Below are 127,451 nucleotides of genomic sequence, written 5' to 3' on the forward strand. Positions count from 1 at the left end.
CTGTCTCAAGGGTTCTTAATGCTTTACCTTCAAAGTGATTAAGTTCTCTGAGGCTGTTGATATGAGAGATTAGGAGGTAGACAGACCTCCCTGGTAGTGGTCATGTATCGAATTTCCAAGATGGCCGTCTTCCTCATTCTCCTGACTTGAGACAGAAGCCTGATAGCTTAAAACGAAGGTCTTGCAGACTCCGAGTTCCACTGGCAGCCGCTCTGCTGATGGTCTGGTTCGACAAGTCCAAGGCTGGACCAACATGACACATAACAGTTCTGGGCCAACCAACCATCCTAGCTTTCTTCAAACTGACCAACCCTGAATTGGGGTGGGGGTGACTCTACAGAGGCTTCAAACCCCCGGCCCTCGGGAAGAAGTTGGGTTTTATGGCTTTCTGAGCTCCCCCTCTACTTTGCACAGTGGGGATGTGGCAGGCAGCCCTAACCTGATGGCACCGTGTTTCTGCCTGCCCAGGAATGAACTGCTCTATCCCAGTCATTAGAGTGCTCATAGCAGAGCTAGGATTTACACAGGTCCCCTGTGATGACTAACGAGACTTTATAGGGAGCCAGGCATCCCTTACGGGCCATTGACCTTTTCCCTGGAGTGCCTGGGAGATCCTCCTGGCCTGCAAGCGAGATAAGAACAGGATAATGTGCTATGAAGCTTTGGCCACTGTCTTTGCTTCTGTAAGACCTGCTTATCGCTATGGGAAAGTGATGGAATGGCCTTTTTATTACTATATAGCGGGAAAGTGAGGAACAGCCGAGGAAGTAGACCAGTTTCCTGCCCAGCTGTGGGTTCCATGGATAGTAGTAACACACACCTTTCTGATGTCCCCTTTAGAACCCCATCTTACTCCCCACTTCCTCGAGGTCTGCAGCTTGGCTCTAAGGCTAGGGTCCTTCTGCAAGCAGTAAGAATAAATTCATGTAATCTGAATCTGAACTGAGGCGAAGTCTCGGATTCCTCCCAGTGGATTCGAACGCCACAACACAGAGGGTCTTTTTCTCTGTGCTCTGTATATTTGTGTGCGCATGTGCATGAGCTTGTTTCCTCGTGCTCAAGAAATGTCTTTCTCCAACTGCTGATTGAGTCTTTGGTGCTTGCGGTCTCTCTGCTGCCATTTGCTGCCCTCCAGATTTCCCCTGCTGTTTAATTATTTAACTGGCAGAGAAAACGAACCCAACCAGCATCCCCAGACTGTATTAGATATGCTTTCACTACAATAGGAAAGGGTCAACTTTAAAATACATAGCAGCACACGCCTTTAATCCCAGCACTCGGGAGGCAGAGGCAGGTGGATCTCTGTGAGTTCAAGAACAGGCTCCAAAGCAATACATAAAAATCCCATGTCGGAAAACCAACCAACTAACCAAACAAAACCACTAGAATGTAACACTGGGTTTCTTGTTACTTTTGTTTTAACAGAATCCATGTCATTTGAATGTCTGTGAAGACTACAATCTGTTAATAGTCGAACAGTACTGTTTACGGGGGACTGTCACACATATGGGATGTACTTACACATCAGGTGCACTATGAGAGCATGTGTTATGTAACAGGAAGATAAACAACTCAAGTAGTTTCAGGAAGTCCCTGAAACTGACCAGACACACTAGGCTCCTCCCTGCCAGAGTAAGCAACAAAAGCAATTATCATCCCCCCCCCCCCGCTCCTTCAGACAGAAGGAAGCTGAGCTGCGAAGACTCTCAGACAAGCAATGCTGTAAGACAACTCATTCAGCTGCCTGGAAGAGGCAGAAACCATCCTAGTTGCCTGCAAGAGGCTTAGACCAGAATCGCCTGGAAAGGACCATCTCCAACTGGTTGAGCTGCCTGCAGGCTACAGTGTGCTCCAGGTCCCCCAGCCTTGTGAGCTGTCATCCGCGCTGGAGTGGACTTTGGTGATGCAACTGTCTTTGAGCCATTTCTGCTCCTGTAAGGACCCCTCACTCACCCTACTGTAAGCAGCCCAAATAAAACCCATTGGTTCACCAAGTTGGACTTTGGTGGTACCTGTACTTTGGCCTGTTCCTATCCACCCTATCTGGGGTGAATAGATGTGAGCATTGCCTTTCCCCTGGAAAAGTCTTGTCACTCAACAGCATAGATCTTCTACTTTAAGAGCTGGTACTCAGATCATGTGCACCACATATTTCTGCACTTAGACCCCTGAGACAAAGGGACAGTCCCTGCTGAGAGCACACATCTCTACTGACTGAGGGGTGTCGGGGAAACAGGGTCAGTCCCCCAAAGATATAAAAATCAGAGTATGCCTTCGATGGGTATCTCTGAAAGCTCCACCCCTACCCCAAGCATCTTGCTTTCATGGAATTCTGCCATACTCTTACTTCAGGCTGCTTCTCATAATGGTCTCACAATGCCTATGTATACACACACACACACACACACACACACACACACAGAGAGAGAGAGAGAGAGAGAGAGAGAGAGAGAGAGAGAGAGAGAGAGAGAGAGAGAGAGAGAGAGAGTTTATTAGGCTGGCTTACAGGCCGTGGTCCAGTTAATCCAACAATGGTTGTCTACAAACTGAAGTCCTTAAGAATCTATTTCAGTCCACAAGGCTGGATGGATGTCTCAGTTGGTCTTTAGTATACACCAGAATCCGGAAGAAGTCGGCTCTAATGCCAGTGAAGGGAGACACTTGCCAGCAAGAGCAAGCAGGCAAAGAAAGCAAGCTTTCTTCTCCCATGTCCTTAGCAAAGAAAGCAAGCTTTCTTCTCCCATGTCCTTAACGTAGGCTGCCAGCAGAAGGTGTGGCCCAGACTAAAGGTGTGTCTTCCCACTTCAAGAGATTTGGATTAAACGTGGGTCTCCCCACTTCAAATGATTTAACAACAACAAAACAAAAATCCCTCACAGGTGTCCCCAGCTGTTGGGTTTAGTTCAAGTTGACAACCAAGAACATCACAGCCATCATAGCCAGGAAGCACTCTCTTCATAAAGCCCATTTCTGAAGGGTAATTGGTGTCACTTCCTACATCACCACACGGTGATAGGTCTGGTGTGGTCACTGGGGCTGTTTTCAAAACTCATTAGAATGTGAGTGGCCAAAATCAGTTTGAAATTTTGCTTTTTCTTTCCCAGCTTTTTGTTTGGTTTTGGTTTTTGTTGTTGTTGTTTGGTTGGTTGGTTGGTTGGTTGGTTGGTTGGTTGGTTTTGGTTTCTTGAGACAGGGTTTCTCTGTGGCTTTGGAGACTGTCCTGGAACTCACTCTGTAGACCAGGCTGGCCTCGAACTCACAGAGATCCTCCTGCCTCTGCCTCCCAAGTGCTGGGATGTGCCACCACCGCCCTTTTGGTTTTTCAAGACAGGGTTTCCTCTGTGTAACTGCCCTAACTATCCTGAAACTAGCTCTTGTAGACCAGGCTGGCCTCGAACTCACAGAGATCCACCTGCCTCTGCCTCCCAAGTGCTGGGATTAAAGGCGTGCGCCACCAGTGCCTGACTCCAGTTTTTCATTAGCTATTTCATTGGTGTGGAGTAGTCAGATACCAACAGGAGTGGCTCCTTGGGTGTCTGACTCTGGAAGCCTGCAGTGGGTCGGTATGGGTGGCTGTGTGAAGAGTGTTTTCTGTTCTTGGTACAGTATCTGCCCACCGGAGAGTTGGGACAGCTGCAGGCTGGACTTACTCCTTGTTGCTTCAGAACTCACTTCAGTGGCCAGTCCTTTTCTGGGTCTCAGCAGAGCCAAGCCTTGGTATTGTCCTCTCTTGGTGTGCCCAGGCCGGTGCCCCCAGCACGGAGGACACTACCACCTCCCCATCTGCCCCTTGCTCCATGGTGCTGTCTTAGTGTTTTACTGCTGTGAAGAGACACATGCCATGGCAACTCTTATACAAGAAAGCATTTAATTGAGCTTTGCTTACATTTTCAGGGGGTTAGCCCCTTATCATCATGGTGGGATGATGATGGCAGGAAGACAGACTTGTTGCTGGAGAAGTGGTTGAGAGTTTTACATATGAATCCACAGGCAGCAGGAAGAGTCTCTACGCTTGGCTTGGGCTTTTGGAAACCTCAAAAGCCCACCCTAATGATACACTTCCTTTAACAGTCTTTAATCCTTTCAAATAGTGCTACTCCCTGGTGACTATTCAAATATACGAGCCTATGGGGGCCATGCTTATTCAGGACCCCAGCTGTCTGCAGATGGCAATGGCCGGTTTGGTTTTGTGGCTGCCTGGAGGAAATGGGGGAGAAGACCAGGAGATTCCACCAGGAACTGGTGCCTTCTCGACTTCTCTGTGGAGTGAGGTCTTGGTCTGGCCGGGTCCTGCTGCTCCCGCCAAGGAGACAGGCCTTTCTTGACCCCAATCATGCTTCTTCGGGCAACTTCTGCATCCACAGATTCATCCTTGTGCCTTCCAAAGGGGGTCACTAACCAGCAGAGGAAGTGCCCACTGATTGCACAGCCAGCTGGCCATGCGCTGCCCTGGGTCCCATAGTCCTCACCATGTATGCCGCTGAGACTGCTGAGGCTTCATCCCAGCCTGGGTGCTCCTCTTGGGTCACTCCCCATTCTCCTGAGGACATCCATGGCACTGGTGGCCAAGCAGCATCAGCTTGTGTTGGAGGGGGCGGGGCGGGACTTTGAAAAGAGACAGGCTCGGGAGATGTCCAATATGGCTCCCAGGGGACCAGCATGCCCCAAGTGTCCCCATGCTAGTACTAGTCTGCCACAGTCCTTGCCCTGGGGCCTAGGTCAGGGAAGATAAGCAGAGGGGAGTCTGGCCCCGGAGAAGAGCAGAGAGGTCAGCAGACACCAGGTGAGGACCTGCCTACTGCCTGGTGGTCTTTATCCAAGTTGGTGACATAGACCGCCCTGCTGACGTGATTGTGCCTGCATCTCATGCTTGAGGGGTGGCTGTCACCTGTAGTCCACCTGGTCAAGAGCATGCCTTCTGCCACCGCTCTATGCTTCCAGCTTGATGGCCCAAACGTTCTGCCAGCCAGGACTTTGACCCCGCCACAGAACCCTTGTGGCATGCCATGCAGTCAGAAGCATTGAGACAGCTGAGAAACTCTACTCTGAGGCCCGCTAGGCTCTGTGCTCTTGGTCACTCTCGTCCCCCAGGCAGGACCCCTCTGGGGACAGACCATATGTATAAGGGTTCTGTTTCCTGAATAGCATGCCCTGCCCTCTCTGTCTCATACCCTGAGTCCCCTTTGTGTTGATCTTGCTCCTGAACCACTCCTCAGGAGACCCCGCCTGAGGGTGGCCTGAGTGGCAGTTTTGACACTGGGATTTTATTTAGAATGTTTACAGCTAGAGAGTGCACTGAAGTGTACCTCAGAGACCCCAGCTGGACATCAGTGGGAGCTGATAGGAGGTGTGGCTAGAGGCTGGAGTGCTGAGACCAAGAAGCCCAAGTTCAGTAGGCACTCAGCAGGCTAAGGCAGGAGGATCACAAGTTTGAGGCCAGCTGAGACCACACAGTGAGGCCCTGTCTCAAGGCAAATTTAATAAAAAATGTTTTTAAAGCCAAGCTAAGTTGCCTTGGGGCCATCTCCAGCCCTTACAATAATTTAACCCCCACCCTGTCTCTCACCTGCCATCCTTGTAGCTGCCAGATACAACAGCCAGGACTCCTGGAATGTATGCTGAGCCCAACAGGCTCTGGCCTATGCCAACCCTCCGGCTAAGAATGCGGTAACATTCGAATCCTGTAGAGGACTTCTGCCCTGTGAAAGAAGATACCCTGTCTTCGGGAGAGATGTCTGTCTCTTGGCAGAACATTCTACCTACCTGAGAATCCTCCTTGGTGCCCAGAGAACTTTGGCTTCTTTTCAAATCATAAAGGCAGTGGATTTATTATTTTTCTTTATTTTATTAGTAATTTATTGTCAAGATGGTGGATTTATAAAGAGGAAAGTTGTAACGTGTGTTCTTTCCCTCCAGCTGCCTGGGTTCCTCCACTGTCTCTGCCCCCAAATAGCACACGAGACACTATATTAATTATGAAACTGTTGGCCATTTGCTATGGTTTCTTAATGGCTAGCTCTGACTTAATTATTAACCCATAATTACTAATATATATATTTTTAAAAAAAAATAAGGTCTTATTTTACCAAGGACGTAGCCTCATGCGTCCTCTCTTCCCAGGATCACATGGCAGCTCTCTACTCTTGACTTCATTTCCCAGAATCCTTCTCGATTCCTAGTCCCACCTATCTTGCTTCCCTATTGGTCAACAGTGCTTTATTCATCAACCAATAGGACAGCACATACACAGAAGGACTCCCCCATCAGAAAGTTTCTTCTGGCTCATGGTTTTGGAGGGCTCAGCCCATGAGCAGTTGACCTGTGTCAAGGCAGCTCATCAGGGTGGGGTGGAGTGGTAGAGTAGAATGGCCCACCCCATAACCAGGGAAGCAAAGAAAAGAAAGAGGCCAGGACCCCTCAGTGACCTCTGACCTCCCTCCAGGTTCTGCCAAGCCTTCAATACTGCAGCATAGGGTGTGACCCTTACAGAGTCTGTACTATCATAAGTCAATAGGAAGCTTCCTGTCTTCTTAATGCTTAGAAGGCTTCAAACAAGATTAAAATATCGATTTAAAAGGCAAAGGTCAAGCCAGGCAGTGGTGGCACACGCCTTTAGTCCCAGAACTTGGGAGGCAGAAGCAGGTGGATCTCTGAGTTTGATGCCAGCCTGGTCTACAGGCTGGTTCCAGGACAGGTTCCAAAACTACACAGAGAAACCCTGTCTTGAAGAAAAAAGAAAGAAACAAAGATTAGGCTGGGAATATAGCCTAGTTGGTAGTGTTTTCTGAGTATGCACCAGATCCTGGAGTTAGTCCCCAGCGTCATGTGAAACTGGAGATGGTGACTCACACCCATGATCCCAGCACTTGGGAAGCAGGGTCTGAGGATCAAAGACTCTCTTGGCTATACAGCTTAGCAGGAAGCTAACCTGGTCTACGTGAGACCCTGTATCTAAATGCACACATACTTGTGTAAAGGTTAAAAGGCCAGGTGTACTGTCTTTGACGGCCTCTGTGGATGCTAGACTGTTCTCATGCTCCTGTCCTCATGAGGGCTGGCCCATCACTTCTGTCTCCTTCATGTTTCTTTGGGGTAGTGGCAGCTATCATTGCCAAGGTCCCAAGAGTCTGATGCTGCTATCCTAGTTAGACTGGGGGCCTGGGCTCCCCAGCCTCCTGTTAGGCCAGGTGAGTCATTAGTAGCTGTCCTTCTGGGAAGGGTGGCCTCACAGAGGGTTCAGTGGCCAAGCAGGGTGGTGTCTTATCATTGCTCAGCTTTTACTCCCTGTGTCCGTATTGTCAGGCGTGAAGTTCAGTCAGAAAGGCCGTAACTCACATGACTCACATAAAAGCTTGCTTCATTGACAGCTCTCCATCATAATGGTGAAGTCAAGGCGGTGAGAGCTTGAGGCAGCTGGTCACATGGTATCCGCAGTCAGGAAACGGAGCACAATGAATGAAAGCCTTAGTAGCCTCTGGGGAACTGGCAGGAGTCTCAGGAGGCAGGGCCTGGCAGTAGGTCACTGAGATGTACTCCTATTTTGTCCTGGGCCCTCTCTCTCTTCCTCCCTCCCTCCCTCCTTCCCTTACCTGAGTTCATTCCCCAGAACCCATATGTAAAGCTGGGTACAGCAGCAAGCACTTGTAATCCTAGCAAAGGGGAGACTGAGACAGGAAGGCTTGCTGGCCAAACTGATGTTCAATGAGATATCAGAAAACAAGGCAGAGACCAATCCAGGAAGTCACTGGGCATCAACCTCAATATGCATGGCTTATTTATATGCACACACACACATAAATATGCACACACACACACCCAACATACACACACACACACAGAAGGAAGTTGAAAGGAAATAACCCCACATTGTCAGAAGCCCTGGGGACAGCCTTTGAAGACATAAATGCCTATGAGCCTAAGCATTTGGAAGGCTGAGGCAGGAAGATTGCTGTGAGTTCCCGGCCAGTCTGAGATATGGAGTGAGGCCCTGTCTCCCATGTGGAATTCATCTGCAGCAATAGCTCCGGTTTCCCAGTCAGGAACAAAGCTTCAGGACCCTGGTGACTTAGGAAGCAGAAGCCAAATGCCTGACTCCAGTTAGGGAAAAATGCAGTTTGGAGACATAACTGGTTACAATTAACAATAGAAGAGCAGCACTGAGAAAAGTCAACTATCACATTGGGAACATGAGAAATGAGGTCCTTAAAGTGACAAAGGGAGAGATCAGGCCTTAACATTGGAAACTTGCAAGTGTGTTTGCAAGGAATGACAAGTGGGCTCTGTAGGGCAGGTTCAGCATGAGCCCTGACCCTCCACACCCCTAAAGCCAGGATTTCTCGCGGAAGGATTCTCCGCTTTGGACTTGAACTAGTGTCTTCTCCACCGTGTCCTACACTAGCAACTTCCCCCTTGTGGCAGGTTGAATAGCTCTGAGACACACCCTGGCTCCGCAGTGTCTTCGGCTATCACTGTCCCAGATGCCATCTGCCGAGAACTTGCGCAGGTCTGATGCTATGGCCTCGGTGCTGAAGTTGCAGGATGCTCCTCACATCTGTTCTGCGGAAGACTCCTCTGTGAAACTTCTGTCCTGTAGCTTCCTTAACACCCTCAGTCACAATAATATTTTCTTTCTTTCTTCTTTTTTATTTTGACAAGGTGTATGTAGCCCAGGCTGGCCTGGAACTTGCTATGTAGGTCAAGAATGACCCTGAGAGTTTGATTCTCTTGCCTCCTCAGTGCTGGGATTACAAGCATGTACTAGCTGCTACATCTGGTTTATGTGGAACCCAAGGCCTGTGTGCTAGGCCAACACTCTACCAAGAGAGTCACGCCCCCAGCCCTCACTACCAATGGTTCTGTCATACACGTTTTTATGACCTGTATGGTAGTCAGGGAAGCTATGCATCTTTACTGTTAGCACCACACACACATTCTGGAATGTTCTCCAACTTGTGGTTTGAGCCAAGCTCAGCTGGTTAGTCAAGGTCAGGGCTCTGGTTCTTTGCCTACTTCTTGTAGTAGGCTTTTAATGGAAAGTAACTTTCCCATAGCGTTTTTAAATTCTCTTATATATTAACTCCTCAAGAATTCCAAATAGCTAACAGGAAACATTGGTCAAACAAACCAGCCTCTTCGAACCCTAACTGATCCTATAAACTTCTTCAAGTTCATGTTGATAGCCTAATGTGGCCTTCCAAACGTGAAATATTTAGCCTCCTTCAGCTCAAAGCCACAACAGTAATAGCAATGATAGACCAATTCCTCAATTTTGATTTAAGATGACGCAGAAGGATTGGCGTGTGTGTGGTCACAGTTGCCTGCTTGTTTTAGTGTGGTCTAGCTTACGTCAACTTCGTATGCCTGTGAGATTTTTTTGTTAAGATTTCATTTTATTTTTTACTTCTGTGCACATGTATCTGTGTGTGTTTGTGTACCACTGTGTGCCTAGTGTCTGCAGGGGCCAGAAGAGGATACCAGGTCCCCTGGAACTGGAGTTAGAATTGTGAGCTGCCAAGTGGGTGTTAGGAATAGACCTTGGATCCTCTGGAAGAACAGCCAATGCTCTTAACTGCTGAGCCATTTCTCCAGCCCTGTGAGAATTTTATATTTTATAATGAAAATATTACAAAATTATGCTTAGGCTATTTTTGTTGTTTGTTTTTGTTTTTTGAGACAGGGTTTCTCTGTGTAGCCTTGGCTATCCTGAAACTTGTTCTGTAGACCAGGCTGGCCTTGAACTCACAGAGATCTGCCTGCCTTTGCCTCCCGAGTGCTGGGACTAAAGGTGTGTATATGTATATATGACATTTACCATCTAAAGTGCACACAGTTCAGGAGCATCAAATTCACGACCTGCACCATACCATATACTTCCAAAACTCCTCCCATTTCCTCCCCTGAGGCCCCACCCCCTCAAGCCCTGGAAGCTGTCCCTTTCCCCAACTCTAGGGGATCCATATAAGTGGAGTCATTGAACATTTATCCTCTCATGCCTGGCTTAAATTTGGTTCATCTACACCAGTCAGTGGTTCTCAGCCTGTGAGTCGTGACCCCCCCCCCAAAGATCATCAGAAAACAAAGATATTTACTTTATGATTCATAACAGTGGCAAAGTTACAGTTCTGATGTAGCAGCAAAAGTAATTTTATGGTTGGGGTCACCACGACATGAGGAACTGCGTTAGAGGGCGGCAGCATGAGGAAGGCTGAGAACCGCTGGTCTGTGCCGAGGCGTGCCAGGATTCCCTTCCATTACTGACTGGGACAGTGTTCAGCCCGTGTCTGTTCCACATGGGGTCTGTTCATCCACCCATCGGCAGCACCGGGGCTGCTGGCCAGCTTCAGTTCTGGTGAGCCGCGTGGCTGACATCCATTTGCACATCCATTTGAAGCCCTGCTTTCAATCTTTCTGGGTTTGTGCGTAGAAGTGGAAGTGCTGGGTCACATGGGGCTATTTTTAAGCTTTGAGGAACTCTCTGCTTCTCACAATGGCTGTGCTGCTCATACTTCCACAGGGAACGGAGCTTCCCCGCGCCCCCGGCAGTGCTGGCTCTTGTTTTCAGTTTACTAGCTTCCCCGTGTCTCTGCCAAAGCTGCGCTTGTTTTTGGTTTACTAATTACCACCCTGACCACACTTACTGCGGCTTTGATTTGCAGATTTTCATCCTGTTGTCGCCCATGTGTCTGTCACCTCTGGAGCCATTTTCACCCAATTCCTCCACCATTTGTTTGTTTGTTTGTTTGGTTTTCGAGACAGGGTTTCTCTCTATTGTTTTGGAGGCTGTCCTGGAACTCGCTCTGTAGACCAGGCTGGCTTCGAACTCACAGAGATCCCCCTGCCTCTGCCTCCCGAGTGCTGGGATAAAAGGTGTGCACCACCAACACCCGCTGTACTGATTTTTAAAATAACACTCTACATGTTAAGTCTTTATCACACGTGTGTTTGCAAACATTTCCTCCACTCTGTGAGGTGCTGTTCCCCTCTGCCAGTGCGTTCTCTGGTGAGCAGGAGTCCAGCTCATTTCCGGGACAGTTTGTGCCTCTCTGCATCTTTTCCAGGAATCACTGCCAAGTCCGACTGCACCAAGGTTTTCCCAGCTTCCCTTTTCCTCCATCTAAAAGGTTTTTGTTGTTCTAGTTTGTATAGGGGTTGGGGATGTTTTGGCTTAGTTTTTCCACCCATGCTCACATGTATCCCAGGCTGGCCCCAATTCCCCGTGTAGCCGAGGATAGCCATAAACTGATTCTCCTGCTTTTACCTCCTGAGTGTTGGCGTTCTTGTTACGTGTCACCATGCTCAACTTATGTGCTGCTGTGGTTTGAACTCAGAGCCTGTGCTTGCTAGGAAAACACCGGAGCTGTGTTCCCAGCCCTCTAAGAAGTTATACAGCTTTGGCACACAGAGGAGTTAGTGAAAGGTTCAGGCATTACGCTGGCCTGCCCTGTTACCTGGCAGGATGCACTCAGGCAGCACTCTGGCCAGCCCAGAGTTCTGCGAGAACCACGCAGGTGCAAAGACCCCTTTAAAGGACTGACCCCTGCCTGCTTACGCTCTCTTACTCGCACCATCTCATCCTCTTTCTCTCTCTCTCTCTCTCTCTCTCTCTCTCTCTCTCTCTCTCTCTCTCTCTCTCTCTCTCTCTCTCTCTCTCTCTCTTACTTTTCTCTTTCTCTCGTATCTTATCTCTCTCAGCTCTGCATGGGTTGGTTATTCCTTACCCCCCCCCGTCCTTCCCTGTCCACCAATAAAACTCCACGTGGGACCGTTAACTCACGGTTTGTCTCATTACTCGGCAAACCTAGACATTTTAACAACAGTTAGGTCCATTTGTCTTCACTTCTGTGTGTGTTGTGATGCTGGTTTTATCCCTTGTCTCTGGATACATGGTAGGACTTATCAAGCTGCAGAGTTAGCCACAGCTCCTCCCCAGCCTTCCCCAGAGACCTTGCTGTGTTTTTGTTTTGTTCTGTCCCTGTTGTATGTTTCTGGAAACTCTGGAGACAGGATCCGACGAATGTTTTGAGTCCATCTGTCTGAGCATGGCTTGGATCTGCAAGTCAACTCACTTGGAAACAGTCAGAGCACTTGATGGGTGCATGCCAGAAGCAATAAGGATCCCAGCCAGATGGTCATTATCCGGCCTACTGCTGTCTCTCCAGCTCCCATCACTCTCAATAAAGACTAGAAAAATGAGGAGACTTCAACAGTTCGGGCCTTGTGGGTTTTGTAGATTCCATCCATTCTTAGAGGTCTCCAGCCAGCTGGCTTCTTCCACATGGCCTCCAGCCTTTCGTTTCTATCCGGGCGGCCAGCAGCACTGTCTCTGTGTCCTGGTCTGTCACCATGGGGTCTCATCATGTCTATACGTGTGTCTGCATGGTTCCTGTCCAGGAGAGGAGCCAGGCATTCATGACCTCCAGACTCCCTCACATCCTTTACTATGAGTACAGACCTCGGGCACAGGGAGGGGACAGAGGTGAAAGGTGGGACCCCAGGCCTGGAAACCCACACACATGCACTGTAGGGGTAGAAAACTATGAGGATCTACAGGGTGGAGTCCAGAGTCCCAAAGACTTCCTGGAACTGACAAGGAGGGCTAGATTGGGTAGCTGAGAGACAAGCCTGTATTAGACCAAACCATTGATGGTTTCCCTGAGATGTCCTGGGCAGGTCACTGTAATGGTGGCTTGTGTCCTATGATGGTCACTGTGATGTTGGCTTGTGTCTGTGTTGGTCACTGTGATGATGGCTTGTCCTGTGTTGGTCACTGTGATGTTGGCTTGTGTCCTATGATGGTCACTGTGATGGTGGCTGTGTCCTATGATGGTCACTGTGATGGTGGCTTGTGTCCTATGTTGGTCACTGTGATGGTGGCTTGTGTCCTGTGCTGGTCACTGTGATGGTGGCTTGTGTCCTATGATGGTCACTGTGATGGTGGCTTGTGTCCTATGTTGGTCACTGTAATGGTGGCTTGTGTCCTATGTTGGTCACTGTAATGGTGGCTTGTGTCCTATGTTGGTCACTGTGATGGTGGCTTGTGTCCTGTGCTGGTCACTGTGATGGTGGCTTGTGTCCTATGATGGTCACTGTGATGGTGGCTTGTGTCCTATGTATGGTCACTGTGATGGTGGCTGTTGGTCTTGGAGGCGGGAAGAGGATGTCAGATCCCCTAGAGCCATAGTTACAGATGGTTTTGAGCCAATATGATTATAGGACCCAAGCTCCAGTCTTCTAGAAGAGCAGCAAGCTCTCGGCACGGGACTCCAGCCTCTTGCCTTGGTATTATAAATGGAAATGAGTAGAGTTTTGTAGAAGTAAAAGAACCTAACAACAGGAAATATGAAGGCCCTGAGGTCTTGGCTAGCTACAGAAGTCCTGTGAAGCTGTGCCAGGTCTTGCCCTCACAGCATCCCTGAAGCTCCTGGCTTGCGGAGGATGCTCTCCATAAATGCATACAATGGTGATGACTGGCTTTGCATCTGGGATGCCAACTGGAAGGCTCTGTTGGGCTGTCTGTCAGGAGTTCCCTGTGCAGACAGGAGGCCAGACACACCTGCTCCCAATGGAATTCCAACCTGTGATATCTGCTCAATGTTTTGTACAAGGCCATCATTTCTCTATGCACCTCAAGAATTTTATATATATTATAGACTACAGGGAGCTGCAGGGATTTTTCGTGCTAGATAAAGAGAGCTTCACTACACACACACACACACAAACACACACACAAACACACACACACACATTCAAAATAATCTTTTTTAAGTGTGTATGCACACACACACGAGTTGGAGTTCCTACAGAGTCCAGAAGAGAGATATTCCCCTGGAGCTGGAGTTACAGGCAGTTGTGAGCTGCCAGGCATGGGTTCTAGGAACCAAACTTGAGTCCTCTGCAAGAACAACTATCATTCTTAATCCCTAATCCATTCCTAGCTCCTACCTTTGTCCTGAACCAACCCTAAGTGTTTATACCTGTCGCCTTACTTCTCTCTCATACTCACTTTCAGATGTCACTAGGAAACATGGCTTCAAGTAGAGGTGGGATTTATTTGTAGCAGGTGAATCCACAGTCCATACCTTCGCCCCAGAATCTGGGATCCTGCAGAAGAAAAGGGTGCTGTAGACAGGATCCCCTGGAGATTTGGGGATGGATGCTAGCTGGGTGATCCAGGTGGGCAATGTCCTCACAGGAGGATGACAGGGAGGCTCAGTGCCAGGAAGAATATCGAAGGGGAAAAGAGCAGAGGATGCTGGGATGCTGTCCTTGGAGGAAGAGGAGGAGGAAAGGCCAGAGCCATGGGACACCAGGGATCCCCACATGCTGAGGAAGGCAGGGCAGTGACTGCCTTAAACCTCTGTAAGTGCCCTGGCGTGCCCAGAGAGTGGCTCCCTGCAAAGGTTGACTTTGGGCACCTGCCCTGGGAGCTGTTGAATGGTGACCATTCACTACAGTTGGATCTTGTTGGGGGAAGTCCTGTGCATTTGTCAATAAAGTACTGTTGAGCCTATAGGAAACCTAGATAGGAGGGACTAGGAGTCCAGGAGAACTCTGGGAAGGAGAAAGACAAGAGAGTCGACATGTGACGCCATAGGGGTAGGAAGCCGGGAACTATTCTCCGGTAAGAAACATACTTAGATTAACAATTATGGGGTAATTACTTAAGGCAGAGCTAGCCAGTAAGGGACAAGCAAGGCCAACAGCTTCATAATTAATATAGCCTCCTGTGTGTTTATTTGGGACTCAAGCGGATCTAGAACCAGGCTGGTGCGGCAGAGCCCAGGTGACTGGCGGGGGATAAACCAAAGCGGCTAGCAAAGGAAAAAGCTTCTCTTAACAGATCTAAGAAGCTGAACTGTTATCAAAATTTCCACTAAATGCTTTTGGGCAGTGTGAGGATGTTGGCTGTGGTGTAGTTAGAAACCATACATCAGGCTCTCAGCTGACAGCATTTGCTTATGAATCCTCAGCAGAGCGGTGGCCTCCAGCCCAGGCTTGCAGTCGTGTTTATCTGGCCTCTTGAAAGGCTACGAGGTTATCGCTGTTGGCTGGCTGTAGATGACCTTTGTGCATTGTGTTCCTGATGGCTACTATTGAAATGTCTCTGGGAGGGCAGGCGCTCCTTCCTTGTAGTATGTCCCCTTGGCTTGGTCACTGCTAAAGGCCCTGGGAACAGGGTCCCCACAGAGGTCCAGGCACATGTCATTCCAGGGAATTCCCCAGAGGACAGGGGAAGCACACAAGGTACCTCTGGGCCCAGCTGAGTGGGTGGGGGCTGGGTCACATCCCAGAATCCCTCTGAGATCCTGAGGGAAGAGCAAGTCTCCAGCTCACACCAGATGTGCTGGACCCACCTAGCAAACCGAAGTCCCACATTCCCCTTTTCATGCACCAGTTTCCTTGGAATGATAGCGCGGTGGATGAGATCTGGTTCATTTGTTACCATTCCTGAGGCTTTTTACCAGAAAACAAAAGCGATGCATGGTAGCTTCTAAGTCAGAGATAAAGAGTTCCCACATGCCCTTAATAAACGACTTTCCAGCCTGGACCGGGACAGTCACTACCCGTGACACCCTGCAGCGCCGATGGGTTCAGCATGTTTGTTTCCCAGGCAACACTGAGGATCAGAGGCACATACCCCCCCAAACACATTTTTCCGTATCATCCAGAGTGCTTCCAGTTTGCTGTGGTTACAGGACAAGGTCCCTGTATGTGTCCCTTCCTCTCTGAATAGGACACAGGGCCACCTCACCTCAGCCTGTACTGTCCCTACTATAGTGGACTAAGTTCACCCTCAGCACCCGCTTAGGTCCTACCCTTCAGAGCCCTCCCAGAGCCCTCGCACCCCTCTTTAGAGAAGGTGCCATCTGCTTCACCTGTCCTGCCTCCTGTAGACTTCGGGGCTCATGGCAGCTGTGGTCCCCCTCTCTGTGCTGAGGCGTGTCCTCAAGGGTCGTTCAGAAGCATGTGGGAGGAACATTTTTTTCCAGTTTTCTATTGGCTGTTATGGTCCTAAATGCGCTCACACACTGGGCAGTTGGTTTGGCTGAAAATAAACCTTTCTTGGGGAGCCCGAACTGCACCAGCAGCCCCAGTCCCGGGGAAGTCTCTCCTCTCTGCCCAACCCAAGCCTATGAGTTCTTTCTCCGAATCTTTCGGCAGCCCCTGGCTCTCCCTTGCTGCTCTGAAATGCACAGATGTGTCTGGTGACTGCCATGAGTGTTCCTCATCTTGGACGGTCTACCTGCCCCTCACCTAGAAGCCAGAGGCTCTCTGTGCTTCTAAAACCCCCCTGTACAGCTTTGCAGAGCCCCCCATGCATATACTAGGCAGGCTTCACTCTAATGAAACACTGGGTGCCTGCGGCAGGGTGGCTCGTGCAGAAGGACTTCTTGTGGCTCGTTTATCTGGTGGCTGCTTTCTTGCTGACAGAGACCCAAGGTGATGCAGAGCATTGTGTGGTGAGAGACTGTGTGTGTGTGTGTGTGTGTGTGTGTGTGTGTGTGTGTGTGTGTGTGTACAGTCATGTGTGAGTGAGACAGAGATATCTCTCCTCTGTCTATCTCTCTCTGAGTCTCTGTCTCTGTCTGTCTACCTACCTACCTACCTACCTACCTACCTACCTATCTACCCACCCACCCACCCACCCACTCCATCCATCCATCCATCCATCCATCCATCCATCCATCCATCCATCCATCTACCTATCTATCTCGTGCCCCAGTCTGACCTCCAGCTTGCTGTGTGACTGAGGAGGACCTGGGCCCTTGATCCTCTTGAGTGCTGGAATTGCAGGCATATGCCACTGCACCCAGATCATGCAGGGATGAGGATCCAATCAGGGGCTTCGTGCCAGCTGAGCAAACACCAGGCCAACAGAGCTACACCCCAGTCCTCTCCCTCCTCTTACGAAACCACTGGGATCTGATCCTGATGGTGCCTCCCCAGGCCCTGCCTTCCAATTAAGATAAAATTTCAACACACAAAGCTTTGGGAACACTCGCACCATGTCACACAGCTCCGCGCCAGATCCCCTGCTTCTCTGGCTGGGATGTTTGCGTGGGAAACATCAGCCTCCCAGATGTGTCTTCTGTCTTCCTTCTCCACGGCCAGAGGGGCTTGCTTGCTTTCATTGTCTGTCCAATGGGCTTGCATGACAATTGTCTTCTAATCTCCTGAGGTTCTCACCCAGGCTTCTTCTTGCCTGTCCAGTGGCAGCCTTCCCTCTTTACCCTGGCCCCTGACCCTTGATGATCCTGTGGTAAGAAGTATTGGGCCGGGCGGTGGTGGCGCACGCCTTTAATCCCAGCATTCGGGAGGCAGAGGCAGGCAGATCTCTGTGAGTTCGAGGCCAGGCTGGACCGTCAGCCTCCAAAACAATACAGAGAAACCCTGTCTCATAAAACCAAAAAAAAAAAAAAAAAAAGAAGAAGTATTGGGTTCTGGAACTTTCTGATGGGGCTGGAAGGAGGGGCTGTCTATGTCCCTGAACAATGAGCTATACTCATCCTGCTGTTACAGCCCAAATGTCTGTGTCTCCAAAATTCATATGTTGAAATTCTTACCCCTAATGGGGTAGTATTAGGAGGTAGGGACCTCATGAGTGATGAGGTCAGAAGGGAGAAGCCCGCTGGATGGAGAGTTAGTGACCTGATCCAAGACCTAGGACACTCGTCTCTCCCTCATCTTTGCCATGAAAGGACACAATGACAAAATGGGCAACCCTTGGCAGACACTTGATCTTGGCCTTCCAGTTTCCAGAGGTGCAAGATGTTTGCATTCCAGATGTTTGCACCCCAGTCTGTGTGGGCTGAGACCCCTGTCCCTAGGCTAGGACTGTCACCCCTTCAGCAGCCTTTGGAGAATAGCAGAGCAAGGATCTAGGAATGGAGACCCTGATGAACATGGAGGGAACCAGTCTTGGTCCAGTGCCGGATGCTGGGGCTTCAAACACATCAGGTCCAACTACCTCCCCCAAAGGAAGCAAAGGCAGGAAAGGATTCTAACCATTATGACGGTGTCAGAAGTGGAGACCCCACTCAGCGTGAGTTTTTTTTTTTTTTTTTTTTTTTTTTGGTTTTTACGAGACAGGGTTTCTCTGTATTGTTTTGGAGGCTGTCGGTCCAGCCTGGCCTCGAACTCACAGAGATCTGCCTGCCTCTGCCTCCCAAGTGCTGGGATTAAAGGCGTGTGCCACCACCACCCGGCTTTTGTTTTATTTTTTACCTTCAGGCACCACATAGGCTGCATGTTAACAGAGGAACGGTTGGGGGAGGAGCCAGAGGTGCCTTGGTCCTGTGTGGTTGGCTTGATGACCATCTCAGCCCTGTCTCTACAGGGAGATTCTGAGAGTCCCTGGGAGGTATCTACTTAGCTAGAGACAATGCCTGGAGACTCTCAGGTGCCTTTGGGGGATCTGGAAAGGGACACTGACCATGACTGTCAGGGGCTCAGACCCTTGAGTGGGATGACACGGTGTCAGGGGTGTTCAGGCAGCCCCTCCCTGTGCAGTGAGCAGGCCTGCCATTGCTTCACAGCTCCTGTCACAGAGGCTGTCTCAAGATCCACCCAGAGTTCTGGTCCCCTTGGCCCCTGGTCATCACTAAAGGCCAGAACACAGCTGGAGCCTTTGGACCTCTAGGACGCTCAGGGAGAGGAAGCAGACGCATGAAGGCTGCGCACACAGGTGCTTCCCCTGCACAAGGACAACTGCACAGGGACACTGTTGTTATTAGGAGGGCAGAGAAGCCCCCTCTCCTCTCCTGGAGCTGGCTTCTTACCTCCGTCCCAGAAATGCTCCCGCCTCACCCACCTCCCACTGTCCTCACTGTGCCCTAGCCTGATCGCTCCTGCTCCAGTCTGGGCCACCGCCTCCTACCGTTTTCCACTAGCAGGCTTGTTAGTCTCCTCCAGGGCGTAGAGACAGGGAGCCCTGTTCCCAGGCCCTCTGGCCATTGCATAACAGCACATGCAAATGAGTCCTCGATGATGCAAGCTGTCCCTCCGGGTAGCTGGACTGCTGTGGTGCAGTGTGAGGCTGGGGCTCTTCCTGCGTCTGCTGGCACTGGACTTCCTTTCAGGACTTTGGGCTCTTCATGACCTCCCTGAGCCAGAGATTAGAAATACCTGCCTCTTGGTCTTCCTGCCTAGCATGCGGTAGATGCTCAACAGACGCTTGCCGATGGACGGCCAAAACAGTTAGATCTTTGCCAGGAGAGTTTTGGTCTTGGTGGAGGCCAAGCTGGGTGGGGTGGGGGGAAGGGTTTTCTGTTTTCTTTATTGGGAGCCATGGTCACAAGGCTTTAATGGGCAGAAAACTCAAGAGTGTAAACTTGGAATGTCTTTCTCTGGGGAACAAATCCTTGGCCCCAGGACAAGGGCATCTGGGTTTAGGGAAGGTCAGTTCGTTGCTTTCACAACCCTTACAGTCTTAGGATGTCCTCTGAGCTAGGGGCCCACTTCAGCCTGCAGTCCCTAATGACTGAGCAAAGCCACGAAGTTCCTTGAGTCACAGCCATGCTGAGCCCTTGACTGAGACAAAGGAGTGGGGACTTAAGGTCGGAGCCTTAGAAAAGGGCACCAGACACTATCCCTGTCCACTGAGCCCAGGAGAGGTTGATTGAAGGTGACACTTGCTTCCTGACATAGGCCAGCTACAGTCAGGAGTCCCAGCCCCCAGGGACTGTCACCTGCATTGCCTGCAAGTGGCCATGGAGAGTAGGCTCTGGTTTCCCACCCTACAGGACAGAGGGTGCATATATTAGTTGCTTTGCTCATTGCTATGGCAACGTACCTGCCAAGATGGGGATTTAAAACAGCGAGAGTTAGCTCTGGCTCACGGTTTGAGGGGATACAGTCCATCGAGGAAGGAAGGGCACAGTGGCAGGGGCTAAACGCCACTGGTCACATTGCAGCTGCAGTCAGGAAGCAGAAGGAGGTGAATGCTGGCTCTTGGCTTGCTTTCTCCTTCTTGTGCATTTCAGGACTCCCAACACACACACACACAGATACACACACACACACACACAGATACACACACACACCTATAGAATGGCGCTGCGGGTCTTCCTACCTCTGTTAACCTAATCCAGAAAACCCCTCCCAGAGACTCTCCTCATCTGTCAAGTGACAATCAGCATGATTGTCACACAGTCCCAGGGCCAATGGACCAGCCCAGCCCCGCTGCCCACATCTGCCGGTAGCTGCTGCAGCACCGCCCACCCTACCGCATCCACGCATACACATGCTGCCTCTTCTTCCAGTCCTCCCTCTCAACCACGCAGTGCTTCCTGTCCCGCCTCTTCCACTTTGAGCCATTCAAGTTTGGGGCTACCCCATTCCCTCCTCTTCATTCGTAGCCTTCCGTCAGATCAGCCGTGGGAAGGAGGCTGGCTCAGGCTCTGGACACCTTCACTGAGAGGTCCATAAAATTGGGTTAGCCTAGCAGGGGTGAGATTAGTAGGTCTGCCTTCAGGGACACAGTGGCCTTGGGGGAGAGTGGCCCATCCACCAAAGCACTGTGGACGGCAGTGGCTTGCAGGAGGGTACAGAGTGAATGGGATACAGTCCCAGCAAGCACAGGACATGGTGGTTGGGAATGTCCTCAGAGAATTGGAAGCCTTCCCAGCGGAGGCAGATGTCCAGCAATGGAAGAGCACCTCTACCTCGCTCTAAGCCAGTGGCTCTCCTGACGCTGTGACCCTTTAATCCAGTTCCTCATGCTGTGGTGACCCACAACCATAAAATTATTTCATTGCTACTTCATAACTGTAATTTGGATACTGTTAGGAATCTTAGTGTAACTATCTGATTTGCGGGATATAGGAATCTTAATGTAAATATCTGATACGTGACCCTGTGGGGTTCTAACTCATGGGTGAGAACCATTGTTCTAAACAATGCCAAATACTCTAAGCAATTCCTCTATTTCCTTGTGAACTGTTTTTTCCACATCTCTGACCAGCTTCCTCCCTAAAAATGAGCTGAGTGAAGTCTTTACCACAGAAGCAACCCTTGTCTGTCTATGTGACAGTCATGATCCACTCTCTTTAAAGGTAACCGTTTCGTGTGAATAACTCAGGGGTGGTTAAGCGGGAACTCCTGGGTTCCCATGTCATGGTGACTATTGATTATCGTCTTGGCAGGACCTAGATGCGCCTGGGCTTGTCTGTTGGGAACTTTCTAGGCTGGGTTACTTGAGATGGGAAGATAGACTCTAAATGTTGGGGGACACCGTTCCAAGGGCTGGGGTCCTGGACTTCACAAAAAGGAGAAAGAGAGCCGAGCACCAGCACCCATCTCTCTCTGCTTCCAACTGTGCATGGAACTGACCAGTTGGCTCACCTTCCCGCTGCCATCCCTTCCCTGCCGTGAGCTTGAGCTATAAACCAAAAAAAGTCCCTTTCTAAAAAAGAAACAAGACAAGATGACAAAACAAAAACAAAAAAAACACCTTCTGTTCTTAAGTTGCTTTTGTCAGTTATTTTTTCACATCCATCAAAAAGTAACTAACCATCACCCTGACCTACCCACCGGTGATGTAAGAGGGTGAAACCGGGGAGCACACGGGCGGTGTGGCTCCTCGAGGGAGGTGTGGCTCCTGTGAGACACATCAGTATTCAAACCGAAAGGGACACGGTCCTGTGAGCAAGTTGGTTCAGGTCTGGGGAAGCCCCCGGATGTGCGGCCTCTGAGGAGACATGCACGAGTAACCCAGGAAACAGCGGTGACAGGCATGACCGGGTGTCAGCTTGGACAGACAGGGTCACTCTTAATGTGGGTGGGTCTGTGTCCCTACAGGTAACCCGTCAGGTTTACCACACCCTGCCAGGACCACCCAGTTGACTATTGACCCTGCTCAGTGACCAGCAGAGGCTCTGACCGTTGTGGCCCTCACAATAGACCTGTGCCAACAGGCAGTGGTGGCACATGCCTTTTATCCCAGGACGCAGAGGCAGAGGCAGGTAGATCTCTGTGAGTTTGAGGTCAGCTTGGTCTACAGAGTGAGTTCCAGGACAGCCTCCAAAGCCACAGAGAAACCATGTTTAGAAAAAACAAAGGCAAAACAATAGGCCTTTGCCATATTATGTTCATAGCTGACTGCCAGCCCTGTCCTTAGATGCTCAGAACCTGGCCCTGTCTCTTGGGAGGCTCACTTTGTTCCAGGTCTTTCGACTTGCTGTACCGTCTCACCTTCACAGATGTTCTCTGGGCAGGTCATCCCCTTTCACCACGTCTCCTAGTGCCACAGTCAGAAATGGACTGACCACCCAGCTACGCTGCTGTTTGAGCTATGAGCCAGCATCCCTTGGGAGGCTACCCCCATGTCTTCCTGGCCACCCACGCACAGATACGCCACAGCTGTTTTCTCTTTTCCTCTTGAGTGCTTGGTGGCATCTGGGCCATATGGACTCCTTTGCCTGTGGGGTGAAGTGTCCAAGGCAGATTGAGCCCTTGTCCTTAAGGAACCTGCCATCTGGGGACACCTGTCACTCATGTGCTTTTTCATTCAGGTGCTCATCCCAACACCATCCGGACTTCAGGACAGACAGAGCAGCTGGCCCACACACGGAAGAGCCGCCACCCGTGAGACTGGGTGACTGAGACGGTGGTGAAGGCTCTCCCTGCCCCCTGGGGCAGCGTTTCTTGTCGCCTGCTCCACCCCCATCTTCCTGCCCTTCTCCTGAAACTCAGGTCTGCTCCAGGAGCAGAAGGCCAAACTTTAAATCACAAAATACCATGTCCACAGGGCCAATGGCCCAGCTCCACGTTGACTAGGGTCTTGTCCCTAAAGCTGGGCCTGAGCCTCCAGCAAGTGGGATTTGTCACCTCCCTCTCTGTGTAGTAAAGCTGGAGCCACAGCCAAGGTGTCCCAGGAGCTGATCACCTGTACTGCCCTGACAGGCTGCCCTTGCCCCGCGGGGGACTGGCTGCTGTGACTGTCGGATGGAAGCTTGAGGAAGGCAGGGTGTGAGAGCGTGAGGTGGTGGTGGCCGAGGGAAAAGCAGATGTGTAGTACAAGGGTGGTCCTCTGAGGAACGCCCACTTGTAGCCATGTCCTCCTGCACAACACCGACTTCCTTTCCTTGACAGATGCCCACCTGCATGGATGCTGGCCTCACAGGTGCCCACCTGAAAGGTGACCACTTATATAGTGGCCCACCTGCATGGTGCCCATTTACACAGTTGCTCCTCTACAGGATGCCCACTTATGCAGACACCCACCTGCACAGATGCCCACCTACAGGATGCCCACCTGCCCAGACACATAGTCTCATACCTGAGGCACTAGCAGGTAGTTTCCCAAGCCTTGTCACATCATCAAAAGCCAGCAGGTTTGGGGAAATTCCTGGGCCCCTGCTGAGCTGGAAGCTCTGGCTGCCCCCTGTTCTCCAGAGGAAACCTGGTTGGTTTTACCACCACCCACCACGGTGTGGTTCAGTCCAGCCCTCGGGTGGGTAGACCTTAGGCTACCAGTAATCTGAGACTTTGTAATCTGACCCTTTCCATTAGCTGGGTGTGGTGATTTAAGAAAGGAACCCAGGTCCTACCATCCCCAACACTTCCAGTACCTGGCCGGTGCCCTTCCAGAACACAGAATGCTTAGGAAGCTGGAGCCTGGGTTGGTGGCAAAGCCACAGAGAACCACCAGACCATAAAGGAACGAGGTGGGTTCAGCATAAGCACAGTCAAGAAGCTCACACCACTGTGGCTAAGGACCCTCATCCGGGGACATGGAGAGGAAAAGATTGAGGGGTCCTTGGTGAGCGGACATCCTCATCAAGTTAGGGGTGGTAGACATTCTTACAGTACCCCCTCAGAGGGAGAGCCCCATGCCAAGCCTGGGGTGTGGTTGATGGAGCAGATCCATCTGCATGGCTGAGACTTCAGCACAGGTAGTCCTGCCCTAACTCAGCACGTCTCCACAACTCTCTGCATAAACCCTTGTTGCAGCCTCTCCTGGTCAGCCCTCTGGGAGTCTGTTTGTGAATCTCTGGCCAGATCTCTAGCCAAGCATCGCTCCAAAGCAGAGGGTATGAGTTTCAGACTCCTGGCAGTTCTCATCCCCAGGAGCTGATGAGTGAAGCTTTGACCAACATCAGGAACCCCTGCAGAAACAGTGATGCCCCAGCTCGGCCTGTCACCTTTTCTGTTCTCCAGAGCTGGTGTTGCCCTGATGTCCCCCGGTCACCTGATAGTTTCTGACTGGTCTGACATTTGCATTTTTCCTACATCTCCAATATCTAGAACTACACTGAGTGAATGAATGAATGGTTCAACATGGAAAAATGCTGAATGAAGCCAGGCTGGGGTGGTGCATGCCTTTAATCCCAGCACTGGAGAGGCAGAGGCAGGTGAATCTCTGTGAGTTCGAGGCCAGTCTGGTCTACAAAGCTACACAGAGAAACCCTGTCTCAAAAAAAAAAAAAAAAAAGAATGCTGAATGAATGATGTACATGGAAGAGTGCTGAACGAGCTAATGAATTGGCGTGATGAGTGATGAATGAATAGGATGTGACTGAATATTACATGAATGAATGGCTGCTGGATGAACTAACAGCTCATTAATTAATGAGTGTGGTATGAATGCGTGCTGGAGGGATGAGTGAATGGATGGAAGAGAATATCCTGGATCTTGGGCTCACGAGAGCAAACTTGGGGCCCTCTGTAGAACGGCAATAGTAGAAACTGTCAAAACCAAAAAGATCTGGGCTTTTTTGTTTGGTGGGTTTTCTTTAAATTAGTTTTTGTGCATGGGTACATTTCTGCATGTACGTGTGTCTGTGCAGAAACTGGAGTTCCAGACAGCTGTGAGCTGCTAGGAGGCTGCTGGGAATCAAACCCAGATCCCCTGGAAGAGCAGCCAGTGCTCTTAACTGCCGAACCATCTCCAACCCTATAGAAAATGTGTTTGAGTTTTTGTTTTTTTAACCAAACTGATGACAATTCTCTTTATCAAGTGAGGTGCTGTCATCCAAGCCGCAGAGTTTACATTTCCAGAGCCTAAGGCTGTTTCCTGAGAAAACAATAGGGTTTGGAGCTTCCTTCAAGCAAGTGGCCACTTGGAAAAGAATGAAGGCATGATGTTCTGGGTGGCTGGGACTTTTGGACGAAACCAGTTTTAAAAATTCACTCGTGAGGGGCGGGGCCAGAGGGGAGGGAGAGGGAGCTGGGATTGACATGTGAAGCAAGCTTGTTTCTAATTTAAATTTTAAAAAAGATAAAAAATTATTCATGAATGTAGCCTACAGTCCTAAGTAGAGGGTTGTGGCTTAGGAAGACGCCTGGCCAACTATATCGGGGACCTGGCGGATGAATCGTCACAGATAAGTGAACGCCAAGACCTAGATGGGAGGGTCCTGGGCCCTGATGGACCTCAGAGACCAGGGAGCGGGGTGAGCTGGGAAATCTGCTCTCCAAAGAGGACACAGCCTGCTTTGTTGTGTCTGCCAACCATTGCGGTAGAACTTGCACACTCTTGGAGGGCACCTGAGGTCTGCCAGCCAGGCCCTAAGTCCTGTAATCACTGTTGCCGTGAGGTGCTGGGCAGGGGCAGGCTGATGTAGGCAGATGCTGGGCCATCCTGAGCATCCCTGCGCTGTGCCCTGGATGACTCCAGCCTCGCCTCTCCTCAGCCCTACTTAATAAGGACTACTGTGCCGGGGAGCAATCCACTGTGACTAGGTTCTGGGCAGTGGCTGTCATTGCACCCCAGGTTAGAACAGGTGCGTCTGCACTGGGGTCAAGCGCTAAGGTCAAGGTTCCCCCAAATCCAGTTCTGCAGACTTCTGCCTGGGCAGTCGTTTGTCATTATAAATTTGGTCAGAACCACCCACTCCCTTCTCTGTATCATCAAGGTGGGACCACTCATGAAAAGCCAGTCTGTGCTGTCACTGTCCTTGGGATCCTGCAGGGTCCAGCATGGTGTGGGAGCCTAGGATTTAGGTTTCTGGGAGGGTACCTGGCCCGTACTCAAGAGGAGCTTCATTCTAATGCCTCGACCCTCCCAAGACCTCCTATAGCTGCCAGGGAGTGGAGTGACTGTAGCTCTTCCAATGCTATGCCACTGGAGAAACCCATTCATGCCGGCACACCTAAGGCGTGGCATGTTACCCTATTCCAGAGCACCACTGGATGCGCTGGATGGTGGCTTTTGGCTCTGTGCTCTGCAGGGCTCTTCAGGGCCTGGAAGAGCCTGGGTACTTTCCTGATTTATGCCTCTCGCTTTCAAGTTGGACCTTTTGTCACTTTTTTTTTTGTCACTTGAGGGGCTCAGTTCAGTGGCTGCAGAAATGGCTTGTGACAAGAACCAATGTTCACCCATCTCCACATGCCAAATACTTTCAGAACCTCTCCAAGACTCAGCTTGAGCCCTGTGGAATGGGGTTGGTCCCAGCAGACAACAGGTGCCATTGTTCCCAGGACCCTGAAGGGATTTCTGTTCTGTAGGCCTTCCTCAGGGTCCTAGGACCCAAGGTGGGGGCTGTCCTGTCTCAGGCCAGGTCACAGAGGAAGATCACTTGCAGCTCTCATCCTAGAGTGGTCCTATGTCTGTAGGCTTTTCCTCATGGCTTCCCACAGAGAACGAACTTTCTGGCCCAGCCTGGTCCAGTGTTCTGACAAAAACTGGGAGCATTTGATCACTTCCCAAACACCCCCTTGCAGGGATCCCACAGATAAGCACACCGTGCCTGCTTGCCGAGGGCCTGTCTTCTGGGATACCTAGCCCCTCGCTGTGTTCAGAGCCTCCAGACTTTTGCAGGAAATGGAACTCGGGAAATTGCCCCTGCTCCGGCAACACAAGCGGGCTTAGAGACCTCAGTAGAAAGATCCTGCCCTGCTTGAATCCTGGGCTGGTGAAAGTGCCACTTCCTCTTTCAGACCTCAGATGCAGACAGGAACTCAACATCTCCCCAGCTCACTTCTGAGACAGGCCTAGCTCTCCCCTCCCAGTCAAGTCCCTTGTGAGGTTCCTTGTAAATCCCAAGCTTGCTGGTTCTGATCTCTTGTCCTGACTTTTCAAAGAACAAGACAATTCCAGCCATCTCTGACCTGTAGCTGGAGGCTGCCCGACAGTGTTCTGTACACAACAGTTCCTCAGTGTGCCCTTACTGCCTCACACACCCCCTGTCTTTACTGAAGACCTCAATGTGTACCAGGTGCTTGGAGACATCTGGCTTGTCCTGTCCCAAGAGGACCATCCCAGCCTGCGGGAGCTGAGACTGTTTTCTCCTGGTCTCTGCAGAGCAGACTGAATGCTCTAAAACTGAAGATGGTGACACAAACCCTTCCTGAGCAGGCCACACTGACTCATAGGTAGCTCCCCCCGCCTTTCAAATCAGTCTATGAATGGAGAAGCCAGTCAGTCATTGAAACAGAGCAGAGCATCCTGGTCAGGAGGGGCACCCAGGCTGAAAGTGAACCCTCTCAGAAAGAGTGAGATGCACAGTTCCTCCGGCCACACAGTGCCTCTGCCATTCGACGGCTTGGAAGGTCCCTCCCTCCAGTGCTGGTTTTCAGGCAGCTAGGCTGTGACAAGAGAGCAGCAGTAGTCAGCCAAGCCCAGAGTCCTCTGGGGTCCAGCCTCGTGGTGGTGGACTGGGGAGGTGGATCACAGTTACCCGGTGCCAGTTTGGCCCTGGAAGTTCATGTCAGGGGTGCTATCAGATCTGGGGTCCTGTGAGACTGTCACAGAAGCCTCCCTCAACCCAGTTCCTCATAACATGACAAATGTCTCAAAACCCTGGGGTGGGGGCTACTCTCATCTCTGGCTGCACTGCCTTAAACCTCAGTAGTGGTACACACTTTTAATCCCAACACTTGGAAGGCAGAGGCAAGCAGATCTCTGTGAGTTCAAAGCCAGCCTGGTCTACAGAGCAAGTTTCAGAACAGCTAAGGCTATGCAAAGAAACCCTGTCTAGAAAACAAACAAGCAAGCTAAAAGCCCAAATACAACTGTCCACAATCCTCAGAGCCTTGACTCAATGGCTATACTTTCATAGCTTGGCTCCAGTTCACTTCCAAGACACAGAAGGAACTGGTTAAACTCAAGGCCTCGAGAATCAACAAAATGCACATTGCCATTTGGAAGTTGAAGGAGAGTTAGAGACATAGGCAGACAAAGAAAGCTTTAGCAGGCTTCCCAAGATGGCAGATTCTTCTTCCTGGAAGACACAGTGAAGAAAAACAGGAGGAAGGCAAAGTCAGTGTCCATTTAGTGATTCCTGAGCCTCTTCCACTCCAGAGGGTAAAGCAGTTCATTTCTCAAGGTCCAGGTTAGGTTTTTGTCTTTTCCAGAGGTTGACTTCTTTTCCATCCAGAGGACAAGCTTAGATCCCCTAGATGACCACCAGCACTCCTGCTGCATTGATTGGGGACTGTCATCGGGGAATTGAGAAGACTTCTACTCAAGTTTGAATACCAGACTGAAAATTGTAGAGAAAGACTTGGAAGTGTCTGTGGCCTTCTGGCCCCCCAAGGGCCTCTTTTCAGGGAGCCCCCCACAACTCCTACCATGAACCCCCAGCTAGGGAATATGGAGAGTAGGGCTCAGTGGCGGAGTGAGCTGCTTTGATCTCTTCTGGCTAGATGGAGATTTCTATCATAAAAACCAGAGCAGACACTTGGGCGGCCACTGCTGAGCCAAGAGACAGGGCAAATGCACCTCGGAGACACTGGGAAGGGGGCAGGTTTCCGACACAGGGAGTCAGTCCCTCTGCTCTGCCTCCTCTTCACCCCTACCCCACTCTTGAACCCTTAAGCTCTGATTAGCTAAATGTGGGCATCTGGGGTGGGGGACCTAGTCAGCTGTAACTAATTTCTTGAGCCATTCCATTTTAGTAGATGGGCAAAACCTGCAGTGGTCATGGGCGTTCACAACATCCCAAGCCCAGGAGTCACGCTGAGGACGCTAGGAGGGAAATGTCCGTCTCCACAGAGGAGAGCTTCCTTGGATGCTGTCCCCCCCCAAACACCCCAACCAAGGGGCTTTGGCTGTTTTTCTGGAACCCACGTGACTGCTGGAGGCTGTTGCTCTGCCTTCGAGTGCTCCAGAGGAGAGGTAGAAATGTGGTATCTCAAAGTGCTCTCACCTTGTGAGAACTCTGAGGGAGGGGCTGAGGTGGCAGGACTGGGTCTGGCCTGTAGGGCAAATGACAGCTCTGACCTTACAAATGCTCCCTACACACAGACATACACAGACACACACCTTCCTTCTACAGCTCGGGTTCCCCCGTGTCCCTGCAAAGCTTTCTGCTGACCTTGGAAAAGACACTGGGCTCTGGAGGTTCCCAAGCTGATTGGGGGTTCAGGAGGAAAATGGGGAGGGGGCTGGGGGCCTTGTGGGTGGAGCTGCCATGGGTTCAGTTGTGGACAGTTTGCATAAGCTCTAGGTCCTGGGTCCACTACTAGTGTGGCAACTTAGTGACTGTCAGTCAGTCCATAGAGAAGAGAGAGGGGACTCAGTCTCAGCCTCACACATTTGCATGTTTACTGGTTTCCAAAGAGGACTTGAGAATTTTCCACCCAGATGCCTCTAGCACTGGGATAGCAAAGGCCTGGACAGCTCGTGCTGGGGTGGGGGCAGGCCAGCTGCTGCCAGTGACAGCTGGAATGGAAAGGAGCAGCACGTGGGGGCTGGAGATGGCTCTGCGGGTCTTCATGTCTGCCCTCTGTCCAGCAGCCTCCTCCATGCCTGCTCTTGTTTCTGCTCCATCGTGCTCTGAGCACCCAGGGTCTTTGATTTTACTTTTCATACAGGACTTCAAGCACCGGGTGGTGGTGGTGCACACCTTCGATCCCAGCACCTGGGAGGCAGAGGCAGACAGATCTGAGTTCGAGGCCAGACTGGTCTACAGAGGAGAGTTTCAGGACAGCCAGGGCTACACAGAGAAACCCTGTCTCAAGGAAAACAAAACCAACAAACAAAAAACAACTCAAGCAATCCAAACAGGCTTCCCGCCTTTCATGGCTGCTAATGGGAAGGGAAAGGCAGCAGACATTCACACCAAGTCAGTAAAGAAGTTACTGAGTCAGCCGGGCGTTGGTGGCGCACGCCTTTAATCCCAGCACTCGAGAGGCAGAGGCAGGTGGATCCTGTGAGTTCAAGGCCAGCCTGGTCTACAAAGTGAGTTCCAGGACAGCCTCCAAAGCCACAGAGAAACCCTGTCTCGAAAAACCAAAAAAAAAAAAAAAAAAAAAAGAAGTTACTGTGGGTGCTCTGCCGGGGAGACATCCCCATCTCTCTTCTGTCTTACGGAAGGGCAGTCATCCACAGAGATTCCCAAGAAGACTCTGTCCTTACTCACTGGGATCTCTTAACCCTGAGACCTTCAGAAAGGAATGCTTGTTATCTTTCTGTGCACAGGCCTGGCCTAAATCCAAACTGGAGGATTTAAAAGGTGGCCTCAGTGGGAAATGTCAGTGTGTATAAAAACAAACAACAGGATAGAATGTCACTGTAGCGGGGTATGGGTTGACAGCTGGATGGACTGGTTTCTTGCTGAGTGAAGCTTAAGAGGAAGTAGCATGCTCCCTGTGTTTCCTATGTGCCTCACAATGTCTGCAAAGTGTGGGCAATGAAGGAAGCGCAGCGCCTTCAGGGAAGCCTCTGGAAACAGCAGGGGCCTGTTAGATGTGGCAGAAACCACTCGCTTCTGCAGGGTCAGGAGAACAGAAGACATTACATACTGGGGCTCTGACGTCACACTGCTGTGTTCGGAGCACCTGGGGGTGAGTGACTTCACTACAGAGTGAGTTCCAGGACAGCCTCCAAAGCCACAGAGAAACCCTGTCTCAAAAAAAAAAATTTCTCGTGACCTGAAGCTCTTACCCAACATTCCTCCTCTGAGATACCCTTCCCCGTTAGGGATGGCTGCAGACCACTTTGCTGAGGATCAGCCTTCTCTGTGGCTGCTTTCTACCTTAAACTTTGGCCTCGTGGAATTTGGAAGAGTGGCAATGCATTGATAAAAATACGGCTTATATTCTTTATGTTTGCTTGGTTTTTGGAGGGAGGGTTTCACCACTGCTGTGAGGACCAGCCTTCCGCAGCTCAGGGATTGAGGGGGATCCACAGAGTTGGCTAACTAATCACTTGACTTTTCTGTCTGAGGGACTAAAACTTAGCTCTCTGGCGCCAATGAGGGGGCAAAGCTTAACTTTCTGGGGCCTGCAAAAAAGAGAAAAAAAAACACTTTAGGGTTGCTCCATTTTCTTTCCCTGCTCTTTATCTCTTTTCTTAGCTCTACCCAGGTGTAGCTCCTCTGTCTCTCCTGATGTCTTCTTTCTAACTTTGTTTCATCCCTTATAGCTTATCCCAGCAAAATCTTTCGAACAGTATAAAAATTACAATGTGGTTAGAGTCTATTTTTTAAGTGAATGATTACCATGAATACAAGTTTTAAAAAAACATGTTTTCCATATCATTTACATAAACATTTTACATATAATAGATGAAGAACAGATTATCCCAAGAACCCACATATATTGATATCCAAGCAACTTGTTATAGATTATTAGAGCATAAGTAAGCAAGGCATTTTTCTCAGCCAGTTCTTTTACTGGCAGACTGCAGTTACAAAGGATTGATCACTTTAATACTTACCTCAAATGATAATCTTATAAGAAATCTTAGAAGAATCACAAATCTAAACTTGTATGTATGGAAAAACAGTTACCTCTGTTTTAAATGGGCTCACACCCACTCATCAACAGTTTTTTTTAATATCAGGCAGAAATGGGTAAAAGGAATTAATCTTTGTTTTTGGTCACCAACTCATCCTATTAAGAGAGGCACATCAGCCAGCAATAGCCAGGCTGCCATTGTCCCTGCTCCCTGACCTCAACTAGTCCCTCACTCAACTATTAAAAGTGGCCTTTAAATTGTTTCCCAAGATTTTCTACATCAAAGCCATTAACAAAAACACCTTAACCTAACCTCAAGTCAATTCAAAGCTTAGTTTTCTGCTGTGATGCACACCGAAACCTGTGAACACATCTCTCAACATTAAGATTATAAGAACTTGAGCTAATTTAGCTTCTGGGACACGAAAATGTTTCTTAATCATTAACCTAAGCCACAGCCTCAAGAGAAACTAGCTGTGTGACGTTTCTTCTTATTTTCTATCCTCTGTGGCCCCTGCTTTATCAGAGGTGGAGGCAACACCATGGCTTGCTTTTCCCTATATTAACTTTTCCACTAAGCTAACCTCTATCATAATCCCTTACTATCTATATTCGCTAGAGACCCACAATCATCAAAACCCTATTTAAACTAATATTGTATAAACTATTTAAACTATTTTTGTATAAAATCATTGCTTCAGTTAAACAGTAACATCGTGGGAGGAAGTCATCTTCATAATAATCTACAGGTAAAAATGCCCAGCAGAAGGGGATATTTCCATGAGATAATCATATTACATTAAAGGCCATGGGGATCTCCCTGTGCCCATTTACAGCGCCAGACAGATACCAGAGAAAAATGGCAGTGGCAAACGTGTGAGGGCACAGCGGTAGCAAGAGACAAGGCTCTCGGGGACTCGCCTATCTGAGATTCATCCATTGGGGCTTCACTTCCTGGGCAGACTTCCGGAACTTCAGTTGCCACCTATTGCTGCTCTGACATGGTCACAGACAGGGTTTCTTTGTGTAGGCAAGCTGTCCTCATCTAGCCTGTAGACCAGGCTGGCCCTGAACTCAGAGACTCACCTGACTCTGCCTCCTGGGTGCTGGCATTGAAGGTGTGCCCCACCACTGCTTAGCTGAAGTCTCTTACATTCTAAGAGACTACAATTTTTGCCGGACTTTACAGCTAGAGTTAATAATGTACCTTGAGGACACTTAAGATGGCTCTCCTACTGTGTAGTCAGCCTGAGATTTAACCTTTAAGAGAACAGTGTAACTAACAACCAGCCTTCCTTGCCTAAGATTTCCCAAGTAATCAACCTTTACAACATATGCTAATGCATACCCGTAACCTTATGTTCCCCCTCAATGGCCCAGACTCAGAGAGCAGTGTGTGTGTGTGTGTGTGTGGGTGTGTGTGTATCATTTGCTGATGGTGGTAAAAATAGAGGTTGAAAACAAGTAGAAAATGAACATCCACCATAAATGTTGCATACAACAGTCTGTAGTACTATTGTTGTCTGGGTCAGTTGGAGCCAGTGATTTAATCCCTTGTAAAATTCTGTTAAAGATTTCTGTAAAGTGTCCCTCATTCCTTCCCTGTGTGGTACTTTCTGTGCTGTTTAATAATACAGAACAAGGGGCTGGAGAGATGGCTCAGTAGTTAAGAGCACCGTTCCAGAGGACCTGAGTTCAATTCCCAGCACCCACATGGCAGCTCACAACCTTCTGTAACTCCAGGCTGACACCCTCACACAGACATACATGCGGCCAAAACATCAATACACATAAAATAAATCTTCAAAAAATAAACAAAATACAGAACAAATAAATAATAAAGCCCTTTGTGAGAGAACCATAGCCACAGATTCGGAGTCATACAACAGACAGGCTGTAAGACACCGGAAGAGTGAAGGAGAGAGTTCAAACCTGGACCTACTCTTGGTTAAATGACACCAGGAAGCTCTGTGATGCAACACTGACACATTACTGGTGACTCAGAATTTAGCATTAGTGTTGTAAAACTGACCACAGGGTAGGTGGATATGAATAGCCAGTTCCTATTGAAAAAAGAAGCCAGTGGTGGTGGTGCATGCCTTTAGTCCCAGCATTCGGGAAGCAGAGGCAGGTGGATCCTTGTGAGTTCAAGGCCAGCCTGGTCTACTTGGCTGTTTCCAGGACATCCAGTGATACACAGAGAAACCCTGTCTCAAACAAACAAACAAAAGATAAGGAAAAAGAAAGAAAGAAAAGAAAAGAAAATAGGCAGAGTGGTGATCACATAGCAGTGGCCTGAATGTTAGTCCAGCAAGGAAGGCTCTGGAACCTGGCTGACCAGTGTGAAAGGCAGCTGGGTCTCAGCAGGCCCAAAGCCAGGTCACAGGTGTGACACTTGTATAACCATGAGTTGTCTCCCCCAAAAGACCCCCAGCCTGCTCATCTGAGGACCAGATAGGGTGCTGCAGAGAAACACCTGTGAGGGAGGGCAACCCCCCCTTAGCTGTGCATGCTAACGGGCTGATAACTAAATTCTAATTGTTTCTCTGGGATTTCTGCAAACGAGTAACACTAGGAGAATTTCTAAATCGGTAAGTAGATGGGGTCCCAGGATGAGGCAGAACCCAAATCCTAGAATTCCTAGACTCTATCTGCGGTGAATTTGGCTTCCAGGATCCCCCAGTAGAGCCTGGAATGTACAATGAGCTAATATGCTGGAGCCTGCATGGGTCCTCCTGCATCTGGCCTGGTCTCTAACTCCGTGAACATGGATGGGTTGGTGATCACTGGGAAATGTGGGATGGGGATCCTGTGGGACTGGAGCAGAGCAGACCCACCACATAGCTTGTGTCAGTGAACACAGTAAATGGGATTTCTGGCATCTCTCTGAGCTCCTGTGATCTAAACAGATATAGACAGCAGCTTTTATGGAAAATCAAGTGTTTTGAGGAATGGTAACATCAAATATCTTGGATATAGATGGCCCCTATAGAGGACCTGGGCCCAAGTGTCTGCTGCAGGATATTTGATCACACTGTGAAACTCTGAGACTATTAATAAAATTAATCTTGGGTCATGGGGTGGAGCCAGTGACTCACTGACAGGAATTAGCCATAGAGAATACAGAGGAGCCAGGGACAGGCATAGAAAGACACATGGGAAGGAACTGGGAGGGACTTAGACATTTGCTGTCATTTTTTGTTGGGCCCCAGCCCCCATGGATTTCTGTGCATTGCTTGTCAGCTGATAGTCACAGGTGCATCCTGTTCTCTAGATCTGGCTTACAGCCCTGGCCTTGCCCATCTGTCATTAATATCTAGCACAAGGAAAACACGAGCTCTTACACCTGGGGTTTCTCCACTGTGCTGTAAGTCTGTATATAAGGCTGCTCACTCCTTAAGGCAGACATACAGGCGTGGCACGTACACACTCGTATTCTCTCAGCACAAACAGCTGGACGTCGTGTCTTTCATTTTCCGATACCTCAGACTTGTTCGTGGTGTGGACCCCACAATTTTTGGTTTGGGGCAGAGGGAGAGGTGCTCTCTTGATTGGTCTCTGGCCAAAAAGGAAAGTCAGCTGGTTGCTTCTCAGCTTCTCTGATTAGCAGGTTTTCACCCCAATATCTGACTCCCGAGTCTTTTTGGTAAATATAACAGCTTCTATAAAAACAAGTGTCTGCAGGAAAGGATAAAAAAGCAACATTGCCCAAAGAAACAGGGAGATGGCAGGGCACCCACTGCAGACTTCACTAGGTGACCCCAGATGGACTAGTGACTGTTTCTTTCCTCTTTCATTTCATTGTAGATGGGACAAACTGGTCCAGGATTCCTCCGAAGTGACCAGTCAGCTGCTTTCTCAAACACTGGGCAGAATTAGACTTTTAGACATTTAAATTTAAAAAACCCTGATTTTCTTTTGTCAGGAAGCATGGTTCCAGTATCCTCTGGGATGCTTTTCTTGGCGGGGATGGTGGGAGAATTCTGATCCTCCTGCATTCACAGAGCCTTCTTGTTGAGAAATCTAAGAAACATAGATGGTGTTAGGTGTTTCAGGCTATCTGCCTCCATTTACAGGCTACACTAACTTAATTGTGGTCACAGGCTACCAAGCAGTTCGTCACCCCAAGTCTAGCTAGGGAGGGTCAGCTGGACCCTCCTCCATCATGGGCTATGATCGCTGCTACTCACCCATGAACTTCTAAAGGAAGACTTGTTGCTGGGCATGGTGGTGCACACCTTTAATCCCAGCGTTCAGGAGGCAGAAGCATGTGGATCTCTGAGTTTGAGGCTAGCCTGGTCTAAAAAGAGAGTTTCAGGATAGCTAGTACTGTTACAGAGACAAAACCCTGTCTTGAATACCCACCCCATGGGCAAGAAAGCCCAAACAAATAAGAACTTGTCAATCCCTGTTCCCAATGCTTGGTCCAGCAAATGATAAGGCTCATCTGGACAAATCTGTACTGTTTAACAAGGTGGCCTGCCTGATGCCGTGAGTCCAGTCAGCAGTCATTGGACTCAATGGCAAAGTTCTTGTCCAGTGGGTTCAGGTTTACAGATGGACAAACACCCTCTGTGAAAACTGCCATGTGTTTAAACTTGCCAACTAGCTATTTCTGGAGATGGGATTTGGCCATCCCACTTCAAACCCAAGCATGTTTGTCTCCAAATGGCCTCCAAAGCCTCCTTTCTGAGTCAGGCTAACCCCTGATTCTGCAACAGGGAGAAGAATGAGGAAATATCCAAAGAGTAAGGGCTCTGTGGCTGTTACTTATCTCATGATATAAAGAAAAGCAGGTAGTTGGGGGAGGGGAGGATCCTAGCACCAGAGTTTTTAACATCCATTTATAACCAAAAGCATGGTTATTCTATTTTACTCTATGTTCTGTGTTTTCTATAAGGTTTATCTGGGAACTTACTGAGTCCCATCATTGAATAGTATTACACAGTAGTATTAATTTATTATGTATGTAGTTTGGATTCAACATTCTTTTATTGAGGTGGCATTACACAGACAAATGCTATGACATCAGCTCTGCCCACGTGCAAAAGATCATCACAGCAAGGCTTGTTGATCATTGATGTCTCCCACAGTGTTTGGATATTTTTCAGGAGTGAAAAAGCCAGAAGAGGTCAGCAAGTTACAAATATCTGAGCTAGTTCTTTAAGAAGCCATCTGGGAGGGACCTCACAGTGTGATTCTAGGCACTCCCTGCCAATCTTGAGTTGCTCACTTAGGGATGAAGCTAAAGGGAGAAGGCGCAGCCTAAACTCTGAACGGACCCCATGGAGAACCTTCAAGATCTGGGACTGCAGTTCCCTGGGCTAGTCCCAGGAGCCTGCCTCTCTCTTGGACAGACATGCCCTAGTCCTGGCCCCCCCTCAGCATTATACAGCTACAGCTGTCATTCCCCATTCCCCCACAGTCATTATACAGCTAGAGCTGTCATCCCCCATTCCCCCACAGTCATTGGTGTCTATCTCTAGGGAGGCTCTGGGGACTGAAGGCAGGTTAGAGGGACATAGACAGGGAAAGCAAAAGCCAGCTCCCTGAGGTAGTGCTTAGTGGCTTCTTTTTCCCAGAAGACACTAGGAGGACAAACAGCAGGAAGGCACTGGGTAGGTATCCAAACAGAACCAACAGGGGAAAGGGAAGGACCTGGAGGTCAGATAAAATACCCAAACACCAGAAAGACTCCATTTCCACAGTCCCAGACTTAGGGCTCCTCCCATCCCTAAGGGATAAAACTGTTACTTTGTTACTTGCTGTTTCTCGGCTATCTTTCCCAGACATTTAGTTCACTCCTTTGTTGGTCTCCCTAACCCCCAGGATCAGCAACAAGGTTACCAAGTGATTTTTTAAAAGTAACACTTCCCCTTCTGAATTATAATTTGGCGGGGTGGATTGTCTTGGTGACTGTGTCTAAAGTCTTAGTTGACAAATTCTCCCTCTGGCCCTGAGAGATCATGATAAGGTGTCTCTACCCCCATCACAAACATCTTCTGTGTCATACCTTGGTGTCCCAAACAGCTCTCACAGTCTGCATTTTCTACCAAAGAGTTGTCTTTTTCCCTATGGCTTCCCTCAGAACCTTGGTGGCCATGTCCATCCTCCCTGAGGACAAATGTCACACTTTTATTGGAGCTGTGGGGACCTGACCATGTCTGCAGTGTCTGCATGAGGCTGCTGAATACACCCTGAAAGAGTCTGAGTCAGTGTGAGTTCTTCAAGACCACAGTCCTAGTGCTAGGGACTGGCTAAGGGGGCAGCACAGGGCAGATGAAGCACAGGGAGTTAGGACAGAGCAGCCGGGCTGGGCAGTGGTGGCACACGCCTTTAATCCCAGCTCTCGGGAGGCAGAGGCAGGCGGATCTCTGTGAGTTCAAGACTAGCCTGGTCTACCAGAGCTAGTTCTGGGACAGGCTCCAAAGTGACACAGAGAAACCCTGTCTTGAAAAACAAAAACAAACAAACAAACAAACAAACAAAAAGCACAGGGAATCTGGCACCAGTGAGACCTCTAGCGATCCACAAGGATGACACCAACTGGCAAGCTAAGCAATAGTGGAGAGACCACCCTAAATGCCCATTCCTGATAATGAACTTGACGATTACCTTATATGTCATCCTAGAACCTCCGTCCAGTGATTGATGGAAGTAGAGGCAAACACCCACAGCTAAACACTGAACTGAACCCCTGGAACCCAATGACAGAGAGAGTGGAGTGATGAGCAAATGGGCAAAGAATGGGCTGGCAAAGCCAGAAGGGACAGCTGACCTGAACAAGGGGGAGCTCTTGGACCCCAGACCGACAGCTGAGAGGTCAGTATGGGACCAATCTGGACCCCCTGAGTGTGAGAGTCCGTGGGGAGGCCTGGGCAACCTGTGGGGCCCTGGGCAGTGGATCAGTGTTTGTCCCTGGCATACAAATGGACTTTGTGTGTCCATAACACAAAGAGGGATGCTCTCTCAGTCTGGACTCTTGGGGGAGTGCCTGGACCCTGCCCTGAGAGAGGTGACAGACTCTGGATATCCCCTGTGTGGAGAGAGGTGGGAATGGGGTGGGAGGCTGGAGGGGGATGGTGGAGGGGAGGGAGAGGGAGCTGGGATTGACATGTGAAGCAAGCTCTTTTCTAAAAAAATGTAATGAAAATTTTTTTCTTGAAAAAAAATTAAACATGAAAAAAAAGCACAGGGCAGCCGGATAACGAAGCTCATGGGCTTTTGCCGTGTGCAGCACTGAGGCTAGAAATGATGCTTAGTCTAGAGCACTGGGGTCTGTATGCATAAGTGACTACCAGATCTGTATACATAAGGTCTGTATGCATAAGTGACTACCAGATCTGTATACATAAGGTCTGTTTGCATAAGTGACTACCAGATCTGTATACATAAGGTCTGTTTGCATAAGTGACTATCAGATCTGTATACATAAGGTCTGTATGCATAAGTGACTACCAGATCCCATTGCTAAAAGTGAAGTGTTAGTCCTTATCCTAGCCTGCAGCTTTCCAACTCAAAGGCCACCTCAGAGCATTTGGGGGTGGGGGCAGGGGTCCTGTTCTTTAAGAAACCAATTTCCACAGCCTGTTTCCTACCAACAGCAGCTCACTTAGAAGGAACAGGCCCTCCAACAACAGAGACCGCTGGAATCACACCCTCAGAGGATGGGTGGAGCCCCTGGAAAGAGCTCCAAGGTCAGGGGCCTGGAAAGGGGAGATGGTGGAGGGACTGTTTAGCTCCTGTTTGTCAAGGGGAGGTGGAGACAAGCAGTGAGTGGTGACCACATGTGACAAAAGGCTTATTGGAAAGGGGCAGGGGCCAAGTCAGGAGCCTGCTCTGTTCAGGGCTTGGACTGTACTGATTAAGCCAGAATCCACCAGTCCCCAGGAAGACTTGCAAATGTCTGGAGGGAATGGCAGGGGTCTTGGAGGAGGGGACTGTCTAGAAAGAAGTCCACATGAAGGCCTCTCTCTACTTTTTGGAATAGGAGGGACTCCCTACCAGTGATCAGCCATGGACATGGTGGGAGCCTCAGGGTGGGCAAGGAGGCTTTAGCTAGAGCCTCCACAAGTCTATACCTCCTTGGGCTCCCGGCATCCTCTGAGCTATGGGTAAGGCAAAGGATTGCAATAGATGAAGTCATTCCCAGATTGCCACAGCAGCTGCCTCATTAGTGGTATGGGTTTGTCCTCCCTTTAAAAGATTGGGCTGGGCGAGAGATACAGCAATCAAGCTGGTGCTGGACATGGGGTGGGTATTCTGTAATAGTGCAAGCACAAGCATCCTCAGACTCAGGTCAGAGACGACCAGGCAGCAGCAGAGAGGAGTCACATTCTCTTGAGGCTAGGGGCCACCTGCCCTGTCCACCTATCAGAAGGAGACCACTGCAGTCAGGCCTTTCCCCCTTGGGACCCTTCTGGGCTCTATGGGATGCTGAGAGCTACCTCTGGCTTCTGCATCAGGACTGTAACAAGCCCCAAGGGTGATTGCCCATGTCCCCTGAGGAACAGAGCCACCTGCGGTGATAGCATTGAAAGAGTGACAGCTGGACTGACGGAGCCAGACTCACCACATGACACAAGCCACCAGACACAAGGCAGAAAGCACATCTTATATTTATTTCCCCGTCAGAGTTCTGGAAATCACTATAACAACATTGAAAGCCAGCCCCATCTACAACCCAGATAAAGAACGCCGGCAAGGTTCTGGGCTGAAGGAGGCAGAAGGTCTCATGAATGCTGATGTGCTGGGGGGGGGTACACCCAGGGGTCCATGGGAAGGTGGGAGCCTGTTGGGATCAGCAGGCGAAGAGACTGTAGAAGCCGCCGCCCAAGGTCTAGGCAGAGCCCATAGAGGCCTAGTTGGCGAGGGTTCCCACTGCCTGCATAAGCGATGAGAACACTGTTTGTGGTGCCCTGAGGCAACTGAGCTGCAGGGTTGACCACTTTCTGAGGGAAACTACCTTCTGACAGGAGAGTGGAAATAGACTGGTCTCCCTGCTGGGTTGCCACAGACACTGACACTCCCACTCCCACCCCCTGCCCCCGCCCCCAGGGCAGGGCTGTGTCCTTGGACTTGGATAGGCACTAAATCCCAAACAACTCTTCTGGAAGCACTGTACCCCAGCTTCTTGCACCCCAGTGGCTCCTTGTGCTTCCTTTACCATAGCTGCCAACTCTAGGCCCACAATGACAATTGCTATTTTACAGACACGTAATGCTCTGCAGGAAGAAGTGGGTCTCTACACTCATTTAATAAATAAGTCCATGTGAGGAGTCTGCACAGAGACGTAGCCAGGCCCTCAGAATACTCATCCCCTTGAGCCTGACCCCAGGGATATCCCTCCTCACTCCTGCTCCATCCGGGCCGTGGATCTCACATCCGTCAATACTGTGCAGTGGCCATACAGCTAGCAAGCCCTTACCGCCCAGGACTGTCAGGCCTCTGGGTAGGAAGGAGGGAGGGTGTTTGCCCACAAGTAGGGTCAGATGCTGTGTCCCACTGGGGGGGTTCCACGCCCCTACTGCATCTCCCTGGAGCTTGTGCACACCTAGGTTACCCAGTAGCCAACTCTGCGGAACCATCTAGGACCAAAATGGCTAGCTCTGTTCTGGCCAATGGCATAGAGACCCCGGTGGCTGTGGCCACCTGGTGGGTCTGGTGGTTCCAGGAGTGGCAGGAGTCTTCATAGGTCTTCATGGGCTGCTGAGGTCAGGTGAATGGAGCTGGTCTCCTCCAGCTTTGTGTTCAGTCTGGAAGAGCCAGAGGTTTTCAGGAAGCTTCTGTATCCACAGGCTAGTCAGGCTCGAGGGCCTTCGGTGATGAATGAGCAGCACCCATGGGCGGCACATGTTTTGCTTTGAGTCATGTCCCTTTGATGCTGCAGAGCCAAAGACCCCAAACCTCTGGGCCCAGCCGTTATCACCAACAGCAGGTTCTTTGTAGACAACAACCCCCACACATCCTCTAGGAGGCCCAAGTAGATTGAGACCAAAATAAATAAGGCCTTCTCCCCTCCTGAAAGTGCTGTAGGAAAACGGTCTCCAGTGGATTTTGTAGGTGCTTTCAGAATGGCTCAACTGCCCTTTCTGTAAGAACCAGGGGCTGAGTCACGTGCTCTGGGGCTCGGGCTGGGGAAGGACCTCCCCACAAGCGCCTCCTCTCTGTGCTGATGGCTGGGTGGGAGCCACGTACTGGCGGCTCAGGCAGCTCTGTATTCTGAGGCTCCGTATTCTGATGTCGCTGCTGCCCACTGGAAAGGTCTCCCACGAGGCTTCTGGGACCAATCCTCTGTGCCTCTCAAGGCCAGGGGTTCCTGTCCTCCATCATAGCACAGAAGTAGACGGCTCATTGTCCCCTTTCTGCCACCAGGCCTGTGGGAGTCGGTTCTGAGCTGTGTCCAACATCCACCGGGTGGCATCTCACAGAAGCCCAGTCTACATCCTGGGCGGAGTCCTGTCAGGCATGGTCTTGGAAGGAAGAAGAGAGAGGAAGGTGAAGGCAGGCCCCGCCTCCTCATGCCTGCCTGGCAAGCACTTACTCCTGAGCCATCCTCAGTGTCTTAATTTTGGAGACAATGAAATGATTCTTCCCAGGACTCAGACTGGTGAAGGGAAAGGGGCTAAAATCTAGAAGAGCCACATGACTGGGGTAGGACCAAGTGGCCCGGAGCTCTTCAAGTTTGTTCCAAAGTGGCCTGGCACTGGCTTGTCCAGCCTGGAGTGGCAGGCGTCAGACATCTAAGCCTGCTCACCTAGATAAGGAAACAGGTCTCACTCCTGCACTGAGGGGACCACATACCCCGCCACCTCTGAGAGGGAAAAGCCAAGTTCGGGGAGGTACAGTCACTGAGTTGGCAAAGGCCCCCAAAGTCAGGGATATCTTCTGGTGGTCAACACCATGTGGCTGTCTTTCCAATACTGGGATATGAATCCACACCTCTGGAGACATAAAAGGTCCACCTGCCAGTGTTCTGGCGGTTATAGGAGGCATACCTCCACCAAGAGAGACTGAGCTGCCAGTCACAGAGTCAATGGGTCTCACAGAGCAGAGGCAGAAGGGCCCAGGGACCTTTGCCAGGGCTCTGTGCTATGCAGGGTCCAGAAGTTTCCACCACAGGGCAGGGTTTCTACATCTATAGAATCATCAAGTATTTAAAACTACCAACTGAAGGTGTGAAGGGCCGTGACAGCCCAGCCAACCTGCTGCCCCCAAGGCACACTCACCTGTGGGTTCCTGCTCTACAGTCCAGGGACCTGTGGGCCAAAGCAGAGAGGTTCAGGCCTTGTGGGAGGGTAGGCTCATAGTAGCATCATCCCATCTGTCCACCCTCTCCCCAAGGCTTCTGCTCTGGGCAGGAGAGGGCTCCCAAAGGGGTTCCCCAGACAACCTTGCTTCTAAAGGAAGATGGATTTTAAGGAGCAAGTGTGCAGAAACATTTAAGTGGCTTTCTGTCAGGGCTGGAGAGGTGGCTTAGTGGTTAAAGGTACTTGCTGCTCTTGCAGAAGACCTGGGCTCAGTTCCTGGCACCATCCTCTCTTCTGACCTGTATGGGCTTCTGCACACAAGTAGTATACATACATACATTCAGGCACACACACAAGTAAAATTGTGTGTGTGTACGCTTTGTGTCCCCAGCTCAGAGGCCCTGGCACAGCCCGGCCAGATCACATCAGTAGGGGCCATGGGCTGGGGAGAGCGGTTCAGACATCACTGGCCCGGCCAGATCACATCAGTAGGGGCCATGGGCTGGGGAGAGCGGTTCAGACATCACTGGCCCGGCCAGATCACATCAGTAGGGGCCATGGGCTGGGAGAGCAGTTCAGACATCACTGGTATTGGCCACACACTGGGAACACGAGGGTAGCTTGTAGGGAAGGGAAGGAGGGCTTGTCAGGGTTGGAGCCAGACTGTAAGCAGGCACAGGGCTCCATTTAGCTTTATCCACTTCCTGAATCTTCCAGCACTTCTAGACTTCCTGGCCATAGACCCTGCACTATGGCTCATGTGCAAGACAAGGTGACATCGCCACTTTCTGGGCCTGTCCCTGACTGCATAAAACTCCAGGCACATGACCTTGCCCATGTCTTAGAGCTGCATCAGTTGGTTTGCACAGAAATCAACTAAATCCGTCTCTGGAAACTGAACTTGGAACCTTTAGAAGATAAGTGTGAGCATGAGCCTTTAAAGGCTGAGTGTTTGCCAGCCCATCCACCCCACCTCTGAATGTAGACTCCATCACGCCCTGGAGCCTGGAATGTGAGCTTCTTGCCACTAGTATGGCTCTCTCAGAAACAGAGGGTCTAAGTTTCTTCTGGGAGGCTTCAGGCTCTTGCTAAGCATGCCTATGCTCTTAAAAGTGGAGTGTAAGGAGCTGTAAAAACCAAAGCATTCAGAGCAACAGAGTTCAACGGTCAATGAGTCTCATGCAAACCTTCATATTGTCTGCAGGGGCACCTGCTTCTGAAAAACCAGATGAAACCCGCAGCTGCCAGCAGTAGTAGTATAGCAAGGATGATGAAAATGGCCATGTTTTTCTTCTGGCTGTGGTTTTCCTGTGGATCCTTTGTGATCTTGTCATTGTTTCCAGTGTAGTTTTCTGCAGGAAAGCAGAGATGGGCTGGGGATGCGGCTTGGTGGGTACAGTGCTTGCTTAGCATACATTAAGCCCTGGGTTCAGCACCACGTAAACTGGGTGTGGCAGAATACACCTGCAATCCCAGCACTCCAGAGGTGGAGGAAGAGGACTATTTCAAGGTCACCTTGGCTACACAGTGAGTTTGAGACCAAGCCTAGGCTATGTGAGACCCTGTCTAAGGAAAATGGAATGGGGCAGGTGGTGGTGGCTCACATCTTTAATCCCAGCACTGGGAGGCAGAGGCCAGCCTGGTCTACAGAGCAAGTTCTAGGATGACCAGGGCTACACAGAGAAACCCAGTTTCAAACCTCCCTACCCCCCCCCAAAAAAAGAAGTGAGAAAATGCCCAAGACATAAAGGACCTTGATGGAAGGTCTTTTCCATGGAAGGGAAGAGGCAACAGATTGTTTAAAACTTCATTGTCATCACAGTGTGAGCTTTAAAACCTCAGGCTGGTGCAGGGGTGAGGCTGGTGCAGGGGTGAGGCTGGTGCAGGGGTGAGGCTGGTGCAGGGGTGAGGCTGGTACGGGGTGCTCTTTCAGGTGAGGGTCCCCGTCCTACTATGAAACTTGAAGCCTGAGTCGGTCCCTGGGCTTGTAAGGAATGGGTATGAAAGAAACTCGGTGTAGTGGGAATTTGTTTCCGCCAATAGTTTCAGAGTCTTAGGGTGTGGCTTCAGACGTGATCCCTTATAAGGAAGAGGTCTCTCTCTCTCTCTCTCTCTCTCTCCTCCCCCTGTGTATCTGTCTCTCTCTCTCCTCTCCCCCCTGTGTGTCTGTCTCTCTCTCTCTCTCCCCCCTGTGTGTCTGTCTCTCTCTCTCTCCCCTGTGTCTGTCTCTCTCTCCTCCCCCCGTGTGTCTGTCTCTCTCTCTCCCCCCTGTGTGTCTGTCTCTCTCTCTCCTCTCCCTCCTGTGTGTCTGTCTCTGTCTCTCTCTCTCTCCTCCCCCCCCGTGTGTCTGTCTCTGTCTCTCTCCTCTCCCTCCCCCCCCGTGTCTCTGTCTCTCTCTCTCTCCTCTCCCCCCTGTGTGTCTGTCTCTCTCTCCTCTCCCCCCCATGTGTCTGTCTCTCTCTCTCTCCTCTCCCCCCTGTGTGTCTGTCTCTGTCTCTCCTCCCCTGTGTGTCTATCTCTGTCTCTCTCTCCTCTCCCCCCTGTGTGTCTGTCTCTGTCTCTCTCTCTCTTTCTGTGCACCTGTGTGTGTGTCCCTCTGTCTCTCTCTGTGTATGTGTGTGTCTCTGTCTCTCCTCTCCCCCCTGTGTCTCTGTCCCTCTCTCTCTCTGTGTCTCTGTCTCTGTCCCTCTCTCTCTCTGTGTCTCTGTCTCTGTCTCTCTCTGTGTCTCTGTCTCTGTCTCTCTCTGTGTCTCTGTCTCTGTCTCTCTCTGTGTATGTGTGTGTCTCTGTCCCTCTGTCTCTCTCTGTGTCTCTGTCTCTGTCTCTGTCTCGGGGTGACAGGCTGAGACCTGACCATCTCTCTCTCTCTGTCTCTGTCTCTGTCTCTGTCTCAGGGTGACAGGCTGAGACCTGACCATCTCTCACTCTCTCTGTCTCTCTCTCTCTGTCTCGGGGTGACAGGCTGAGACCTGACCATCTCTCTCTCTGTCTGTGTCTCTCTCTCTGTCTCGGGGTGACAGGCTGAGACCTGACCATCACCCTGTATTGCAGCACCCTGCACCCCCAAGCAGTGCCGCCTTACCTGCCAGTGTGTGAGTGTTCCCTAAATAAATATTTGCTAACCTTTTACTCGGGCATTTGTGGACTTCCATAATCCGCCCTTCAATTCAGGCTCTTCTGCAGGTGAATCTCTATGATGTTTGTATGATACCCAAGTACCCACTGTGACAGTTCAGTAGCACAAAGTATGGCAATACAGTGCCATCACTGGCCCCAGAGAAGGTAGCCCCTCCTCACCCCGACCGCACCCCAGTTTCTAGCCTCTTCTCACCTGCCTTCTCCCTCTGTGGACCACCTATTTGGGACACTTCTTAAGAATAGACTCATGGTTCTGATATCTGGGGACTGGCTGGGTTCCTCACCTGGACTGGGATGGCTATGGCCTCTGGGGAGGGTCATGTCTTTGTGGTCCAAAGAGGACCCAGCCAGCAGCCAAGCCCAGCTGAATGCCCTGAGGTAGAGGGGGGCACGTGTTCAAAGGAAGAGAATGTGGGGGAGGGTCCTGGTGTGGCCCTCCATCCTGGTCAAGTCCTGTGCCTCTTGAGATGCACCGGGGTCTGCAGAGCCTCAGTCCTCATTGGTTAAGAGCCTGAGAAACGGCTACTATGCAAATGCGGCCACGCTAATCATTTGCCTGGACAGCCAATAAAGGTTACCATGACAGCCCTGAGCAGAACTGTATCCCCGCCTTCAGAAACCAAGAGCCCCTCGTGGCTACTTTCCGTAGGGAGTCTATGACTGACTGGGCCTCTCCTACCCCACAGCCCCCTAAGCCCCTGCTCCCCGGCATGGGCCTCACCTGCCTGGCTGATGCTGGTGAGGTTCTGGTGGAGAACCACATTCTCTATGGAACAGCTAACGTCCACAGGGGCCGTCCACGGGATCCGCAAGGTGCTGACCACATTATACAGGCCCCGCTCGTTCAAGTAGACAGTGTTATTCTGCAGCGTCTCGGCTATCAGGCTGTTGTCCGTCCTGTTGATCCAGTACAGGTTGGGCTTGGGGTAGCCATTCGTAGACTTGCAGGTGAAAGTGAGTTCCTGGCCTGAGGAGGGGCTACCAGAGGTGCTGATGACAGGTGTGCTGAAGTTTGCTGTAGGGAAAGGAGGCGGTGGGGAGGGAGGGCTCAGACCAGTGGGAAAGCCTGATCATGGCAAAACCAAAGAAACTCATGCTGTGGGTGGTCATGGCACACACCTTTAATCCCAGCACTTGCCAGGCAAAGACAAGAGGATCCACCTATCTCTGCCTCCCCAGAGTGAGGACAAAATGCATGCCACTCTGCCTGACTTTACATGGGCACTGGGATTGAAATGAAGTCCTCACGTTTGTACGGCAAGCACTCTATCGAATGTGCCATCACCCCCCCCCATTCGCTCAATTTCTGATATCTACTTCGAGATGAATTGGGCAGCTGGAGACAGAGATGGCTAGCTAGGCAGTTCTCTGAAATCAGGGGGTCTTGAGTTACAGACTCTGCTCAGAGCAGAGCTTCACAGGTAAAGGGGAGCCCACCACGGAGACAGGGACGTGCAGGAGGGTCAGGCTGAACTAAGCTAGTCCTCTGCGTGGAGGGGTCTTACCTGCCACATGCAGTCTCACTGTCTCCTTTAAGACGTTTTTTAACCCTTCAGACTTAAATACCAGGCATATGAACTCCTGGGAGTCCTTGGGGGTGACATTCTGCAGGGACAGAGAGAAGTCTCCCTGCTTCATGCGTTCCAGTGACAGATGGGCCCGGTTCTTGTACTGGTTGTCCGCATACATCTCTGTAGACCCATTGTTAGGCAGGTGGTATGTCACCGCGGTTTTGGGGTTCTCGGTTTGCCAATAGACATACAGATCATCCAGATTGAAGTGGCTTCTGTGGGGGTAGGCACAGCGGAGCTCCACATCGCTGCCCACCATCGCATGGACCTCCTTGACCTCACTCTCTGCAGAGTCAGAAGTGGCACAATTTATTACTCAAGATCCAAACACTAAACCTATCCCAACCCGCCAAGGCAGGAAAGGAATTATCACTAAGGAGGGTGGGCGAGAGTCTTGTAACAACTCAGATGTGAGGCACAAGCCTCCACATAGTGCCAACCCTGGTCCCACCCTGGCTTTGGCAGCTCTTCCCAAAGGTGGCTTTTGTGGTTGCAAAGAGACCAGGAGGGACATTCTACTGACCCTAATCAAGAAATGCAATGAGAAGGCAGAGGCAGGCAGATCTTTTTGAGTTCGAGACCAGCCTGGTCTACAAGAGCTAGTTCCAGGACAGCCTCCAAAACAATACAGAGAAACCCTGTCTCAAAAAACCAAAAAAAAAAAAAAAAAAAAAAAAAAAGAAAGAAAGAAATGCAATGAGAAGTATAGAGTTTGGGGAAGCCCTTCCCTTTATGACCCTGCATATATTAGCCTAGGTGTGGGGACCAGCTCTCTCCAGTGGGCCTCTGGAGAAGCCAGAGGGGCTGTGGCCACAGCTTCCCTAATGACCTGCGTCTATGCTTTGCACAGCATGGAGCATCCCAACTTACCAGCTTGCAGGCAGCTGATGAGCAGCAAGAGCAGACTGGGACTGGAAAAGAACCCTCCTGAGAGACAAATGAGATGGTGCTTCTTCCAAACTGGCTGGCTGGCTCCCAAGGCTGGGACACGGTGACAGCTGTCAGAGATGTGAACTCAACTGTAGGAGGTCCTTGGCTGGTGTTTCAGAGACCTCAGAGAATCCAACCAGGACCCTACACCTCCTCTCCCCCTGACCCATGGCAAGTCCCCAGGGCTCGACAGCCCCCAAACTCTGAAAGACAGTCGATTTTTGTGATGAAAGGGGGCACTGGGAGCCATGGCCAAGGCCTGTGCCCCCTCCCTGTGACCTAACTTCCCTGAAGAGGAACACAAGACCATTGGAAGCTGCACCTGAGGTGACAAAGACACGAAGACACCTGGTGGCCACAAGGGAGGCAGGCTCAGGTGGGTGACAGGGCCACCTGAAACCAAACTTGGTGGGATCCCATGTTCCAGACCCTTGGTGGCTGGAATGCTTCTTCCAGACTCACAAGAGTCCTGGGCATCTTAGCCTTGTCACCTCTTACAAGCCACACAGGAGACCTTGCGGGGGGGGGGGATATAGAGGGTGGGGGGTAAGTAGGGGGAGGGCAATGGGGGTGGGGAAGCGGGAGGCTCTTCACCCTAACCCTCTAAAGCGACCTTGAAACCCTTGGGCAGGGGGCAAGCGATCCTGCATGCCTCAGGCCTAGGGATCCCAACACCCGAACTCAAGTCAGCCACTGGCCATCAGGGACACCATAGCTTGCAGGTGCTCCCCTTTTTGTCTCCCTGGAGACTCTGTAGGTAGGACACCTGTGGACAAAGGGTCTCCCTAGTAGCCAAGGGGACGGGTGCCTCGGGATATTTTAGCAAAAAGTTGGAGTGCAAAACTGTCACACACACACACACACACACACTCCTCCCACTTCCCCCTGGCCAGGCTGGATCTGTGGGATGCCGAGTACACTGAGAAGAAGGCGCCCTGTCCCCAAGCAGTGGGTATCAACTGGTCTTTGAGGTAGCGCACATCCTTCCTTCTGGGAAGTCATCAGGGAGAAGGGCGGCGGCGGGTAAGCCTGTGCCGGGGGCTGGTGTGAGACTTCACATCAGCCTCCGCTTCTGCCCTTCCTCCTCCCACGAGCCGCCCGCCCACGCGCCGGGTACGGTCGTGGGTGCAGCGGGTTGGCCGCGGGCCGCCCCCTGCTGTTCATGCAGGCAGGTCCAGGTGAGCCGGTGGAGAACGGGGGACACCCGCGCCGCTATGGGGCCACAGCCAGTGCTACCTACCGTCGGGCGCTCTCAACCCGGACTCGAAGTGGGTCCCCGGCTCCAGCCCACGGCTCGCCCCCACCCCCCATCCCACTCACGGGACACGACTGCGATCGGACTCACTTCAGCAGCATGATGCGAGTGCAGACTCCGAGCTGCTGGAACTCGGGGCCTGTGGGGCTGCAGCTGCCGGAGGCCCAGAGTCCTCGGGGGCCACGGAGTTGGGGTTGCTAAGATTTGGGGCGCGGAAATCTGAGGCTGCCGAGACTTCGGCCGCAGGATGGGCTGTAACTGCGCTCGCTAGCGCAGCGCGCCTGGCCGGTTGGGTACAGCCCAGATCCCCGCCCTCGGCCCGTCCCTCCCGCCACAGCCTTGGGGGCGGGAGGAGGCGGGAGCGGAAGGTCTCGCTCAGGCTCTGGAGAGCAGCGCCAGTCCGATGCTGGGCAGGCATAGAGCCCTGCTGTTGTTGGAGTGGAAACATGGGTCTGAGTTACAGGTGCCAGGGTGGCGGGTGGTTTGTAGATCCCGTCGAATGTAAAAGGCCGGCCGGCCAAAGAAAGGCGGAGGCCGAGGGTGGGGTGCAGGAAGACACAGCACTCAGCCACTGGCCTCCAGCGTTGCCCAGAACATGCCAGGTCAGGCCGCTGTGTCCTTCCTCTAGAGCTCCGTGTTGGGCCCTATCTTGCACAGGATGAACCTGGGTTCAGAGCCCGGACCTGGGGCTGGCCAAGCCCTGTAGATGAGCAGAGAACCTGAAGATTAGGAATTAATGAGTGGAAGGCAGGTGGGAGGGGAGTGGGGGCTGGCAGGAGGGAGGAAGGGAGGGGAAGCAGGGGCTCCACTTTGATCCAGCCCTCCCATCACCCAGCCATTTCCCAATCTTCGAAGGTTTGGTGAGGCCGCACATTTGCACAGCAAGACATTGAAGAGCCTAAATTGGGATTTCGATTTTTATCCTCCAAAGCCAGCCAGACTTGGCAATCCTGTTTCCAACCTTGTATTCCCCGGCACTCAATCAGGGAGTGGCCTAAGGGTTCACAGGTGCTGAGCCCTAGCTAGGCCTGAGTCTAAGGATGCCTGCCCACTTGACTCCATCCCATGCTTTCTCCCCTGCCCCACATGTCAGTGAGGTGAGAATGTGGAGGCCAGGGGGCGGCAGGTGCCACCCCCCAATGCACCCTCTCCATGGAAGGGCCTGGGCAAGACTGTGATGGGCCACCCCTACCTCCCAAAACCATACATACACACAGTGCTTACCTCTTGGGGTTGGCAGATGTGTTGCTCACCAGGCGGGAGGGTGTGGGCACTGTCACAGTTGTACCTGGCCAGCAGCTGATTGGGGAGGAGCAATAAGCCATCTGGCCCAAGTCCTAAAGTACAGAGGGCATACTTCCCTGACCCTGTGCCTCTTGGATGTCACAAGGTGAACACTGTCAGAGTCCTGGGTGAATACCACAGATCACAGCAGGGTGGTGGCGCACACCTTTGATCCCAGCACTCGGGAGGCAGAGGCAGACAGATCTCTTGAGTTGGAGGCCAGCCCTGATAGATCTACAGAGTGAGTTCCAGGGTATCCTGGGCTACACAGAAAAACGTAGTCTGGAAAAACCAGGAAAAAAAAGAAACCAAAATCGTGGGCTGTTGGCAGTCAAGATCAGGAGCAGGCAGGTCAGGGCAAGCACAGGATTGCAGAAGAGAGGAAAGGGAGGTGGTAACCAGAGTTGAGGAGGGATGCAGCCTAGGAGGGAGGTTGGGATGCCTCCAGCAGGGAGGGGCTGCCTTCTTTTTGTGCTAGGAGAAACGGAAGTATCCGAAGTTGACCCCTGGGCTCTGGCAGAAATAATCAAGGAAAGAGCCAGGAGTCTTGCTGGGTACCACATTGGTATTGGTGTCCTCAGTCCTGCCCCATCCCCCCACTAGGTTGGTAGCAGCTGAGGGAGGACTCAGCAGAAGACTGTGTTGAGAAGTCACCCTGGCATCGCTGGGCAGATGAAGGAGATGGTATTGCTGAGTGGGGGGTAGCAAGAGGATGGGTATTGCTGGGAGGGTTAGCACCATGTCCTATGTTGCAGATGAAGAGGATGGGTATTGCTGGGGGCGGGGTGAGTAGAACCATATTCTATGTTGCAGATGAAGAAGATGGGTATTGCTGAGGGAGATAGCACCATGTCCTAAGTTCCAACTCCCCTGGCCAGAGGCTCCTCAGTTCCACTCCACTCCAGAAGTCTAACACATCACTAATCTCAAGACTCTCTCTGATTAGATAGGCCTGACTTGGCATCAACCTCTGGGTGCATCGTTGATGCCCAGGGGCCTAAACAGCAACCCCATTGGCTGACACTTAGGCCACTCCTTGCCCTGTATCCATCTAAACGACCAACACTTTATACATAGCTCTTCCTGGCAGGGAGCAATGGTTGAAGGGACTTTTATGGCTAAGCTGGGCCATGCTATAGCTAGCAAGGTGGCAGGGATTGGAGCTCTTCCAAAATGAGTGCCCCCATGCACGCATGCACACACACACACACACACACACCTGAATCTCAGAGAGCCAAATGCCATTCTCTAGGCTGAGGGATCTTAGCACAGCAAGGAAGGGGCCATGGAAGAAGGGGACACCAAGGCAGGCATATACATGGTTGGGCTGAAATCCCACCTTTGCTTCCTGGGAGCTGTGCACCATCAAGTAAGTTACTTAGCATGGGAGAAACAATGATGACAAGCCTGTAAGACAGAGGTTCTCAACCTGTGGGTTACCAACCACTTGGAATTGAATAACCCCTTCACAGGGGTCACCTAAGACCACCCAAAATCACCAGTATTTGCATTACAATTCATAACTAGCAAAATTAGTTATGACATAGCAATGCAATAATTTTATGGTTGTGGGTCACAACAGAGGAACTGTTTTAAAGGGTCACAGCGTTAGGAGGGTTGAGAGCCACTGCTGTAAGAAATTTAGCAGTTATCCTGAATTAATGCACACTCTGACACTACATGGGTTGCAGAGAGACTTCTGCTTTGGTTTGAGTTTGAGAAAGCATCATTCCAGGCTGGCCTGCAGGTCTCAATCCTCCTGCCTCTGCCTCCCCTGTGCTGGGGATTACAGGTATACCCCATCATGCCCTGCTCACACACAGTATTTTAAGGCAAACCCAAGAGCTGGAAGGCTGTGGCTGGGGCAGTTTTGGCTTTGTCCTTAACGGTGTCTGTTCCTGGCCAGCAGAGTGCGGGAAGGCTGGTGGTCAGATGTGAGAAGCAGTAGGCATCATATCCTTGTAGTCATGGGGTTCTAAGGTTTCCAAGTGTGATGGGACAAACTGTAGCAAGTGTGTAACCTGAAGTGTCTGATGGGTACTCAGAGACCAGTGAACCTTCTAGCCGGGCAGCTTGGAGACCAGGACAATGACTGCCTTTAACTCCACAGACACTTGTGGACACTGAGTGATTCCCAGCTAGAGGAAGCCACTCTTTTCTCTTAGGGTCTGTCCATTCCCTGGGGCAGTTACAATTCATCTTCTCTGTCTCTGTCTCTCTGTCTCTCTCTCTCTCTCTCTCTCTCTCTCTCTCACTCTCTCACACACACACACACACACACACACACACACACACCAGCTCTAACAAAAAACAAAAACCATGACTGGGAGCTGGAGTGATGACTCAGCAGTTAGGAATATTGTTGGAGCTAGCAACATGCCTTCTGGCTTTTCAGATTTAACGGTGATAATTCCCCTGAGTGTTTGCCCATCACTTGTTGGTTTAATTTTGAGCACGTATCTGTAAATAAACCTTTTGCTAAGTGTTAAAAAAAAAACAATTAAAGGTGGTGGTGGCGCATGCCTTTAATCCCAACACTCAGGAGGCAGAGGCAGGCGGATCTCTGAGTTTGAGACCAGCCTGGTCTGAGAGCTAGTTCCAGGACAGCCTCCAAAGCCATAGAGAAACCTTGCCTTGAAAAACAAAAAAACCAACCAAACAAAAAAGAATATTTGTTGCTGTTCCAGAGGACCCAAGTTCGATTCTTAGCACCCACATGGCAGTGGTGGTGTATGCCTTAATTCCAGCACTCAGGAGGCAAAGGCAGGTAGATCTCTGTGAGTTCGAGGCCAGCCTGATCTACAGAGTGAGTTCCAGTTCAGGCTCCAAAGTTACAGAGAGAAACCCTGTCTCGAAAAAACAAAACACAAACAAAAAAAATCCCTGTCTTGTAAGGAGAGAAGATGGAGGTGAGAAACCAGCAGTTCAAGCTCATCCTGGGCTACGTAAGTGTTTGAGGCTAGCCTGGGTTATTTAAAACCCTTTCTCAGAAAAAAGAAACCAGAAACACCCAGTGAGATGGCTGAGCAGGTGAGGATGCTTATTATCTAACCCTGACAACCTGGATTCGGTCCCTAGGAGCTGCGTGGTAGAAGACACAGACTCCCACGGGCTGCCTCCTGAACAGCACCGCGGTACACGCACTCATTACTCCCGCACACAGACAAGTTTCTTTTCCTTGTTTCTTAGTAGCCCTGACCATCCTGAAACTCGCCTTGTAGACCAGTCTAGCCTCAAACTCAAGAGATCCACCTGCCTCTACCTCCTGAATGCTGGGATCAAAGGCGTGCTCCACAACTGCCTGGCTGCTTTACATTTTTAAAAGAAAGGACAAAAAGAGAAAGTTGCGTTAATTTATGGGGATCCATGGTATTGTAACCTTGGGTGGGAGCAGCTGCCACTCTTCACAGCTCTTGCCACATTATGTGGTCAGTACTTGTCATGGATTTATGCTTTTTGCTTCTGCTACGTCATTAGGTCAACTGGGTGGGTAAACTCCTGGTCTAAGCAGGAATTCTTATAGCGTATGCTCACATACACACATGCCATAGAAGATGACTCACAGGAGTGGGTTCTAAGAATCAAACATGTTGTTAGGCTTGGGAGCAAGCTTCTGTACCCACTGAACAGAGATACTTTACTGGCCCCAGAATTGCTCCAGAAACTGAGGTGTCCTATCTACTGACCCAAGACAGCTAGCTCCTCTCCTACCTGAGGGTCCAACAGTGACTCAGTTTCCTTTCACAGGGCACTGACAGTGCCAGCACGGACCCCAGAGAGTCCTGAACCCCGGCTGTGATGCTCAGGCAGTTTGAGTCTCTTCAGTGGCTAGAGTCTGCATCCGGGGCATATGTGGGAATGGTTATGGCTAATCAGGATACACTATGCATTTCAAAACTGGCCGGTCCACACTTCCCAGAGGATTCAGCTTCATTGGAACACCAACTGCTAAGAACTGTTGGGAAGTCACTTCTGCAGGTTCCCACTGTTAGGAGAACCCAGAAATCACCTGGTCTTCTCACTAGGTGTGAGCTTTGGCAATGGTTGGGGGTGTTTTGTGTGGCAACAAGGAGGGTGAATGACTTCAGCCACTAAAACAAATCGCAGGTGATGAAGGCACCATCTGCCCATGGCAGGACATCAGGCATTGTCTATGGAAATGTCACCACTGTGAGGTACAGAGTAAAGGTCACACGTTCACACACCACACCAAAACTCTACCAGTAACAAGCCTATAATATATTTGAAAAACTTCACAACAGGTGCACACACTCTTGGAGACACATGGTGGGCTGACCCATCAGGATCTTGTCCACAGAAGCAAACGGACACCTCCCACCCCCACAGTGAGCTGCATGGGGGCATCACATCTTCGGAATCAAACAGGAAAAACCCAGAGGCCAGCAAGCAATGGAAGAAAACCCTGCCGAGGGAAAGGGGGCATAGGAGGAAGGCTGCCGTGGGTTCTAGGAAAACCTTCTCTCTCATTATGTCATGATTCATTTGTAAAGAGGAAGTGGGTTCTCAGAAAAATACTTGAAATACTCCCTCAGTGGGATAAGGCAGCTCTTCACCAGGGCGTCAACTTTCTGGGCGGCCATCTTGGCTCTGGTTCTAACTTGGCCTTCCAGGGACTGCTCCTCCTTTGGCGTCAGGGCCGAGTGTTTGCTACCAAGGAAAGAGTCACCTGTTAGAAATGCTGCACTGGGCTGGGGGGATTTCTGTGAGTTCAAGGCCAACCTGTTCTACAGAATGAGTTCCAACACAGCCAGGCTGTTACACAGAGAAACCGTATCTGGAAAAACCGGAAAAAAGCATGTCCCACTTCACCCTACACCCCAGCTCAGACCATTGGCCTTTGATCCAGCCCGGTAGATCCCCTTTTTGGTGAAGAGGGAGTCTAGAAGCTGCCAGGAGTGGATGTGAGCCATCCCAGGCAGTGACTCATACAGAGCAAAGGTAGAGATCAGTGAGACCCTTCAAGCGTGCGCACGCGCTGTTCCCAGGAGGCCTGACATGACGTGCCCAGTTGACACAAGTGGTAAGCCCACACCAGGGGCTCCTAGAATATGTGAGTTTATCCGGGAGCACCCCCCTCCCCGCAGATATGACACCTAGTACCCCCTTTCTGCGTGCCCGGCCCCCTCTCCATCTCTTTGGGGGTACACAGAAGCAGTGAACGGCAGAGCGCCTGTCCTCCACGTTCCCTACATCCTACCCTGTCTCTGTGTGCCCCCTGGCCCCAGGGATGACGGTGGTCATGATATTAGAGGAACTGCTCGTGAGCAGATAATCCCTGCTTCAGAGGGCAAGAGTGTTTCGTCTCGCTGTGAAGCAAACAGGCTCCAGTTTCCTCCAGGAGCCAAGTAATCCTAGCTGCAGGAACACCTGAAGCCTTCGACTTCCTTTGGGGGCCCTAAACCAGAAAGGAGCTGGGACTGGAGCCCAGGAGGAGAGAAACTGTCCCTCCACGCTCCAGACTTGGCAGGACCCCACAGGAGGGTGGCTCATAAAGAGCGGGGCAGGTACCGTTTATGCAGCACCATGTGTGAGAGTTGGCTGGACCATGTGTGATTGCTTCTAAAGCACGTTTGTTGTTAGGGAGTATAGGGCCTGTGTGATGAGGGATGTCCTTCTGGATGCTGTGACTATGTGTTTCTCTTATTGGTTGATGAATAATGCTGGTGTGGCCAATGGACAGGCAGAATCTGGCTAGGCGGGCAATCTAAAACAGGATGCAGAGGAAGGAAGGCAGGGTCAAGAAGACAGGGAGGCAGGATGTGAGGGCATCACCTAGGTAAGCCACAGTCACGTGGTGATACGCAGATGAATAAAAATGGGTTAATTTATAAGCGAACAAACCAATAAGAAGCCTAAGCTATTGGCCAAACAATTGTCACTGATATTAAGCCTCAGAGGATCATTTCATAGCAGTTTCGGGGACCCGGTGGGCAGAGAGAAACTGGTTCAGTAGGATCCAGACTAGATGGAAAAAAGTCTCCTTCTACGCCTGTGTGTGACATGCCTGATAGGCCCACAGCTGACGGGAGTAGAGCCTGGCTCCTTTCTCTGATGGTTCAGAGAAAGCTGTCCCTCTCCTACAATATCTGCCGGGAAGAGACGGCAGGTAGGAGACCATACCTTACTTAGAAGTGTCTAAAAAGAATGTTGGAGAAATGACTCCTCAGCTCCACCACAGCCCAAGTCCCGAAAGCCACCAGGGAACCTGGTGGTACCGGACTGGCATGTCAGCTAGGAACCAGGAGAATGCTGGGATGGAGGTGGGTGGGAAGTGTCCAGAAACTCAGTATAGGGCAGGTAAGGACATGAATTTGCAGTCTCAGAAGACACAGTTCAAACTGGCTCAATCTATACACAAGTCTGTGAGCAAGTGGGTATCTGTGTGTGGGTGTGTGAATGTGTTAGGGAGTTGCGTCAGTATATATGAATGATGAATGAGTGTGTGGGTAAGCATGAGTGTGCGTAGGGCAGGAACTTCAGAAGGTTGGTGGTAACTGGACTGCACAGTTTTGAGGATGTGTCCTTAGGCCCATGACTAGGAATCCAGACTTTCTCCTGAGGATGAGGAAACACTTCTCCAGTCCTGAGGCAACATCAGGAAGCATTGGGTAAACACAGGGAGAGTCCCTCAGGGCACAGAGACGCTCTGAGCACCACTGTCTTCAGAGTTGTGGTGGACAAGTGGTTGCTGAGACACGGCCAAGGGGAGCACGGGACTGTATAGGCCTGACTCTACAGCAGCATGGTTTCCTCTGCCTCTGAGTCGGTAATGTCCCTGCCCTGCAGAGATACCTCTTCAATCCTGGGATGTTGCTCCACACGCGCACAGCATTCTGGAGGACTCTGCCACGGACATCCCGGAGGGTCACAGCCTCCGTCTGTGGAAGAAGAGGGGGCTGTGGGTCAGCAGGACACAAAATCTCCTCCCCATGGGACACATAGTCAACAGACCATGTAGGCTGGCCACACCTCCTCTGTGGCACTACTCACAGGGTACTTATTTCTCCTTACATAACTATGAAGAACTAAACCTGGGGACCACTTTAATCAGCTCTATAAAAATAATTTTTAAAACCACTGAAATAGGTTATATTCTAGGATAACTTTCCAAAACAATGACTTCTGAAAAGACAAAAATCTCTGGTTAGTGGTGGCGCACGCCTTTAATCCTAGCACTTGGGAGGCAGGGGCAGGAGGATCTGTGAGTTCAAGACCAGCCTGGTCTACAGAGTGAATTCCAGGACAGTCAGGGACACACAGAGAAACGCTGTCTCAAAAAACAGGAAAAAGTCATTATCTTCATAGATGGGCTTCCATAGACTTTCTTCCTTCCTTCCTTCCTTCCTTCCTTCCTTTCTTTCTTTCTTTCTTTCTTTCTTCCTTTCTTTCTTTCACAGATAACGTCCTCCTCTGCCAGGACTAAAAGTAAAAGCATGTGCCACTGCACCCAGCTCACAATTTTTTGTTTGTTTTTTAAGTACCAAGCGATACAATTTCATAGAATTCTTTCACCATATAAAATATTTCTATGAACCAGATTCAACATAGAAACAAAAACCTGACAAGGATCAATCCCACAAAAGAGAAAACCACAGACCAACCTCCTTTTACCCTTGTCAAATCAAAAAGTCCTACTTATAACACTTTCCACAGGTCTCAGCCATGTGTTAAAGTAACACACCATGGCCAAGTGGGTTTTCCTAGGAATGCAAGGATAGTTCATTCCAATCAGCTCTAACCGTATACTATAGCCCTTAATGGATGGGACGGGGTGGGGTATAAACTGGCCACCTCACGAATGTTAAAAAAGAACACAAGAGGCTGGGCACGGTGGTGCACCCCCTTAATCCCAGCACTTGACAAGCAAAGCCTTTCATTCCTGATTGATTTTTCTGTTTAGTACTCAGGGCAATTGTCTAGTGTCTATGAGTCCCCATCCTTTCTACTCCCACAGTAGGCCAAGCTCCCCAACCCGCTGCTGCCACGGTCGCCATTATCTCCTTCTGGGAGGTGAGGGCTCAGCAGGCTTCTTCCTTCCTCGCCGTCTCTCATCTCCTATGTCCTAGACTGTCAGTCATTCCTCGACCTCTCCAGCTATCTATCCGTGACACACTGGCCCCCATGCGGTGTCTGCGCTGATGTTGCAGGTAAAAGGGGAGACGGACAGGCTGTTCAGAACGAGTGCACACGAACATGTAAGTGCATGGAGATGGAGTGGGCATGCATGTCATGTGGTTAGTGTGTTTGGTTTGAGTGGATGTGGTCATGTGTGCAGGCTGTAGGGGAGTATAGGAGGGGGCCGTGGATCTGGCTGGCTGTGACTACATAAGCAGGAGCTGTACAGGGGGAAGGGGCGTGGTGTGTAGGAGGAAGGGGTGTGTTGTGTAGGAGGAAGGGGCGCGGTGTGTAGGGGGAAGGCGAGAGGTGTGTAGGAGGAAGGGGAGTTGCCCTTCAAGGCTGACCCTATGGGGGCCAGTGTCCTGAAAATCTGCAGTCTGTGTCTCAGGTGCCCAATGTCCTTGTGGCCCTGCACACGCCAGGGCAGCAGAGGCCTTAGAAGTGAGGGTCCCAGAGCTGGGTACAGGCTAAGCTCCTACCCCGGATACACCCACCTGAAAGAAGCGGGCTGCCGTGGCTTGGTCATCCTCAGAGAGCAGCAGATTGTCCACAAATATCCAGAAGAAAGGCTGCTGACTCCCTGGGTGAGGTCGAGCGTACTGCAGCATCCGGTGGAATTGGAACATGTACCAGCCTGTGGTGAACCAGGGGAGGGTCAGGACGACACCTCTGCTCTCCCAATGTGAAGATGGGAATGTGAATGTCCCTTTAGTCTAGAGCACCCGACAGCACACTGAGCATGTGCAAATTCACCCGTTAGTTACAGCAGAGCCTGTGAGTTCTGCCTGTCTGAAGGCTGAGGTGGCATGAAGGGATGCGGTGACAGAAGAGAGGAGAAGGTAGAAGTGACAGGATTGAAGACAAGATTCTCAGGTGACTGGAGCTGAAAACAGCCCGTTTCGTGGAACTTACCAGGGCAGCGGTCACAAGAGTAACCTAGGGGCTGTGTTGAGCCGTACACAAGGTCAAAGGGACCCCATTTCTCCACCTAGGGAACACACACATCCTTATTTATGCGACAGTGGTGGCTGAAAGCTGAGCGCTCCCCCACTGGTGGCCAGCATTAGTGCCTCTGTGTCCCTCTCATCTCCCCAATGATGTACCTTGTGAGTGACCCGAACAGACCTCCTAGCTAAGCCTTGGGAGAGATACCCAGACACCAATGGCTCTCAGGAGAAGCTCAAACAGTGGTAGCCTGAGGACATTCCATATCTGAGATTCTTTGCTTTTAAAAGGGGTACTAGTCCTGGAGGGAGAACACATGCTCATTCAGTCTGAGGGATTCCATATCCTTCTGAGAAATTTGAGATTGTGCTGCTAGCCACCAGCTGGGAGCAGACAGCAGGGTGTACGTGGTCTGACGGCCATAAACAGTTCCCACTTAGTACTGGGGGTGGAGATGGGAGGTGGGGGGAGGGGCACTTGCTGGCCAGTTAGGAAGAGAATGAAAACAGCCAGCCCCAATCCTGCCAAGTGCAGACAAACAAGGAGCCCTCCATTTGCACAAGTGGTCCAAGGTCCCTCTCTGCCAATGGCCTCTCTAGCCCTGGATATTTTTGTTTGTTTGTTTGTTTTTCGAGAGACATGGTCTCTGTGTAGCCCTGGCTGTCCTGGAACTCACTCTTTAGACCAGGCTAGCCTTGAACTTTGAGATCTTCTTTGCCTGAGCCTCTCGAGGGCTAGTATTAAAGGGGTGCACCACCATTGCCAGGAGGAACTGTTTCTTAAAAGAGTGTCCAGGGCTGAGCCAGGCAGTGCTGGGACCTTTAGTCTCAGCACTCGGGAGTCAGGGGCAGGTGGGTCTCTCTGAGTTGGGAGGCCAGCCTGTACTGCAGAGCAAGTTCCAGGACAGCCACGGCTACACAGAGAAACCCTGTCTCGAAAACCAAAACCAACCTGATGCAACAAAAAATTTAGTGGCTGGAGAGATGGTTCAGAGGTTAAGAACACTGACTGCTCCTCCAAAGGTCCTGAGTTCAATTCCCAGCATCCACGTGGAGACTCATAACCATCTCTGAGATCTGGTACCCTCTTTGGGTGTGCAGGCATACATGCAGACAGAACACTACATGCATAATAAATAAATCTTAGAAAGTTAGTTCTAAGATGTCCAAGCATGCTTTCCCCAATCTAGAATAGGTTACCACTTTCTTTGACCTTCCCATTTCTCTCAGTAGTGGCATGACTCCTAAATTAGGCCCTAACTTCTTGGCTCTTATGCTCCCTATGTTCCCAACTTCTCTACCTGGAATCCTACAGGGTTCTGGGTTAAAGACGATCACCCCCAACTGTCTATATAAGTAGGCCTAAAAGTAACTTGCTCCCTGCCTATCTCCCTAGCCAGGTCCCCAGGAGGCACGGAAGAGGGTTCCCACCCCAGGGACCAGACAGCATCAGATTTGTGTTTGGAAGACGTTTTCATACGATCAATTGTTGGCTACTCAGCTCAAGACTTGCAACAATGAGATGGTAGTAGGGTGGTGTTGAGCCCCTGCACCCATGCATATCCCCCATCATATGCAGCAGAAACCAGCCACGTGGATTGCAAGGTGTCTAGCTGCTTGCCCCATCGGGGCTGAGGGCCAGCCATGCAGAAGTCAGAAAAGCATTCCACTTCTGCCGGTCCCCCTCTGTGAGGCACAACAGAGCTGACTACACTAGGGGTGGGGGTGGGGCTCCTGCCAGACCCAGGACTCCATGCTGGTCTGAAGACTTCCAGCAGTGTCTTACACCCAGCATGCTCCTTCCTGCCCCTCCAGGCAGGGCTCCCTTCCTCCCATCTTCCTCCCTGTCCTCTCCCTTCCCCCAGGCTCTGCAGTGTCAACACTGGCATGCCTGGCCTTGGCAGCCCCCCCCAACTTACATCTCTCCTCACAACATTCGTGACGTCTTCCAAGAACTTCAGTCTCCCGTCCTCAGAATGAGAGCCACTTTCCAAAAAGCCCAAACTCTTTAGCTCTGGAAGGAGGACAGACAAGATGGACAGAGAGCAGACTGTGGGTTCTGTCCCCGAAGAGTGGGAATGGCATGACAGTGCAAACTTTGCTGTCGTGGGCCAGCAGCTTGATCTCTTCCAGTGTCAGAGCCCAAGGACAAGCTTCCTGAGTGTTTACTTATAAAAGTCATGAAATTTACTGCAAAACTCTCTGTTTCTGAACCATGCTCTCACTTGCTGGCTTAGGCAACGGGGGGGGGCCGGAGGCATCCATATTGGTGTCATCTTTGATCTAGAATGGTGAAACATGGAGCAGGTGGACTTCCTTCAGACCCTGAGAATGAGAGCTTGGGCAAGTCGAGCCCTTGCTGGGTGTCCTTAAGGTATAGTGATATACACTGTCACAAGGGGCCCTTGTGACACACTGTGGGGTCACTGGATACTCTCCTGGTGGCATCCTGAATGGGATGTGACTTAGCCAGAGAGTAGAGCACCTTCAGGGCTCTGTGCGTGCTGAGCACATGGGAATCAGAGCAGTCCAAGGGAGAGGACTCCAGGAGAACACATAGCCAGGTTGGGAGACCCAAGCATAGAAAGAGGGTTCATATGCGTGAGTGGCCTCCTCACCAGCCTCCAGAACCCAGCCTCCTCACCAGCAGTACTTCCCATCTACCCTTGCAGGCTTGCCCCTCCCCCATCCCTGCCTCCTCCTCTTGGGTCCTTGCCCGGGTTCCAGCTCTCTGAGTCTTCCCTCCTTCCTGGGCACACAGTTGGGGGTCTCTGCTTGTCACACCCTTTCCTGGGATACTCAGTTCTCTCAGCTCAAGCAGTCTGAAGAAGCTGGACTGGTGTTCTAGTCTCAATTTCTCCTCCCTGACTCAGGTGTCTGGGGTAACCTAACAGCCAGGCAGAGGACACCAGACCACCGTGAGCTCCTCCTGTCCCCTCTTCTGGAGAGTCATTTGATGTGACTACACTCACCTTTATTAATATTCCCAAAAAGGCTCAGCACCCGCACTGGCTGTCTCTTCCACGCAGATACTGTCTTGTACATCTCTAGAGGGCTTGCCTGGAAAGGAAATAGAGGAAAAAAGGAAAAAGGTGAGAGGATTTGTGCTGGCTGGCTGCTCACGGAGAGCTGGTTGAGTTATAGCTAAGTGGCTCCTGCAGCCATCATTCCCTGGATGGACCGGACTCAGCTGAGAGCCACCTGGGACATGCCTGCCAAGGCCACACTGGCCCTGTAGTGACTAGCGCTGTCCATCCCTCCCCGGAGGCCAGCTCCACCCACTCCCCAGGTCTAGGTCTCTTGTCTGAACATCACATATCTAATGGGAATCAGGGTAGGGTTTCTCTGAAGCTAGAGGACACTGATCCTAGCAGAGGATAGCTCTGTATATCTCAGGCTCCAAGACTCCAGGGGAGCAAAACCGTTCCCATAGCCCAGTAACCCAGGTGACACCAAGGCTGGTGGCCTCTTGCAGCTGTGGGGCTCAGCACACTGTGGCTCCTACTGGCTATGTGCTGCCTTTGCATTCCTCACTGGGTTTTTCCTCCGTGTCCCAACCCCCCAAAACTCCTTCTGAGGACACCCCCACTTCGTGCTGAGGCCACCTCCCTCCAAACTGCTCTTATCTCCACCTTGGCTAAGTGACACCACAAAGACACCACTCCTAAAGCAGGTTGTGTTTTCAGGTCTCCAGTTTACGATCTGGACACATGTTTGGAGGAAAGGAGACACGCAGTCCAGTCTTCTGCACCTGTGACTGGTTTGACCCCTCTGGGCTTCACCCTTGAGATGGCAGCCATGGCCGCATATGGGGGACCATGTTGGCTAAGCATTCCTGTCCTACCCGTGACCAGCAATCATTCCTAGGCTAAGAAGAAACAAAATCATGCCCAAGGATGCAACCCGGCGGTAGAGCGCTTGTGGAGCCTGCGGCCCTGGGTTCGGTCCTTATAAACGCAGTGCCTAAAATCCCAGTACTCAGGGGCAGAGGGTCACTGAGTTCAAGGCCATCCTCAGCTACATAGTGCGTTTGAGGCCAGCCTGGGTTGCCTGAGACCCTCACAACGAAACACCAGTGACACTTGCATTGTGGCAAGAGCCTTATCCTGTGATGGGGTATGTGTACCCCTGACAGCCAACAACCTGCCGCGGCAGATCCAGCCCTGGTTGTCCTTACCCCCTCTAGATCATAGAAGGCCTTCAGCTGGTGACGCCACTGCCTTCGCCTCTGCAGGAGCCCGCTACGACTGAAAGGCAGGCACAGGAAGCAAACCCAGCAGGCCATGCTGTTGATTCGTTCTGAGGTCCCGGGGCCCACCAGGATATCCACACACTCGAAACAGTAGCATCTAGAGTCAAACCGAAAACCACGGTGACCCAAATCATACTGCCATGGGGTGACCGCAAGGCAAGCCGGCCCTATGTTCAGGAGGGAACCCTCTGTTTCTCTCTGGGCTCACCAGAGGCTTGACTCTCAGTGCTCGGGGAGGGGGGGGATGGGGGGTGGGGGGTGGGGGGGTGGGGGGGTGAGCCTGGCCGTAGGCTGGGAAGGGGATGTGAGGTGGGTATACCCAAAATGGCGGACCTCACTCCCCTAAGCCTTCCCCTCAACCCTGAAGCCTGTACACATTTTAAGGGTTCTGAGAAAAACCATGTACAGGAGCAGCTGGCTGGGAAGGGGACCCTTGATGTCAGGGACGGAAGGACGGGGCAGGGATCGGCATGGATGGAGCTCAGAAGCTCAGGATGCTGATTTAACAATTTACGGTGATGGACCACCTGTGCCTGAACAATCCTGGTCCAAACTCATGGCCAGCAGCCCCTGATACAGAGTGCCAGCACCCACCCTTCTATTTCATAAGGACAGAGGGAATGGCCATGTGGTGGCATCACAGCTACACGCCCTCAGCACCCGTTTCTCATGCTGGGGGTGGCTCTTTTGAGAGGAGCAATGGCAAGTTGGGCTCTGCCTCACCTGGTACAGTCAGGGCTCTCACAGATGAACAGGGTGCCCCCAGAGCAGCAGATGGTGCAATAGCTCTGGTGTCCATCCTCGTCGTAAAGGAAGAGGGTCTCCAGGAACGTGTCCTGAGCAGGGAGCAACGACTGTGAGGGCATGCTCTCCCCGTCCAGTGCCAAGTAAGTCCCACGGCCTCCCTGCTTACCTTACACGAGGCACACATCCCCCCCTCAAATAAGGGGTGCTGCGTGTACACCTGGAGACTTCCACAACCTAGGCAGATGTCTGGAGAGAGCAGAGAGGGAAAAGAGTCAACAAAAACAGTCCAAGGACCCCGAGAGAGACCAGTGAAGACCCAAGAGGCATGTTAGGGGTCACAGATGGGAAGATTTGGTGGGAAAACAAGATGTCCCAAATGAAGGGCAGACGGCTCCAAACCCCAGATGACTTTCTGCAGATCTGACGTGTTGATCCTAAAATGCCTATGGAAGCCCAGGGACTCCCATATTGGCCAATCCAGAGAAATAGATCATTGGCCGAAGAGCTTGGAGTCCCTATGAATGGATACACATTTGTTTTGTTTCTGTTTGTTTGTTTTTGAGATAGGGTTTCTCTGTGGCTTTGGAGGCGATCCTGGAACTAGCTCTGTAGACCAGGCTGTCCTCGAACTCACAGAGATCCGCCTGCCTCTGCCTCCTGAGTGCTGGGATTAAAGGCATGCACCACCAACGCCAGGCTTGTTTGTTTGTTCTTTTGGGTTTTTTTTTTTATTGAATACACATTAAAAAAAAAGATTTACTTATGTAAGAGCACTGTTTCTGCACATACCCCTTTATACCAGAGAGGTCATCGGATCCCACTACAGATGGTTGTGAGCCACCACGTGGGAGCTGGGAACTGAACTCAAGACCTCTGGAAGAGCATTAAGTGCTCTTAAGGGCTGAGCCATCTCTCTAGCTCCTTTCTCCTCCTTTCTCTTTCTGACAGGGTCACATAGATCTCAAGCTGGCTTCAACTTCACTGATGATGACCTTGAACTTGTAGATCTTCCACTCCTGAATGTTGGGTTACAGGGTATGTCACCACACCCAGTTTACAAGGAGCTGGTGTTAGAACCTAGAACTTCCAGCAAAACGAGTAGACACTCTACCGAATTAAGTAGTGGATGATGTAAACACACATTTTCTTTGTGGGTGGGGTAGGGTTCAAGACAAGTTTTGTTTCTGAAGCCCTTGCTGTCCCAGAACTCGTTCTGTAGACCCGGTTGACCTCAACCTCAGAGATCTTCCTGCCTCTGCCTCCTGAGTGCTGGGATTAATGGGGCACACCACCATGCCCAGACACAAAACATTTCAATCACGTGTCTTAAATAAATCTGGTGCTGGGGTTAGGGGGAAGAGGAGAGGACAGACATCCCATGGGCACCAGGATTGTCCCACTTTCTGGGATGGCTGAGAGACTGAAGCAAGCTTTCTGGTGGGGACCGACACTGTTTCGCTGGGTCACAGGCAAACAAGCAAACTCACCTTCAATGTTCCGTCCGTTCACACCGACTTCATACCTGATGATCTCTGGAAGAGAAAAAGTGGCTCCTTTCCTTTCCTGGCTCCTCGTTGGAACATTCATGGTTCACTTGTCTTCTGAGGGGCCTGGGACACAGGAATCCTACCCCCCAACACCCACTGAATGCCTGCCCTTGTCTGGGGCGGGGGAATCCTGAATGATACAGGAACATTCCATGCATTGCCTGACTCTGATGTCCTAGTCCAAGAGATAAGTTCATTGCTTGGGTGGGGCCTTACCTCTGCCTGGCGGGGGTGAAGTTAAGGACAGCAGCTCCCGAGAGTCTTCCAGTACGATATCCACGCTGCACTCTTCATTGAGGACGGGGGCTGCAGATAGAGAAGGCTCCATCACAGAGCGCCCTCAGAGGGACTCAAGATAGATGCAGAAGAACAGTCAGCTACCCGTAGTCAACACGGACCAATGGATCCACTAGACTGCCCAACCAAGCCACGGTGACATCGACCCACCCATCTGGGAATTAGGAACGAGAAAAACTGCGACATCAGCTTCAAAGTGCTTGGTAAGAGAGAGTGGGCCCTATGGGATACCCATCACCTATCCAGTCCCAGCCACCATGTATTTGCAAGTGGGCTGCTTCCCAGTGTCCATGTGGCCATGCCTCCCTCTATACCCGGTAAACCCCTCTAGGACCCATGTTCCCATCTTCTGGTGACAGTGCAGACCCTCTGCTAAGGACCCTGTGAAGTAAGAGGAGGGAAGGGAAGAGGAGGGAAGGAGAGGGAAAGGAAGAAAGAGGTCTGAGGATCTCACAGAATTTCCGCCATTGCTCTTCCAGGTGGCTGGCATTGTCCGGGCTAGAGCTGTCCAGTGTCTCCAGGTCCCAAGTTCCAAGGGCCTTGGAGCAAGAAGAATTCTTCCGGGAACCCATGGAGGTTGTCCGCGAGAAGGATCCGTGTCCAAGGAATGGCGGGTGGCTGGAGACTTCAGGAGGTGTGTCAGCAGGGTCGTCAGAACCCTGCAATATGATGAGAGATGATGGGGGGGCGGGTGTAAAGGGCCGGGCTGGATTCTCTCGGGGCCTAGAGGGGAATTATGGGGAGGAAGAGAGAAGAAAGGTTTAAGGGACCTTCAGGCAAGTAGGGATGAGAGCGAAGTGCTGTATAGAGCCTATTAAGGGCCTGGGATGGTGGGGTTGAGGGTGTGGGGGCAGGCACTTAGGGGCGGGGCTTAAGGAGCCTAGCACGTGGGGGGGATTCAGGGAAGGAGTGGGGGTGGGGTGGATGGGGCGGGGCTGAAGGGGCTTAGGGAAACTTGTGAGTGGGAGAGGGGTTCAGGGTAAGGGTGGGGGAGGGAGAGAGTCTTCAGAGGAGGGGTTATGGAGTACTGTAGGAGGGCAGCTCAGGACTGAAATAAGGTGGGGTGGGGGAAGGGAGGCATTCAGCCTCACACACTCAATGCTGTTAGGGAGCCGGGAGAGAGATAGGGTTCCTGATTGTGTAGAGGGGGGATGGGTGGGGCCAAGGAGATACGGTGGGAGTAAAGATGACAAAGGGTTGGTGAGTGGGGGAGGGGAAGAAGAGAGCCTTGGGTTGAGACAAGGTCTGGGTCCCAGTAGGACTTACAGGACCACGAGGGTGATGCTGTGACTGCCCCTGTGGGTAATGTGGAGGGAAGCTCTGCCAAGCTCTTTCAGGGTGCTTAATGAATTATTCCTCCTACCTGGCCTACAGGGTGAATTCGTTCATCCAGGGTACCACAGTCTACTCCACTGGTTATAATGGAGGGCAAAAGTTGTGGGGAGACCCTGGGAACATGGTTCCCGACTCTAGGCTTCGATGGACAAGGCCAGTGACTTACACAAGGTTCAGTATGAGTTCGAGACCAGCTTGGTCTACAAGAACTAGTTCCAGGACAGCCTCCAAAGTCACAGAGAAACCCTGTCTTGAACCCCCCCCAAAAAAAGGTTCAGTATGGAGGTCACTATACAGTGAGACACTTGAATGCTCACCTCAGTCCAGAGATCCAGGCCAGTGCCTCACTGTGTTGTGAGGAACTGATGAGAACCTGGGCAGGTTATGGGAGACAGCCAGGTCCCCTGTCTGCATTTCAGTGCTAAGGAGTGGGGGTCCTGAGACATCACATTTGCCCAGCTTGCTAAATGACCCCTCCTGTCCCCGACACCTGCCTAAGTGCACTGCACAGTGATGGACACCGTGTATGCGACTGGGAAACATCTGTTTTGATATTTGGCACAAGCTACACATTTCTACAGATCTCTCCAGTAGAGGAGCCAGCATGGCCACCAGCCCGAAGCTGCAGGCGATGGAATAAACTGGTTAAGTCTCTCTGCCCTCGTCCTTCCTGATCTTCTCTTTTTATCTGTTTTGGAAGGGGTGTGGCGCTGGGAATTGAGCCAGGGCTTTGTGCTGTGTATAATCAGTGAGGCTCCACCAGCTGAGCTGTGGCGCCAGACTTCAGTTTCATTATTTTTAACATTTGGGGTTTTTTTTGTTTGTTTGGTTGTTTTGTTTTGTTTTTGTGACAACAGGCTGGCCTCGTACTCAGAGATCTGCCTGCCTATGACTCTGCTGGCATTTGGGTATTTTCTAAAAGACCTTGCAAAGAGGTTGGCAAGCCCTCACCATTGTCTTTTTCTTACTGATCTGGAGGCTCTTTTTGTTAAAGATACTAAGACATTCTCATGTAAATGTTAGAAATATTTTATTCATCTTAATAATGTCTTTATTTTTTGATACTGGTCTCATTGTATAGACCAGGCCGGCCTGGAATTCACAGAGATCTGCCTGCCTCTGTGTCCCAAGTGCTGGAATTAAAGGTATGCACTACCACACCCAGCCTTGCTTGTAGCCCCTGCTGTCCTTAGTTTATTGGGTAAGCCTAGGCTGACCTCAAACTCATGGCAAGCTTCCTGCCTCTAACTCCTGGGTGGTAGGGATTATAGGATTAAAGACATCACACCTAGTGTCATTGATACATTTAATGTTTTGTGATATTTTATGTAGAAACATCGTGTGTTAAGACAGACCTGTTGCTCTTTTTTAAGTGACTGTATTTATTTGTGTGTATACAATGCACACATGGGTGCACTTGCCTGGCATGGTGTACCTAGAAGTCAAGTTCTGAAAAAGAAAAAGAAACCAACAAACAAAGGGTCCAGCATGACAGCGTGGTGGGGAAAGGTGCTTGGCTTGCCACTGAGCCTAATGACCTGAGTTCTGAGTTCATGGAACCAACTCGCACATGTTGTCCTCTAACCTCAAACATACACACGCACACACGCACGCACGCACACACATGAGATTTTAATTCTGTGTGAAGGCTGGAGAAATGACTTGGGTGTAAAAACACTCACTGCTCTTGCTGAGGGCCAGAGTTCAATGTTAATTTGACTGCAACTCTCGTTGGTGGCGCACGCCTTTAATCCCAGCACTTGGGAGGCAGAGGCAGGCGGATCTCTGTGAGTTCGAGGCCAGCCTGGTCTACTGAGTGAGTTCCAGGACAGCCTCCAAAACAATACAGAGAAACCCTGTCTCGAAAAACCAAAACAAAAAAAAAAAAAAAAAAAAAGAAAGAAAGAAAGAAAGAAAGAAATAGCTGAGTTTAGCTGGGTGGTAGAGATTCACGCCTTTAATCCCAGCAGAGGCAGGAGGATCTCTCAGAGTTGGAGACCAGCCTGGTCTACAAGAGCTAGTTCCAGGACAGCCTCCAAAGCCACAGAGAACCCCTGTCTCAAGACCCCCCTCCCCCAAAAGAGGAAAAAAACAAAAAAGCTAAACTTGTTAAAATCCAGACAGTGGCATACCTTTCCATTTCTTTCCTCTTTTGTGAAAATGTGAGCTGGGGTCCAGGAGTCAAGGCCAGCCTGGACTACACAGCGGGAAACAACAGGGCTGCGGATACAGCTCAGCTGGATATGTCCTGGTCCAGCAGACAGGCAACATTGCATAAGCCAGGTGTGGTGGCCTATAACTGTCATCCTAGCACTTGGTAGAGGCAGGAGGATCAGAAGTTCAAAGTCATCCTTGGCTACATAGTGATTTCCAGGTCAACCTAGGCTACATGAGAACACCCCTCCCCCAAAAAAGAATAATCAAATAATAGCAACAACAAGCGAACAAGAAAGCTAGGTGGCGGTGATGCACACCTTTAATCCCAGCACTCAGAGGCAGAGGCAGGCAGATCTCTGTGAGTTCAAGGCCAGCCTAGCCTACAGAGCAAGTTCCAGGATAGGCTCCAAAGCTAAACAGAGAAACCGTGTCTTAAAAACAACCAAAAACAGCCTGGTCTACCGAGTGAGTTCCAGGACAGCCTCCAAAACAATACAGAGAAACCCTGTCTTGAAAAAAACCAAAAAAAAAAAACAAAAACAAAAACAAAAAACCAGAAAAAAATAAAAAAAATAAATAAAATTTAAAAACACAGAACAAGAAATTCCCCAGTTGTGAGAAGTACAGAGTTCTTTTATCTTTTTCTGGCTATTTGATATTTTTGTTGGTATTGGGAATATTTTCCATTACATTACCAATTTTAACCTAAGATTAACACATGGGCGTTATTAGGATCCAAAGAGCACTGGGTGGGCAGACCTGGCAGGCCCGTAACAGCCCCCCAGCAGGTCTCCACCCCAAGCTGCATCCCCAGCACCTGGATCCAACCCACCCCTGCTAAGGACCATTCGGTACTTTCCATCCCTTTGCTTGTAACTGGCAGAGCCCCTTCCAGCCCTGACCCAGGCCACCTTCTCCTTGGTTCTCTGTACCTCTTTGGGATGGAGTAACTGCCCTGGGCTAGCTCCCATGCTCTAGTCAACCCCTCGGGGGTAAGGACATTGAGGATCATGGATGTAGCCCACATGCTTGGCCTCTGAAGCCCTAGTCAAGCACCAGGCCCCTGCATGGATGTGGGTCACCCAGACCCCCTCTTTTAAGTTTAGTTGCTCCAGACCACCTGCAGGTGTGGACTGTCACGGAAACCCCCACATGTGACAACGGAAAGTCCAAAATTCTACAGGAGTCTTTTCTGTTGATCTCCCGCCAGAGGCTGGGGGACGCTTGCCTTCAACAGTCAGTGCTCAGACAACGGTGGGTGTTCTGGGACAGCTTCAGGCTTTTTTATGAAAAAGTGCAGACTTTGGTCTATGATGCGGTTTTTAGTTCTTCTTTGCCCATTGCCCTTGGCAGAGGAATCCCCATCTGAGAAGCCCCCACAGAGGGAGAAGTCCCTGGCTGGGGAGAAACCCCCAGGCTGCAGGCGTGACATTAAGAGGATAGTAACCCTGCAAAACAAGGGGCCACCTGGGCCACTGCAGGATCAGCATCTGATCGCCCAAAGGTGCAAGGACTGCCTCTGGTATCCTGGGTGCTTCATGTGGGTATTCTGCAGCTGGTGGGCTGAGACATTCCAGCAGTGCCCTAGGTGCTCTTGAGACCCTGGAAAGGTATGAGCAGGGTGCAAGGGCCTGGGGCCTGTGTCCACTCCACCATGTCAGTGAGGAGGCTCTGGTGCTCGGTTGACAGGGGATTGGGGGTTGATGTTTCTGTAGTAAGTACATACCTACAGGAGACAGCAGGAGAGGCCAGTGAGCAGCCGCCTTCGGGGCTGAGGGACAGGTGGTGCCTCTCAGGGGACACAAGCCCATCTTGGCATCACCCAAGGCTTCCTTCTCAGTACCTCAGTACCATAGCAAAGGCGCTATGGTCATGGCTTGGAGCCTTGTGACAGACAGTGAGAGGGCCCCAACCCCCACACACAGCTTTTAGGGCGGCATTCTCCATCTCTGCCTATCTGACTGTACACATACACCCTGGCTCTGAGGTGACCGGACTTTCACAATAAAGTTCTCTCTTCCCAGTACCTGGATCTCATGCTGACTGCCTCACCCATGTTCAGCATTGACACTGCATCTTCTCCCTTCCTGCTTGGTTCTACACACACACACACACACACATACACACACACACTTGCTACACAGCAATCTCAGCACACAAGGAACTCTCAGAGGGGCCCTGAGTTAGGAGACAGGAGAACCCAAGAGAGACCAAGGCCGGGACTAGCCACACATGGTTTCCTGCCCAGATCTCCCTGGTGGCCACCCTTATGAGGATGACACTACTCACTGAATCAGTCACCTGCACAGCCTGAGCTCCCCTCCCAGTGTACCATACAGTCCCAGCCGTACCACATTCCAGGGCCATGCTAACCAGTCTTAGCATTTGCTTCTATTCAACTATCAACACTCATAGTGGCTGGGGCCCCAGCACAAACCTGACTATAACACTTTGCTCCAATAGCTTGTCACCGCCGAGGCCACTTCCAGCTGTAGGTTCTCACCTTGCTGGGGCCACCATTTCCATCTGTATCCTCCACACCATGTCCATCTGTGTCATCTACACCATGTCCATCTGTATCATCTCTACACCATGTCCATCTGTATCATCTCTACACCATGACCATCTGTATCCTCTACACCATGTCCATCTGTATCCTCCACACCATGTCCATCTGTATCATCTCTACACCATGTCCATCTGTATCATCTCTACACCATGTCCATCTGTATCATCTCTACACCATGTCCATCTGTGTCATCTCTACACCATGTCCATCTGTATCCTCTACACCATCTCCATCTGTATCCTCTACACCATGTCCATCTGTATCCTCTACACCATGTCCATCTGTATCATCTCCACACCATGTCCATCTGTATCATCTCTACACCATGTCCATCTGTGTCATCTCTACACCATGTCCATCTGTATCCTCTACACCATCTCCATCTGTGTCATCTCCACACCATGTCCATCTGTATCCTCTACACCATGTCCATCTGTATCCTCTACACCATGTCCATCTGTGTCATCTCCACACCATGTCCATCTGTATCCTCCACACCATGTCCATCTGTGTCATCTCCACACCATGTCCATCTGTGTCATCTCCACACCATGTCCATCTGTGTCATCTACACCATGTCCATCTGTATCCTCCACACCATGTCCATCTGTGTCATCTACACCATGTCCATCTGTATCGTATACACCATGTCCATCTGTGTCATCTCTACACCATGTCCATCTGTATCCTCTACACCATGTCCATCTGTGTCATCTACACCATGTCCATCTGTGTCATCTACACCATGTCCATCTGTGTCATCTCTACACCATGTCCATCTGTGTCATCTCTACACCATGTCCATCTGTATCCTCCACACCATGTCCGTTATCTGTCTCTAGAACACCTCCTGATTTTCCTGGTGCTCCTGTCCTTCAGGTTACACTACCCCTGGTCTCTATCATGAACCCTGAGAATGCTACTTAGACTATGAGGGGAACCAGACAAGAACTTGCAGGGTCCAGGGGCATTTGCCTAGGGCTCTCTGCCTTCCTGCCCCTTGCTGTTGAACCCCCCTGACAGACCCACAGTCCAATGTGCTGGCCACTTCTGAGCGCAGAGATATGCCATGCGTTGTTCCTATGCATCAGCACACAGGATGAACCATCTCCACTGTCCTGTTAGAGTCTTCCATTCCATTCCTCCGGCCCCAGGTCTGGAACAGCTAGGGGTTCTCAGCCAGGTCCATTGTCCAGTCCTTTGCGTTGGTTTCTTATTGTGGCTACTCTCAGAGGTGCTGGCTCATCTCATCTGGGCAGCCAGTATATGGCTGTGCACGAGTATCTTGCTTGCATGTTTTTGGTCACCACATACATGTCATACCAGTAGAAGCCAAAAGAAGGTGTCAAAATCCTCTGGAACTGGAGTTATGAATAGGTCGTGAGCCATCACATGGGTGCTGAGAACCAAACCCGAACCTTCTGCAAGATCAACAAGTGCTCTTAAGTGCTGCTGAGCCATTTCTCCAGTCCCCTTTCTTTTCTAATTTCAGTGTGTGTGTGTGTGTGTGTGTGTGTGTGTGTGTGCATGTGTGCGTGCATGTGTGCGTGCATGCGTGTGTGTGTGTGTGTGTGCATGTGTGTGTGTGCATGTGTGTGTGTGCATGTGTGTGTGTGTATGTTCCTGAGTATGGAGCTAAAGGTGAACATGGGGTGTTTTCTTCAGTTGCTCTCCACCCAAGTTTTTGAGGCAGGTTCTCTTGTGGAACCTGGAACTTAATCCATTCAGCTAGGCTGCCTGGGCAGCGAGCTCTCCCGAGGCTTCTGTCTCTACCTCCCCAGCACTGGGATAACTCAGGTGCCCAGGCTTGCTGGGGCAGGGAGATAGTCCACTGAGCTGTCTTCCCAGCCCATCCTGGTTTTACCCATAAACAGGACCCTCTGTAGGAAGACTAGAGGGGCAACTTTCCTGTTTCCTCCATCCCAACCCCAGCCCGGGCAGCTACCCTGGATTCCACAGGAAGTCTCTGTCCCCAACCTGCAGAAGGCGGGCCCTGATTGGCTCCAGGGTGAGTAGTAGCCTCTGCTCTTTTCTGGTTGAAAGTATAACAGAGACGTGGAACAAGGCAAGCGTCGCCTTTCCCCAGCTGGGGAGTAGGTATATTGGCTCACAGGTGCCTCTGGGATAGTCCCAAGACACCCAAAGGTAGAGAGAAAGGGGGTCGCAAGCTCGCATAGGCCAGCAGGGGGCGCTGGCGCACGGTCCGTGTGGAAACAATGGCTGGCGGGGATGGGACGCTGCGCCGCCTGCTGAGACTGCACCGCACCGAGATCGCTGTGGCGGTAGACAGCGCCTTCCCGCTGCTGCACGCTCTGGCTGACCACGACGTGGTTCCAGAGGACAAGTTCCAGGTGGGCTCCTGGTCCCCCAGGACCTCTCAGTCTCCCCACTCCTCTCCCCACAACTTAGATCCCTCCCAAGCCCTGCCAACACCCACACACCCACGCACACCAGCCAAGGGGTGGCCTCGGGAGACCTCTCCAGGACAAGTTTCAGGTGAGTCCCCTAACCGCACATCCTGTGCACCCCCACTTCCCAGAATCCAGGGATCTGCAGGAATAGGCAGGTCTCCCTTCCAAAAGAGGCAACAGGGATTGGGGGCAGGGTATGCACAGGCAGCCTGATACTGTCACTTCAGGAGACACTCCGGCTGAAGGAGAAGGAGGGCTGCCCGCAAGCCTTCCATGCCCTGCTGTCCTGGCTCTTGACCCAGGACAGTGGGGCCATCCTGGACTTCTGGAGGGTTCTCTTCAAGGACTACAATCTGGAACGGTACAGCCGCCTGCATACCATCCTGGATGGCTTCCCAAAAGGTGGGCCTGTGCTGACGGTGCCTGGCATCCCAGCCTATGGGGAGGGAGCATTGAGTCTACGGGTCTAAGTTAAGTGTTTTCAGGGAGCCACTAGAACTGGGCTGGATCCTAAGAGGCACTGGGCAAAGGCCTGTCTCAGGAGTGCCCTGTTCTAGAGCCTACCCTGAGGAAAAGGCTCTATCTAAGACAGGGCCTTTGTCCCTGCTGCAGATGTGGACCTCAGCCAGCCCCGGAAGGGGAGGAAGCCCCTTGCTGGTCCCAAGGTCTCTGTACTGCCACCCAGACCCCCTGCCAAGAGAAAAGCCCCAGAGGAACCTCGTGCTACGCCAACAGCAACCCTGACCCCAAAGAGCTCCTCCAGCCCAGGTACTCAGGGAGAGGAGCTAGCCAGGATGTCGGGGCCCTCTCCAACTGGCTCTCGGGAGCTTCTGTCCCAGGGATGCCTGCCCAGGGCCAGCCTGATAGAGCCGCAGTCACCTCTGAGCCCTGGTGGAGGCTCACCGCCTCGCAGCTTCTTCCTGTTCTGAAGGCTGAGTTCCTCCTGGCTGGTGAGGCAGGCAGGTGGTTTTGATTTCGTTTCTGTTGAAGAAGGAAATGGCCTAACACGGCTTAAGAACACTCAGGGGGTCAGGAAACCCTTGATCTGCCCCTACCAGGTGCTCTCCCCCACCCAGGACCGCCCCGGCCCAGAAAGGGCTTTACCTTCAGGCTGCCTCCACCTCTCCTTGGCAGGCTCCCATCCAAAGACCAAGCCCCCTAAGAAGCCAGAGGGCAACTCGGAATCACAGCGCCTCCCGCTGGGGAATGGTGAGTAAGGCCAAGAGAGCAAGGGGCTGAGTGTGTGGAGGTTGGTGGGGATCTGATCCCATTGGCCTCAGCTGGATGGCCAAGTCCAAAAGTGTTGTCAGTCACTCCATCCACACTGCCCTGAGTGTCTCCTCCCAGATCGCTGCCTACTTAGTGCTCCCAACCTTCAGGCCAGCCCAGAAACAGCCATGACAAAACTATTCCTGCTCCTCAGCTGGGCCCAACCTCGTTACCGTCAATCCCACACTGATCCCAGCACCCCATAGACCTCTCACTTCCTGGTCCTCACCCCGCAAGATGGCCTAGGAACTCTGTGCCCTGGTGTGGCGTAGGTCCCACATCGTGAGATACTTGTTAATCTCTCGCTGTGCTCAACTCCGCTAACACGTGCAGTCCCACAGACCCGTGCTCGTGATTGCACGTGTGTATCCACTGGTGTCGTACCTTCTCCAGGAATTCAGGCCGTGTCGGCTTCCGTCCAGAGAGCTGTGACTGTGTCCTCTGGGGAGGTCCCAGGAACCCGAGGGGCCGTGGAAGGGATCCTTATCCAGCAGGTGTTTGAGGCAGGCAAGTGCATGGGGAGCAGGCTGCCAGGGAGACCCAGGCCTTCAGGAGGCGGCTCCAGAGCAACCGTGGCCGAGGCTGAGGACAAGGCAGCCAGTGTACCCCCATGAAGTTCTGCTGGCTTTGGGGCACAATGATGCTGAAGGCCCGTCCATTGTCACATTCAGGCATCGAGTGCCCACCCCGTCATTAGTGGGCGCTGCTGAGTCACAGCTGACATCCCTAAATGGTTTTTCCATGTGCTCCAGGTCTCTCTACCGCCCTAGCCTCAGGCATGTATGTCCTGTCCAGTCCCCTCATTATTTATCCAGGCTCCTTCCATAACTGCCTACCTACTGGGTAGGCTAGCAGGGTACCTTATATGCTACCCACGCCATCTGGACAAGACAGAGTCACTTGCCATTGCAGTATCTGCTCTCCAGCATCTTCTCTGTCCTGGGCACCAGACTTGGATGCTATGGACAGCCAGGATGATCTGGGAGCTGATGCCAGTCCTGGCCTGGCCCCGTCAGAGCAGCCCCAAGAATCTTGTCTGACTATGCTGGGGTTACCATAACAAAAATGTCCCTGGGTTTTTTTTTTTCAAAGATGATCTCTCAGCACCTGGGATCACAGGCTTTTTTTTAAAGATTTTTTTAAAATTTTATTTATTATGTATACAGTGTTCTGTCTGCATGTATGCTTGCATGACAGAAGAGGGCACCAGATCTCATTATAGATGGTTGTGAGCCACCATGTGGTTGCTGGGAACTGAACTCAGGACCTCTGGAAGAACAGTCAGTGCTCTTAACCTCTGAGCCATCTCTCCAGCCCATGTCCCTGGGTTTATAACAACAGATTCCAAAGTCAAGATGTGGGTGGCCAGGGACGCATCCCTCTGGAGGCTATGGCGGGTCCCTACCCTGTCTCTAGTACCTAGTGCTGTTGTGGAGCTCACTTCTGGGCTGTGGCTATGTCTCTCCAGTCTAACTGTGTGTCTCTCTGTTTTCATCTTTCCTTGTTAGAGCATTGGATTTAGGGTCTAGTACGACATCACCTTAAACAATTATATCTCCAAATCCCCTGTTTCCAGCAAGGCCCTACTCTGAGCTGATGAGTGCACACTATCTTAGTAAATTCCAGCAAAGAATCCCTCGTTGTACCCAGAACCCAGGCCTCAGACTTGGCTGTGGTTAGGGAATGGGGAGGAATGGCAGGCTTTGGTTTCTCCCAGACCCCTGGTGTTAGCTCAAGCCTGGTTTCCCTCCCTTCCCAGGAGGCTCCAAGAAGTGCATCCAGGTTGGGGGCGAGTTTTATACTCCTAGCAAGTTCGAAGACCCCGGTGGCAATACAAAGAACAAGACCCGGAGTGGTGGCAGCCTAAAGCCAGTAGTCCGAGCAAAGGGAGCCCAGGTCGCTATCCCTGTAAGCATCATCCAGTATGTCCATCTTTGGGGAGCTGGGCCTTGGGTAGCTCCCCTCCCCCACAAAATAGCCTGGAGTTGGGAGTTACTTCCCAGAACCACCTAGTCCTGGTGGCCACATGGATCTGCCCTGACCCTGGCTACCTCATCATGACCCTGCATGTCTCATAGGGTAGAGATGAGCAGAGAATGAGCCAGCAGTGCGGGGTCCCTGTCCTTCCAGCCCTTCCCAGTGAGCCCCAGGTTCACCAGGTAAGCCCCAAGAACAGGGGAGCCTGGCTTCTCCACCAGCGTTCACCCAGACCTTCTGTCCCTTGTCCTGGGCGTTTAGCTGCCTGGAAAACAGGTCTGAGTTCCTACCCATGCGGGGCTCCTCCCTTCCTCCCCCTCCCCTTCTGTCTCCTCCCACTCCCTCCCCTCTGCTCTTTCTTGGAAGTGGCTCTTTCCCACGATTTCAAATTAGTCAGAGCAGGTGAGGTTCTTCCAGAGAAATCACATGTTCATCTACGTTGTAGTCATGGTGGTACACGAATTTAATCCCAGCACTCAGGAGGCGGAGGCAGGTAGATTTCTGAGTTTGAGGCCAGCCTGGCCTACAAAGTGAGTTCCAGGATGGCCAGGACTACACACAGAAACCCTGTCTTGAAAAAACAAAACAAAACAAAAAACAAACCAAAACAAAATCATATATATTAAAATAAAATCACACATTCACTCCATACTACAAAAAGCATCTCAGTGGGCTGGAGAGATGGCTCTGGTTAAGAGCACTGGCTGCTCTTCCAGAGGTCCTGAGTTCAATTTCCAGCAACCACAAGGTGACTCACAACCATCTGTAATGAGATCTGGTGCCCTCTTCTGGCCTACAGGCATACATGCAGACAGAATACTGTATATATAATAAATAAACCTTAAAAAAAAGGCATCTTAGTTGGAGTTGGGGTAGAGATGCTGTTAAATCTGGAGTATGAGGGTTCCCTGGGGACATCAACCTCACCCTCTCCTCCCCAGCACCTCTGGCTGGCTGTGCCTGACTGAACCAGCCATCATTGACTATAGGTCCCAACACCTCAGAGCCAGGCACTCTCCCTGGACATCAAAGATTGAAGGGTCCAGTTCTGCCCTGCTCCACAAGACAGGTACCCAAATACCCAATACAGGTATTTGGGGGCCTGTGGAAGTATTCCCATGGACGTGCAGGTCTCTGTGCAGGGCCAGCATAGCCTGGCATCTGTGAGCTTCCTGAGGAGGTGGTACCAGACTCACAATTGCCTCTATCCTGACAAAAGCATAAGGTGGGGAACAGGGGGTGACAGGAGGTACCCAGGACTGACAGGAAACCCCATGGGCCCATCCACCGGCTGTCCTGTTTGGCAGGTGGGCTCCACTTAGAGGGCTGCCCGGTACCCAGTACTTCTTCCAGAGAGGAACGCCCTCTAGGTCTGTTCAAGAACCAGCACTGTAAAGATTAAAGCAGAGGCCAGGCAGGGGCAACCATGGAGCAGGGAGGGAATCTGGGATTCGGTCCCTGGCCGTGAGCATTGCAGGAGGAGCCTCCCCAGGGCCGGCTCTCAGGCAGGCACTGTGCTCCCTTCTGGGTCTGCATGGGCCCCTCTCGCCTGGTCAGAAGAACGAGGACGAGTGTGCTGTGTGCCACGATGGAGGTGAGCTCATCTGCTGTGATGGCTGTCCCCGGGCCTTCCACCTGGCTTGCCTGTCGCCACCTCTGCGGGAGATCCCCAGGTGAGCAGAATTCCCCTTGCTACTTTTGTCCTGGCCACCCAGATCCATCACTGTCCTTATCTGCTGACCTTGAAGAAGCCTAGCAGCCCCCAGCTCCACAGATAGACAGTCAGGGTCCTGCAGGAAGAGCCATGCTTTGGGGCACTGGCCATGGGCACGGTAAGATTTTCCCACCATGCCACCTTCCTCCCCTCTCTGCCATAAGGCTCATTCAGGGCAACAGGCCTAAAGGCAGCCATAACACAGAGTCCCCAAAGCAAAGGTGGGCATATTATGTTTTTCACCCCAGGTTCCTAGCCCAAACTTCCTTGAGCTCAGGTCTTTTTCTCCAAGGTCCTCCTAAATATCCCAGGTAAGGTTGGGGGACACAGAAGCCACAAAGTCACAGTCTCCACTCCCATCGCTGACTGCACAGGTCTTTGTCCTGGGGGTGCAGCAGTCTGTGGGGCTCTAGCCTTGGCTGTGTCCCTTGTTTTACCAGGTCTCTCTGGCCCTTTTCCACCAGAGTCCTTCCGGTGCTGTCATTGCTGCCCCACCCCCATCCCTAGAGAAACATGTGTGTTCTGAGGATGGAAACAGTGTAGCCGAGGGCGAGCCTACAACTGCTTCATGCCCACAGGCACAGGCACTGAGGGTTACTGAGCATAGGGAAATCTTTGTTTGTTTGTTTGTTTGTTTTGTTTTTCGAGACAGGGTTTCTCTGTGGCTTTGGAGGCTGTCCTGGAACTAGCTCTCGTAGACCAGGCTGGTCTTGAACTCATAGAGATCCGACTGCCTCTGCCTCCTGAGTGCTAAGATTAAAGGCGTGTGCCACCAATGCCTGGCTGAGCATAGGAAATTCTTAAAGATTAGCTGAGACACAGTCTAGGGACACTGACTCTCTGGCCAGGCCATCCTCCAGGGCTAAATAACTCACAACCTACTGAACTTCCCTTGTGGTAACTGGCTTAACCATTCCTGGGTTTGGTTTCCCACGGTGATATGGAGGGTCCTCAAGCTGCCCCTGCCATGAGTTTGGGGGGGAGGGGGTGTCTATGGTCTCTGCTTTGTCCTGCATGCCTGTGACTGGTGGCCTCCCTAAATAGCGGCCTCTGGAGGTGCTCCTGCTGCCTCCAGGGCAGAGTCCAGCAGAACCTGTCCCAGCCTGAAGAGTCCAGGCCCCTGGAGTCACCTGCAGAGACCCCGGTATGCCCATACTGGATCCCCCCCCCCCCCCTTCCTTCTCTCTGTCCCTCTACAGTCCTACCCCCTGGCTTCTCCTGTGAGTTCTGCTTGCCCTGGCTGTAGTGTCAAGCTCTATTCCAGCCTGAGCAACCTTTCTGGCCATTTCCCTGTCCTTTCAATGGCCCAGTTCCTTCTAGTCTGTGGGCCCTGAGCAGGATACACTCCCACCACCCCTAAAATTCTCCAAAAGCCTTGGTAGCTTTCTGTTGTGTTGCACCCTACATCCTGTTAGAAACCCATTTGCTCTGACAGACCCTGAGGCCACTGTCACCAGCTCGAACATGGCAAGGATGGAAGGGTTTGCTGAGAGCCATGGAGCCACATACCCAGCCCTTCTTCTCTGTTTTTAACATTTGTTTCTTTGCATTTGTGTTTTGCCTGCGTGTATGTCTGCGAGAGGGTATCAGATGCCCTGGAACTGGAATTACAGACAATTGTGAGCTGCCATGTGGATGCTGGGAATTGAACCCAGGTCCTTCCTCTAAACTGCTGAGCCATCTCTCCCACCTGCACCGAGCCTTTTTAACCCCAAACCCACCCCAGCAGCCCAGTCATGACTCCCTGGTGGTGCTGAGCAGTGCCCTGTGGCCCCTGAGTGCTGACCCTTGAATTCCAGGTCCTCCTGGGGCTGAGGTCAACTTCAGAGGGAACCAGGGCCCTGTCCAGGGAGCTCCCAGTCAGCTCAGACGCTGCTATCACCTATGTGAACCTGCTGGCCCCACCTTCTGCAGCCCCCCTGCCTCTGCTGAGTGCTGGGGTTGAGGGGCAGCAGGTGAGTGGGGGGACCCCTGGGGCCTGGGTGCTGTCTTCTGGGAGCTCTAGACCTACAGGGCATGGTAAACCCAAAACAGAAGAGCTGGTGGACCCCTTAGGGGCTAGGGATTAGAAGGGCATTCCAGGGGTCCAGGAGGACTCTGCCAGGAGGCACAGGGGCTGTGGGAGAGCACCTAGAGGGACTCGTGCATGGCTCTCAACCCTGCTACTCAACTCTGATGTCCCCAAGTCCAGCTGGGCCTTCTAGATGGCTCAGCAGGTAAAGGGGCTTGCTGCCAAGCCTGAGGACCTGAGCTGGATCCCCAAGATTGCAGACGGAGGGACTCACTCTGCAAGTTGTCCTCTGATCTCCATGTGCACACTCACAGATAGTAAATTAACTAGAAAGGAGGGAGGGAGGGAGGAAGGAAGGAAGGGAGGTAGGGAGGGAGGGAGGGAGGAAGGAAGAAAAAAAGAAAGAAAAAGGCCTAACTTGGTTATCTGGGTAATACACACACTCACACACACCAGACACACACAAATCCGGTGACACAAGACAGCATTGGAGACTCAGAATCCCCCAAGCCCTGCCCACCTCCAGCAGGCACATTCCCTACAAGCTCCTCTGGAGCTTGGCGAGAGCAGGGCTGGATGAATTGACCCTAGCGGGCCAGGCACTTTCTGACCGTTGCTAGGGTTACCCCTGCCTTCTCTGGACACCAAAGCATCAGAACTTAACAGTCCCGTTCATGCGATTTGCAACCACGAGTTTTCCTGGTTAACCCAGCTTGGTGGGGCTTACGGTGAGTACCGCACAGGCCTTGAGTTGCTGTCGGCATTGCTCGATCACGCCCCTGCAGGGTCCAGCACCAGGCGCGCGGTGCGGTGTGTGCGGGGACGGCGCAGACACGCTGCGGTGTACACACTGTGCTGCCGCCTTTCACTGGCGCTGCCACTTCCCGATGGCAGCAACCCGACCAGGGTGAGTGAGGTGGTGCGGGCGGGAGAGTAGCCAACATCCCCACCCACCCCGTGGGTTCTCGCACCGAGCAAGCTTTCTCCACTACTCTAGGACGAACTCCCGCTGCAAGTCCTGCTCTGCAGACCCCACTCCCACGCTGGGCGAGGCAGCGCCCACTTCAGGACGCCCAGCCCCTGTGCTTGCCAAGGTCAGTGTGAGGTCAGTTGAGGTGGGGTCCTGTGGGCATGGAGGAGAATTTAAAGCCACATCCACTAACCTTGTGTCCCCTTGAGTTTTTATTGTTTTTTTTATTTTTTGGTTTTTCTGTGTAGCTTTGGCTGTCCTGGAACTCACTCTGTAGACCGAGCTGGCCTCGAACTCACAGAGATCCACCTGCCTCTGCATCCTGAATGCTCTGATTAAAGGCGTGGGCCACCACCACAGGGCTTTTAGAGGCAGGGTATCACTACAGATCTCTGGCTGTCTTGGAACTCCCTCTATAGACCAGGCTGGCCTCAAATTGGCAGTGGTCTGCCTGCCTCTGCCTCTCAAATGCTGGGATTAAAGACTTGTGTCACTTTTTATTTTTTAAAAACTAGTGCTGGGATCAAAGGTGTCCATCACCGCACCCAGCCCCCATTCACCTGCTGCCCCTCAACCCCAGCACTCAGCAGAGGCAGGGGGGCTGCAGAAGGTGGGGACAGCAGGTTCACATAGGTGATAGCAGCATCTGAGCTGACCGGGAGCTCCCTGGACAGGCTCCTGGTCCCCTCTGAAGCTGACCTCAGCCCCAGGAGGACCTGGAATTCAAGGGTCAGCACTCAGGGGCCACAGGGCACTGCTCAGCACCACCTGGGAGTCGTGACTGGGCTGCTGGGGTGGGTTTGGGGTTTGAGGTTGGTGCAGGTGGGAGAGATGGCTCAGCAGTTTAGAGGAAGGACCTGGGTTCAATTCCCGGTAAATACAACATGTCGGTTGCCCACTGTGCCTGCACCTCAAGCCTGCTTTGTGGTGGGGTACCGGCTGCTGCTTCTGCAAGCTGGAGTCCTGCTTCCGGGACCCCAGCCTGCTGCTAGGTTGGATTGGCTGTTAACTCTTTGGTTTTAGGTGGGGGACGACTCTGCTGGCCATGAGCCTGCTCTGCAAAGGGATGATCTGGAGTCCCTTCTGAATGAGGTAAGGCATCACCTGGCCTCGGCTGAGCTCCCAGCTCTCTTGCTGCCTCAAGTCAGGCAGGCCCCAGCAGTCCAGTGCCGCCCCGCCCCCACGGATGATGCTCTTCCCAGTGCGCCCCGCCCCCACGGATGATGCTCTTCCCAGTGCGCCCCGCCCCCACGGATGATGCTCTTCCCAGTGCGCCCCGCCCCCACAAATGCTCTTCCCATCCAGGAGCCCCAGGGTGCCGAGGCCTACAGGAGATGAGCTGCTTCCTCCTACCTGTAGTCCTCCTCCTCCCCCCTGGCGCCTGGGAGTCCTATTGTCCTCAGGACGTTAGAACCAGGGGAGGGGCTTAATCCCTCGACTCTTGAGGGAGAGCTGGTAGGGTGGTCTTTCAGGGACCTCACTCTTACCCCTCCCAACTCAGGTTTCTGCACCTTAAGATGGCCGGGTTGGGCCAGGTGTGGTGGCCCAGGTCTTTGGTTCCCAACACTTGGGAGGCAGACAGAGGATTGTGAGGTGGATGCTAATCTGGACCACGTGATGAAACTCTGTCTCAGAAACCTGAGGGGCTAGAGAAATGGCTCGGTGGCTGAGTGTGTTTTGCTCTTGCAGAAGATCACCTTTACTTCCCAGTGGCCATGTCAGTGAGCTATGTACAGGCAGAGCTGTGGAAATGCAAAGACAGAGATGGATGACCACCATGAATGGGCATTTGAAATAATGAGCACCCCCCCATGACTTCCTAGTCCTGATAGGATGCGACTCTTGAGCAGAGGGGAAGGATCTAGCTCAGAAAGCCACCAAGAAGAGGAAGGGACAGCCTGGTGGCCAAGCTGAGGGACTAAAACATGTTCTAGAAAAGCACTCAAGTGCTTTACTGGCATGTCCTGTGGGGCCTCGGGTCTCAGTCCCCCACCTTGAATTAGAGGGACAGGGTGTGTGATACCTTCACATCAGAATGACACAATTCTGTAGACATGGCGGGGTGGGCAGGGGCTCTGAGGAGGTCCAGCTGGTCTGGACCTCTGTGCCACTCTCTTCCAGCACTCCTTCGACGGCATCCTGCAGTGGGCCATCCAGAGCATGTCACGCCCGCTGCCCGAGACACCACCCTTCTCCTCCTAACCCCAGGTGGCCCCGGAGGGTGGGCAGCATAGCACCAGCCTCTCACCCCAAATCATCGGATGAGGCAGAGTTGCTTTCCAGCCACTGTGTTCTGAGAGGACGTGCTCTGTCACCCCAGCAGCTGGGCTGCTTAGGACCAAGAGCTGGCAGGTCCCAGCCGTCAGTACCCAGCTTGCAGGTGGCCCTGGTCTTTGTGGGGACACAAGGCCATCCTGTGTCCTGAGATTAAAGTCACTTCCGTGGGCTTTGAGGTGCTCTGTAGTGGTTGATTTTGGGGGTATCCATACTCCTGGTGCTTGACACTAGGCCAGGGTGGAAGGGGTTCACAGTTACAGAAGAGGGATGCCTTGAGGAAAAATCACAGGAGGAATGGCCAGCACTGTGTGCCCTTGGAGCAAAGCCTGAGGCCCTGTCATGGTCCCCAAGGCCCTGTGTGGCTTTGTCCCATCTCCACCTCTGTGTCAGTCCCCCTGTGCCAGAAGCATCGGTTCAGAACTGCATATTGTAACACTTGGACACGTGGAGCAGGGCTCTGCCTGGGTGGGTGTGGGCATGTGTGTGCCCGTATGTGAACACTCAGTCCCTGTTTACCGTGGTTGGGGAGGGGGCTTTCTCAGAAGGTGGACTGCGGCACACAGATGCTGTCCTTGTTTTCTGGTGGGGGAGGTCACAGATAGAATGAAGAGCTAAAGCCCCTAGAATCTGCAAGACCACAATCCAGGTTCACCCCCTTTTACAAGGACCATGGACCTCCCGAAATTGATCCCTTTCCTTTTACTCAAGCTTGCCCAGGTCCTGGCCCTGTGAAGCCACCCATAGACAGGCTCCTTGAGGAAACAAAAGCTTCTGGTTTGACTTATTGGGGAAGGGAAGTACAGCAGAACAGCCTCTGGCCACCCCTTCCTTCCGTCCTCTTGGACTTCCTGTATGTCATCTCCACTACCACAAGATGCCTGCTTCACTTTGCCACAGAGTCTAGTCTTTTAGTTTAGTTTGGTTTTGAGACAGGGTTTCACTGTGTGTCCCTGGCTGTCCGGTACTCACTCTGTAGACCAGGCTGGCCTTGAACTCACAGAGTTCCACCTGCGTCTAGGCTTTTTAGCTGGTATTTTGAAAGTAATGAAACATGGCTTTCTGCATTTAGGTGGGACAGATCCCTGTCCCTGAAGCTCTCACCCCACTTTCTTTGGCTCCTCTCACAGGCAGTCCATGGGTTTGTCAAGGTATCTCTCGTTCTTGCCTATCTGTGGGTGGTTTGTCTTGTTCATCCGGAACCCAAACGAGAACTGCCCACGATAGTCCCGAACTTAACTGAGTGAGTAGCGGGTGGGTGGGTGTGTGCGCGAAGCAAGCTGGTGTGTGAGCACTGCTCCAGGCTGCAGAGCAGTTAAGCCTGCCTTCCCCCGAGGGTGATGGGACTGCTGTGGTGAGCACTGCAGACGGAGACTTACACAGCAGATAGGGGCTCTGCTGCCCCCGGTGGCTGGAAGGAGATCAAGGGATGGGCAGGTGGGGTGGCTTACTGCCGGCAACTCCCCGCGCCGCCTCTCGTGTGTGTGTGTGTGTGTGTGTGTGTGTGTGTGTGTGTGTGTGCGTGTGTGCGTGTGTGCGTGTGTGTGTGTGTGTGTGTGTGTGTGTGTGAGTGGATCTCCTTTTGTTGTTGATATTATTGGAGATGGGGGGGGCGTCTTACTGTGTAGCCCAGGCTAGCCTCTGGCTCTCCATCCTCTTACCTCTCATAAATGCTGAGATTACAGGTCGTGCCACTGGGCCCAATCTCCTGTTTGGTTACATGCTGAGCCCCCACCATCACCATGATGGCCTGTCTTCAGCTGGATCCTTAGACACACAGAGCTGGCAGGAAGGAGGCCTGAGGACACAGGCAAGTGGATGAGTGCCAGGTCACTGACCCCAAACCTGAGAGCTTTATTGCTCCAGGATGCTCTAAGTTCATTCTGATCTTCAGCCTGGACCAGCGCAGGTGAAGATGATAAAATGAGGGCCAAAGTTAACAAGAAGATCGCAAGATATAGAGGTGCGTTCCGAAGCAAGGATGCCCACAGAACAGCTATCCTAGAGACGGGCAAGCGGTCTAATGGGAGGGCGGAGCCAATAAGGTGGGGGGGCACTGTGGCCGAGGGTGCCAGGCTGCCATCCCGAGACTCCCTATGCACTGAAATAGTGCAGCCAGATGGCCTTGGGAGCAGCAAGTCAGGTTCCAAAAGTCTTCTCTACATCCCAGAGACCCTCTGGTCTCTGAAGGAGGCAATCTCCGAGAAGAATCTGCAGGCCTCAGACAGTCAGAATTTACAGAAAGCAGTCCCGAGGACTAAGCTAGCTCCTAGGATGGCTCTGATGTGAATGGTGGCCTGCAGCCTCATGCGGGGCACAGACAGTCCAGTGAGTGACGATAGACTGGGAGCATTGAAGAGCCTTCTTGTTCATGACCTCAGTGCCACCTGGTGGCCACCCAGAGGAACAGCTGCCTCTGCTGGGCTAGGGAGGCTACTCTTGCACAGGTAGGTTTCTTGGTGAATGGCTATTCTTGCCTTAGTCTTATGCATAGTGTGTTTTGCACATGTTAAGTTATAAATGGATCTCAGCACAGGGGAGACTGAACTTCGTCATCTGTAACCCTTCACTGCATAATTGCTTACTGCCCTCAGAAGAATCTGAGGCTTCCAGCTGCCACTTGTTAACTGGGTTGACGTGGGCTTAACCATGTGCTCCTGGGACCAATCTAGAGTCAAATTTCTTTTTTTTTTTTTTTTTTTTGGTTTTTCGAGACAGGGTTTCTCTGTGGCTTTGGAGGCTGTCCTGGAACTCGCTTGGTAGTCCAGGTTGGTCTCGAACTCACAGAGATCCGCCTGCCTCTGCCTCCGGAGTGCTGGGATTAAAGGCATGCGCCACCAACGCCCGGCTAGAGTTAAATTTCTTTAATGAATGTTTTTAGACGTATTGATTTTGTTTTATGTGTATGACTGTCTAGCCTGCATGTATATGTGTCTGTGTAGCACACGCGTGTTTCGTACCGCAGAGGTCAGAAGAGGGCATCAGATCCCCCAGAGCTGAAGTTACAGATGGTTGTAAGCTGCCTGAGTCCTGTGGCAAGAGCCACAGGTGCTCTTAGCTGCTGAGCTCTCTCTCCAGCTGAGCCCTGTCCACATCTTTAGTGGTGGGTGACAAAGTATTCTTAGTCACATAACTCCTGTGGTCTGTGGACTCATTTTCTGTTCTTTTGTCACTATGTCAGAGTAGGATTTTTTTTTCCTCATGCAGAGCTCTGAATTAGGAGTTAACCATCTGTTATTCAGTGTGTTTTATGCAGTCAGTGCGAGGTAGGGTCTTAGACTGTTACTGAGAGCTGAGGCATCAGAGGGACTTAAGACATTAAAAATGGATCAACCATGTAACGTGTAAGAGTGCTATTAATGGCAATGTGTTCAAACTAAACTGTTTAAAAGGCTTTCACCTCTAAGCGGGGTGAAGATGCATGCCTGTAACCTACCGCTTGGGAGGTGGAAACAGGAGGATCTAGTGTTCAAGGGCAGCCTTGGCTACAGGAGACCATGTATCAAAAGCAAACCACAAAGACTTGGTTTTCTACTGCCTGTGTATGCAACAATGTTGAGATCGGGATTTTCACACATTTGTTTAGAGCACAGATTTTCCCAAACAAGTTCCCGATTTTGCCTCTGCCCTGGTCTCTGTCCTTACTCCACTTAGTCTAGTTTTGTTTTGTTTTGTTTTGTTTTTGAGACAGGGTTTCTCTGTGTAGCCCTGGCTATCCTGTAACTTGCTTTGTAGACCAGGAGGGCCTTGAACTCGCCGAGATCCATCTGCCTCTGTCTCCCAAGTTCTGGGACTAAAGGCATACACTATCAGCTGTCCAGCTAGTTTTAGCAAGAATCATGCTGAGATGCTGGGCAGTGGTGGTACTTGCCTTTAATCCCAGCACTTGGGAGGCAGAGGTGAGCAGATTTCTGTGAGTTCGAGGCCAGCCTGCTCTATAGAGTGAGTTCCAGGACAGGCTCCAAAGATGTAGAGAAACCCTGTCTCAGAAAAAAAAAAGAAAAAGAAAAAACCAACAACAAGAAAGAACCCAGCAGCCGGGCATTGGTGGCGCATGCCTTTAATCCCAGCACTCAGGAGGCACAGGCAGGCAGATCTCTGTGAGTTCGAGGCCAGCCAGGTCTACAGAGCTAGTTCCAGGACAGTCTCCAAAACAATACAGAGAAACCCTGTCTGGAAAAACAAACAAACAAAAAAACAAACAAACAAAAAGAACCCTGCTGAGTCAGTTTCAAATGTCCTCATCCTGGAGTCTGAAGTCTTTCTGTCTCTTCTCTGTGTGTGTGTGTGTGTGAGTGTGTGTGTAAGTGTGTGAGTGTGTGTGAGTGTATGTGTGAGTGTGTGTGAGTGTGTGTGTGTGTGTGTGTGTGTGTAGCTGAGCAGGCCGTTTCTCCTCTACTGCAGCATCATCTACCTCTACCTGGGCATCTTTATCAAATGCAGCGAGGCCCTTTACATGCCCTCACCAACACTAGTTAGTTCTCCTCTCTGCCGGAGGCTGCCCTGGGCTGGGCAACATACCCTGCACTAGGCTTTTGCTGGGCTCTCCAGGACTGGGAATTAATAACGATGAGAAACTCTTGTCCTCTCTGAGATACTGAGACCCCAAGTCCTGGTGAGGGTCACAGGGAGGCAGATGAAAGAAATCTAGAGGATGTTGAGCCAACCTGGTCTTGGTGAAGACAGCCAGCACTTCTGGAAACCATGCTCCCACAAGCTGCACAGTGGGGCTTGTAGGCCTGGCCCTGGGTGAAAAAGACAGCTGGCCAGCGTCCCTGTCTTGTGACTTCAATGCTGAGATCCTGTCTTAGGCTGTTTGGAAGAGGTCTCAACAACTGTAAATTGTCAGTGATGTGAGGACATGAAGGGTCCCTTGGAATAATGGACACTTTAGGGGGAGCTGGGTTCAGGCCTCCTGTACTCAGACACTTGATTCCCACCTGTTGCTTTTTTGTTTTAAAGATTTATTTATTATGTATACAGTATTCTGTCTGCATGTATGTCCATAGGCCAGAAGAGGGCACCAGATCTCATTACAGATGGCTGTGAGCCACCATGTGGGTGCTGGGAATTGAACTCAGGACCTCTGGAAGAGCAGTCAGTGCTCTTAACCTCTGAACCACCTCTCCAGCCCTTGTTTTGTTTTTTCAAGACAGGGTTTCTCTGTATTGTCTTGGAGACTGTCCTGGAACTCACTTTGTAGACCAGGCTGGTCTCGAACTCACAGAGAGATCTGCCTGCCTCCCACGTGCTGGGCTTAAAGGCATGCACCACCACAGCCTGGCTCCACCTGTTGCTCTTCTACACACTCCCAGCTTCCCAAGCTCTAAGGCCAGGGTGACAGAGAATTCAGCCGGGCTGAGAGCCACCCTTGGCCTCACTACCAAAGAAATGGCTACAGGAGAAAGCCGCAGAGTAAGCGCCTTATCAGTGCCTGGGGTGAGGGTGGGGGAGGTGGGGAGACTGCGTTCAAAGTCTGCTCCCGCTGTGGGGCTGCAGCACTAGCAGTGAGGACACCTCGCCACCAGGGGGCGCCTGGCAGGACTCGAGTTGTAGCTGGAGGCTGTGGCATTATCAGATATTAAAAACAAAGTAAGCATGAGCTTGGTAGGGAAAATAGATAAGGACTGAGTTTTGTTGGTGGTTTTTAATATTTTATTTATTTTTATATCATGTTTTGTATGTTTTCCCTGTGTACTGGCTGGTTTTATGTCAACTAAACATAAGCTAGAGCCCTTTGGGGAAGTAAGAAAATGCCCCTATCTGATCGGCTTGTGGTCTGTGGGGCAGTTTCTGGATTATGGTTTATGTAGAGCGCCCAGCACACTGTGGGTGAGCAGCGTCCTCCATGGTTTCTACTCGAGTGCCTGCCCTGACTTCTTCAATGCTGGGGTGTGGCCTGTAAGACAAAGCAAACCCCTTCTCCCTTAATTTGCTTTTGGTCATGGTGTTTTATCCCAGCATTAGAAACCCTAACTAAGGCATGAAGACTAAGCTGTTTGTGCAAAACAAGGGGTGGTGGCCCTGTGCCCTTAATCCCAGTACTCAGGAGGGAGAGATAGGCGGATCTCTGAGTTCGAGGTCAGGCTGGTCTACAGAGGGAGTTCCAGGACAGCCAGGGATATAGAGAAAACACGTCTCAAAACAGACAAACAAATAAGCAAACGGTTTTAAAGTAAAAAAGTTACTATTGGATGTGTATGAGTGTTTTGCCTGCATGTGTGTGTGTCTGTGTACCACACTGGTGTCTCGTGCGCTTGGAATTCAGAAGAATGTCTGATCCCCTGGAACTGGAGTCACCGGTGGTTGTGAGCCACCACGTGGGTGCTGGGGACTAACCCCAGGTTCTCTGCAAGAGCAGGCAGTGCTCTCCACTGTGGAGCTATCTCTCCAACTCTAAAAACACAATTTTAGAGAAATGGCTCACAGGCCAGTAACCAGTGCACACGGACCGGGCGATGCCTACCAGGCTGCTCCTAAGCCTGGAGCCCTGTGGGAACACCTGTCCAGCACAGGGCAGCCCTGGCACAGCTCTGCCTAAGCATCCCCTTGTGTGAGGAGGTGGCAGTCGGTCCTGACTCTCTGGCTCTCATCACTGTCACTAGACTCCTTCTTCTCCAGAGGCGCTGGAGAATGTGCCTGGGAAGCAGTGGAGAGAGCAGACCTGTTTGAGTGACAGAGCCTCCAGGGTCCTGCTGTCCCATGTGGTGTCAATCAGTCCCTCTGCCACCCTGCCCTTACGTATGCCTGGTCCCTGGGTAGCCTTCCTGCGTGTTTAACATATCAGTTACTGCCTCTTTATCCTCACTGTCACTTCCCTGGAACAACCATCACTGCCCATGTACCACGTCCCAGCCTCCAGCTACTTCATCCCAGCTGCTCTGCCTCTGGCAGCCTCCCCACCCCCACCCATATCCCCAGAGTTGCTTCTCCAAGGGCACAGGCCATCTTACCACTGGCCCTGATAACCATGTTTGGCGTTTCCCAGAGCAAAATGGAAGACAGGCAAGAACCAAACCAAACCTAGCTGGTCTCAAAGGTTGCCCAAGTTGCAGGGCAAGGTCAAAGTCTCCCTGATGATGTAGCTGATGGCAGGCACAGCTTCTGCTGTATGCAGATGGAGCCTTCCTCAGTCACCATGCCCGTTGTAATGTGTTGTTTATGATCTAATAAACCCGCTGAAGATCAGAGAAGCAAAGCAGCCAGCCACTAGAGAGTTCTTACTTCTATCGATGCTCACACTGAAGGGTGGATCCCCCAAACCTCCAACTGCATCTCCAGACTACACTGCTCTCCTCCAAGCCTCAGAACCCTAGAGGGCCCTCTGAGACTGCCCTGAGTTCCTCTCTCCCTCTGCCTTGTGCTCTTCTTTCTGCCCAGGCACATCACTCCTGTCTCCATCTCCCTAGTGCTGGGATTAAAGGCCTGAGCTCTGTTTCTCTTTTAGATGGACACACTCTTTTGGTTTTGTTTGTTTGTTTGTTTTTTGTTTTTTGAGACAGGGTTTCTCTGTGGCTTTGGAGGCTGTTCTGGAACTAGCTCTTGTAGACCAGGCTGGTCTGGAACTCACAGAGATTGCCTGCCTCTGCCTCCCCAGTGCTGGAATTAAAGGTGTGGGCCACCATCGCCCAGCTTCTGTAGCTAACTAGCATGACTGGGTTTGCATTCTGAACCTTCAGGCAATCTTTAGTAAATCATAAATAATATATCACCACACATGCCTGCCTGCCTGCCTGCATCTGGGCAGAACCTTGCCCCCACTGGGCTCTGCACTGATATTGCAGAGCTTGTATTTCAGGGTGACTCTTATCCATACCTTGAGCCAGCAGTTTGGAAAACAGGCTTCTGGTAGGAGTGCAAGCAAGGCTCATTGTGGACAATGTGTGGGTGATGGATGGGGATCCAGGATGTTTCTGCTGTCAAGCAGAGGACCAAATTGGACAAGAGCAGACCAGAAGGTCTCTCAAGCTAACCTGCTCTCTTCAGCCTCCTACAGAGCATGGTGTAGCCCGGAGTCCTCTGTGAATGGGACTGGTCTTCCCTAACCCAGCCAGTCTCTAGGGAACGGGAGGGTGAGGAATTGAACCAGATGCAGTCTAAAACTTGCTCCTAGTGCTGAGGAGGTTGAGAAGGGACAAAATCAAGGTCGGCCGGTGAGTCACAGTGAGTTCAAGGTCAGTCAGAGCTACATAGCTCCTCCTCCCCAAATAAAAAGATCATTCATAGAATAGCAGAAAGAGCAGCAGCCAGCAAAGCTATGACGGCAGACAGGGAGACCATTATGCAAGGCTGCACTCTGAAAGCAGTTCAGCATGGGATTAGGAAATAGGATAGGCTGTTAAGAAATGTCAAACCTTGACCAAGGAAACCCGAGGCAGAAATACTAGGCATCCAGAAAGGGTTAGGGGGAAGTGAGAAGTTCCCAACCAGGAAGTCAAGAAAACCTGGCGGGTCTGCGTGCTCAGTGAGGGTATGGGAAGCAAACCCGCTCTGTCAGCCTCTTCCCGTGTGATTTACAACATCCGGGGGAAGGCGGTCTACAACGTTTAGAAAGAAAGTCCTATGTCATTTGCCAGAGGTACAGGGTTAAAATGACTGACTGATTCCTTTCCAGCAAGATTGAGCGGCAAATGGCTTTAACCCATAAGTCTACGTGGTCTGTTTCTATGAAGCATCCGGGTAGACAGTTGAGGGTCTCGGGAGAGCGCCTTGCCTCAGAACCCTGCTGAGGGCACACTGAATCCCAACTAGGACAAGGAGAGAGGGATCTATGGGAAAAGTGGGTAAGATTTTGATCAAGTCTAACTAGAAGTTTCACCCCTACTGCCGAGCATCCATGGTGCTGGAAAGTACCCTGAACACTGCTAGAGAAAGATAATCATCGCCCAGCTACAAACCCTGCAACCTACGACGTCAGTCTGCCTGCAAAATATACCGGGGCAATAGTGGCCCAAATGTTATGGGAGTAACCAAAACACTGAAATGAAAATATTTGAGATTATGATTTATTAAAACATTTCTTCTCCCTTTTCCTTACAAAACCTTCCACACACCCCTCCCCCACTCCCCTCCAAATTCACAGCCTCCTTTTCTCAGCCACTTTTTGATTAGATTTAAGGCCCTTTCCATGAGATGGAACCCATACCTGACATTGCTAATGTGGCCAAGAACCTGAGACTAGATAGGCCGTGGCCTAGGGCAAACCCGATATTATTATTCTGAAGAAACAGCAATAGAATGACCTAGTGCTTTGTCCATAGATCGGGGCCTCACTCAACCCATGTCAGAGAAGCTTTGCTTTGGCAATTTTTTTTGTCTTATTTTTGTTTTACCTGTTTTGATTTTCGTTTTTGTCCGTTTTTCTTGTTGTTGTTTCTTTCTTTTTGAAAGAAAAGAATATAAAGTTAGATGTGTAGGGAGGCGGAACATCTAGGAGTTGGTGGAGGGAAAAACATGATCAAAATATATTGTATGAAAAAAATTATATTGTATTTTTCAAGACAGGGTTTCTCAGTATAGCCTGGTTGCCCTGGAGCTCCCTCTGTAGACCAGGCTGGCCTTGAACTCAGAGATCCACTTGTCTCTGCCTCCTGAGCACTGGGATTAAAGGCATATGCCACTATGCCTGGCTTATAAAAAAAAATCGTAGTAAAAAAGATCCTGACAAAAAGCACTTAGGGTTTACTCGGCTTCTACATCACAGTCCATCACCGACCGCAAGGTACTCTCACTGAGGGCGGCTTGAAACCTGCCGTTATCTCCTCCTCCTTTAGGAACGTATTTTATGTGTATGCGTGTTTGCTTGCATGTATGTCTGTTCACCACATGAGTGCCTGGTGCCCTCAGAGCTCAGAGGAGGGTGTCAGATCCCCTGGAACTGGAGTTAAGTTATGGATGGTTATGAACCACCATGTGAGTGCTGAGAACCAAGCCCGGTCCTCTGCAAGAACAGCCGGTGTGACCGTTGAGACCTCTCTCAGCCTGCTTTTCACCTTGAGGCCAGGTTAACTTGAGAAAAAAATCTGTCTCTGACTTGTCCGAAGAAATTCCTCTTTCTTTGCCATTGTTCTGCCGAGCAGTGAGGACGTGGACGTTGCTCAGAGCAAGACTTTGACTTTCTGGCAGTTGGCTGGTCCTTCCAGTGTTGAGGACGGTGACTACTCATTCATTCCCTGACCACAAGCTGGCTGACTCTAGAGATTCCGAACACCAGAAACCTCATCCCACATCTCAGCCCCGCCCTCATCTTGACCACGCCCTGCCTCCACCCTTGGCCCCTCCCTCCCCACAGTCGGGTCTTGGATTTAGAAAGGACCTGGTCCTTTGACATTGATTGGCCTGTGTCCTAGAATCTACGCAACCCTGGCACGTGCCTGACCAAGAAGGGTCTGCTGGTGGTTTTGAAACTCCCTTGTGAGTTTAGTAACAAGCTCCTGACTGCTAGAAAGTTGACTGATTGCTGATTCCCGCCTTCTGGATAGCATAGGCATTCTCAGCGCCAACTGCAGCATAGAAGGCCCAGTCTCGAGTCCCCTGAACTTTGGGCTGCAGGTTTTACTGATTCCCAAGTCCAAGAGAAGGAATACACATGCCACAAGACCGTTCACTTTCTGTTATCAGTGTGTAAGAACTCCAATTACACCATCCTGGTCAGTCCTTGTCATTTGTAGGTTGATAACGACCTAGTGATTGTCCTAGAGAGTGCAAGGTGGAATCTCATTGTATTTTTAAGAATACAGTTTCGAGCCAGGAGTGGTGGCACATGCCTTTGCAGAGGCAGGTGGATCTCTATGAGTTCAAAGACAGCCTAGTACAGAGAGTGAATTCCAGGTCCGCCAAGGCTCCATATAGAGACCCTGTCTTAAAGGCAAGCAAGCAAACGAACAGAAACTCAGAAGGGCTCACGTGTATATACATATAGGTGCTAAGATTACAAGAAAATAATGACCAAAAGTGTTGGCACAGGGGCTGCTTGTGACGGCTCTTTAACCTGCATATTGAAAGAAGAGATAAAAAGGAAAAGACAGGGCTGGAGAGATGGCTCAGCGGTTAAGAGCACTGACTGTTCTTCCAGAGGTCCTGAGTTCAATTCCGGGCAACCACATGGTGGCTCACGACCACCTTGAAAGAGGTCTGGTGCCCTCTGCTGGCATACAGGCAGAAGACTGTATACACAATAAATAAATAAAATATTAAAAAAAAGGAAAGGACATGACTGCTCCTAGGTAAGGTGGAGGAGAAAATTTATTATAGATATGTGGGGTAAGCATAGTTAGAGGCAGGCATAGGGAGAGTCCAGAGTGGCCATAACATGACCAGACTGAGCTGGACCATGTGGGGAGAGGTAGGGGAAAGGAGAGGGGAAGTATGTACAGAGGCCAAAGGTCCAAAAAGGGGCAGTTAACAAAATATCTGGGTCATATAGGGAAGAGCCATGGGGGAAGGGCAGCCCAGCCCCATGGCTGGAGAGTTCAGTGTTGAGCTGGGATTAAAGGCATGGGCCACCAAGGCTCTACAATGAAAATAAATCTTGAAAGGCACAAGCCACCAGGATCAGATGGCGGCTCTTTCTTAAATGCCTCACTCACCGGGTGCCCTCATTCCCACAAGCCACTCCTATGCACGGCACCCCAAAGCCAGGGCTCTGGATTGCGGGTACCTTTCCTTAGGGTCCTGGATCTGCCCACCCCCCCAGCTTTGAAAACCCTTAACCAATCTTGGGGGACTGGCTCCCTGCTCTGTGCCCCAGACAAAGGCCACACTCCCAAACCAGGAGCTCTTAATGGGCTTCGAGGGTAGGGGTGGCGGACAAACTTAGCAAATCCTCTTGTAAGGATGAGCGGATGTCACATGGTTTCACCTCCAAATCCCGCTGTTACATCCAGCAGTGACTCACAGCCATAACTGCAGCTTTTGCCTCTTTTCTTTTCTTTTCTTTTCTTTTCTTTCCTTTCCTTTCCTTTTCAGCTCGAAGGAGACCGTGGCAAGCCTAAGTCGAAGTCAAGGTGCTGCGGAGGAATGTTCACCTGGGCCACACCTGCACCCCGGGCAGGCCCGGGATCCTGGCCAAGTGGGGTTTAAAATGCCTGTGAGACTTGGCTACAGGTTTCCTTTAACAGCATTTGACAGTTGGGAAACCAGCTTCCTGTTCCATGAACTCCACATGCTCAGAAACTTCAATCAGGCACAGGCGGTGGATTCCGTTGGTGGGGACGTCGATCCTAGGCCCTGGGTGGCTGGGGAGTCCGCTTGTGTGCCTGGGGACCCCTGGTTCGGGAACTGCTACACAGGCATTTGTGGACTGGAGTGCGCTCCGCCCTTCTAAATGCTGCAGCGCTCCTCTGTCTCCCGCAGCCACCAGAGAGGTGACCAGGTCCCCGAGCCTGTCAGTCAAGCGTTGCACGGGGGGCGGAGCCGGGGCGGGGCGGGACGAACCAGGCGTACTGGCGGCAGCACAGGGCGGGGACAGGCGACCGCGGCTTGGAACGCAGAGCGGCGGGAGAGGAGCTCGGGCTCCGGGTCTCCGCTGCCACCATGGCCACCGTGGACCTGGAGAAGTTGCGGATGTCGGGGGCTGGCAAGGCCATCGGAGTGCTGACCAGCGGTGGCGATGCGCAAGGTAATGGCTCGCGAAGGCGTGTTTATGGATGGATCCCGGGTTTCTGCCTGTCCTCGGGCCCCTTCAGGTCGTCCGCCGTCCCTCGCTCTGGGATTTGGGAATACTAGGCCAGCTAGCCTCCTTTGAGGGCACCGCGGATCCAGGTCCCTATCCCCAGACTCCGCCCCCCAGGTCACTAGCGTACGTGCTGCAGGCCACGGGTCTCGGCACGCCCCGCCCTCGCGCTGCCTAAGTCCGCCCGGCTTGGGGGTGTGTCCGCGCCGCGCGCAGACCTAGGGCACCCCGCTGCTCCTTTCTGGGCTACACGTGTCAGCACCTCACCGAGATGGCCCCGGCCGAATCCTCACAGCCCAGGAATTTGAAAGCACCAGAGACCCTGTTACCCTCTCCATGCGGCCCCTGACTCCCCTCCACCCCCCTACCCCCGTCTGCACTGGGATGGGATGAGGGTAGTGCAGGCTTGCCCACGTGCCTTCGCCTGGGTTGCTTCCTGTCCCTGGCCTGGAGGCCTAGGGGGAGAGCAGAGTGCTTGGAGCGGGAGTTGGGGGTGGGGGATTTTGGGGGCATTAGCGAAGTCCTGTTCTCCTGTAACAGGGCACGCGTCACATGGTATTCGCTCAGGGTCCACACAACCCCTGCTTGACTTGGTAAGGCTAGAGAAAAGCCTGGCTTGGGAGGAGCTGCTTACTCTCAGCCCCTTCCTTGGTGGCCTGGTTTCGCGCTGGTTTCCGAAATCCATAGTCTCTGGCTGCAGCTAGGCACGGTCGAAGAGCAATACCATCTAGTTGACCCTAGGGGGAGAGGGGCGCTGAGTAAGACACGTGGGGCTTTCGCCGGGGCTTAGCTTCCCTGAGTCCTGCAGCTGGACTTGGTCGTTTCCTTCCGAAGAGTTCAGGAAATACAGATACACAAGCGTCCCTCAGTACAGGCTCCTAGCCGCCAGCCCTTACCTGAGAGAGGGGTGGGCGTATGGAAGACGATGGGCGGTTTTACAAGCATGGTTGCAAGCCCTGGAAGTCAGAAAAAGCCATACTGACTCCCAGCCTGTTGCAAATCTCAAGATCCCTGTTGGGTCTCCAGGGCCTGGCCAAGGCTGCCAGTCAGTGAACCCTCCTTCAACGCGGTGGCGGTTGATAAAGTGTAACTCATAGCTGGCCCTGAGGTTGGGCCAGGGACCCGAGGAAGAACCATCCACTGTAGGGACCACAACAGAGATCCTGACCGGGCCCACCTCACCCATTAGATAGGCACTTAAGTGAGGCCAGCAGAGTCCTGAATCAGATATGCGGGGCTCCTGGCTCTGGCAGGCCTAGGCTATCCGCCTCCGCTCCAGTGTCTGAGGGATGCTACTACTGAATGGTCTCTGTGGGTGTGGAGTCCCTGCCGCCTTCATTCTGTGGAAGCTGCCAGGCCGGGGTCTCCATGGTGACAGACCTGTAGTTTTGGAGGTTGGTGGAGGGACTAGAGGCCCTTCCGGGTCAGGTGAAGGTAGGCTGAACCTGTTTACATTTTCGCTCGGGCCCCGGGGCAAGTTCTCCGTAGCTTTTCCTGAGTCCTCTCTGGGTAGGGCTTGTATCCGTGGGCAAGGGGCAGAAGCTGGCATCACAGCAGAGTGGCGCCATCTGTTGCCTAAATTCTGGAAGCTGCCTGTGGCTGTGTTCCCCAGGCCTGTCAGTGCTGGGTTCCTCGTGCCTTCCATGAGCACTCAGTGCCCTCATGACACTGACAACAGCCAGAGAATGGGTACCTAGAGGTGTGCTCTCACAGAGCCCCATCTGCACGCATTGAGCATGCGAACGCCGGTTCTCTTCACTGGTGGAGGCAACCTGAGCCCAGACCCGGAGTCCTGGCCTGGCAAGAGACGGCCAGCTCCTTTGGCCTGACGTAGGCACTGCCTCTGGCTTGTGGAAAAGTTTCTTTTTTTCCTCTTAGCCAGACAGGAAGACCTATCCTTTTCAGGCCCAACTCTCTCCCTTCCTGTTGACCAAGAGTCATGTGAGGGAGCCGAGGAGGGCTGTTTGTTTGACCAGAGTAATTTGCTTAAAAGTTACGATAGGTAGAAAAAAACCCAAACCCAACAGCCAAACAATAGCACCAACAAACTAGCCTGGCTGGGAGGCCCGCCTCAGTCATATCCCAGCCTAGGCACTTCAGTTCTCTGGCCATCTCTTCCAGCTCCTTCCCTGTACCTAAACAACTCAGCCACTCTGCCTTTCCCTGTGGTAAGTGTAGACACTGATTTCCTGTTTGTACTGCGCTGCCTGGCCTGCTGGGTCTGGGATTGGACACAGGCCTGTTAGCTGATGAGTAACGCTTTGGTAGGCCCAGGATCACGTCTTGGTGCCTGTAAAATACCTTGTTTCCCCAGAGGTTATGTCCATGAGGTTCATTTTTGCAGCAGATGTATAACCGGGCTTTGACTCTGCACAGGGCACTAAGAACACCAGCAGGACGTTTGCCTGCCCTCTGCTGATGGCTCTGTGGTGGGGCCTGGTCTTTGCTTTGAGAAGGAAAAGCAAATTAAAGGGCAGGAGAAAAGGCCTTTTAGCTGCCTGTGGTGCCTCAGGCCTGTGATCCCAGTAATTGAAAGGCTGTGGCAGGAGGATTAAGTTCCAGACTAGCTTGTGCTAGAAAATGAATTGTGGGAGACAGTTGAACACAGAGGGTGGGGCCCAGACCTCTGTCACAGTCTAGCATATAGAGCAGGAAGGTGATATATATGGGTACCCAAGATGCGACCTCTGGCCGTACCCTGCCGCCTGGGCCTCAGTGCCTAACACAAAGGGTCACTGAGTGCACTAAACTTATGGGGTCTCCCTGTCCTCCAACCCCAGACCCCCAGGTCCTCAGCACAGTGATTGACACTTTACAGAGTGGTTCAACAATAACGGGAACTAGCCGGGTGGTAGTGGCGCGTGCTTTTAGTCCCAGCACTTGGAAGGCAAAGGCAGGAGGATCTCTGTGAGTTCCAGGCCAGTTAGGGCTATATGGAGAAATATTATCCAAAACAAACAAAAAACCAAAACCAAACAAACAAAATCAAAGCAACAACAAAAAAGCAGGATCCTTTTGCCAAAGCAATTTCCTTGTGCTCGGGAAGTCTGCTCTCCCAGGTCCCATTGCAAGGGCCCTGTTCCAACAAGAAGGACAGTCTTCATGGATGTTTGGTTTGGCACCTGTATTGTTTCTAGGGCTCAGTGTAGGTTGTGTTTTACGCGTCTTGAAGCCATTTATAAGGAAGGGGTACACTGCATCTGTTATGGTAGCATAGCCCTGTGACACCCCCCAACCCCCACCCGATGAGCTGGCCTTGTCATCTGAGACTGGCCTTCACAGGAGTGTGCGGCCTCTCCCTGGAGCTAGAGGTGACCAGGGGTTAGACTCTGGGTCTCCAAACTCTATCCCAACTGTTGGAGCTCCTAACCCATCTACCAGGGCCCAGGGCCCCTCCTCTGGGCCTGCCGACATGGGCAAGGGGAGGGGGGTGGCATATGGTGGCTGCCGTAGACTAAGGTGATCTCCCCTCAGGTTCCCACTCAGGTGAGATCAGGGGGAGCCAGCAGCTCCTGCCCAGTCCCTGATGTGGGTGCCTGAGACTCTCTAGGTCTTGGTGCTCAGCTCTCTGGGGGTGTGGGATGTTCCCGGCTCCCTCCCACTGCAATCTCGGCAATAATGCTTCCATCTGCTCCTTCTGGACCGATGCCCTTTCCCGCTGTGCGTCCTGGGAAGGCGTGAGGCAGAGCAGAAGCAGGATTTCCGGTCTGGGGTTGGAGGATGGGGGGGGCGGGAGGGCAACCTCTCAGCTAGGTACATCCAGTGACCCTTTGTGAGGCCCAGCGGTGTTTGTGACCAGAGGGGCAGCATGGTCTTCAGCGCCCATGTCACCTTCCTTCCCGTAGACTATGCTAGTCTATGGCAGAGCTCTGGGCCCCCTTTTCTGTCTTCCACTGTCTCCATATTTCATGCCTAGGCTCCAAGGTTAGCGCCTGATTCTGTGGGCGAGAATGGGACTCTGCTGACCGAGGCCAGGGCCTGAGGCCAGAGACTAGGAATGGAAGGAAGCCAGGCCCACTCAGGAGCAGCTGCCATTCTCCCCTCCACCTCTAAGTGTTCCAGGTTTGATGCCTGGCTTTGGGTCCGCTGGGATGGGGGTGCTATGGGAGTGTCCAGTTGTCCCTGCCTGAACTGATGGTGATTCCTGATTCCCCTCACAGGTATGAATGCTGCTGTTAGAGCTGTGACTCGTATGGGCATATATGTGGGGGCCAAAGTCTTCCTCATCTACGAGGTAAGGCCACGTGCGGTGGGGTGCGGTGGGGGTGCGGTGGGGGTAGCCTATGCTGAGGTAACCTGTGTGCTCCTACAGGAAGCACATTTTTTCTGTCACATGGGACAGAGTGTTCCGTTCTGGTCACCTTGGAAGCTTTCAGGTGCCTGGGCCTGAACTAAAGGGATGTGTGTTGTCTGGGGGAAGGGCTTTGAGCCGCTCCATTTGTAGAATGAGACATATCATGGAGTTGGTGCCCACTGATACTTGTACCGGCCATTGTTCAGTCCTGGCAGCCTAGGTCGTGGAAGGAAGGTCGCTAGGAGACCAGCCAGGACAACAAGACTAATGGGGGAGGGTCCAGGCCTACCTACGCCTGCACTGTTTTGTCTTTTGCGGGCGGGCCAGTAGCACAATCCACCTACCCGGTCTTTGTCAGCCTGGACCCCATGGGCCACACTGTCTTGGTTTGTTCTGTCATTGTGGCCTATAGGTGAGGGAGAGGGGTTCCCTGGTGTCGCTTCGTGGACACAGCAGTCTGTGAGCCATGTTCTCTTTTCCTCTCCCCACTCACTCCCTGGGTGTCTTGCCTTTGTCCCACAGACTCCATGTTATCTTGTGGTTATATTGTTTTTACTTTTTGTACACAATGTATCCAACCCCAGCCCCGCCTCTTCATAGGACCTCTGCCCTCCCTCTCACTGCTGGGTGTGTCCTCGTCCCTTTGCCCTGGCCCCAAGTTATGACAGGGCCATACCCAGTCTTCTGCTCTGCAGATGTGGAGGAGGGAGAGATAGTGGAAGGCCCCCTAGTATAGAAGATACTGCTCCCTCTATGAGTGCAGGCTTCAGGCTTTGATGAAGTGGGGACCCTGCCAGAGATCTGAGGCACAGGAGTCTGGCCGATATGGCTGGTGACCTGAGGATACGGGGTCTCCAAATGGGAAGAGCTGGGTCCAAGCCACGTGTAAGGACTCTTTCCTCAGATCCTAGCCTCTTCTGTGAAATGGGAAGACAGGGCCAGGTGCAGGTGGTGTGCCTTTAATCCCAGCACTGGCTGGGCGGCGGTACATGCCTTTAATCCCGGCGGTTAGGAGATAGAGGCAAGTGGATCTCAGTGAGTTCAAAGCCAGCCTGGTGTATAAATCAAGTTACAAGACAGCCAGGGCTGTTACACAGAGAAACCCTGTTTTGAAAAACAAGCAAACAAAATATCCTAGCACTCCAGCTGCAGAGGCAGAAGTATATCTGTGAGTTAAGAGACCAACTTAATCCACATAGCCAAAAAAATAAATACATAAATATAAAAGGGAGTATGAGTTGTCCCTTGTGTCATTATGGGTAGAGGTCTTTTGGTTTTTCGAGACAGGGTTTCTCTGTATAGCTTTGGAGCCTGTCCTGGAACTTGCCCTGTAGACCAGACTGGCCTTGAACCCGGAGATCCACCTACCTCAGCCTCCTGGGTGCTGGGATTAAAGGTGCGTGCCACCACCACCTGGCTGAAGTTTTATGGAACAAAGAAAGTCATAAATCAAGGCAAACTTAAAATATGTTGGTGGGTACATCAGAGAAGCAGTTACAGTATGTTGGGGAAGCTTTTTTATGGGGCTCGGGTGCTATCTGATACAGTCTTAGCTTTTGGGTCAGTGGAAGCTAGTGTTCTACTAAGCTAATGGATTTATCTCCTAGATACAGGATGTTAGTTCTGACTCTGGGATGGGCAAGGCCACATATGGTGATTAGCCTCTGGGCCGCAGCAGTCCAACCTCTCCACATCCCTGCAGCTCTAACCAATTGGTCTCTGCGCCTACAGCTTCTTCTTGGGAATTCTTTTTTTTTTTTTTAATATTTTATTCATTTATTATGTATACAACCTTCTGCCTGCATGCCAGCAGAGGGCATCAGAGCTCATTCAAGGTGGTTATAAGTCACCATGTGGTTGCTGGGAATTGAACTCAGGACCTTTTGGAAGAATAGTCAGTGCTCTTAACCTCTGAGCCATCTCTCCAGCCCATCTTCTTGGGAATTCTTGTTGACACTTAGCAGGTGATTTTGTTTTATCGATGGTGTCTGAAGTCTTCTGACTTCCACATCAGTGGTCCTACTTTTTCCTTTCATGGTTAGAGGTCTTTAGTGCCCAGAGGTGGCCTGGCTTAAACTATGAAACACTGCTTACTCCTCAGACTGGGGTGTCTTGTCCACCTGTGGCTCCCGAAAACATTCTGGTTGGGCCCCAGGGGTGAAGGCAGAGCTGCTCCTGTGGCTGCTGTGGCCTGAGCTGACCCTCTGCTGTGGTGTTCACTGCCCACCCTCTGGGGCCTTACCACTTAGCACAGCCCACAGCTGAGCTGGACAGCCCGGGCCAAGGATGACATGGCCACTTCTCCCTGGTGCTGGAAGTCCAGGGGTGCCCCCCCTGAGGAGTTTGGAGCTGCATGGCAGAGGCCGTCCGTCTTGTCTTACTGTCCTTTTTTTTTTTTTTTTGTTTTGTTTTGTTTTTCGAGACAGGGTTTCTCTGTGGCTTTGGAGGCTGTCCTGGAACTTGCTTGGTAGTCCAGGCTGATCTCGAACTCACAGAAATCCGCCTGCCTCTGCCTCCCGAGTGCTGGGATTAAAGGCATGCACCACCAACGCCCGGCTACTTGTCTTACTGTCTTAAGGTTTTCATTACTATGAAGTAGTACCATGACCATGGCAGCTCCTATAAAGGAAAACATTTAGTTGGGCGGCAGCTTACACTTTCAGAGGTTTAGTCATCATCATGACGGGGGACATAGCAGCATGCAGGCAGATGTGCTGAGGAGTATCTGAGAATCCTTCATCTTGCAGGGAACAGGAAGTTGACTGATAGTCACACTGAGGGAAGCTTGAGCAAAAGAGACCTCAAAGCCCGCCCCCACAGTGACGCACTTCTTCCAGCAAAACCATACCTCCTACCTCCTAAGAGTGCCACTCCCTTTGGGGGCCATTTTCTTTCAAACCATCGCACTTACCCATGTCCACAGGCAGATAGCACTGTGTGGCAGAGGCACGTGGCACCTTGCTGTGCCACGAGCAACACAGAGGTCAGTAAAGAAGCCGAGTTGCATCCCCACGAGGGTTTGGCACATAACCTCCAGGATGAAGGCTAGTTGCTGTCTAGTGTTGTGGGGTGCATTGCCCTGTATTTCCAACTGCCATGCTCTGGGGTGAAGAATTGGCCACAAGCACCTGGAGACACATGGGACATTGTCTTCTCTTGTTGCCCACACATCCATGGGACTTGTGAATTCAACCCTTGGGTATAGTCCTTCCCACCCAAAATGCATGTTCCCATGAGATGTTACATACTCTACATGTGTATGTCCATGGCAGCCTGACTTCTGCCTTTGAAACTAGGCATTGCATATGTCCATGGGTAGGTGAGAGTGTCACACTATGTTGTCACATAGCAGAGCAGGAAGCATTCCTAGTCCCCTCAGACCACAGCCAGGTCATTTCCACCACTCATACTGGGTAGGTCTCTTCTGAAGGACATCGGGCTTCCCTAGGGGCTTCTTGTGTCCTGGTCTTGTCTCTCTGATTTGGGTGCAATGACACGAACTCAGCTTGGGGACAGTCCTCAGCTGTCTGCTTGCCTCACAAGCATGCATTGCGTAATGTCCTCTGTAAGAAAAGGACTCCTGGGTATTTCGAGCATGCTTGGAGTCCCGCATAGGCTGCCGGGCTTACGGTGGGGTCCTTTGAGCCAGCTCCCTGCTGGTGAGCACAGTGCTGGTGAGCACAGTACTCATCTGTCCTTCTTTGCTTTCAGGGCTACGAGGGCCTTGTGGAAGGAGGTGAGAACATCAAGCCAGCCAACTGGCTCAGTGTTTCCAACATCATCCAGCTGGTGAGGCTTGAAGTCAGGTGGCTCCTTCCCACCCCGGCAGCGTGTGAGCATGTGTGGGTGTTCACACACACAGAGACACATAGACATGTCTAAATGACAGACAGATAGGCATACACACACACACACACACACACACCAAGAGGCAGTAGTCTAAACCAGGGAGGCTGTGGGTGGAGACAGGGATGGTTCTGTTCTGCCTGGTGGGTGGTGTGTATCATGTGGTCTGTGTGTGTGTGTGTGTGTGTGTGTGTGTGTGTGTGTGTGTGCTTTCTAGTTATAAGACGTGTGGAAACTCCCCAAGCCCTAGGCTTTGCACTCAACAGAAAGGCCAGAGAGTGGGGGAGTCACACAGGTTTCTAGAGACTTCCCTCTCTCGTTCCGTAGATAGTGGCATCTCTCTGATGCTCCAGGGACTTTCTACCATCCCACCCAAAGGCCCCTTCCTCTTCTATGCAGGGCGGCACCATAATTGGCAGTGCCCGCTGCAAGGCCTTCACTACGAGAGAAGGACGCCTGGCAGCCGCCTACAATCTCCTTCAACATGGCATCACCAACCTGTGTGTCATTGGTGGGGACGGCAGCCTCACGGGTGCCAACATCTTCCGTAACGAGTGGGGCAGTCTCCTGGAGGAGCTGGTGAAGGAAGGTGGGTCTGTGCAGAGCTGGCTTTACCTGGCTCTGGAGGTGGTGGGAAGTCACCTCCCCCCTGGATAGCTTCTGATGTGGGATGGTCTGCTGGTGGTGAGGTCAGCATGAGCCCAAGGCTCCTGACCTGGAGGAGCTTTCGAGGTCACGGGTGGTGCCCGAGTTCCAGCGTAGCATGCCCTGGCTTGTGATGGCCTTGTTTGTGACTAATTCCTGAGAGAGTCTGATGCGGGACACAGACTCAGTTTGTAGAGGCGTAGCTATGGTTTGGGTGACATTTGACTCGAAGTCCCAAAGTTGCTGCTTGGAAGGTGACATCTCGGCCATTCTGTGCCTCCTGTGGGAAACCTGGAGCACAGTGCTCCTGTGGTCCCCTGGAGGCTCCCAGTTGGGTGATGAGGCGTTTGAGAGGGGCTGAGCTACGCCGGGGGCCCTGCTGGGCTATATCCCTTCTTATATAGATGGTGGGCGAGGGAGAAAAGGGCGTGGCAGCCGAAGCAGCTGGCCAGGCCGTGGCCCTCATCAAGCCTTTGGGTCCCTGGCGCAGGTAAGATCTCAGAGAGCACAGCTCAGAACCACGCACACCTGAGCATTGCCGGACTGGTGGGTTCCATCGATAATGACTTCTGCGGCACCGACATGACCATCGGCACAGACTCGGCCCTGCATCGCATTATGGAGGTCATCGACGCCATCACCACCACTGCCCAGAGGTAAGTAGGGGCTGACTTGGGGGGGTAGTGAGGTTGGCCTCGTGGGGGCTGCCACAACAGGGGCGGTGTTGCTGGTAGCCAGTGGGCTCCAGGTCAGTGTCTTCTGCTGAAGGAGATGCCTGGGGTCAGCTCCCACCCTTCCAGGCGTTGGGGACCTCGGCGGTGCACCCTAGCTGTCAGAGGCTACTGCACTCCAGGGTGGTGGTACACCTGAAGGGGGTTCTTGGGTTCCAACCAGGGGTTATCAGGTTTGGATCGGTACCGGGCTCTCAAGATGGTTGAGAACGGTCTTAAATACTGACGGGTGTTTTCTAGCCCAGGGAGCAGGTAGCCCTGGGCATGAGGAGATGGGCACTGTCCTTAGTCAGCACCCACATCCTCTTGGAGTGGTCTGGTGGGTGAAGATGCTTGACCTACAAGTCCTGGCACTGATATCTCCACCCATTTCATCTCCACAGCCACCAGAGGACCTTTGTGCTGGAGGTGATGGGGCGTCACTGCGGGTAAGGAGGACTGTCTTAGTCATCAGGGAGAGGTCGGGCACCTCAGGGCTGCTGGGGACAGTGGGGTAGGGACACACAGTGTCTGGCATGCACCAGTTGATTGTTTAATGTTATGAGTATGAGGGAGCCCTGGTGGGCAGCGGGGGGAGGTGCTGAGCAGGCTTGGCCCCTCTGCTCCTCCAGATACCTGGCACTGGTGTCTGCGCTGGCCTCAGGGGCTGATTGGCTGTTTATTCCTGAAGCACCCCCTGAGGATGGCTGGGAGAACTTCATGTGTGAGAGGCTGGGCGAGGTGAGTGGCCAACAGGGATTTCTTTTTTTTTTTTTTTTAAAGATTTATTTATTATGAATACAACATCCTGCCTCCATGTTTGCCTGCACACCAGAAGAGGGCACCAGATCTCATTACAGGTGGTTGTGAGCCGCCATGTGGTTGCTGGGAATTGAACTCAGGACCTCTGGAAGAGCAGTCAGTGCTCTTAACCTCTGAGCCATCTCTCCAGCCCCCCAACAGGGATTTCTATTCCAGCCACTTGAGGATCTAAGAGGCAGGTGTCCCTGGGACCCCGTCCATTCACTCACTGGTTCAGCGGCACCTGCTGGCACCCTTTGGGGAGCTGGGAGGTCATAGTGTTGACTGGATGCTCATGCCTGTGCGAGGGTCATGGCGCTGACCTCTGGATGTACTTGTGGGAAGGTCATGGCGCTGATGGCTGGGTGTGGCTGTGGGAGGGCCACACTGCTGACCTTTGCATGTGCCAATATGAGGTCCGTTGCTGGACTCACTTGTGGTCTTCCCCTCTGCGGGCAGAGCCAGTACACAAAGATGTTCAGGCCACTGTCTGGAATCATCTCTGTGGCCGGTGCAGGGAGCATGGCAGATTTGTTTCTTGGAATGCTGTCACTAGATCTCAGCCTCTGAGAGGTGGCCCCGTAAGCCAGGGCCTACAGCAATGACCCCGTAAGAGAGGTAACCCTGTAAAGGCCCAAAGGGTAGGTGAAGGGCCTGGGGGCTTGTCTCCCAGGTGTGTGCTCCCCTGGGGATGGTGAGTTCTAATCCAGGAAATGAGTGTCTAGAAGCATCTATGGGTGGTGTCTGCCAGGCCCTAACGGGGGGGGGGGTAGGGGGGCTGGAAGCAAGAGAAATGGGAAGTCTGGTAGGAGAGGCCCCTCTAGGAGAGCTGGGGGAGGTGGCTGATCCCTTGGCTATCTGGTGCATAACTCTTGATGAAGCAGAGGTGACTGTGGCATAAACAGGTAGGTATACTCTGCCTTGCAGAGACCCCATACAGACAGGGTGGAGCCAAATTACCAGTCTGTCCAGTAACATTTATGTGTGTGTGTGTGTGTGTGTGTATATATATATACACACACACACACACACACACACACACACACACACACACACATTTGGTTTCTATATCCTGAGAAGCCTGTGTTTTGAAGGAGAGGCAGATCCAAGTGGCCAGCCCCAGGGCAAAGCCAGAGGTCCCTGTTCCCAGGGAAGGTAGTACCTCCTCCTTGTGACTGTGCATCCTGTCTGGGCAATAGAGCTTCCTGGGGGCCGTGATCTGGCTGTAAAACCTTCTCGAGTGAAATTAGAGGCAGAATGGAGGTGGACAGAGCGGTCAGGGCCTAGCTGTCCCTGGACAGAGGCTGCAGTGCCAGGTGGGGCCTGAGCATCCGGGGTCTGCATGCCTGGTTCTCATCTGCCTGTGAGGCGGTGGCCTCTGTGAGCCTCAGTTGTTTTCCTGGGGATGCAGGTGTTTCCTCCCCTGTCCATTGCTCCAGCTCAAGGAAGGGGAGGAGCCTGGCTATACACTCTACCTGCAACCTCGGCCTGGGGGTCTGGCTCCCTGCCGCTGTCACCTTCTCCATGCAGCTCTCCAATGCGCTACTATAACCGGGCCTCTCACAAGCTGCTTCCAGCTTCTTGAGGCAGGAGGAGCATGAGTTCTATGGCAGTCTGGGTTGCAGACAAATTCTAGGCCATCCTTGGCTGTGTCCTGAGACTGTCTCACAAGCTGCTTCCTCCCTGTTCTTACTGAGACTCTGGGTGTCAATGCAGCCTTGCACGTCACAGCACATCTCATGAAGGTCTGTCTTTCGGATCACTGAAGGGAGGGGCCGAGGAGTGAAAGCGCTCTCAGTGATGGTTAGACCAGCATGTGACAATAGGGAGAACTGTTGTTGAGCTTTTGGGTCCTCTGTGATAACTGTAGCTCCCCCGGGGAAGAGAGTGTATTAGAACCCCTGGCTATTGGTTGGCATTGGAAGTTTCCCTCATTGAAGGATGCAGAAACAGCCTGAGATGGGATCTAAGGGTCCCTGGTTAGCTGCCTGTAGGAATGGCTCTCTCTGATCTGCCCCCTGTAGACACCCTACCCAGTATCCACTCAACCCCTGTCCCCACTACCTAGCCAATTGCCAGCTGCCCTCCATGAGCACCGTGTGGTCCTGGTTGGCTGGCCTCGGCTCTATGATGCACTCCAGATCTGTTTTCCTCTTTCAGAGGTGGGGAAAGGTACTGTCCTTGCTCCAGTGAATTGTAGATACAGTGTCCTAGATCCCAGTGAGGCTTGTTGTCCCTAATGGCCACATGCAATGAGTGGTCCATGGCTGGAGAGTGAGCCCAGTGTCTCTGACAGACGCGGAGCCGTGGATCACGACTAAACATCATCATCATCGCAGAGGGTGCCATCGACCGGCATGGAAAGCCCATCTCATCCAACTACGTGAAGGATGTGAGTACAACAGCCTCCCAGGGCAGGACAGGTCCTCTCCACTCCCCCGGCTCTAGCCGTATCTCCTGCAGATAGGTCCTGCCAGTCCTGGGTCGGCCCCTCCGTGTGCTGAAGTTGGCACTGTGAGATGCTTCCTCATCCTGACATTGTTGGTTGTGGGGTGGCCAGCTGGGGTCTCCTGAGAAGCTGAGGACTCAGGTGTGGTCCAAGGCACTGTCTTCCATATTGTGATCCCCAACGGTTTGGGTCCTGGCTTCATTCAGTCTGTCTCTGCCTGGGCCCCTCAGCAGCCCAGTGTTAGGTCTTAGCTCTGTGAGCTCTCCAAGTGATGGAGTTACCCACCCTCCACTCCAGACTCAGCACCCAACAGTGTGGATTTGCCAGATGTGTTGCACACCTGTAATCCCATGAGCCAGAAGGAATGTGAGTTCTGTGCCAACCTGGCAGTCATACAAATTCTAGGCCAGCCCTGGCTGGATAATAAATTTTATCTCAAAAACAAAACTAAACAAACTAAACAAAACTAATGCCTGGGACTGAAGAGCATTCCTCTAGCCTCTGGTGGTGGCGGGCATCCCTCAGGGAAACAGCCCCTGCCTGGTGCCCCTACCTTTGCCCCCACCTCTGCCGGTGATTGTGTCCCCATATCTTCTGACTTGTGCTAGGAATCTAACCTATTTGCTGTTCTCTCTGTACCTAGGGACCAGAGAGTACATTCAGTGTTGAGTAACCAGGACTGCAGAACATAAAACATAACTAGTCATGTATGCATACATATATGCACCCTCCAGATACACTCACATGATCACACGGTCTTCACATATTCATTCTCACTCACGTGAACCTCACACTCGGATGCCGTAGCGTGTTTCTTAGACTGGTACTGGGAACCCTCAGGACTGTTTGTAAACCTAGGAGTGGGCCCGTGGACAGCTAGACAGAAATACTGCAGGAGCCAGCAGACCCTCTGGCCTTTTTTTGGTTTTTTTTGAGACAGGGTTTGTCTGGGTAGCCCTGGCTGTCCTGGAACTCACTGGGTAGACCAGGCTAGCCTCGAACTCGAGATCTGCCTGCCTCTACCTCCTGAATGCTAGGATTAAAGGCGTGCACCACCACCTCCTGGCTGATCCTCTGCTCTTTTGACACATAGCTGGTGGTTCAGAGGCTGGGCTTTGACACGAGAGTGACCGTGCTGGGCCATGTGCAGCGAGGAGGAACGCCCTCAGCCTTTGACCGAGTCCTGGTATGTTACAAGCTTCTGCAGAGACATTGTGTGTGTGTGTGTGTGTGTGTGTGTGTGCGCGCGCGCGCGTGCGTGCGTGCGTGCTGAGGGACCGGGCTGGTCGTCAGCTGCTTCTGAGGCCATGCTACAGAATAGACATCATGTCAGAGTCGAAAGGAAACACGCTCTTGGCCATGAAGGCCCACGTGTGTCAAAGACTGTGCTTGTGAGGGCTGGTACTCTATGAAGAGCCACGGCAGAGGTCTCCTGACAGACAGGACTTTGTAGATGTGAGACCAGATGGTGCTGACTTGGCCCCTGTGTACATCACATCTGCTTTGCTGAGCCAAGAGCTCCAGCAGTGCGCCATCTCCCTCGGCCTTACGGGAGAACTGGCCACAGACCCACCGAGAGGGGCCTCACTGACTCATCCAGGCCTCTCCTGCATCCTACGTGAAACTTGAGGCCAGGGGAGTCCAAGACTTGGGCATGCAGCTGATACCATCCCACCAAGATCTGTGATGTCCTAAGGTCACCTTCCCAGCCAATGCCCTGGATGCTGGTGGGAGTGCGAGCTGCCCGGCAAAGAAAGGAACAGCTCGCTACAGTTTGGCTGTCACCAGAGTGCCTGCATTCTTATGCCAGTTCTGAGCCCAAATGTCTACTAGGTGATGGCAGAGGCTTCCCGCTCGAGGAGAAGCTCTTCCACGAGTCCTTCATTTTGTCTGGATGACTGTCTGTCTGTCTGTCTGTCTGTCTGTCTGTCTGTCCTCTCTGCTGTACCAGAATCTGCAGCTGTGGTTTGTCCCCTGTAGCACAGTTCTTGGTGTTTTAGGTGTACCAGCCTGTCAGCCCATGTTTATCACCCGTATGTATGAGGAGAGGGCGATCTCCAAGAGAAGACGGTTGGGGAAGGAGCCCTGGAGCCCTGGCTGTAGTCCTTCCTGCCCCCTTCAGTCCAAGAGACCTTGAGCAAGCCCTCTCACCGGGCCCGCTAGCCAGGCTGTGGGGACTCTGGTGGGACACGGGACCTGACTGGCCCTTGTGACGATTGATCATGCCAAGGCACCATGATCTGAGAACTGGACCAGTGTGTGTGGAGGCTAAGAAAGCTGGGGTGCCTGCATCTGGGCAGGGGCCCTATTGGTTTGCAGAGCAGGTGGACGACTGAGTGTGTGAGTGTGAGTGTGTGTGTGTGTGTGTGTGTGTGTGTGTGTGGACGTGTGTGCGCGGTGGGGTGGGCTGTACCAGCCTGAGCCATGCTGTCCCCTCTCGTGTGCAGAGCAGCAAAATGGGCATGGAGGCAGTGATGGCATTGCTGGAGGCCACACCCGACACGCCAGCCTGTGTGGTCAGCCTCTCCGGGAACCAGTCTGTGCGGCTGCCTCTCATGGAGTGTGTGCAAGTGGTGAGTGCCACTGTCCCTTCAGGGCCTCCCTGAAGCCCTCTGCTTCTGTGTGTGTTATAGGGCGGGGTCGAGGGTTGCAGTGCGGGAGGGAGGGGCTTCAGAAAACCCAGAGGAGGTGGCCAGAGGGAAGTTTGGAAGTAGACACATGTAGTCAGGGAGCAGGGAGAGTGAGCTCTCAGCTTCCCCGGGGCAGTGGCATTGGGCAGGTGACTAGGTAGTTTGGGGTTAGGATGGAGTACTGGGTAGGGCTCTGGCAGGTGCGGGGAGGGGGGATCATTAGAGTAGCCGGAGCAGGGACTCTAGGATGGCGTACAGGTGAGGGCACAAGGGCTGTGAGGCCAACAAGGAGATGCTGGCTTTGGCTCAGGCGTGGTGGTGGTGGTGGTTGGGAGGGGGCTCTGTGGCTGGGGGGTAGACACGGCACAGTAGGAATGCTGGATGCAGGAGGGAGGATTGGTCCTGACCCTCAGGAAATCTATCATGCCTGACCCTGCTTCGGGCCGTGCTGGCTGTTGGTTATGTGGAGTTGGGGGTGGGGGTCCTCTCATTCCCTGGCCAGGCTCTGAGGGGTTTAATGCACAGTGAAGCAGGTGAGGCAAGGGACTGGTTTGTCCCTAGTAGGGGAGGACTCACGTCTTGGACCTCCTGACAACTGGCCTTAGGACGTGAAGGTGTGGGCTGAGAGTCCCTTCTTGAGCCCAGCAGGCTGCGTCTGTGTGTGCAGTGCGGCCTCCTTGACAGCCTGGCTGCCTTTTCTCTTTAAGACAAAGGAAGTGCAGAAGGCCATGGACGAGAAGAGGTTCGACGAGGCCATCCAGCTCCGGGGCAGGTAAGAGTAGCTATCCTTAGGGTAGTGGGGAGGCAGGGGTGAGCGTGGACCTGCGTTCACTGGCAGTGCTCTGGAGGCACTGGGCCCCACTCCCCTCGGCGCTCTGTATTAGTACCCACTGTCACAGGAGCTGAGGGGAAGGAGTCCCTGTGACGATAATGCCGACTGTGAGGTGTGGGACAGCTGTGCCAGGGAGGGACCCACGGGGATGTGTGGTACAGCAAGATGGACAGGGAGAGCCAGCAGGTGTGTGGACTCTAGTCCTTGGTGGTGTCACCTCCTACAGGCACTTGGCCCTGTAGGCCTGACTGGGTGCCCAAGCCATGGGCTTTGTCACATGACGGACACATCCTGTGTCCTGGTGGATCTCAGGTATTTGTTGAAGATTCTCATCTTCAACAAGACAAGCTGACCACACGGGAATTGGCTCCTTAGGATCTGAGTTCTGGCCCCGTGCTGAGAATACCCTGAGTTTCAGAGTCACACGCATGCCGGTGCCCTGCTCTGACTGTTGAGCTGCCCGCCCCATGCCTCGCTGAGTTCGTGGCTATGAGTGGCTGCGGGGATGATGTGGGCTGTGAGCTTGACCGTCTCCTTCCTTGCCAGGAGCTTTGAGAACAACTGGAAAATTTACAAGCTCCTTGCCCACCAGAAGGTCTCTAAGGAGAAGGTAAGAAGAGGGCAGAGCCCATGGCTGCGGTGGTTCGGTCATCTGCTTCCTCCTGCCCAGCGGGCTGCCTCATGGGGAGCTGAGTACCAAGCCTGGGGCTGGGGTGTGGCTGGCAGCCACTCGTCCTTAGGTCTCAGCCGTGCACTGAGCGCTAGACTCCGCTTTGCTTGTGGTCATGGGGCCCAGTCTATCACAGGCTATTGCTTCTCAAGGACTGTTGAATGATGAGGCCCCACGGGACTTGGGGACTGGTGCCGGTGTGTTGAGTTGTTCCCCCTTACGCTGAGACCCTGGGGAAGGATATCTCTGGGGCAAGAGCAGTGAATGAAAGGGCTGGTTCCTCCTCCTCCGGGTACCAGGACGGAGCTGGCACAGTGGATAGTGTAGCTTATGGATATATCACTTTGTATCAACATAGCACCAAAGCCAGTGCTCCATCTCTTGATACAGTGTAGCTGCTTTAAGACTGGGTGGCCCCTCCCCCACGGTGGCTGTTTGACCTGTCTGAGGACAGCTGATGCCTGGGGGCTATGAAGCAGCTGTTTACCCAGCCCCTCAGGTTGTGTCTGTGAGCCTGGCTATCACGTGGTATCCACTTATATGCCAGGACTTGCTCTCTCTCTCTCTCTCTCTCTCTCTCTCTCCTTTCCCAGAATGAATAGGACAGATCTATTACTTCCAAGGGGAGATATAACATGGTGGACAGCATTCGGGCTGGGGATCCATCTGGCCCCGCAGCTTATATTTCTGTCATTTCTCTTTTTTTTTTTTCTGAAGTCCAATTTCTCCCTGGCCATCCTGAATGTGGGAGCCCCCGCTGCTGGCATGAACGCAGCTGTGCGTTCAGCAGTGCGTACCGGCATCTCGGAGGGACATACTGTGTATGTTGTGCATGATGGTTTCGAAGGCCTGGCCAAGGGTCAGGTAGGTGTCATGGTGATGCAGGTAGTTGGTGGCTGGGGCCATGGGCTCAACACTCACATTCAAAGATCTGAAGGGGTTGAATGTGTAAACACAGCAGTCCTATTTGGAAACATGAAGCATCATGATAGTCCATGGGGATGGGCTGGCTGCCCTGGTAGTGGAAACAGTGGGACTGTCCTCTTAATCAGCCCTGAGACCGTGTCCCCTGTCTGAGGAGTCACACTGGTGAGACCTTCCTGAAGCCATGTTCTTCCTGACAGGTGCAGGAAGTGGGCTGGCACGATGTGGCAGGCTGGCTGGGGCGTGGCGGCTCAATGCTGGGGACCAAGAGGTGAGTACCTGGTCTGGATGGTGCACAGCCTTAGCTGATGGGACAGACAGACTCGTCCTGAAGTTCAGGGCTGACCCCTTGGGGCTACATCCCTGGACCTCCTAGTGAGCTAGCCAGAGGGTGCTGCCCAGTGTCCCTACCCTGCAGTGTGGGGTCACCCAGTTTGAAGGCAGCTGCAGCCCAGGTGTTCCTTATGGGAGATGGGCTATTCCTTCTGGCTGTGGTTTTTATCTCAAGGCCTGATGGTCTTAGGATGGGTTCAAGAGTCTCCACAGGGTTGGCATGGGGTAGTGTGGTCACTTTGTGTGATGGTGGGAAGTTGTCCTGTCCAAGTCTGGGGAGCTGTGAAGGCTGGAGAAGGTGTCCATTCCTGTCACCACGTTAGCCAGAGGGACACCCAGAGGAGGCTGCCAGGCAGAGGCTTGTCCATTGCTAGCCAAAGCCTAGTGAGGTTGTTGAGTAAGCGCCGAGGCCTCGAGGTCACATGATCACCTAGGCCTTGAGGTCACATGCTGGCCCCCATCTCTATCCTACATGGAGCCTCACTGAGGGGCCCTTTGGTGACTGACCTCCGGCTCTGGGAAAGGCCGAGCTACCTATTTTCTGAGGTGAGATGCACTCTTGTTTTGTGAGCTGCATGCCCCTCCTCAGGCTGGTGTATCTCCGACCACAGGACGCTGCCCAAGCCCCACTTGGAGGCCATTGTTGAGAACCTCCGTACCTACAATATTCACGCCCTGCTGGTGATCGGTGGCTTTGAGGTGAGGCGTCTCATCTTGGGTCACTGTGGGTGCTGCTGCAACCTAGAGCCAGAAGTGTAGTCTTAAACATGGACCTTGGGCTGGGGCAGCCAGAGGGTTGGGGCTGGGTTTTTTACCTTCTGAGTGTCTAGCCTAGCATTCTGAGTACAGCTAGCCTAGTGCTAGGAAGTCAGGAAGGGGAATAGAAGGCCTAACAAAGGAGTCAGAGGGGAGAAGAGGAGGAGCGAGGCCTGTGAGGTTCACTGATGCTATGCCCTGCTGCTTGGTAAGTCCTTGACATTGGGTGGCTCTGAACTGAGCTCAGCTAGAACCCCCTGGTCCTCATTAGGATCCTGATTTTCTGGAAGGATCTAGACAGCTGTCTCTAGACAGCTTCAGGCCTCCATCCAGCTTCTAGAGTGGGAGTAGATTGTGCCAACCCAGTATCAGACATAGCCATCCACAGGACCAGGGCAAGATGGCTCCCTAGCCCTGGTGGAACCCTGGCTGGTATGTCCCTCCTTCCTGACTCCCTTCTGTTCCTGCCCTGCAGGCCTACGAGGGTGTACTGCAGCTGGTGGAGGCACGGGGGCGCTATGAGGAACTCTGCATTGTCATGTGTGTCATTCCGGCCACCATCAGCAACAACGTGCCTGGCACTGACTTCAGCCTGGGCTCAGACACAGCCGTCAATGCTGCAATGGAGGTGAGATGTCCTGGAGAATGCAGGCAGCCCACGTGTGGGTGACTTCGTGGGTCTCCTAGTGCCTGCCCATGGGAAGACAGTGATAAATGTTTCTTGGCTCCTGTCTGTACCCCCAGGGGGCAGGCACCCCCAACTGTGAGCCCCTGAATCTGTGGCACACCCAGAGGAAGTGGCCCAGGTTCTGTCCTCTCCAGCTGTCATTTGTGGGAGCCCTTGGTACTGGGTACAATTATTGCTGCCTGTCTTGGGTCCTGTGTAGCAGTGTCCTGTGGTCTATGGGGGATGAGAGGGATGGACATAGAGGATCTAACTGTCCTCCCTAACCTTTTGTTTTTGAGAAAGGGTCTTATTCTGTGGTGTTGTATTATTTATGATCTAATAAAGCTACTTAAGATCAAAATGCAAAGCCAGGCACACTAGTTGGCCATAGAAGCTGGTCAGTGGTGGCACACACCTTTAATCCCAGGACTCAGGAGACAGAGGCAGATGGATCTCTGTGAGTTCGAGGCCACCCAAGGCTACACGAGAGTGAATCAGTCTAAAAGAGTAACAGAGCTCATGCCTTTAATCCCAGGGCTAGAGAGCTTATAAGGAGTTCAGTGCAGTCTCAGAAGGCAGTCTAGGATTCTGAGGCTTGGTGGAGAGCAGTGCAGTCTGGAGATGCAGTCTGAGGTTTGGTGGATGGCCCCTTCGGTCTAAACATGGGTAGAGGTGAGAACCTCTAGTGGCTGGCTGCTTTGCTCCCCTGATCTTCAGCTTTAACCCCAATATCTGTTTCTGGGTTATATTATTTGTGTTACATCATCGTGTAGCCTAGGCTAGATTAGAATTCACTATATATATACACATATATAGCTCAGGCTGGCCTTGAACTTGCAGTAGCTCTACCTCAACCTCCTGACTACTGGGATTATAGTAGCAAGCTGCCATGCTGGGCTCTGACTGCCCCCTTGATCCCTCCAGAGTTGTGACCGCATCAAGCAGTCAGCCTCGGGAACGAAGCGTCGTGTGTTCATTGTTGAGACCATGGGGGGCTACTGCGGCTACCTAGCCACGGTGACAGGCATTGCCGTGGGTGCCGATGCCGCCTACGTCTTTGAGGACCCTTTCAACATCCACGACTTAAAGGTGAGCCTGGCCCTACCCTTGTGCTCTGCAGCCACCTGCAGATCTGACCAGGCCCCTCCTGAGACACACGGAAGCCGAAGGCTCAGGGTGGGAGTCCCTGCATGAGTGACAGCAAGTCTCCTTCTTCAAGGCGTGTGGTGTCTTAGCATCCTTGCCTCACCCTCCCGCCGAGGCCGCTGGGTGCCTCCTGCCCTGCTTCCCTTCCCACCTCTTAGCTCACCTCTTCTCCTTCCCAGGCCAACGTGGAGCATATGACCGAGAAGATGAAGACAGACATCCAGAGGGGCCTGGTGCTCCGGTGAGGTCGCTGCGGGTACTGGGCAGGGAGGGCACAGTGACTGTTTGCTGCCACGCTCCTCGCCTACCCCACCCGACCTGTGCCTGGCCCGGGGGGGGGGGGGCGGCGCCGACGTAGCGCAGCCTTGATTACCTTATGCGCCTCCATAGGAACGAGAAATGCCATGAACACTACACCACAGAGTTCTTGTACAACCTGTACTCCTCGGAAGGCCGGGGCGTGTTCGACTGTAGGACCAACGTGCTGGGCCACCTGCAGCAGGTACAACTCTGAGGGAGGTTTCTCAGCTCCAGCAGTGCTCACCTGCCAGGGTTCCCATCTCCACCCCCAGTTTCTTCTCGGGGATCCTGGGAGGCCCTTGAGGGAGAGGCTATCCTTCATGCATGCCCCAAGAAGGTGCTTGCCATGCGATTTTTTTTTTTTTTTAATTCTCCAGCACTCTGGGGTGGTAAATACTCCCATCTCTCCTTCATGGAGAGAAGACTATGGAGCTGAGACCCAAACCTGGCACTTGGATAGGGGGACGGCTGGAGAGATGGCCTCAGAGGTTAAGAGCACTGCTTGCTCTTCCAGAGGTCCTGAGTTTCAATTCCCAGCAACCACTTGGTGGCTCATAACCATCTATAGTGAGATCTGGTGCCCTCTTCTGGCGAGCTGACATATGTGCAGGCAGAACACTGTGTACATGATAAATAAATCTTTTTTTTTTTTTTTTTTCGAGACAGGGTTTCTCTGTGGCTTTGGAGGCTGTCCTGGAACTAGCTCTTGTAGACCAGGCTGGCCTCGAACTCACAGAGATCTGCCTGCCTCTGCCTCCCAAGTGCTGGGATTAAAGGCGTGCACCACCAACGCCCGGTGATAAATAAATCTTTAAAACAAACAAACAAAAAAAAACCTGGCACTTGGGCCCTGGACTAAGCCCTTGTTTTCTGGGAGACAGCCCAAGCCCCTGGTCATCCTGTGACTGTGTCCTCCCTGCCTATTCCCTTGCCTACTCAACAAAACCTATTGTATCACGGTGGCTTTCATTGGGCCTGGGGTGGGGCCATTACCTATGGATCCTGTGGCCCAGGGGCCATTTTTGGCTTCTGGAATGGCTTCTAGGCAGCACTTTGAGGCCCTCCAGGTTCTAGGAAGAGGCTGGGTCAGAAGTGGTGAAGTGGTCATGCTCACTGCCAGGACACAAGGACACAGTCATGGCTCACGTGCTGGCTGAGGACCCCCTTTGTGTCCAGTCTCCTTTGGAGCTTGGCCAGCTCCAGGGATGAGGTTTTGCCTGTGTTTCCAGGGTGGTGCTCCAACCCCCTTTGACCGGAACTATGGGACCAAACTGGGGGTGAAGGCCATGCTGTGGATGTCGGAGAAGCTGCGTGATGTCTATCGCAAAGGTAGATGGGGTCGGCTGGCCCGGCCTGGCCCTCTGTGGGTGTCTGGGGGCCTGGCCTTGCCCATCACATGTCTGTCTCCATAGGACGGGTGTTCGCCAATGCTCCAGACTCAGCCTGTGTGATCGGCCTGAGGAAGAAGGTGGTGGCCTTCAGTCCCGTCACGGAGCTCAAGAAAGATACCGATTTTGAGTAAGTCCTTTTGGGGTTGCATGGAGGAGGGAGGACCCTGGGAGGCCCAGAATGTCCCTGGACAGGGTCCTCATCTGACTTTAAAGAACAGGACTCTTGTCCGAGTGTCTTAAGGCCAACACAGGGCAGTCTGGGAGGGGTTGTGATCAACAGGCTGATTATGTTAGCCTGTGGCTCTTGTACCTCGGCAGTATTTACCACCCCCCACCGGGAATGGGGCACCTGGGTGTGCTCCGCAATAGCACCTGGGGGTTTAGGGGACTGCGGGCTTCAGCTTCTGTCATTACCCAACCTTGACCTACCCAGGCACCGCATGCCCCGGGAACAGTGGTGGTTGAATCTGCGGCTGATGCTGAAGATGTTGGCACACTACCGCATCAGCATGGCGGACTACGTGTCTGGGGAGCTGGAGCATGTCACACGCCGCACCTTGAGCATAGACAAAGGTTTCTGAGGTCACCATCACCACCCTTCCTGCTTCCCAGGACACTTCCCCTCCAGTGCCAGCCTCGGATCCCAGCACTGAGGGGAACTCACATGGAACTCGGAGTCTAGGGTTGGAGGATTGGGGGGTGGGGTCTAGTGTGCTGCTCTGGGACTTCACTCCCCTAGTCACCTCCAAGACAGAACATCTGGGGAGCCCTCACCTCCAGCCCTGGCTGGGCAGGCCCACATTGCTTTTCCCTCACTGGCCAGCTGGCTGCCTCACCACATGGCTAAAAGGAGTCTTACCTTTTTTTTTTTTTTTAGAAATAAAGTCACCTGACTAGAGCCTGGTTACCTGGGCACCACGATCTGAGGAGTCTTGGGAGAGGGTTGGCAGGACTCATGTGTAAGCTTTACCCACAGCTGTTCTGTAAGATCAGATATAGGGAACCCGCCTGGGGAGGCGCTACTGAGCCTGGTGTGGGCCCTCACCTGCCCCATGAATGGCTGGGGTCTCAACCTGTGAACTCTGGAGGGGAGACTGTGTCACTGTCAGTGTAGTCCTGGCTGGTTGCTGATCCTCAAGCAGTTCTCGGGGCTCACAGACTGGGTCACCAGAGAAGCCCGTGAAGGCCGGAGCCCCCCCCCCCTCGATCCTGTTCCAATCCACTGGTCAGGGTTTCTGTGTGAGCCACTCCTGGGTCCATTCCCTCAACAGATGGAAGCCGTTTCCTGTCTGAGGGTGTGGAAGTCAGAGGCTGTGGTTTTTGGCTTTGTGGGTCTGGTGGCCACATGGGGGTGGTGGTTGCCCTGGGTAAGGGTCTCCCTACGGGCCTGGGACTTTTCAGGCAGCATTAGGGACTAGGTAAATTGCCAGGGCTGCCTTAGTTTCCATATAAAGGGCAGCGGGTCTGGCTGGACTAATGATAATGAGGCCAAGACAAAGACGAGCACTGACACAAATGGCTACCACGCTTCAGCCTCTGGTCCCCACGCTGCTCTTTCCCATATCTTGTCTCCCCCCCCCCCCCCCAGGCAGAACTGGGAAGCCATCGTCCTGCAGAGGGCCGACTGCCATGCAGCAGGGCCACCTTCACTCTGGTGCCCAGGGTACTGGGGACAGCAACAGTGGCTTAATACCTAGAGCCGACCTGTGTTGTCCCTGTGCTCTGCTCAGTCACAAGAAAGGGTGTTTCCAAGCATGGGGGTCACCGTTTTAGGGCTTTCTGGATCTCGAGACCCCTGAATAAACCTTAAGGTGATCAGGGAATCTTACGTAGCATCCCCCAAAGCATGACTGCTGACAGGCTTACCCACTGCACCAGCCCAACACAGCAGTGCCTGGTGGCAGGCCACACTGTGTTCCCGAGTCACCATCATGTCACACTGGTCCACATGGGTGGGCTCACAACCTGATAATGAGGAGGAATGGCAAAGCACCTTGTCGCTCTTCTCCCAGGCACGTAAGTGGGGGGAGGGGCAGGGAAACATCCAAGCCACTGTCCCAGCAGCCATCAGAGTGGCCTCACATCCTGATGTCATCTAGTCTGATGACATGAACTGGGTGATTCCACCTTGGGGACAGGGCAGAACAGACCATCCCTGACCTCAGTGAAGACTAAACAGGGTCAGAGACAATGGAGCATGCTACATCAATGGCTTGGCTGAGACAAGCAGGCTCTTCCCAACCTGTCTGCTCGCCCAGCCCGGGAAGGGACAGCATTTGTGAGAGCTTCATCTTCCCCAAGGCTAAGCGCAATGGGTGTTCTCATTCTGCGGCAGTTGTATGGATGGTCCAAGTACAGAGTAACAGTGGACCTCCCGGGGAATGTCTGAGACCAAGCCTGGCCACAGAACTCAGGGGTTCTCTTCACAGACTCCCAACAGCTATGGAAAACTAGAGCATGTCTGTGATCAGGAGTGCTTTGTGAATGCAGGGGGCTGCTGGGAAAACGCTTAGCTGCCAATGGTCACTGCAGGGCTGCTGTGGGCCTCCATCTCACCCAGGCAACATTCCAGCTGCTTCCATCTGGCAGGAGTCCCAAGAAGCAGTGTCCTCAAGGCTGTTGGGAGAGGTGTCACATTACAGGACCCTGGAGGGTTTGTGTCTTGAACGGGCTCCAGAGGAACAGATCCAATGCAATGTATATATACTGTAAAAGTGGATTTGCCAGGCTGGTTTGCACAAATGGACCGGGTAGTCCGGTCATGGTCATCTGCATGCAGGAGGCTGAGAATCTGGAAGCTGCTAAATTCATGTCTGCATGTCTCAGCAGTCCCAATCTGCTGCTGAGTGTCTGGAGAGTCCCTGGAGAGCCTCTGGTCTTCAGTCTACACCAGAGGGTGAAAAGGTTGGATTCTGATGTGTAGAGGATGGTGACAGAAAGAAGGAATGGCAGGCGGCATTGCCTTTTTAATTGACTGCTTTATGTCTGGGCTGCCTGCTAAGAGGTGCTGCCACCCTGGAGAGGGCTTTTCCTCACTAACCCTTCTTGGAAATGGCCTCTGGACCATCCTAAGGCCTCTCACTGCTTCTCCAGCTGACAGGCTGAGGAGTCCCTGCTGGGTGACACACGGGGGACAGATGTGCTTGCTCCAGAGTCACCATGAATAGCCACAACTGTTGAGTGTGTTCTCCATCCAAGGCGGCACAGGCTCTGGGGACAACAGGAGGCTGTAGTTGGACACCCGAAGATTACAGCAGCGCCCATCAGACCCCTGTTCAGCCGGGGTGTCTGCCACACAGGGAGGTGGGGGTGGGGCTCTGCAGCGGAGAGGCATCAAGGGCAGGAGCTCCAAACACAGGACTCACATGGCTCATTCTGGTCACTGTCAGGTGGGGTCAGGTCCTTGTCCTGTGTCCTATCAGTGTAGGACTTAGCTCTCAGTATGGAACTCCTGCTAGATTCAATGTTCAGCTGCATGGCCACTTTGGGTCCCTGTGACAGCAATGGCTTTAGGTGACACCCAGGATACAGAGCAGCCACCTCTTTCCTGAGCTCTCCTGTGGACTGCCCCCACCTTTCTAGGTGGTGACACTTCCGGCCTCAGCGCTGCCTGCTATGAGGTGGACTGGAGGGTGCCCCACCTCTGTGATGCCAATTCCTGTTTTGCTCAAGGGGCTACACCTGAAAGATTCAGAGTAGGGGGCTGAAGGTCCCTTTGCTCAACTCCAAGTAGGGCTACAAGCTGGGCTGTAGCTTGTCCTCAGTCTGGGCAGAGCAGGCTGGAGATGGGGATCAGGGGTTGAGGTTTTATCACAGCTGGTACAGTTTGCCCATCCCTGAGGTATGCGTGGGTGTGTCACAAGGATGAAAGCCAGGGTGTTACAGGCAGGTGGTGTGATCTACGGGGCACCTGCTAACATTTCCAGATTCTACGTCCCAGAACAAGGAATTGGACCAGGGACACGGGTACTGATAGAAACAGTTTATTATTATTATTATTATTGTTTTTACGAGACAGGGTTTCTCTGTATTGCTTTGGAGGCTGTGGGTCCAGCCCAGCCTCGAACTCACAGAGATCCACCTGCCACTGCCTCCCGAGTGCTGGGATTAAAGGCGTGCGCCACCACCGCCCGGCTAGAAACAGTTTATTAAGAGAAAAAGTACTCCCAAGATTGGAAGTGGACAAGGTGAGGCAAGCTTGGTCAAGGGCCCCGAGCCTTCGGCATCAAGACCCTCACAGGTCACCTACAGAGCCAGCTACTGTATGCAGCAGCGTTCTTGGGCCATGCCAATCTGTCCCACGGTGGTGGTTCCAGACTTTTGTTCATTGTTTTACATATGCTAATCTCGATTCCCTTCTTAGCTCTATTCTCTCATGGCAGGTGTAAGCCCACCCCAAGACACCCTTGCCTAGTGGCTAAGTTACAGGCCCTATCCCAATTATTCTAACAAAGACAGTTTTATTGATGGCATCTGACACCTCAGGATGCTGAACAACTGTCGATGGACATCCCCAATAGTTACCTAGGTGACATCTCTCTCCTGAGGAATAAATAAAAAGGACAGTGTCCTGCCCATCCTTATCCTGAGAAGAAGCCATTCTCCTAGGGTATGGTGTCTAAGGACACCTGGGACACGGTTCCTTTAAGATATCATTCTGGACTCTCCCTGAGGATAAGCTTGATACAGGGACACCAGAGCTCCCCCTAGCTGCTGAGAAGCAGCATGGACCTTGAGATCAAGGCCCTGCCTGCCACTGAGATGCTGGCTTCCAGCCCAAACAAAGTGCTTTATTGGAGGGTATGGCTTGTACAGTCCTCCCTTGAAGAAGGATCAGGTAGTGCCTAGATGCCCAAGGCCTCAACCGGTAAGTCTCAGGGACCATGCATGTGGGCAGCGCCTCTGCCAGCCCTAGGCATAGAAGAGGGGTCTGCTCAGCTGTCAGCCACTGCTCCTGCACTGGTCTGGCGTTGGGAACCCAGCGGGAGGCTTTCCAGGTGGAGCTGTTTCCACAGGATGTAACAGGTCCAGGTACTGGGCATATGAAGTCACTCCATGTCCTCCTGGGGTTCCAGCCTGTGCAGCGCCTGTAGCCGGCTGCCCACAGTCTGCTGGACAGCCTCCAGGCCCTCTGTGTCCAGTTCCCGCAGCAGCAGCAAGATGGCAGTCAGGATGTTCTGGGGACAGAGAGGATGACATAGAGCCTGGCCAGTGGCATCCTCTATGGGGTGGACAGTGGGGCCTTCCAAAGCAGCAACTTGGGGAGTTTGAGGCACAGACGCTGGGATATTGCTTTTCTATCTGGTTCCAGTCAGCCTTGGGTCTGTGCCCGACCTTTAGATGAGAAACTGAGCAGACAGGCTAAGGGCCTAGGCCAGCTCAGTGTGGCACCCTTTCATACAAAGTGGTGAGAAGGAGTGTTTCCAACCAAAGACAAGAGGACCTCGTGCATGGCTGAGGGGCAGCACCTGTGGCTCACTGGGAAGAACAAGCCAGAAATGAATAGCTTCTGACCCCTGACCTCTACAGCACACGAAGGCCTCTGCAAACCGCTTACTCTACAGAGGCCAGCCCAGGGCAACCAGTGGGAAGGTGGGCTTTCTCTGGGGTGGGTGTGCCTATTCTAGCTGCAGGCCAGAGGATACCTGGTAGGTACCAGTAGACAAATGCCTCTGGCAGCTGTCTGTGGAGCAACTGAGGACCTGGAGAGGGAAGGGAGCCTGTGGGCACAGACCTGCTCTTGGAATTGAGCTCGACTCGGGGGCAGCAAGTGGGGAGGGAAGGAATCCTGAGGGGACAGTGACCTCGAGGGTGTGGGCTCCAGCATGCTGGAGTGGGAAGCAGAACTGAGCCTCATGTACCCCCTCTTCCTTCCTATGAACCTAGATCTGGCCCCGTGTTATTGTCACCCCACGGAGCCTGCCTTCTGCTGTCTGGATGGAGGGGCAGGGGCCACTCACCTTATTCTTCTGACTCCTCACAGCATCCCTTTGTGAGAAGGAAGGAGACTGGTCTCCAGCAGTCTGGCCCTGGACTCTGCTGGTAAGAGGGAGACAGAGAGAGTGTGACCATCAGAGGGCTGTGGGCACCACCGTTTGCCTGTTAACTCCCACCAAGCCACATGGCAAGTGGTCCCAGCCCACAGCAGGAGACAGAAGGCAGGCACCCTCAAGTAGGTACTTTACAATGGCACAGGAGCCCAGTGTGCAGCATAGGGCCCCAGAGCCACTGGGAACAACTTCTCTGTGCCCAGGGCTCCCCACTTGCAACGCCTTCTACCCAGGGCCTCAGGGAAGGCACTGCCACAGAAATGACCCTGGAGGGGTCAGAGCGGGAGTGGCCTGTGGTCATTCCCACGGCGCTCATCTCTAATGCTGTCCACGGATGGGAGATAGCAGGCTGCATCCACCATGTGGAACTCAGGTGTGGCGGCTCTAAAGAAGCCCCCCTCTCACGGCCCGAGGATGCTCACTCTGTTTCTGTGTAGCTCAGCAGGCTCTGGCTGGTCTCGGTTGTAGAGCTGACAGAGCTGAGGGTATAGGAGGGCTTGGGACAGCCATTGCCTGAGTCCTGTCTGCCTGGGGCGGCAGAGATCTCATCTCCCTCCATCAGCGCGCGAGTCAGCTCTTCCTCTGTCACAGCTTGTGGAGAAGGACAGAAAAGGGAAGGGTGGCAGAGGCCTGTGCTGCACAGCTCCATGCAGTTCCGGCCTCCTCGGGCA

At 52.2% G+C, this 127,451-nt stretch overlaps 5 protein-coding genes and 3 long non-coding RNA genes across 16 annotated transcripts in view; 5 read left to right on the forward strand and 3 right to left on the reverse strand.

The window, feature by feature from the left end:
* Positions 1-1,994, forward strand: part of LOC121134243 — a 9,208-nt gene extending 7,214 nt beyond the window's left edge. For 2 of the 3 annotated variants that reach the window (XR_005871301.1, XR_005871303.1), the window contains exon 3: positions 1,426-1,661. This is a non-coding gene — a long non-coding RNA (uncharacterized LOC121134243). The other variant, XR_005871300.1, reaches the window with a different exon arrangement.
* Positions 1,995-14,560: 12,566 nt separating this feature from the next.
* On the forward strand, positions 14,561-22,864 carry LOC121134242. Its single transcript, XR_005871299.1, has 2 exons — positions 14,561-14,620; positions 22,512-22,864. It is a non-coding gene; the product is annotated as an uncharacterized LOC121134242 (long non-coding RNA).
* Positions 22,865-40,225: 17,361 nt separating this feature from the next.
* Icoslg (inducible T cell costimulator ligand) lies at positions 40,226-50,068 on the reverse strand. Its single transcript, XM_040732317.1, has 7 exons — positions 49,857-50,068; positions 48,452-48,579; positions 47,516-47,866; positions 46,732-47,025; positions 44,060-44,224; positions 42,852-42,881; positions 40,226-42,095 (listed from the first exon to the last, which is right to left on the reverse strand). The coding sequence occupies exons 1-7, from the start codon at positions 49,865-49,867 to the stop codon at positions 42,085-42,087; spliced, it is 990 nt and encodes a 329-aa protein (XP_040588251.1). The 5' UTR covers positions 49,868-50,068; the 3' UTR covers positions 40,226-42,084.
* A 5,200-nt stretch (positions 50,069-55,268) lies between these two features.
* Dnmt3l (DNA methyltransferase 3 like) lies at positions 55,269-67,548 on the reverse strand. Its single transcript, XM_040732429.1, has 12 exons — positions 67,431-67,548; positions 66,896-66,985; positions 66,620-66,664; positions 65,299-65,378; positions 65,109-65,221; positions 64,311-64,482; positions 63,106-63,193; positions 62,053-62,147; positions 60,102-60,177; positions 59,684-59,823; positions 57,864-57,949; positions 55,269-55,718 (listed from the first exon to the last, which is right to left on the reverse strand). The coding sequence occupies exons 1-12, from the start codon at positions 67,546-67,548 to the stop codon at positions 55,550-55,552; spliced, it is 1,272 nt and encodes a 423-aa protein (XP_040588363.1). The 3' UTR covers positions 55,269-55,549.
* Positions 62,590-64,333, forward strand: LOC121134314. Its single transcript, XR_005871390.1, has 3 exons — positions 62,590-62,697; positions 63,007-63,225; positions 63,820-64,333. It is a non-coding gene; the product is annotated as an uncharacterized LOC121134314 (long non-coding RNA).
* Positions 67,549-74,637: 7,089 nt separating the features above from the next.
* Aire (autoimmune regulator) lies at positions 74,638-85,836 on the forward strand. Of its 4 annotated transcripts, none has more exons than XM_021227501.2 (14): positions 74,638-75,388; positions 75,676-75,850; positions 76,061-76,216; positions 76,583-76,657; positions 77,111-77,224; positions 78,477-78,625; positions 78,796-78,876; positions 80,252-80,367; positions 81,453-81,552; positions 82,208-82,363; positions 83,205-83,326; positions 83,417-83,524; positions 84,413-84,481; positions 85,511-85,836. In XM_021227501.2, the coding sequence occupies exons 1-13, from the start codon at positions 75,254-75,256 to the stop codon at positions 84,474-84,476; spliced, it is 1,551 nt and encodes a 516-aa protein (XP_021083160.1). In that variant the 5' UTR covers positions 74,638-75,253; the 3' UTR covers positions 84,477-84,481; positions 85,511-85,836. The 4 variants fall into 4 exon arrangements, with proteins under 4 accessions (XP_021083160.1, XP_005070752.1, XP_021083161.1 ...); XM_005070695.4 differs by having other exon boundaries at positions 74,639-75,388; positions 80,255-80,367; positions 83,417-83,513; XM_005070694.4 differs by having other exon boundaries at positions 74,640-75,388; positions 83,417-83,513.
* A 12,268-nt stretch (positions 85,837-98,104) lies between these two features.
* Positions 98,105-121,628, forward strand: Pfkl (phosphofructokinase, liver type). 2 transcript variants are annotated; one of them, XM_005070702.4, is made up of 22 exons: positions 98,105-98,282; positions 102,497-102,570; positions 106,342-106,419; positions 106,876-107,065; positions 107,612-107,777; positions 108,236-108,280; positions 108,464-108,572; positions 110,929-111,024; positions 112,175-112,267; positions 113,529-113,654; positions 114,419-114,483; positions 115,090-115,153; positions 115,931-116,077; positions 116,338-116,408; positions 117,082-117,169; positions 117,702-117,854; positions 118,818-118,982; positions 119,219-119,280; positions 119,430-119,541; positions 120,569-120,668; positions 120,752-120,857; positions 121,164-121,628. In XM_005070702.4, the coding sequence occupies exons 1-22, from the start codon at positions 98,198-98,200 to the stop codon at positions 121,309-121,311; spliced, it is 2,343 nt and encodes a 780-aa protein (XP_005070759.1). In that variant the 5' UTR covers positions 98,105-98,197; the 3' UTR covers positions 121,312-121,628. The 2 variants fall into 2 exon arrangements, with proteins under 2 accessions (XP_005070759.1, XP_021083162.1); XM_021227503.2 differs by lacking the exon at positions 98,105-98,282 and adding an exon at positions 102,280-102,398.
* Positions 121,629-125,499: 3,871 nt separating this feature from the next.
* Positions 125,500-127,451, reverse strand: part of Cfap410 (cilia and flagella associated protein 410) — a 6,278-nt gene continuing 4,326 nt past the window's right edge. For 2 of the 3 annotated variants that reach the window (XM_013113996.3, XM_040732043.1), the window contains 3 exons: positions 127,203-127,371; positions 126,691-126,769; positions 125,500-125,907 (listed from right to left, as the gene is read on the reverse strand). In XM_013113996.3, the coding sequence (XP_012969450.1) occupies positions 125,779-125,907; positions 126,691-126,769; positions 127,203-127,371 (377 nt within the window). In that variant the 3' untranslated portion in view covers positions 125,500-125,778. The remainder of the gene's footprint in view (positions 125,908-126,690; positions 126,770-127,202; positions 127,372-127,451) is intronic. The other variant, XM_005070703.4, reaches the window with a different exon arrangement.

The sequence above is a fragment of the Mesocricetus auratus genome, unplaced genomic scaffold, assembly GCF_017639785.1.
Source record: "Mesocricetus auratus isolate SY011 unplaced genomic scaffold, BCM_Maur_2.0 Super-Scaffold_100027, whole genome shotgun sequence".
In the NCBI taxonomy this organism is placed as follows: domain Eukaryota; kingdom Metazoa; phylum Chordata; class Mammalia; order Rodentia; family Cricetidae; genus Mesocricetus; species Mesocricetus auratus.

Excerpts from the sequence above, each read along its gene's own strand:
- Dnmt3l (XM_040732429.1), bottom strand. The coding sequence starts at position 67,548 with ATGGGTTCCCGGAAGAATTCTTCTTGCTCCAAGGCCCTTGGAACTTGG. Across the intron at positions 66,986-67,430 it reads AGAGCAATGGCGGAAATTCT|CCCCCGTCCTCAATGAAGAG; the intron begins GTGAGATCCTCA and ends CTCTATCTGCAG. Across the intron at positions 64,483-65,108 it reads GAGAGCCCTGACTGTACCAG|ATGCTACTGTTTCGAGTGTG; the intron begins GTGAGGCAGAGC and ends GTTTGACTCTAG.
- Icoslg (XM_040732317.1), bottom strand. Across the intron at positions 47,026-47,515 it reads AGTGAGACTGCATGTGGCAG|CAAACTTCAGCACACCTGTC; the intron begins GTAAGACCCCTC and ends CTTTCCCTACAG. Across the intron at positions 42,882-44,059 it reads CCCCTGCAGACAATATGAAG|GTCCCTGGACTGTAGAGCAG; the intron begins GTTTGCATGAGA and ends TTTGGCCCACAG.
- Pfkl (XM_005070702.4), top strand. The coding sequence starts at position 98,198 with ATGGCCACCGTGGACCTGGAGAAGTTGCGGATGTCGGGGGCTGGCAAG. Across the intron at positions 107,778-108,235 it reads ATCACCACCACTGCCCAGAG|CCACCAGAGGACCTTTGTGC; the intron begins GTAAGTAGGGGC and ends TCATCTCCACAG. Across the intron at positions 117,170-117,701 it reads TGGTGATCGGTGGCTTTGAG|GCCTACGAGGGTGTACTGCA; the intron begins GTGAGGCGTCTC and ends CCTGCCCTGCAG.
- Aire (XM_005070694.4), top strand. The coding sequence starts at position 75,254 with ATGGCTGGCGGGGATGGGACGCTGCGCCGCCTGCTGAGACTGCACCGC. Across the intron at positions 76,217-76,582 it reads AAAGAGCTCCTCCAGCCCAG|GCTCCCATCCAAAGACCAAG; the intron begins GTACTCAGGGAG and ends TCTCCTTGGCAG. Across the intron at positions 76,658-77,110 it reads GCGCCTCCCGCTGGGGAATG|GAATTCAGGCCGTGTCGGCT; the intron begins GTGAGTAAGGCC and ends TACCTTCTCCAG.